This window comes from Raphanus sativus, chromosome 2 (genome assembly GCF_000801105.2).
Source record: "Raphanus sativus cultivar WK10039 chromosome 2, ASM80110v3, whole genome shotgun sequence".
Taxonomy (NCBI): domain Eukaryota; kingdom Viridiplantae; phylum Streptophyta; class Magnoliopsida; order Brassicales; family Brassicaceae; genus Raphanus; species Raphanus sativus.
The window spans coordinates 19718741-19834378 of NC_079512.1; the positions used below are offsets into that span (position 1 = coordinate 19718741).

General features: G+C 35.8%; 19 protein-coding genes, 1 long non-coding RNA gene, 2 other non-coding genes and 1 pseudogene across 23 annotated transcripts; 9 read left to right on the forward strand and 14 right to left on the reverse strand.

Annotated features, from left to right (window-relative positions):
- Positions 1 to 6246: 6246 nt before the first annotated feature.
- Positions 6247 to 9163, reverse strand: LOC108836887 (phosphoinositide phosphatase SAC4-like). Its single transcript, XM_057004194.1, has 9 exons — positions 9089 to 9163; positions 8960 to 9036; positions 8619 to 8789; positions 8428 to 8482; positions 8197 to 8330; positions 7964 to 8093; positions 7435 to 7700; positions 6548 to 6563; positions 6247 to 6354 (listed from the first exon to the last, which is right to left on the reverse strand). Exons 1-9 carry the CDS (start codon positions 9161 to 9163, stop codon positions 6247 to 6249), a joined length of 1032 nt encoding a protein of 343 aa, XP_056860174.1.
- A 415-nt stretch (positions 9164 to 9578) lies between these two features.
- TRNAC-GCA (transfer RNA cysteine (anticodon GCA)) lies at positions 9579 to 9650 on the reverse strand. The gene has a single exon. It is a non-coding gene; the product is annotated as a tRNA-Cys (tRNA).
- A 2250-nt stretch (positions 9651 to 11900) lies between these two features.
- On the reverse strand, positions 11901 to 14039 carry LOC130507853 (uncharacterized). Its single transcript, XM_057002514.1, has 6 exons — positions 13823 to 14039; positions 13248 to 13642; positions 13048 to 13174; positions 12675 to 12986; positions 12386 to 12598; positions 11901 to 12293 (listed from the first exon to the last, which is right to left on the reverse strand). Exons 1-6 carry the CDS (start codon positions 13823 to 13825, stop codon positions 11979 to 11981), a joined length of 1365 nt encoding a protein of 454 aa, XP_056858494.1. The 5' UTR covers positions 13826 to 14039; the 3' UTR covers positions 11901 to 11978.
- Positions 14040 to 15626: 1587 nt separating this feature from the next.
- On the reverse strand, positions 15627 to 19863 carry LOC130507852 (uncharacterized). The gene is made up of 6 exons (XM_057002513.1): positions 19253 to 19863; positions 17288 to 18784; positions 16649 to 17192; positions 16466 to 16565; positions 16068 to 16402; positions 15627 to 15998 (listed from the first exon to the last, which is right to left on the reverse strand). Exons 1-6 carry the CDS (start codon positions 19395 to 19397, stop codon positions 15665 to 15667), a joined length of 2955 nt encoding a protein of 984 aa, XP_056858493.1. The 5' UTR covers positions 19398 to 19863; the 3' UTR covers positions 15627 to 15664.
- An 8478-nt stretch (positions 19864 to 28341) lies between these two features.
- On the reverse strand, positions 28342 to 30688 carry LOC108832991 (probable pectinesterase/pectinesterase inhibitor 54). The gene is made up of 3 exons (XM_018606446.2): positions 30315 to 30688; positions 29274 to 29855; positions 28342 to 29055 (listed from the first exon to the last, which is right to left on the reverse strand). Exons 1-3 carry the CDS (start codon positions 30640 to 30642, stop codon positions 28358 to 28360), a joined length of 1608 nt encoding a protein of 535 aa, XP_018461948.2. The 5' UTR covers positions 30643 to 30688; the 3' UTR covers positions 28342 to 28357.
- A 483-nt stretch (positions 30689 to 31171) lies between these two features.
- TRNAC-GCA (transfer RNA cysteine (anticodon GCA)) lies at positions 31172 to 31243 on the reverse strand. Its single transcript has one exon. It is a non-coding gene; the product is annotated as a tRNA-Cys (tRNA).
- A 5447-nt stretch (positions 31244 to 36690) lies between these two features.
- LOC108842172 (glucan endo-1,3-beta-glucosidase 5-like) lies at positions 36691 to 38796 on the reverse strand. The gene is made up of 2 exons (XM_018606448.2): positions 38057 to 38796; positions 36691 to 37947 (listed from the first exon to the last, which is right to left on the reverse strand). The coding sequence occupies exons 1-2, from the start codon at positions 38398 to 38400 to the stop codon at positions 36789 to 36791; spliced, it is 1503 nt and encodes a 500-aa protein (XP_018461950.1). The 5' UTR covers positions 38401 to 38796; the 3' UTR covers positions 36691 to 36788.
- A 508-nt stretch (positions 38797 to 39304) lies between these two features.
- On the reverse strand, positions 39305 to 40023 carry LOC108842174 (E3 ubiquitin-protein ligase RHA1B). The gene has a single exon (XM_018615009.2). It carries the CDS (start codon positions 40015 to 40017, stop codon positions 39433 to 39435), a length of 585 nt encoding a protein of 194 aa, XP_018470511.2. The 5' UTR covers positions 40018 to 40023; the 3' UTR covers positions 39305 to 39432.
- A 2873-nt stretch (positions 40024 to 42896) lies between these two features.
- On the reverse strand, positions 42897 to 46086 carry LOC108842171 (T-complex protein 1 subunit beta). The gene is made up of 11 exons (XM_018615007.2): positions 45931 to 46086; positions 45780 to 45836; positions 45621 to 45686; positions 45423 to 45534; positions 45198 to 45326; positions 45038 to 45109; positions 44775 to 44890; positions 44473 to 44549; positions 43737 to 44222; positions 43337 to 43652; positions 42897 to 43258 (listed from the first exon to the last, which is right to left on the reverse strand). Exons 1-11 carry the CDS (start codon positions 45934 to 45936, stop codon positions 43112 to 43114), a joined length of 1584 nt encoding a protein of 527 aa, XP_018470509.2. The 5' UTR covers positions 45937 to 46086; the 3' UTR covers positions 42897 to 43111.
- A 158-nt stretch (positions 46087 to 46244) lies between these two features.
- LOC108824853 (protein TIFY 3B-like) lies at positions 46245 to 48122 on the forward strand. Its single transcript, XM_018598230.2, has 5 exons — positions 46245 to 46593; positions 47029 to 47146; positions 47230 to 47428; positions 47524 to 47581; positions 47681 to 48122. The coding sequence occupies exons 1-5, from the start codon at positions 46385 to 46387 to the stop codon at positions 47775 to 47777; spliced, it is 681 nt and encodes a 226-aa protein (XP_018453732.1). The 5' UTR covers positions 46245 to 46384; the 3' UTR covers positions 47778 to 48122.
- A 724-nt stretch (positions 48123 to 48846) lies between these two features.
- On the reverse strand, positions 48847 to 51526 carry LOC108842239 (eukaryotic translation initiation factor 2 subunit beta). Its single transcript, XM_018615095.2, has 10 exons — positions 51369 to 51526; positions 51045 to 51100; positions 50840 to 50948; positions 50691 to 50752; positions 50551 to 50605; positions 50360 to 50466; positions 50073 to 50218; positions 49816 to 49958; positions 49630 to 49715; positions 48847 to 49155 (listed from the first exon to the last, which is right to left on the reverse strand). Exons 2-10 carry the CDS (start codon positions 51090 to 51092, stop codon positions 49084 to 49086), a joined length of 828 nt encoding a protein of 275 aa, XP_018470597.2. The 5' UTR covers positions 51093 to 51100; positions 51369 to 51526; the 3' UTR covers positions 48847 to 49083.
- Positions 51527 to 54263: 2737 nt separating this feature from the next.
- LOC108836939 (uncharacterized) lies at positions 54264 to 55530 on the forward strand (annotated as a pseudogene).
- Positions 55531 to 55990: 460 nt separating this feature from the next.
- LOC108839616 (serine/threonine-protein kinase TOUSLED) lies at positions 55991 to 61253 on the forward strand. The gene is made up of 16 exons (XM_018612370.2): positions 55991 to 56565; positions 56687 to 56785; positions 57415 to 57618; positions 57860 to 57910; positions 58118 to 58225; positions 58321 to 58365; positions 58837 to 58949; positions 59152 to 59218; positions 59315 to 59384; positions 59470 to 59564; positions 59661 to 59840; positions 59923 to 60133; positions 60228 to 60492; positions 60574 to 60628; positions 60711 to 60872; positions 60967 to 61253. The coding sequence occupies exons 1-16, from the start codon at positions 56329 to 56331 to the stop codon at positions 61060 to 61062; spliced, it is 2058 nt and encodes a 685-aa protein (XP_018467872.1). The 5' UTR covers positions 55991 to 56328; the 3' UTR covers positions 61063 to 61253.
- Positions 61254 to 61428: 175 nt separating this feature from the next.
- On the forward strand, positions 61429 to 62130 carry LOC108842241 (protein CHLORORESPIRATORY REDUCTION 42, chloroplastic). The gene is made up of 2 exons (XM_018615097.2): positions 61429 to 61726; positions 61899 to 62130. The coding sequence occupies exons 1-2, from the start codon at positions 61479 to 61481 to the stop codon at positions 61999 to 62001; spliced, it is 351 nt and encodes a 116-aa protein (XP_018470599.2). The 5' UTR covers positions 61429 to 61478; the 3' UTR covers positions 62002 to 62130.
- On the reverse strand, positions 62022 to 66113 carry LOC108843225 (uncharacterized). Of its 2 annotated transcripts, none has more exons than XM_018616360.2 (9): positions 65937 to 66113; positions 65328 to 65560; positions 65014 to 65218; positions 64837 to 64927; positions 64621 to 64763; positions 63762 to 64005; positions 63571 to 63675; positions 63297 to 63479; positions 62022 to 62884 (listed from the first exon to the last, which is right to left on the reverse strand). In XM_018616360.2, the coding sequence occupies exons 2-9, from the start codon at positions 65554 to 65556 to the stop codon at positions 62192 to 62194; spliced, it is 1893 nt and encodes a 630-aa protein (XP_018471862.1). In that variant the 5' UTR covers positions 65557 to 65560; positions 65937 to 66113; the 3' UTR covers positions 62022 to 62191. The 2 variants fall into 2 exon arrangements, with proteins under 2 accessions (XP_018471862.1, XP_018471863.1); XM_018616361.2 differs by having other exon boundaries at positions 65328 to 65575.
- Positions 66114 to 73607: 7494 nt separating this feature from the next.
- Positions 73608 to 80290, forward strand: LOC108842248 (indole-3-acetaldehyde oxidase). Its single transcript, XM_018615106.2, has 10 exons — positions 73608 to 73968; positions 75462 to 77027; positions 77100 to 77359; positions 77443 to 77652; positions 77740 to 77958; positions 78097 to 79068; positions 79312 to 79407; positions 79477 to 79575; positions 79669 to 79858; positions 79942 to 80290. The coding sequence occupies exons 1-10, from the start codon at positions 73824 to 73826 to the stop codon at positions 80172 to 80174; spliced, it is 3990 nt and encodes a 1329-aa protein (XP_018470608.2). The 5' UTR covers positions 73608 to 73823; the 3' UTR covers positions 80175 to 80290.
- A 33-nt stretch (positions 80291 to 80323) lies between these two features.
- LOC108841173 (uncharacterized) lies at positions 80324 to 81334 on the forward strand. Its single transcript, XM_057002517.1, has one exon. The coding sequence runs from the start codon at positions 80324 to 80326 to the stop codon at positions 80966 to 80968; it is 645 nt and encodes a 214-aa protein (XP_056858497.1). The 3' UTR covers positions 80969 to 81334.
- Positions 81335 to 86426: 5092 nt separating this feature from the next.
- Positions 86427 to 87044, reverse strand: LOC108834625 (plant UBX domain-containing protein 12). The gene has a single exon (XM_018607952.2). The coding sequence runs from the start codon at positions 86950 to 86952 to the stop codon at positions 86506 to 86508; it is 447 nt and encodes a 148-aa protein (XP_018463454.1). The 5' UTR covers positions 86953 to 87044; the 3' UTR covers positions 86427 to 86505.
- Positions 87045 to 87281: 237 nt separating this feature from the next.
- On the reverse strand, positions 87282 to 88162 carry LOC108834626 (uncharacterized). The gene is made up of 2 exons (XR_008942469.1): positions 87644 to 88162; positions 87282 to 87542 (listed from the first exon to the last, which is right to left on the reverse strand). It is a non-coding gene; the product is annotated as an uncharacterized LOC108834626 (long non-coding RNA).
- Positions 88163 to 90438: 2276 nt separating this feature from the next.
- On the forward strand, positions 90439 to 92734 carry LOC108821095 (BTB/POZ and MATH domain-containing protein 5). Its single transcript, XM_018594145.2, has 4 exons — positions 90439 to 90998; positions 91353 to 91698; positions 91777 to 92065; positions 92369 to 92734. The coding sequence occupies exons 1-4, from the start codon at positions 90598 to 90600 to the stop codon at positions 92572 to 92574; spliced, it is 1242 nt and encodes a 413-aa protein (XP_018449647.2). The 5' UTR covers positions 90439 to 90597; the 3' UTR covers positions 92575 to 92734.
- Positions 92735 to 103760: 11026 nt separating this feature from the next.
- Positions 103761 to 105462, forward strand: LOC108817955 (uncharacterized). Its single transcript, XM_018590787.2, has 3 exons — positions 103761 to 104041; positions 104659 to 104986; positions 105094 to 105462. Exons 1-3 carry the CDS (start codon positions 103783 to 103785, stop codon positions 105293 to 105295), a joined length of 789 nt encoding a protein of 262 aa, XP_018446289.2. The 5' UTR covers positions 103761 to 103782; the 3' UTR covers positions 105296 to 105462.
- Positions 105463 to 105559: 97 nt separating this feature from the next.
- Positions 105560 to 111130, reverse strand: LOC108817944 (protein SEMI-ROLLED LEAF 2). The gene is made up of 18 exons (XM_018590775.2): positions 110763 to 111130; positions 110173 to 110247; positions 109960 to 110075; positions 109753 to 109867; positions 109534 to 109662; positions 109410 to 109457; positions 109166 to 109332; positions 108886 to 109082; positions 108516 to 108808; positions 108056 to 108205; positions 107518 to 107979; positions 107286 to 107432; positions 107128 to 107197; positions 106884 to 107011; positions 106600 to 106806; positions 106371 to 106508; positions 106164 to 106292; positions 105560 to 106073 (listed from the first exon to the last, which is right to left on the reverse strand). Exons 1-18 carry the CDS (start codon positions 110895 to 110897, stop codon positions 105708 to 105710), a joined length of 3072 nt encoding a protein of 1023 aa, XP_018446277.2. The 5' UTR covers positions 110898 to 111130; the 3' UTR covers positions 105560 to 105707.
- Positions 111131 to 112718: 1588 nt separating this feature from the next.
- On the forward strand, positions 112719 to 115397 carry LOC108843362 (leucine-rich repeat protein 1). Its single transcript, XM_018616547.2, has 6 exons — positions 112719 to 113137; positions 114123 to 114194; positions 114375 to 114518; positions 114612 to 114683; positions 114817 to 114888; positions 115092 to 115397. Exons 1-6 carry the CDS (start codon positions 112911 to 112913, stop codon positions 115162 to 115164), a joined length of 660 nt encoding a protein of 219 aa, XP_018472049.2. The 5' UTR covers positions 112719 to 112910; the 3' UTR covers positions 115165 to 115397.
- Positions 115398 to 115638: the final 241 nt, after the last annotated feature.

A 115638-nucleotide genomic window follows, 5' to 3' on the forward strand; every position in this document is an offset into this window, starting at 1 on the left:
TTTTTCGTACACGAATTAATATACTATTAAATTTTCTGTGTTATCCTTATTTAATATATTAGTTTGTTTTATTTTGTTAGTTAACAAGCTAGAGTTAAAGATGAAAACTGGAAAATATTTGTCTTGAAAATATAAAATGACATTTATAATAAAACAAGTTTTAGAATCTAAAAAGGACATTTAATATTAAACGGAGGAAAAACTATTTGTATAGAAACTTTCAACTATAGTGAATCGAAGGGAATACCTAATATTTTCATTTGGAAAAATAAATGTGAAATTGTTAATCGTTGCCAAACAAGTTTCCAAGAGGCATATAAATGAAAGCTATAAAATTTACATCTATCTTATTAAAGTAGAAGTACTTTAAGCTTTTGTTTGGTAATATGAATAGGAGTTTTAAAAAAAAAAAATTGTTTGGTAACAAAGATAGTAGAGAATTTTGTTTTTCCTTATTTAAATGATAGATTTAAGTATTTAATGTTTTTTCCTAATTTAAATAATAGATTTCTTTAATAGAATGAATCTTAACCAAAATAAATTTCTTTATAGATTTTTTATTAACATTTAATATTTTTCAATATTTATTAATAAAAATCACACATAAAAATCAATTTATATATATTATTAAAGTAAAAGTACTTTAAGCTTTTGTTTGGTAATAGAGATAGGAGTTTTTTTAAAAAAAAATTGTTTGGTAACAAAGATAGTAGAGAATTTTGTCTTTTCCTTATTTAAATGATAGATTTAAGTATTTAATGTCTTTTCCTAATTTAAATAATAGATTTCTTTAATATAATGAATCTTAACCAAAATAAATTTCTTTATAGATTTTTTATTAACATTTAATATTTTTCAATATTTATTAATAAAAATAATAAAATAAAAATCACACATCAAAATCAATTTATATATCATATAAATAAAATATAAAATGTTTTATTTATAAATTGTTAGTATAACACTTTTATAATATAAGTCCAATTAGTTATAAATATTAGATTTTTATATGATACAGTGTGATATAATAGACGATTAAAATCACATAATATAATTATTTAAAGTAATAAATAAAAAATTTGTATTAAAATGCTATACTAACAATTATGTAATACATATTAATTTACACACACACATACTTATATATATATATATATATATATATAGAACAAAGAAAAAATTGAAGTGAAAGCAAATATTTATACGGCCACGGGTCAAACTACAGAAATAAACAACAATGACGTAAGATTTTTTTTTATAACAAATTTATTTTAATTTCAAATATGTTTATATATTTTATGTATTTATAAATTATTTTATTTGTTATTAAGAATGCTAAGATTTTGGAATTGGAAAAAAATATGACCCATCTCTATATTATTTTAATTAGGAATTTAAAATTTATATCAAAATATTTTTTTAAACTTTTAATTTTTATTATAACTAAAATGTTAATTTTCAATCTAAATTTATGTTTAAATATTACAAATATATTATTTATAAATAAAAAACTAATAACATATAATAAATACCTGCCCGGTGGGCGGGTCAATATCTAGTAATCACTTAATGATAATGTATTAATTCAACAACTAAAAGGAGACGGTTCATGGACTTTAAAAGCGCCTTTACGAGTTCATCTATCTTATTAAAGTAGAAGTACTTTAAGCTTTTGTTTGGTAATAGGAATAGGAGTTTTAAAAAAAAAAAATTGTTTGGTAACAAAGATAGTAGAGAATTTTGTTTTTTCCTTATTTAAATGATAGATTTAAGTATTTAATGTTTTTTCCTAATTTAAATAATAGATTTCTTTAATAGAATGAATCTTAACCAAAATAAATTTCTTTATAGATTTTTTATTAACATTTAATATTTTTCAATATTTATTAATAAAAATCACACATAAAAATCAATTTATATATATTATTAAAGTAGAAGTACTTTAAGCTTTTGTTTGGTAATAGAGATAGGAGTTTTTTTAAAAAAAAATTGTTTGGTAACAAAGATAGTAGAGAATTTTGTCTTTTCCTTATTTAAATGATAGATTTAAGTATTTAATGTCTTTTCCTAATTTAAATAATAGATTTCTTTAATAGAATAAATCTTAACCAAAATAAATTTCTTTATAGATTTTTTATTAACATTTAATATTTTTCAATATTTATTAATAAAAATAATAAAATAAAAATCACACATCAAAATCAATTTATATATCATATAAATAAAATATAAAATGTTTTATTTATAAATTGTTAGTATACACTTTTATAATATAAGTCCAATTAGTTATAAATATTAGATTTTTATATGATACAGTGTGATATAATAGACGATTAAAATCACATAATATAATTATTTAAAGTAATAAATAAAAATTTTGTTTTAAAATGCTATACTAACAATTATGTAATACATATTAATTTACACACACACACATACTTATATATATATATATATATATATATATATATATATATATAGAACAAAGAAAAAAATTGAAGTGAAAGCAAATATTTATACGGCCACGGGTCAAACTACAGAAATAAACAACAATGACGTACGATTTTTTTTTATAACAAATTTATTTTAATTTCAAATATGTTTATATATTTTATGTATTTATAAATTATTTTATTTGTTATTAAGAATGCTAAGATTTTGGAATTGGAAAAAATATGACCCATCTCTATATTATTTTAATTAGGAATTTAAAATTTATATCAAAATATTTTTTTAAACTTTTAATTTTTATTATAACTAAAATGTTAATTTTCAATCTAAATTTATGTTTAAATATTACAAATATATTATTTATAAATAAAAAACTAATAACATATAATAAATACCTGTCCGGTTGGGCGGGTCAATATCTAGTAATTACTTAATGATAATGTATTAATTCAACAACTAAAAGGAGACGGTTCATGGACTTTAAAAGCGCATTTACGAGTTCATATTTGTTAGGTATGTGATTGGCTAGCTAGTAGTTGACAAAGAAAGATTGGCTAGCTAGTATACTATATAGACTATTATTTCTTTGGAATATTAATAAGCATCTTATTTCTTACACAACATGTTACTTTAAATTGCAGTTTGTTTGTCATCTTGTTGTGGTTAGACTAAGACTCCGACATTATTCTTTTGGGTAGTTTTATTATTATTTACTTTGTATTGGCGACTACTGTTATAGCATGTGAGTTCCCGAAGATTTGTCTTTCTTTTTTTCGTAAAAGAGATTTGTCTTTCTTTTTTACAAAAAAAAATGATATCCTCATAGGCCGACATATAAGAGAATCAGCTATCTTTTAATCATGTAATCAAAATATTAATATTTAATTACACCTCCTAGTTTATCTACTTATAAATTAATGAAAAGGTTTATCGGACTTCTTATTAATATTATACTGCAGATAGTGTTATCTAGAACTGCGAGAGGGAAAATGGTGGAAGAGTCCAAATAAAGATGAAACAGAAGAGCAACCACTACTCAGAACTTTATGCTAATAATTTTCTCTTAGAGAAAATTCAACTTCTTATTTTTTGGCGGCCTCTTCACATGCCAAAGCGTCAAACTACAGACAAACTATTTATCCCATGAGTCCGGCGTATGCAAACCATTTCGACGGCTTTATTTAACGACTTAGGTTGTTGTGTTCTCCTTCAAATTAGATTGAACAAACGCTTCTTTTCTAAGAAATTTTGTCATTCAACAAAAAAAAAACAAAACAAATGAGATATAATGTAGAGACAATCTCGTTTAGCCAAGAAAAAATCTTGTTTAAACTAACAAAAGTTAAAAGGAAAATACTCTTTAAAAGTTAAAAGGAAAATAGTCATTAAATCACCGTTTTAAATTTTCATATACAGAATAGAGACAATCTCGTTTAGCGAAGAAAAAATCTCTCTTTTTTGAAAGGGTTGGCTAAAAAACTTGATAATTTTTTTTCCATAAGTAAATAACTTAATTGTCACTATTTATATGTATGAATAGTTGGAAAATCAGGTTTTCTTGTGCAAATCAAATAATTGAATAAATATGCAAAAAGCTAGCTTAGAAATGAAAAAGGAGTGACCAAAGATTCTAAAAGGAATAATTTAGTACTAACCATTTCAAAGCTTTTCACAAGAATCAGAACAACGAAATAGGTGAAAGCATGTAACAAAAATTAATAAATTGTGTGTTCATAATTGATGTTTTTTTTTTATGTTTATCTTCTTGTTTTTTAACCTCAAGTCCTTTAACCTCAAGTCGTATCAAAAGTTTTGTATTATTACCAGTGTCCAAGAAAGTGCTAAGCGCTAAACGGACAGTGGCTTAACACCTAGCGCCTAAAACGATTAAACGGAAGACTAGATTATTACTTAATCGGTTTATGCGTTTATAAATTATAACTAAATATTAAATATATGTAATATTTTATATTAAATAATAGTAAATTTTATTATTTATATATGACAAAATTTTATTTTCATAAGAATATATATTATAATATATAAATTATCATAATTCATGAATAATAAATTATATATTATTTATTACTACAATATTATAATTATCTAAACGGCTTTAAAATAATCGTCACGGTCTTGTAATATCTATCGTCTAAACGCTGCTTAAGCGGTCGCCTAGACCGCTTATTACTCTTGTTAATTTGATAATTTTGACTGTTTCATTTTTTTTAATATCTTCAATCTACTTTTTTAGTAAATTATTTCAAAAAATTTAGTAATAGTCATATCAAACTTATGTAAAACTAAGATTGCAAGCCTTTCGATAAACTGTGTAGTTACTGATTGAACTTCTAAAAGTGCATATTTTATAAATGTTTTTTACTTCGCTTTGGCTCTTGATTGCCTTAACCAAATTAGGGAAATTCACACACATGTGTTCCCCACTTTTAAGTGGTGCATGGCCTCTGGATATAAAACCAACCATGTGTGTTTGAGGAACCGTTTTAAACAAAACCTAGAGTATAATAAATGCTTAATAAACCGATTTTGTGCCCCCTTGGTCTATGTTGGTGGGCGAGGACCCTGTATTCAAAATAAAATATCATTAAAAATAGTCTGAAACCCAAAAATTCACCCTGTATTACTAAACCCTATTTCTTCCAAATTATTACTCCTAAATAAGATCTTTTAATACCATTGTTTTTTTTAATACCATTGTTGTAAATCGAATATACTATGTTCAATCAAACGGCGGAGATGCGTGTAATTATTAAGAAATAATTCTGACACCACGGTTATGAAAATAAGACATGCTTCGATTTGTAGTCATCACCAAAAATAATATCCTAAAGTCTCTACCAACTTATATGATTGGATAATGTTGTTTTCAAACACATACTTATATAACATCGACATGTAAATCCTTCTTCTGATTACAAAGATTGTTGCACTACACACAGCGCCGGCTCAAACATTTGATAGACGCAGGGACAGAAGTTAAAAAAAAACCCTCCAACATATAGATATACATGCAACTTACAAAATTGTTACAACGAGTAAAATACTAAGCAATAATGTTTAGCAAAAGCAAAGACAAAATAAAATAAAGATCCAGAGTTTTTGCTGTGCTTCTCTTTCTTTTTCATTCCTAGCTTTTTTGGCAATCATTTGTTTCTGGCAAAGTTTTTGTACTTTGACATTTCTTGAGTCTGGAAAAACAAAGGAAACAGAAGTCATCTAAAAATCGTAAGAAACCATCTTTCGAGCTTTACTTGATGCAAAATCATGAATAATAGTTTCAAAATTAATGTCCTACACATGTGAGACATCGACCATCGTCAACTATACCAAACAGGAAAGACATGTGAATCAAGTTGTTCTCTATTGACCCATGCGTCCCTATCCACTTGCAAAGATTAAATGACTACTCTTTTATTCGATATTTGACGTATTGTCATTGATTCTGTTGCAATTGACACAAGAGCTTCTTTTTTTTTGGACAAATGAAACAAGAGCTTTAACATTATTAGTAGAATAGTAATTGAAATGAAGTTGGGTGTTTGCTTGCGATAATGGACTTTCTTTACAAATGGAAAAAAATAATAAGTTTTTTTTTTTTTGACTAAAAAAATAAAAATAAAATAATAAGTTACAAGATGGATTCATATAATATTTACAGCAACCTTCAAACCCAAAACAATGAAGGACCCTAACAAAAGTCTCAACCGTAATACCCCCAAATGTCCACAAGTGACAAAACCGAAGTTGGTGAAGGAAAAGTAAGTTGAGAGAGCTTCAATGGCAGAGTGCCTCTCCGTATGCTACCCATTGTTTGAAGCTATCTGTAAAATCATCACAGATCTTTGTGTGTCCAGACGGTTCCGCTTCCATAGGTTCCTTTCCCTGCTAAAGGAAGTTGTGAAGTTTCAAGTGAATAACTAAATGACAATATATGCCTCTCAAAACAAGAGCAGTGTGATATGTGGTATGTATGATACAATACATTACCGTATGAATATAAACTGTAATATATCCCTGCTGGGAGAACTTCTCCAGGCAATATTTTTATTTTCACTAACTAACAGATTTGCTATACTCTTAACCACTTCATGCTATTTTTAAGTTTAAAACAGAGGAATATAAACTGTCATATAACATAGTCGGGCATAAGAGCATCTCCAAAAGATACTCTATAACTTCATATATGAAGTTTTTTGTTTTCCAAAAAGAAATTTCAAATTTGAAATTCTTAGTAGTGAAACTTCAAATATAGAGTATCATTAATCAAAACTTCAAATTTGAAGTTTCACTTTTTATTTGCATTTTGGTCCTTATAATTACATACTACATTTTATGATTCTTAGATATTTTGTTGTTTATCATTTTAATCTTTAAAAAATAATCATATCTCATAATATTTCATATTTGTTTTCATAAATTTAAGTTTTACACATAAAACTAAATAAAACCTTTAAAAATAAGAAGTTTAAGGTTTAAGAACATCTTTACACTTCAAATATGAAATTTAAAAACATCTTTAAGCTTCAAATATGAAGTTTTGCGTTTCAAAATAGAGTGTTTTTCTTGTATTTTAATATTTAGTTATATATTTATATTTATAGTTTATATATTTACTGTAAGATTTTATTAATTAATATCAGTGTGATATTTTTAAATATGTGCTAGTTATTTATAAATTTTTATGAATTTATTTCAATTATAACAAATATAGAGACCATAGTATAAAATATAAATAATTTTGAAGTTAGATTTGAAGTTTTGCTTTTGGAAAAAAACACTTTGAAACTTTAAATTTAAAGTTTTGAAAACACTAAAATAGAGAGTACTTTTGGAGATGTTCTAACCATCTATTTGTGACAGGTTCAGTTATTTTTTGGATTATCATCTGCTTGTTAAATCCTATTAGCAGCTACTTCCACTTTGAGCCCGTTCAAGACTTTTAAGTTCTATTCCAATTTTAGCCAAGGATCATCAAGTTCTATTGTTGTAGCATCTGTAATTCCCAAAGCATGAAGCTGTTGACCTAGAGCAGCCCAACCATATGCATATTGCGCAACATTTGTACGGTCAAGACAATCTATGAAATTGGTCCTCAGCACGCCCCTCTGGAGCCTACGAGGCTTGTTATCATAATCACCACTAGCAACATTCTTAGGGCGAAAAGTCTTCTCTACTGAATCATATTCCCCACAATCATCATCAGAACTATTATGTGGTGACATTTCGGCCCTGCAATTTTAAGTCATCAGTATTGTAAGAACTAATATACAGCTAAGCCGGAAAGTAACTCTTCTAAGAGAATTAATTTTTAAAAATCATTTTCCACCAAGTGACAGTCGAATGCTATACAATTTTCAAAAAGTGACACAAATTACGAAATATTGATGAACATTAACTAAGCTAGAAGAATGATTCCAGAACTACTTTGACAAGCCAAAAGGCTTACTTACAATAACACAATTAAGTTACAAGAGATCAAGAAAAAAGCTTAATCAGAAGAAGACAAGCTCATACAACCCTCGAGCATCATTGCTGGGGTAACTTGATGGTAAAAGAAACCTGTTAGCATCAAAGCACACACGGCTACTTTGCCAAGAAGTGTCAAGACATTTGCTGTTTTGCTGAAATAAAGACAAAGCAAAGAGAAAACTGGTTTTTATCTAAAGGTGTATTTCTCAAATATTCATTATGTGAAGAAGCTGGAACGCTAATTTAAAGGAATACCTCTGAAAATGTTTATGCAAGTCCCAGTGAAGGAATCTGAGACGATTTTCTTCAGGCAGATCTTTGTTTATAAAGTCAGTTGCATTGGCAAACTCTGCCCAGAGAATCGACTCCCTGGGTCTCCTCTCTTTTGTCTATTGAGTGTCCAAAGCAACAGCAAAAATCAGTGAAAACTTTGAGATGCCAGAGTTTCAAAATGACAATGCACACACACTAGTTCAGTTCGTTGACATTTAAGTAGGTTAAGGTGCAAGCAGAAGCAACACTTGCCAATATAGATACCCAGCTGAAATGATTAAGACATAAAAGATGATAAGCAACTCACCTTGATCCCTTTTTGACACTAGATATGACAATGAGGTACTCAAAAACAGGGGAGAGAGAGAAGGGACCAGGCAGTATAATAGTATGATAACACTTACACACTATATCCGGAGGTCTCCTGTGACCAAAATAGAGGGATTGAGCCACGATTCTGCACAACAGAATTTATTTGAGTGGGATGGTCTTTAGGAACGTCCTCAGACAGTATCTGCTCTGTTTCGACATCATTAGCAACGTTGCCACTTTCGTTTATTCCTCGTTTCAAGCACCTAAAATCAGAAGGGGTTTATAAAAAAAGAAGCATAATAACTACCAAAAGTTGTAATCAGAGGGGCTCTTTTTTTGCATTTGATATCAAGTTATTGCTACAGGTTAGAATACCGAGGCAGTTATAACAGTCATGTTTACGAAAGAGCACGAAACTAGGGAGAGATGATACCTTGTTCCAGCATTATGGCGGGAACGCCTAGCAATAAGAGTGAGTTTGAAATTCCTTCCAGCTTCAGAAAGAGTTGTCTACATGTATAACATAATCCAGGTTCAGTAATCAGTACCCATTAATCTAAACAGCACTGAAACTATCAAAGTATCCGAGAATAAAGATGCTAATGTAATTAGACGGTGCAGGGACACGGTGCAGCATTAGACGTATTGGTCGGAAATAAAATAAAATTTATACAACAAATGTTTGATTGATGGTGTCTATAATATTAATGTAATTAGACGGTGCAGGGACACGGTGCAGCATTAGACGTATTGGTCGGAAATAAAATAAAATTTATACAACAAATGTTTGATTAATGTCTAAAATAAAATTTCCACACGAGGCTTTGTGCACATCAAAAGACTTGCAAAGAAAATTTTAACATGATTCGAGTGGATGGATATGGGGAAACTCAGAAAACGAATTGAAAGAAGCGTCGTTCACAATTAACGATTTACGTTGCTGGCTGTCATATCAGCTAGTAACCTTCTTGGACCATACTGGCTACGATAACTTGACCCAAGAGTTATATCCTGAAATACTAATGTTTTATTTTAACATTAAACAAAATATAAGGGCCCAACCGGTTTCGAACCGGTGACCTATTGATCTGCAGTCAATTGCTCTACCACTGAGCTACAGACCCACTTTGGTTTTTTTCTTCAAGTCGCTTTAATTAGCTTTTCAATTTTTCTTAAACCTTATATGGTTCAATCAATTATCTAGTAGTAAAAGAAAGTATTGATAATTGAATGCATATATATATGATCAGTGAGAAGGAAATAGTTAATAAGTGAATTATTATAGATTTCACTCAAAATATTTAGATTGTGGGAGAAAAAAATACAATGACTTAGTTTGAATTGTCCCTTATTGAATCGAGTTTAATATTTCTTAAGATTTAGTTTGGTGAGTATTTTAGGATTTAGTGTATGCATACAAAATAAGGAGTCTTATTCTAATTTTCCTACTTATTTTTTCTTATTTTATTGAAGGTTTCTTTTAACATCGATGTTTAAAATAATTATTGCAAGCAGTTTTCAGTTATTAAATCAGTATTAGTATCTATACTATTAAAGTAGGATCCTATTTTAAAATTTTTGGATTCTCTCCTTGGAGTTTCATCATATTTACAAGACAATACTATTTTTTAAAAATATTATTTTCGTGCATTTTAGATTCTGCCGTTGGATTTCCATCATATTTACAAGACAATACCATTTTTTAAAAATATTACTTCCGTGTATGGCATTATTTAGCAATCTTGTAATCAAATATGAATATATATATATATATATATATGAAATTAAAAATATGTTTTTTTTAATAATCATTTATTCATTTTCTTCAAACCACATTATAAAAAATACAACAAAGTTTAAGGAATCACAGATTTATTCAATTTTCATATAGTGTTAATAAGTCTATGAATAATTTCATCAATTTTAAAAAACAATTATCGGATTTTAAAATTTTTTATCGAATCAGTTGGTATCAGATCACGGGTTTGTGGCAATTTTTTTGTTTTTATTGAGTTTATCGATTTTTAAATATTTTTTTCATAAAATACAAATCTAATTATATACGGATCGCCAGATCTATAAGTTCAATTACGGATCAAAGTCGAATATGAAAACACTACTTTAAACTCAAATATTATATTAGAACAAATTTTAAATTATAATTTTTCCAAATAAAAAGTTTTAAATTCATGTATTCTTTTTTCTCGAAATCGTCAACAAAGCAAATATCAGCGCTTTTTAAAGCGCGGGTCAAAATCTAGTACTTCTTAAAACCATATACATAAATCATATTACCTATAGAATATGTGGATATCTAGTCATAATTATACACATATTAAGTTTTAAACTAAATTTTGACCCGCGCTTTCAAAACACGTAATAATTTTGCTGTTAAAACTTTATGTAATCACATTTTTCTTCGTTTAAATTTAAACAGGGACTTGACTATTCAGATTGTTATATATATAGAATATAGAAACCTCATATCAATGTGAATGATATCACTAACAGCTTGATTCTTATAATCAAGTCTTAGTATATATTCTTTCCATCTTTGTACCTAATCTCTTTGTCTAAATATAGACCATTGGTCTTGCATACCATGTTGAATATGAGAGGTGATTTATTCACAAGACCAATGGTCTACATTTATACAAAGAGATTAGGTACAAAGATGGAAGGAATATATACTAAGACTTGAGTAGAAGAATCAAGCAGTTAGTGAAATCAATCACATTAATATGAGGTTTCTATATCTTATATAATATATACGCTCCCACTACAAGAAAACAAATAATTAACGAGGGCCATTTTCCTCGTTAATTCCTCGTAAAAGGAGGTTTACGAGGAATTAACGAGGAAAAGTCTTTCGTCGTTTTTCGTCCGTCGTAAAAAAGGATTCGTCGCCATTTCCTCGTAGAATAGCGAGGTTTCGATTTCCTCGTAAAGACGAAGTTAATATTTCGTCGTAAGTTCCTCGCCCCCTTTCCTTGTAAATCACTCGCCTAGTTTCCTCGTACAAACCACGTGAACCACGCGTCGTTACTTACACGTAAGATCCTTGAAAACATATCCTCGTAAATTCGATGTAATATCCTTGAAAGGATTTCCTCGTAAAATCGATGTAGAATCGTTGAAAGGTTTTCCTCGTAAAAACCTCGAAAGCCTTTCCTCGTAAAGACCTCGAAAGACTTTCCTCGTAAAAACCTCGAAAGCATTTCTTCGTAAATTTCTCGGAAACATTTTCGTCGTAAATAACTCGTAGACTTCCATTTTTCGAATTAATAAAATATTATTTGATAAATATAATAATTATTAATTTAACAAAATAAAAATATTTAAATATTGGATTTATAAATAAATTTTAAATAAAATTCACAAGCAACAAAATATTTTATATATAATTAAGTTTTGGATTTTATAATACATAAACCGAAAAAAAACTAAAAAAACTAAGGCTCGTTCATCGCCTCGTAGAATTCCTCGCTCCTCCTCGTAACATCCTCCTCGTTATGTGTGCCCGATGACTCGCCTGGAATGGGATTTTGTTGTTTCATGTTCCTCAACAAAGCTTCCCATTCCGGATTTGTGGACGCTATAACGTCGATGAAGGCTTCGAGTCCACTCACACGGCTTTTGGTCGCGCCCAGCTCGGAACGCAACTGAGTGACTTCTTCGGTCTGTCTCTGAGCATAAGATGATGTCGCTCTCGGGACATCATTGACGGAACCGATCCCCAACGTACGTCCCTTTTTCTTAGGGACAACCTTAAAAACAAAAAAATTATATTTGTTAGTTAAATTTAAAAGGGAAATTTAATCAATTAATAATTAAAAAGATATAATGTTAAAAAATTTACCTCCTCGTAAATCTTATCCACTTCAGTTGTGGATAAGGTAACTGGTAATCCGTCGCCGGACTGCTGGGTCAGCTGAGTCTGGCGCTCCTCAACCCGAGCAATTACGTTGTTGTAGATTTGCTCGGACTTGCCATCTAAAAACTGGCCCGCCTTGTTTTTGTGGGTCCGCTCGTAAAGTTCCGGAAGAGTCGGGAGACGTCCCAACTCTTTGGCCTAAAAACATTTAAGAAAATTGTTAGAAATATATTTAATTATATTAAAAATAATAATTAAATATTTAATTACGTACCATTTTCAAACGGACACCGGCATGTGGTTTTTGGCCCGTAGAGTGTAGCATCGGGCCGTTACCGTGCTCGTCTACCGTGTTACGGGCGGCAGCACAAATGCTTGCGATCCTAATGGAGTTAGGATCCTTCCAGTAACGGATGAGGCCGTCCCAAACATCCGTGGTAAGCTCAGCGGGTTTGCCACGGGTGTACCCCTTGACGATCCAGGCACCCTTCCAGTTGCAAACCGTGTCCGACAAGCGAACTTGCGCCTTTTCGTAAAACGCCTTCCTCACTCTCTCACTGACCCCGATGGACCAATGATACTTTTGCTGCAAAAAAAAATTAATAATTAGTTAATAAAAAAAATAATTAATTAATAGAATTACTTACAGCGTAAATCTTGAACCACGTCTTTCGGATGTAGATCGGCGTCAATTTCCAGTTTGGATGCGCCATGGAGAAGTAACCTTTAATCGTCTCGGTTACATCTGTCGCAAGGGAATTGTCAACCCCAAACCTGGAAAAAAATGAAAATTTAAATTATTTAATGAAGTTATAAATTAAAATAATTATTTAAAAAATACACTTACCATAAAGTCCCGTCGGGTCTGTCGGGGTCTATGATTGGTAAACCAGCTCTGCCTGGCATACCAAGAATATCCTCGACAGTGTACTGCGAGAAGGGAACAGTAGGTGGCACCATGAGATCGGGATGAACAGCGGCGGGGATCTCAGGAGGAGCCATCGGAGGAGGCACCGGAGGAGCCATCGGCTGAGCCATCGGCTGAGCCATCGGCTGAGCCATCGGCTGAGGCTGAGCCATCGGAGGAGGAATCGGAGGGAAGAAATGCTGAGTCTCGGGAACAGACTCCTGATCCGAAGAACCTGAACCGCCGGCACCTGAAGAAGAACCTGGCGGGTCTAACTGACTACCAGGCTCACCGAATATCTCCCTGTAGTGAGCAGTAAGCATGCGCTGGCGAACCTGCAAAAATATATTTTTTTGAGATTATGATCATCAATAATTAAAAAGCTATCATCAATAATTTAAAAATCTATCTAACAAACATAAAATCCGTAAACCTATCTAAATTCTCTAAACTAACCACCTAAATTAACCACCTATCTAAATTGTCTAAACTAATAAAGGGGGCGAGGAAATTACCATTTTCGGAGGAGAGAGGAATGGGAAAGGAGTTAGAGACGAAATGGGGAGGAAGTGGAGAGGAAGTTGGGAGGAATGGACAGTGTGAGGTTTGTGAGGTTGTATATATAAGTTACGGAGGTCTCGCAATTTCCTCGTAAGTTTACGAGGAATTAAAGAGGCCCGTGTTCCTCTTTCTCGTAAAAACCTTGTAAGATTACGAGGAAATTGCGAGGCCCGTCCCAAACTAAACGATAAATTAGCGAGGCCCGTCTTTTTGTTACTCGTAAAACCCTCGTAACATTACGAGGAAATTGCGAGGCCCGTCCCAAATAAAACGATGAAATTTCGAGGCCCGTCTTTCTGTTCCTCGTAAATGCTTCGTAAGTTACGAGTTATTAACGAGGTTATTTTCTAAACCTCTAAACTCTAAACCCCAAACCTTAAACCCCATCTTTCTTATATTCTACTTCATATATTCATAACATATCAAAACTCAAAATTTATAACCACAATTCTTTAACTTCTAATATCAATCTCTTCTTCCTAATTTAAACTTATACAAAATCAAATTATTTATTTAAATATAATCATTTGAAGATTTGAAAATATAATCATTTGAAGATTTGAAAATATAATCTTTTGAAGATTTAAAAATATAATCTTTTGAAGATTTAAAAATATAATCTTTTGAAAATTATAAAATTATTAATGGGGTTTGGAGTTTTGGATTTAGACAAAATAGATAAGAAAGATGGGGTTTGGGGTTTAGGGTTTAGGGGTTTAGACAACATATCTCGTTAAAACCTCGTAAACCTACGAGGAAATAACGAGGAAAAAAAAAAAAAAAGAAAGCCTCGTTAATTCCACGTAAGCTTACGAGGGCGTTACGACGATTTGTGCTTACGTGGAATTAACGAGGCCCGTGTATTTCTTTTTTTCTACTTTCCTCGTTATTTCGTCGTAAATTACGAGGAATTACCGAGGTTTTCTTTCTAAACCTCTAAAATCAAAAACCCCAAACCACAAACACCATCTTTCCTATCTTCTACTCTTCATATTCCAATCCCAAACCTCAATCCTTTATTTTTCATTCAAAACCTCAAACTCAATATTCTTAACATTTCAAACCTCAAAATTTATAATCACAATTCTTTAAATTCTAATATCAATCTCTTCTTCCTAATTTAAACTTATACAAAATCAAATTATTTATTTAAATATAATCATTTGAAGATTTGAAAATATAATCATTTGAAGATTTGAAAATATAATATTTTGAAGATTTAAAAATATAATCTTCTGAAGATTTGAAAATATAATCATTTGAAGATTTGAAAATATAATCTTTTGAAGATTTAAAAATATAATCTTTTGAAAATTATAAAATTATTAATGGGGTTTGGAGTTTGGGATTTAGACAAAAGAGATAAGAAAGATGGGGTTTGGGGTTTAGGGTTTAGGGGTTTAGACAACATATCTCGTTAAAACCTCGTAAACCTACGAGGAAATAACGAGGAAATAAAAAAAAAAAGAAAGCCTCGTTAATTCCACGTAAGCTTACGAGGTCGTTACGACGATTTGTGCTTACGTGGAATTAACGAGGCCCGTGTATTTCTTTTTTTCTACTTTCCTCGTTATTTCCTCGTACATTACGAGGAATTAACGAGGTTTTCTTTCTAAACCTCTAAAATCAAAAACCCCAAACCACAAACACCATCTTTCCTATCTTCTACTCTTCATATTCCAATCCCAAACCTCAATCATTTATTTTTCATTCAAAACCTCAAACTCAATATTTTTTTTTATAATCGAATCACATGCATTAAGTCTGAAAATCAATCATATTAAAACACAAATACATCAATCAGATACATTTTCGTCATCACTAGAAACATCATCATTTTCATTAAACTCGTCTTCAACAGCTTCATCTGTGCCATCGTCGGTAAGATCTTCATACTCATGATTATGCGGATCAATGAGAAGAATGTCATCAATTTGTTGTTCAGGTTCCTCGACTTCATTTATCTGTTCTTCTTGCAATGGTGGTTCTTCTCCACTTATGATTCGTCCTCGAGGTGTAACTTTGATCACGGATAACCAATTTATTCCCGATTCTCTCATCCGAGGGTATGGAAGGTAGCTAACTTGATCTGCTTGTGAAGCTAAGATGAAAGGCTCGAATTTGTTGTACCTGAAAATAAAGAAAACATAGAAATAAGCTTATTCTACTCATGTATGCCAAATAAAGAATTTGTTGTACCTTCTTCCACCATTGACATCAACTACACCGAATTTGTTAAACCGAACACCTCTGTTGACGACGGGGTCGAACCACTCACATTTGAAGAGGACGCATTTCAGCTTCAATATCCCTGGAAATTCCACTTCGATAATCTCTGTCAAGATACCGTAGAAATCGGTTTCCCCTTTCACACATATTCCATAGTTACTGGTTGCCCGCTGTCTACCATACTCATATGTGTGAAAAGTATAGCCTCGTGTGAAATACATCTGTGAAGTGGTGACCTTTACATGTGGAGATTGAATTACTTCATGTAACCACTTAGGATAATCTGCATCGTCGTCAAAATCAACCTGCAAAAACAAAGTGAACGTTAAAATACAAATCATTTATGAATAAAGAGTTTGAGTTAATACCTGACTCTTCAACCATTTTATAAAGTGTTGATCTTTCCTTTTGTCTACGTCAGTTGTGGATATACCAGGGAATGTTTCTTCGACTTGTGAAACAAATAGGCTGTAAAATCACTTTTTATATTAATTAATATTTGGCAATTATATATATGTGTTAATTTATATATACGTGTCCATTTATGTTACCTTTCAAAATAACGAATCAATGGATCCTCACAATTAAGTAGAATATAGGTGTGTGCACTATGAGCGTCTTCTTCACTCGACCACCAAACCTCTTTTGATTTTCCACCCAGTCGCCCAATCTGGCTAAAGATGTCTGGAACACCAGCAACTGCGTATGTTGGCGCGACACCACCATCATCATATCTCCTTGGAGCTCTTTTCCGAGTACGTACTTTTGACGCAAAGTAGTACGATGTGAAGTGAGAAGTTTCTTCCGTCAAACTTCCAGCAATTATAGAACCTTCAACCTTTGCAAGGTTCTTTGCTTTTCCCTTCAAATATTTCATGGCTCGCTCATACTGATACATCCATCCGTAATGTACAGGTCCACGAAGCAATGCCTCATATGGAAGGTGGACAGCTAGATGCTCCATTACGTCAAAAAACCCAGGAGGAAATATCTTCTCCAAGTTGCACAATAAGATGGGAATGTTCTCTTGAAGCTGTTCCACGACTTCTACTTTAAGGGTGCGGGTGCTCAGATCCCTGAAAAATGCTCCAATGCCTTGTATATTCCAAAAACAATTATACACATATTAGTCATATATATTTCAAACTAAATCATTATATATAAAATAACTGCAATAATAAATATAGTACCTGCAAGTGCTTCATGTACGTTTGTAGGAAGTAGCTCCGCAAAAGCAAAGGGAAGTAGTCGTTGCATAAAGACATGACAGTCATGACTCTTCATCCCAGAGAATTTTTGACCCTTTTCAACGCATCTAGACAGATTTGAAACATACCCATCGGGGAATTTCACTTCTGATGCTACCCAGTTGAACAACACCGACTTTTTTTCTGAAGACAATCTGAATATCGGAACAGGAACTTGCCCATTGCTGTTTATATGTAACTCGCTTCTTGAGCAAATATCCGGCAAGTCTAACCTTGATTTTATGTTGTCTTTTGTCTTCCCCGGGACATTCAATATTGTATTCATGATGTTCTCAAAGAAATTCTTCTCTATATGCATCACATCGAGGTTGTGGCGCAGAAGAAGATCCTTCCAATATGGCAACTCCCAAAATATACTCTTCTTGTGCCAGTTGTGATGAACACCGTAAGAATCAGGCATATTAGGGGGAACATGCCAATTACCACCACGAGGAACTGTTTCCAAAACTCCATAGTAATCGAGTTGCTTTTCAGTTTCTTCTCCAGTTAAATATGGAGGAGGAGTGTCTCTCACAACCCTTTTGTGCCTAAACAATGTCTTGTTTCTTCGGTACGGATGGCCAATGGGAAGAAATCTACGATGACAATCGAACCAACTTGTCTTCCTCCCATTCTTCAGTTGAAACGCATCTGTCGCTCCATTACAATATGGACAAGCTAATCTCCCATGTGTAGTCCATCCCGACAACATCCCATAGGCAGGAAAGTCACTTATGGTCCACAAAAGCATCGCTCGCATCGTGAAATTCGTCTTCGTTGAGCAGTCATACGTCCTCTCCCCTGTTGACCACAAATCCTTCAACTCTTTTATCAGTGGTTGCAGGAAAACATCCAGCGACCTTTTAGGATGTTTCGGACCAGGTATTAATATGGTCAAGAATAGCAACTCCCGTTGCATGCACATCTCCGGTGGCAGGTTGTATGGCGTAAGAAAGACTGGCCACAATGAATATTGTCTCCCTGACATTCCGAATGGACTAAATCCATCTGTGCATAATCCGAGATACACATTCCGGATATTGCTAGCGAATTCCGGATATACTTTGTTAAAATGTTTCCAGGCTCTTGCATCTGATGGATGTGTCATCTCACCATCCGTCTGAGTATGCTCGGCATGCCATCTCATCTTTCCAGCAGTCTGCTCTGATTGGTACAATCTTTTCAATCTGTCTGTAATTGGTAGGTACCACATCCTTTGGTACGGTACCCTATTACGTCCCCGTCCTTGCGGCTTGAATCGTGGCTTCTTGCAGAATCGACATTCTTCTAACTTCTCATCATTTCCCCAGTAGATCATGCAGTTGTCGATGCAAACATCTATCATCTCCGAAGGCAACCCAAGACTATACACCAGTTTCTGAATCTCATAATAAGAATCAGCAGACACATTGTCTTCCGGCAAATACTCTTTGAACAAGTCTGCCCATTCATTCATGCAACTTTCAGGTAAATTGTGATCAGTTTTAATATTCATCATTCTAGCAGCCAACGACAATTTAGAGAGACCTTCTCTACAACCACTGTAAAGTGGTTGATTCGCCGCATTTAACATTTCATAAAACTTTTTTGCATCTATGTTAGGTTCTTCATCTTCATCATGAGCTACAAATGCATCAGTTACCATATCATGAACCCTATCAAAATCTACCATCTGCTCCTCCTGATGGTAACTAGGTTCATTATGCAAATGAAGAGCAACCGGTTCTTCCTGAAAATTGCTATTACTACTACTAGCTTCATTCTGATCATAATTATTATAACCTTCTCCATGTTGAAACCAGATATAGTAATTTGGCGTGAAACCTCTATTTATTAAATGCTTCCAAACATTTTCACGATTTGCCAATTTCGAATTGTTGCATTTCCGACATGGACAGAACATCTTACCGCTTTCTAGGGCGAGCGGTGTGGAATCTGCTTGATGCATAAATGTCTCCAGTCCCGCAATGTATTCTTTCGTCACTCTCCCGTTAGCATCTCTATGCATATACATCCACCTCCGCAACTCGTAGACATTCCCAGAGCCTGACATTTTTTTCCTTTCACGTTTTTCTTTTTTTTTCTTGTTGGTGTGTTTAAAATGATGTTGAAACTTCCATATTTATAGAAAATTTTCGAATCTGGTAGTTGAAGTTTTGCGATGAATTTGCGAGGAAAAGGTAGGTAGCAAAAAAAAACGTGCTTTAAAATACTTCGTTAAGTTCACGTATATCATTTCCTCGTAAAGGTGACGTAAATTTACGTTGATTTAACGAGGAAATTATATTTCCAGTTTTCCTCGTAAAGATAATGCAAGCTTTACGTGGTTTTTACGAGGAAAATGTATTTCCTCGTAAAGACCACGTAAAGTTACGTGGGCTTTACGACGAAATGTTATCTTCGTTAGTTTACGAGAAAATAACGAGGTTTATTTCTTTCGTTGTAAATTCCTCGTAAGTTCCTCGTACATTTACGAGGATTATATTTCCTCGTTAACTTTCCTCGCCAAAATGCTGTTTTCTTGTAGTGTCCCCTTTTTATTATCTCGAGAGTTGAGACCAAACAAAACAAATTTACATCAAAGTTTCATTCAAGCGATGGCGTTGTCAAAGTCCCAGCTTGCAGCACTTCTTATCGCATGTTCTTTGCTATTTACTTCCCAATCAAAAAGTATACATTTCAGTATTTTTCTCTCTTCTTAAGTTATTTTTTATAAATTTTTGCATATCTTTTGAAAATTGGCAACACACGTTTTGATGAAATTTACGTTTGTAACTAATTATAATAATTACCCACATACAAATTAGTAGAAACTGTTCTATAGAACAATACATAGTTTCTTAGAAAAAAAAAATGTGATAACTCATGATCATTGTTATTGTTTTTTTCTTGTTAATTTATAGTATTGAAGATAGAAGAAAAAGGCCTACCTGTAGAATGTAAATTTAGAGGTGGGTGCAATACCAACGAAGAGTGTAAGATTCGATGCGGACCGCCTCAGTTCCCACCAGGAACTATTGGTTTATGTGTGCTAGATCGTATTGCTGGCGATGCCGTACATCTTTGTTGTTGTACTCCTTAAAATTCATTATAATAAATATTGGTCGAATATCTATCTTATTAAAACAGAAACATTATGTTGGACCTAACATTTATTTTATAAATTTTTAAATTAAATACAATTTTATACTTTATAATTAAACCTACATTAAATTATTAATATTCCTTTCTTTATACTATTATCTATGTTTTCAAACAATATACTTATTTCTTTATACTACTACCAAACAATATATTTTTTATACTACTATCAATGTTTCCAAACAATACAATAATTAATCTTAGTTATTTTATATCTATCATTTCTCTTTAAAATTTTGTAGAAACGTCATAATTTTATAAATTGCAAAATAATAAACTTTAAAATTTGGATTATAAGATTACAAATTATGAAACTATTATAATTTAAATCAAATTAGATTACATATCGGTCATCCAACAGTTCAATCGGTTAGTCTCGGATTTTAATGATTTTTTTTTAATATGAATATTTTAAAAACTTAAATTGAATTGTTAGATCTCCGGATTAACCGGTATAATCACAATCGGGTTGAATTAAAAAACACTGATTTAAATGCAAAAATATTCTAAACACACTCTTTAAAATTACCAAAATATTTGTTATATTATTAGTGAAATTTTTCATCGTAAAATATTCCGCGCTTCCAAGCGCGGGTCAAAATCTAGTCTATATTATTAATGAAACTTAACTAATAATGAGAATATTTTTGGGGAAAATCGCATAAAAAACCCTCAAAATGGCAGCCACTTGCACTTTAAACCTTGAGAGTATTTCACAAGCACTTTAAACACTCAAGTTGGCAAATTTAGCATATTAAACCTTCAATCTGGCTTACTTGTACATCAAGTCAAAATCGTAACCGGTACTGTTCAAAACTGATGACGTTTCAGTTTTTTTTTAAAAATATTTTAATAATAAAAAATAAAAAATACAGAAAAATATAAAAAATTCAAAAAAATTCATAAAAATTCATAAAAATTTCAAAAAATTACAACAATAATTATTTTATTAATAAAATAAATAAAAAAATGTAATAATAAAAAAAAACTTGAAACAATCATAAAAATCTCAAAAAATCAAAAAATTCATAAAATTCAAATAAATAAAAAGTTAAATTTAAATAAAATAAATATAAATTCAAGATAATGAATAAAAATACAGAAAAATATAAAAAATTCATAAAAATTCATAAAAAATTATATTTATTTTATCTATTATTATTATATTATTTTATTTAAATTTAAGTTTTATTTTATTTTGATTTTTATGAATTTTCTGATTTTTGTGGATTTTTATGATTTCTTTCAAGTTTTTATTATTTTTATATATTTATTTTATTAATAAAATAAAATAATTATTTTGTGATTTTTTTGTAGTTGATTCTACTGATTCTCGTAGATTCTAATAAAATAAAAATCATTATCATGAATTTATATTTATTTTATTTAAATTTATTTTTTATTTTATTTGATTTTTATGAATTTTTTGATTTTGGGATTTTATGATTTTTTCAAGTTTTTATTATTATTATATTTTTATTTTTTATTTATTTTATTAATAACATAAAATAATTATTGTTGTGATTTTTTTGTAATTTTTTAAGATTTTTTGAATTTTATTTTGAATTTTTATGAATTTTTTATGATTTTTTTTTCTGTTTTCTGTATTTTCTATTTATTTATTATTAAAATATATTTTTTAAAAGAAAAACCGACACGTCATTAGTTTTGAACAGTACCGGTTATGATTTTGACTTGATGTACAAGTAAGCCAGATTGGAGGTTTAATATGTTAAATTTGCCAACTTGAGTGTTTGAAGTGCTTGTGAAATACTCTCAGGGTTTAAAGTGTAAGTGGCTGCCATCTTGAAGGTTTTTTATGCGATTTTCCCAATATTTTTGTTTTACATGTTAAGTAGCATCAAAAGTTGTATCATCATCCAAAAACATAACCAAAAAGAGAGAACCGAATGAGTCTTTATGACCTTCAAAACCTTATCAAACACATTAAAATACATGTGTATCAGTATAACTATCTTTTTTATCAAAGCTGAATTGTATTCCCAAAAAAAATGAAGTTTGGGGAGCCTCAACCGAGGACTCAATGCAACAAATACAGGGTACGTCAACCCAAAGAAACAAGTAAGAGATAGAGGAAACATGAAAACCAGTAGGCGTCATGATATGGAGGAAAATGAGAAAACTCAAGAGAGACCCATCAGGTAGGGGCCAAGAGCACTTGACAAGCTTATGAGATAGCTTCAGCTGAAAGGAGATAATGGAGCCACGCATAGAGCTGGGAATCTAAGTTTTTATCTTCGGGTCCCGCCCCGTTTGACCCGCCGCAGAGCAGATGTGGGTCGGCCAATTCTATAAATTCAACATATAGATGCGGGTGCGGATCGAGTCGATTTTAAGTGGGGTGGGTGTGGATCGACCGAATTTAAATTGTGGGTACCCACTAACCCGCAAAAAAGTTAAAAAAAAAAATCAGAAAATATTTTTTCGTTAACGATATATAAAATATTATATAATTATATAATTTTAGTTATAAACTAGATTTTGATCTGCGCTTAGAAAGCGCGGATTTTTCTTTGAATTGTAAACAAATTTTTTGAATCATCATAATATAAAGTTATTATATCAAAAAGGCATTTGTTTAAAGTTATGTAATTTATAAATTAGATTATAAGATTTTCAATGTACACTCTTATATAACTATTTTAGGCCTGGATATTTTACCAGATCCGACAAACCAAACCAAAATCGACCCAAAAATATAGTTGTAATTTGGGTATGGATCCATATCTATGTATAGGGCTGGGCGTTCGGGTACCAATTCGGGTTTCAGTTCAGTCCATTCAGGTTTCGGGTTTTCAGGGTCAAAGATTTCAGCCCCATTCGGATATTTCTAAATTTTGGTTCGGGTTCGGTTCGGATCTTTGCGGGTTCGGTTCGGGTTCGGATAATCCATTTAATTTTTTAAAAAAATTTCAAAATTCATTATATACTTTAAATTTTCAAAATCTATAAGAAAGATAATATATTACATATAAATTTTCATAACATATATGTCAAAATACCTTAATTTAACATATAAATTGGTTTTTTGAATATTTGGATAAAGAATCAATAGATATTTAAGTATTTTGGTGTTTTCAGTATACTTTAACTATTTTAAACATTTACTTTTGACAATTTGCATATATTTTCTGAGTATTTTGGAAAATTTAAAGGTATCTTATATATTTTTAATATACATTATATATAAAAATAATGTATATATTTAAGTATATAAATTTATTTCGGGTACCCAAAATATTTCGGTTCGGATCGGGTTCGGTTTTGGTTCTTTAAATACCGAAATTTTGAACCTGTTCGGATATTTAATCAATTTTGGTTCGGGTTCGGTGCTACTTTTTCGGATCGGGTTCGGTTCGGTTTTTCGGGTTTGGATTTTTTGCCCAGCCCTAGCTATGTACATATTTGATTTTTTCTTCAACCCGCGGTCTCTTTTCGATTATGGGTTCTAGCCGAGACCCGATCGGATATCTAAAATATCTGAAATATTTTGTGTATATTAGATATAGTTGTGTATTTCAGATATATTTTCGGTATTTCCAATATGTTTGGTATTATGAATAGTTTTTAAGTTTCGGGTTCATGTTTCGATTATAGTTTCGAGTTTCTGGTAAAATTTCAGTTTTTTTTTTAAATTGGGTATCAGGAAAAAATTTAAGGTGCTTCCGGTTCCTCAAGTCAGATTTATGGTAAATTTTTATTTTTCTGGGTATTTGCATATTTTTCAGGTATTTTTGTGTTTTTAGTTATTTCCGTTTTTAGTATTTTTGGACTTTTAGGTACTCCAAATCTTTTCCGAATCCTAAAATACCCAAGTTAGTTCGATTTGGTTACTTACCCAAAAATTATAAACATTTTACATGTATTTGAATTATGAACCTTTGAATTATGAACCCAGACCCGTACTTTAAAATTTGATATGTACGTCAAGTGACCTTGTATTGTTAGAGAATATAAGGTAAAACCAATAATTAACTAATAAATATGTGCAATAATTTTGTTTAAATAGATTTTTGGAATGATTTTCTTTTTTAGTATTTGATAATTTTTTATTTTGCTTTGACATTGTTTGTTATGATTTATTTATATATTCGTTTTGCTATGACATTGTTTGTTATGATTTAGACAATATAGTTAGTGAATTTGAAATTTGAAATTTCAAAATTTAAAACAACATGTTCAACAATATATATAATGAACAAAATTTTTAATTTAATTATTTGTTAATTAGGAACTAATCTTATTGGTTTAACAATACATGAATCTTTTTAATCTAAAATGTATATCAAAAAGTTTTATTGGTATTGAGGAGAGACTATGATCATAATATATCGAAGGAGCTTTTTCATTTTAACAAAGATAAGTTTGATATGTAATCGCAACTGTTTCTTTTTCGTTTCTTCCTCGATAAGAAAACTCGTCGGCTGATCTTTTAGCAAAAAGGGCTCTTCAAGCCCATCTCCTATTGTAATAACTTCGGTTTGGGCCAAGCTTGGGCTCAAATCTTTTATTTTTTCCCCTAATGCATTATTATCCAGTGACAAAAAAAAAGAATGAGAAAAGTTTAAATATTGGTCACGTTATTGACTAATGTACTGTAGGAAAATATAAGGTAAATTTATATTTTCTAATGTGAGAGACATCATTCGACGGTAGTCTAAAAGTTAATAAGAGGATTTCTAAATCATTTAATTTGATTTGGTTTATGTTACCTTGTATCTGGGAAAATATAAGATAGGACCAAAAAGTAATGAGTTAAATAAAAATGTCCAAACAACTTTTCATAAGTAGATTTATTAAAATTCCTTTTTTTTTAATAAAGTAGATATATAATTTTATTTATTTAATTACAAAATAATATATATATACATATATATAAATTAAACTATAAGCAAAAAAGTTATTTCATAAATTTATATTATATGCGGGTTCCATGGGTTACCAGCAAATTTGTCGGAACGGATACGGATATTTGAATATTTCTTTGCGGATTATGCGGATCTGAATTTTGAGTCAAAGAATTAGTTGAATCGCGGGTTAGCAGAGCGGATGGGATGGATTGACCTGCGAACCCAGCTCTAACCACGCATGACCTTTGGAGGCAACATACGACCGCATCAGTATAACTATCATAATGTATATATTTTAAGTATTAATTTTTATTTTTACACACATGAAAAATCTAAGGATAAAGATAGTTAAAAAAACTAAGGATAAAGATGCTGTGGCATTATATCGGGAGTTTTTTACATTCAGAGACAGTTTTGAGTTTTTTATAACACAATAAGACAGTTTTTGCTCCTAGAACACTTTTTCTTAACTTATACTCCTTATTCCATTCATTACTAACTAAAGCATAACTAGAGAATAACTTGTAGGACCCACTGATTCTCATCTTCTTTTCCATCTGTGACTCCGATGAACGTTAGCCTAGTTCGATAGCGGTTAGTCTTCTCCTTCGTCATAAATCAACACGACAAAGCTTATTCTTTCACAATGTGCTCCGTAACTTATCCGCTTTGCACTGTGATAATATGTCGTGGTGATGTTCGGAATCCATTGCGGTGTCGTACGGTGAAGCTCGGGCAACAATGGAGTTTTTCTCACATTTTCACATTTGGTCCTTTATTTATTAGGTTATTAACAATTTGGCTCAAACTATTAAATTTTCAGATTTATCTATTTTAATTGTCCAAAAAAATTTAATTGTTCATGCACAAAGTTAACCAATTAGGCCCAAACTATTATCATATACAAAATCAATTGTCTCTTTGATTAAGATCAAAATTAACCAATTAGGTATTACAATCATCTGTTAATGAAATTGGGCAACATATGCACAAAATTAATCTTAAATGCATTGGAGAATTTATTAAATGAACTAAAATGAAAGCTAAGATATGAATAAAACATACTCCCTCCGTTTCAATTTATTTGTCGTTCTAGACTTCGGCACACAGATTAATAAAACATTTAATTTTGTATATTTACTAAATAAAAACATCATTACCAATACACATAACTAGATTTCAACCAATAGAAAAATAGATTACATTAGAAAGTCAATAAATTTTGCATTGAAATCATAAAACGACACTTATTTTGAAACGGAAATTTTGCTCCAAAACGACATCTAACTTGAAACGGAGGGAGTATTAATCATGTATGCACCTATCCACATATATGTGTACAACTATATGTGTAACCAACCACCAATCCACCTATATGTGTACAACTTTTTTACATATATTGGTTCATCTTCGATGTACATGTGTACACGTTACAGAGTGTACACAAAATAACGTGTCCACTTGTCCTAAACTTCTAATTTGTTCAAGTTTCTACACATGTACACGTCAAAGAGTGTACACACATGTCATTTGTTATTCTTGCTCAAAAACAAAAATGGTCTTATGTACTTGGACAATATTACACAAGTGAATCATTGTACATTGTACATGATAGTAAAATTTATGTACACATGGACATCATGAGATTGTTCACATTTTGGAAATGTACATGTGTACACGTTACAGAGTGTACATGTGTACACGTTACAGAGTGTACACAAAATAACATGTTCATTTGTCTTAAACATCTAATTTGTTCAAGTTTCTACACATGTACACGTCACAGAGTGTACACACATGTCGTTTGTTATTTTTGCTCAAAAACAAAAATAGTCTTATGTACTAGGATTATATACAAGTGAATCATTGTACATTGTATATTGTACATGATAGTAAAATTTATGTACACATGGACATCATGTGATTGTACACATTTTGAAACTTGCGAAATAATCCAATTAAATAGCATGATATTATGGTAATGTGTACACATATTCCTGCTATCTCACTTCTAAGTCGAATTATACGTCTTGAAATTTGTAGATCCAGATGAATGAAGTTATGCCATAGTAAGAATGTATGCATAATTTTCACCTCTTAAAGCAAAACAACTGTACACATTTGAATCATGTCATATATTACTCAAATCATATATAAATGAGAAGTGATTCATTTTAATTTGGTTGTTGCGGAGATGAGAAGATTATAGACTACTAATAGTACAAATCTCATTTAATATTTACACATGTACAATATTTCAGTGATATATATATGTACATCGTTTACATATCCACATGTACAAAAGAGTGTGCAACTTGTATGTACATTGGAGATATGCCTTGACCTATCTTAAAAGATAGAGTGAGCGACATAGACAATGATTACATGCAAATTCTTTTGAAAAAAACAATCTGAACAATCAGATTTTAATTTAGAAAAAAGATGGAAAGTTTGGAAGAAAAAAGAGAAAGATAAGAGATAGAAGAACATAAAATAATATAAAATATAATATTTTATTATTTAGTTAGACTTTTGTTAGAATACAATTGATTTGTGAATTGGAAAGAGTGAAACGTGTATTAAAAAGAGAAAAACTGTCTGAGAAGCATAAACTGCCCCATAGTGTTATTAGAAATTTAACTGCCTTATAGTGTAATTCTTTCTTATATCGGAAGTTCACCTTCATTTTCCTGTAATGCATAGTACAATAAAGGTTTTATTTTAATTGGTAAGTGGGTGGTAACCTACTAATATGAAATCAGTTGCTTTACCAGTAGCAGTGAGTCATGCACCCTTTTAGAATGCCTATATAAAAATCCTCATAATAGTCTGGAAATTAATTGTAATTATCATGAACATTTCACTTAATTTTAAATATCATGACCATATATAACTGAATTTACATTCGATATTAATCTATAAATTGTATCGTAATTCCTTAACCTCATACTTAAAAGTTAAAACCGATTGTCATGTCTCCTCTCATTTTCTCTTTCACTAATCAAATCCCCGAAGCAAAACTAACTCCCGTAGAGGGCAACCAAGAAACTCCATCAATAAATTTACCAACGCTAAAATAACTTGCCTCTTCGAAGCCAATCAGGTGAAACCCTTGCCATGTAACCCTCTTGGAAACTCTAGCTTTAGGACCATAGTTCTTAAACTCTCCAAAGTACAATGTCTTCAACACTTCATCTCCAGAGTTTAACCACCCGGCCCATCCTTCCTCCGCTATGGCACTATCAATATACGTTTCCATCACTATAGACCTCGAATATTTCTTCCACGGCCGTCCCAAGTACGAGCTATACCTATGTTTAACGGCTGAAAAATCCAAATCCGTAAGTATCCTACAACTATGAAGGGCAAATCCGGTATTTTGACGCTGGTCTGTCCTCCCGTTAGCAAGAATAACGTTGTAGGCCCTGACATCACTAGGGCGACGCAAGACTAGGTTACAGCTTTGGAAAACCGCAGCAGCGTTTCCGAATATGAAATCTATGGTTCCGTAAATATCGCATTCTCTATAGAACTGACGTAGAGCGGCTGCGTAGAGCGTGTCTTGATAACCTGAGATGCTACATCTATATAACACTGACTGGTCTGATGTGATGCTTAATGCTATGGCTTGTTCTCCTCTAGGCCCTGCCGTGTTCTTGATTCCTATATCCCGCGCGATGAATCCGTCACCCGTAACGGCTGCAAAAATGTTGGACTACACAGTTAACTTTTGTTATAAATGCTTAACATACTACTTTTGTTCCATAAACATAAATGTTTTGGCTAACCTTTATTAAAAATCGATACAGATTTTAGTGTATTTTTTAATGTGTTAAAAATGAAAAAAAAATATATTTGTTGGGCGGAGGAAATATTATATTGTGTATGCAAATGAATAAATGCATGTGTATACTGACTCATTGTAGCGGTGTCGGGCACGGAAGTTCCTCCAGCGGCACTATCATCGCCCATAATCACCGTCAGGTCTTTGCCTTCGCCGATCAACGTGATCTCATCTTTCTCTATTTTGACTTTCTCTTTGTAAATACCTCTTTTCACGTAAATGATGAATCTACCATTTCCACTAGCAGCCTTGACAGCATCCATGACAGTCCGGTAATCCCCGGATCCGTCTTTGGCGACTAACACGTGCGGTCTGCTTCTAGACGTGCGGCTTGCTAGAAGCTTCCGTTCTCCGGCAGAGACCCACCGTGGAAGAACGGTTGGCTTTGGATTTTCCATGTGTGTGTCGACAAGGGCCAAGGAGTTGCTGACGAGTTGAGAGAGCTGATCCATTTTCTGTGTTATGTAGCTGATGGCGGAGGAGTGGCCACCAGAGTCTAGGACGAAGTCTTTGCATGATTGTTGGAAAGTCATGGCGGCGGAGAGCCATGTTTGGATGTCGTGTTTGTTGTGACGCTCTCTCGAAAAGCCATTGAGAGCTTCCATTGCTTGCTGAAGTCGTCTTGTTGACATTTTCATGAGCCGTTCACATGCATCTGTAACGTTATAGTTGACAATATAATTAATGTTTTCACCTTAGAGTCATATAACATTATATTTTATCATAGATTTATATTTGTGGATAAATATGAAAAAACTTTGGATAATATGCACAGAGACTTTGTACTTGCATGATTTTTCAAAATCATTAGGTAGCTTTGGTGGAGATAAGAGAGAAATACATTTAACTACTTTATGAATACTTTATAAAAATTAGTTTACCAGGTAGATGATATATGATTATTTTCTTCAGTTCAATATTTCTATGATTCTATCAGTGATATACTGTATATATCTAAAATCATATCTATGATTGAATGATTAAAACAAAAGGGAAAGACACAAATTTAAATGGCCGTAGACCGTTAACTAAAGAATCATGTGTTCAGAATTTACTCTCTCCGTCTCTCGTGACATTTGAATTTGTATGAGGAACTAAAGATGATGTTGTGTACCTGCAACCAATGGTGAAGGCAACGTATTGGTGGAATCGTCTAGAGAAACGACTTCGTAGGAAGCCATCGAAGATGAGAGAGGAGGAATTAGGTTACTGGAAGCAGAGATGGTCTTGTTGACAAGGAAAGACACAAAGTCGAGACCTTGAAGAGAAGATCTATGTCGAAACTCTCGCAAGTTTTGGACACAAAGAGAAGTGTACTGTGTGGAGCTACAATGCCTTTGCAACTGATTTTGGTAAGTAAATGGCATACGTCCTGAGGCATCAACGGGTAGAAGAGCATTGACCAATAATAACCCAAATAAAACCATATCAGTAATACCCATTTCTATTATAAAAGTCGACTCTTTATTTATGTTCTTGGTTAGTTTATGAAGGAAAGGTTTATGATATCCAAATGACTAGGAGATTAGCAATAATTTATAGAGGGAATGAAGTTAGTTTTAGCTGTGAGGTGAGTGTCTGGTGAGTTAGTTTAGCGGTATACCATTTTTTCATAGAGTAGATTGAGACTTGAGTGGCTTTGATGGGATAATGAACTCACTCTGTTAATCTGTTTTTTTTAAGGATAAATCATATTCTTACTTTGTTGGCCAACTTGACTCAACATCAACTTTCTGATACAGGTAACCCAAATTATTCATGTTTAATTAGTTAGTTATTATCTTCTGTGACAAAAAAAAAGTTAGTTATTATCTCAAAATTTACTATTGAAAATATTTATGAGTTGAAACGATGAAATGGAAGCCAAGATAAGTTTGACTACTATTGCTAACTGCTAACTGACTATTTAGTTATACTTAAACCTCTTATGGAATCGATCATATTTATTTATACTCTTTAAAACGCAAAATGAGGGCCCAACCGGGTTCGAACCGGTGACCTATTGATCTGCAGTCAATTGCTCTACCACTGAGCTATGGACCCATTTTGATTAGATAAGCAAGACAGACCATATTAGGTTTAGGGTGGGGTCATTCATGTTTCTATATAAACTCGAATCAAATTTTATTTGGTAAGAAAATGGCGTGGCATGCTTTAACCCAAAAACTTATTGTCGCGTCCCATGTAATCCATTTTGGTATCATTTGGTTTATATTGATGTTAGCTGTTTAGTTGCAACAACTCTGTTGAATTGAGTTATGTATAAGGTTTTCTCTCCAGCAATTTTAAACTAACACACGAACTAGTACGCTATGGACTCCCAAGTTTTTTTTTTTAATAACCTGAAACAACTCTCCAAGGCTTTATGATGTAGCGTATAACTACTATTTTTAATCTTTCTAATTAGTTTTATGGGCTTAGTCCGGTTTTGACTTTAGTCGGTTATTATTTACGTAAGGAAGAGATTAGGTTAGGGTTTTGGTGTTTCATCTCTTCCTATATAAGGTTTTACTTATTATTATTGTACGGGTGGTTTTTGAAGTTATAATAAAGCAGAGAAACTTTCTTTCTCAAACTCTCTTAATTGCTTACTATTGTGAAAGTTGATTTTGAGTTTTAGCTTACAAGTTTTACGAACTCCGTTTGAATTCGTTTATCTTGTCATCCAAGCTACTAGCCGCTGCATTAGTTGGTATCAGAGACAAACGATCTTTATCATGCCTCCTAAGAAAAATACTCAAGACCAGACCGAAGCTTTCCGTGGAGTGTTAGCCGACTTTCAAGTGGAATTGCGTGAGTCCCTTCAAGCTTCAATGGAAGCGGCCTTCCGCACAGTTCTGCAAGCTCAGCCACAACAACAGGATTGGCCTCGTCACGGTGCTCCAATTTTTCAGGAAGAAGACGAAGAAGTTGCTTTTGATGACAACCCTTTTGCGGGCCTCCGTGAGCAGGAGTTACGGCAGCAGCACCCTGCTGACATCGTCGTTCGCGATGGCTATAACAGACGTTGGGAAACAGGGTTTAAGGTAGAAATACCAGATTTCCATGGCACAATGAAAGCAGAAGAGCTACTTGATTGGTTGAGTACGACCGATGAGTTGTTAACCTTCAAAGGTGTGCCAGATAATATGCGAGTTCCGTTAGTCGCAACTCGTTTTCGAGGACAAGCCGCAGCTTGGTGGCGACAATTGAAAGAACATCGCAGTCGTGCAGGCAAAAACCGTATTGACTCATGGGACTCTCTTAAACGCAAGTTACGCAAAGCATTCCTTCCGTATAATTATGAAAGGTCAATCTACAACAAGTTTCAAAACTTGCGACAGGGTACACGTTCGGTTGATGAATATGCTGCAGAATTTTTCTCTTTTCTTTCTCGTAGTAGTGTCCAAGAGACTACTGATCAGCTCGTGTATCGCTTCATTGGTGGGTTACGACAGCAGATTCAAAACACCTTGCTGCAGTTCAATCCGTCTACTGTCTCCGAAGCTCATCAACGTGCCTTGCTAATTGAGCTCAATAATCGCAGCTCGCAGTCCTCTTGGTCAGCTAGTGGTTCTAAGCAGCGTTTACCTTCCACTAGTGAGGATGTTTCTACTCGTCCTGCAGGCCAAACTAACACAACTCGAGCTCCTTCGGCTACTGCGGAAGCTCGCGACACAACCTTGCCGTCGCGTCAAGGTCTACCACAAACATTCAAGTGTTATAATTGTGGAGAAACGGGACACCGACGAGCCGCCTGTCCCCACGCAGAACGGAGAGGCTTGTATCTTGACGATGGGCCTATTTTTGATGAAGACCCTAATGAGACAGAACTTATCCTTGAGGAAGAAGAAGTAGCAGGAGATAAAGGCTTATCTCTAGTGATTCAACGCAGTTTTCTTGCTCCACAAGGGATTCAAGAATCATGGCTCCGCACCAACATCTTCCGGTCATCGTGTACAATACGAGGCAAGATTTGTCGCTTTGTTATTGATGCAGGAAGCTGCACAAACATCATCTCTGAAGAAGCTGTTGCGAAATTGGCATTGTTCACGGAACCTCATCCTACTCCTTACAAGTTGATGTGGCTCAATTCTCAGACTGATTTACGGATTTCAAAGCAATGCAAAGTCCCCTTTTCAGTGGGTACAAGCTACAAGGATCTCATCACTTGTGATGTCATACCCATGGATGCTTGTCATCTCTTATTAGGGCGTCTGTGGCAGTATGATAGGCGTACTATGCATGATGGGTTCACAAATACATATGTGTTTACATTCGAGAATAAGAGGATCACCTTACTTCCAACACAGGAATCAACCCCTCCAGTCGTCGATAGTGCCGAGATGCCTGTTCCTCCGCTTGCTCCTACACCTGGTCGTCATGTTCTTCTATGCTCACGACATCAGTTCATCACAGAGATGCAGGATGCTGAGGTTATGTACGCATTATTTACAGTACCACCAGCAGCACCGATTGATGCCATTGTTCCACCGGAGTTTCAACAGCTCGTTAATGATTTTCTTGACGTGTTTCCTACTGATTTGCCGGCGGGTTTGCCTCCACTTCGAGATATACAACATTGTATCGATCTGTCTCCAAATGCGGCTTTGCCAAATCGTCCACATTACCGTATGAGTCCACAAGAACATGACGAATTGCGCAGACAAGTAGAGGACCTTTTAGCTAAAGGATATGTGCGTGAAAGTCTTAGCCCATGTGCTGTGCCTGCTCTTTTGATTCCAAAGAAGGATGGTTCTTGGCGCATGTGTGTCGACAGTCGTGCTGTTAACAAGATAACGATTAGGTATCGTTTCCCTATTCCTCGGCTTGATGATCTCTTGGATCAAATCGGCACTGCATCAATTTTCACCAAGCTTGACTTGAAAAGTGGATATCATCAGATTCGAATCCGTCCTGGAGATGAGTGGAAAACAGCGTTTAAAACTCGCGAGGGACTTTTCGAGTGGCTAGTTATGCCATTTGGGTTATCCAACGCTCCTAGTACTTTCATGCGAGTGATGAATCAAGCATTGCGTCCCTTCATTGGTAAGTGTGTTGTTGTCTACTTCGACGACATACTGATTTTTAGCAAGGATTTAAAAAATCATCTCTCTCACCTCCGTGATGTTTTGATGGTTCTCCGGCGTGAGAAACTCTTTGCGGCAACCAAGAAGTGTGCTTTTGGTGTTTCTCAAGTATTATTTTTGGGATACATTATGTCCCACCGCGGGTTGCAGGTGGATCCCGACAAAGTGGTTGCCATTAACTCCTGGCCGACACCAAAGACTATCACTGATGTGAGAAGCTTTCATGGGTTAGCATCATTCTATCGTCGTTTTGTGTCTCACTTTAGCAGTATCATGGCGCCAATAACAGACTGTCTCAAACGAACTCAGTTCGTATGGTCTGAAGATGCTGAGAAAGCTTTTCTTACTATTAAGAAGAAGTTAACATCAGCCCCGGTACTCGTTCTTCCTGACTTCACGCAACCTTTTGAATTACACTCGGACGCATCTAAGAGCGGGATAGGTGCAGTTCTCAGTCAACATGGTAAACCAATCGCTTTCTTTAGTGAGAAGATTGCAGGTTCGAGAGGTAGATACAGCACTTATGATATTGAGTTATATGCAGTGGTCCAAGCCATTAAACATTGGCGTCATTATCTCTTTCACCAAGAGTTTATCCTTTTTACTGATCATGACGCGTTGAAACATATGAGTTCTCAAGATAAAGTGTCTGCACGACACGCTTCATGGTTTGCCTATTTACAACAGTTCACTTTTGTGATCAAACATAAGGCGGGTACACTGAACAGAGTGGCCGATGCACTAAGCCGTAGACATGCTCTTTTGACGACTATGCATGTTTCTGTCCCTGGTTTTTCGGTTTTACCCGAGTTATATCCGACTGATGCGTTCTTTGGAAAGCTATGGCTTGAGGCACAATCGGGTTTGAGTCCTGATTACTTTGTGCTTGATGGTTTTCTGTTTCGTGGAAGCAAGTTGTGCATCCCTGAATGTAGTTTGCGCCTACAGGTGATCAAGGAACTTCATGGCGAAGGACATGTGGGCCGTGATCGCACTTTACAGTTAGTAACTGCCTCATATTTTTGGCCTTCCCTTCGCAGAGATGTCGAACGCTTTGTATTGCGGTGTGGAATCTGTCAAGCAGCTAAAGGGCACTCATCCAACGCATGTTTATACTTGCCTCTCCCTATTCCCACTCAACCATGGACCGACATCAGCATGGACTTCGTTCTTGGTCTTCCGCGTACTCAACGTGGTTCTGATTCGATCTTCGTTGTTGTTGATCGTTTTTCTAAGATGGCGCACTTTGTGCCTTGTAAAAAGACGACTGATGCGGTACAAGTGGCAACTCTGTTTTTTCGAGAGATCTATAAACTTCATGGCTTACCGCTTTCTATTGTTTCTGATCGAGATAGTCGATTCTTGGGTCATTTTTGGCGTTCTTTGTGGCGTTTACTTCGCACCGACCTTGACATGAGTTCTGCTTATCACCCTCAAACGGATGGTCAGACAGAAGTTACAAATCGCGCCCTAGGAGATCTTTTGCGGTGTTTGGTCGGGGATAACATCAAGTCGTGGGACTCTGTTTTGTGTCAAGCAGAATTTGCTCACAATCATGCATTGAACCGGAGCACAGGGTTTAGTCCCTTTCGAGTTGTATATGGTCATGTCCCGCGTAGTCCATTGGACTTGGGAATTGCGCCAGACCGTACTCGTTTGCATGGCAGAGCTTGTGATATGGTGGATGATTTTCTTGGTTTACATAAGCAGGTTCAGGAGAATTTAGAAGCTGCGACAGCAAAATATAAATCTAAGGCTGATGTTCATCGTCGCGAGCTACAGTTCAACGTTGGTGATAAAGTCTGGGCTGTTCTTACAAAGGATCGTTTTCCTACTGGTACTTACAACAAGCTTAAGCCTCGCAAGATTGGTCCTCTTGATGTCATTGAGAAGATAAATAACAATGCATACCGCCTTAGCCTTCCTCCACATATGAAGACTGCCGATGTGTTTAACGTGAAGCATTTGGTTCCCTTTGAAGACACTAACATGGAACAAAATTCGGGGTCGAATTTTCTCTTAGCAGGGGAGACCTGATGTAGCGTATAACTACTATTTTTAATCTTTCTAATTAGTTTTATGGGCTTAGTCCGGTTTTGACTTTAGTCGGTTATTATTTACGTAAGGAAGAGATTAGGTTAGGGTTTTGGTGTTTCATCTCTTCCTATATAAGGTTTTACTTATTATTATTGTACGGGTGGTTTTTGAAGTTATAATAAAGCAGAGAAACTTTCTTTCTCAAACTCTCTTAATCGCTTACTATTGTGAAAGTTGATTTTGAGTTTTAGCTTACAAGTTTTCCGAACTCGTTTGAATTCGTTTATCTTGTCATCCAAGCTACTAGCCGCTGCATTACTTTACCCATAGGTCATTCCACATTTACGAATACGAACCTGATCATCATCGACTTAAGTGAGAACGTGTTGTAATATATGTCCATTTATCGACCGTCTTATTTACAGAGTTGTAATAAAAAAGAATGAAAAATTGAAAATAATTACGACAAGAAGCCCAAAGAATCAATTAAACACCGCCCATCCCACCAACATCGCTGCCGCCGCCACCGTCCTCCACTTTATCCCCGTCGCACCAGAACTCCTCGGCGGCGACGGAGGCGGACGCAACGTCTCGTGCCTGCTCGTATCAATCTCAATAGGAAACCTACACGAACCACGCGACGGATCAACCTTAGTAACAAACCCTAGATTGTCGAACACGCAAGAGCCACGACGATGATCCATCTTCTGAAAATACATATTAAACGCGTAAGACGCATTCGCTGCGGGGTCTAGCGCCGCGCAAGACGAGCCTGGCCCCAGAGAGGTGCAATCCGCCAGCTGGCAAGCGTACTCGACAGACGAAGTCCAAGAACCAATACCGTTCCCCGCCGCAGCCTGAGGAGAGAGCACGCACCACTCCCGCGCCTGGTAACGAACTCCTTTCGCGGGAACTAACTGACGTCCGTTACCGAGGCTGAGAGGGTACTTAACGGCGCCGTCGTAAGAGAATATTCCCCAGTGCCGCTCGAACTTCCCCGGATCGATGCTCTTGACGTCTTCGTCGACTAGCGAGAATATGTAAACTTCCGGCGCCGTTTTCCGACGCGGCGTTCCTTGTCCTCGAACGATGCGGTTGAGCAGGCCCTGGTTGAATCTCTGAGCCATCGCCGGAGTCGCGTTTGTATCGCCGTCGGTGGGCCACCCGACTTCTCCGACGATGATCTCCACCTTGTTCGCGTCGAACCCGTTCTTCTCCAGCGCCGAGACAAGAGTGTCGAAGTTCGCGTCGAAGACGTTCGTGTAAGAGATTGATCCGTCGACGACCGGTTTAGCGGCTCCGCCGCCGCCAGGGAAGAAGGCGTACTCGCGGGGGAAGTTGGGATCGGCGTTGAGAGAGAGGAAAGGGTAGATGTTGAAAGTGATGGGTGAGAGGGAGTCAGCTAGGAACCGGACGATGGAGACCATTAGTGTTTTGATGTCGGAGCGGAAGTCGCCGGAGGAAGGGAGACCGTCGCCGGATTCGTAGACGTCGGCGTTAAGAGGAACCGTTACTTTGACTTGCCGACCAAGACCAGCTTTCACCAGAGCTGCTTGAACGTTCTGTAGGGCCGGGTATGTTGAGCGGACGAATCTGTCCTTGTATGTCTTCAAGAATGGCTCGTTCCCCACGGCTACATGTCTAATCAAATTAAATTAACAATTAAAAACTTTAAACATGTTTTTGGAGCTTAAAAACTAATCTTTAGAAACTTAAGCATGTGTTTTCTTGATGTGTAATGCAATTTTACCTTATGTCGGTTCCATATTTAGAGATGTACTGAGAGACGTTTTGCTGAACCCAACGCTCAGCGGCGGTAACGGTGGATGCCATAGTAGCCAAGAGATCGTTGGGGATGCCAACCATGACTTGAATACCGGATTTACCAAGGGCTCTAAGTGCACCAGGGTCAGCTTCGAATAGCTTGACCTTGTTGAACCCGTTGTCCCTGAGGAGCTTCACCACTATGTTTGGTGGAATAGGATGGCTCGCTTGTGTCCCCCAGTTACATGCCAAGGCGTCGACATTCGTCAATGTGGTGTGAAGTAACAATATGGAGAGGCAGAAGAAGTATGTATCATGTCGAGTACCCATCTATAACTGTGAGATTTGGGTTGGGAGATTGTGTTTATAATGTGGGGTCTAATGAGAATTGGTGTTTTTGTATGTGTGTTATATATACAAATATAGACAAGAGTCACAGAGATAAAAGATGTAGAACTTTGGGGAAGATGAGTATATGGAAGAAAGAGGGGAAAAGAAAGGTATTTGTTATGGTGGTTTATAAAAGGAACCTGATTCCATTGTAGATAAACCTCAATATGTAAACCTTCCAAGCAAGGGCTTCTACTTCCACATCTCCTATGTATTTTCTAACAAAAACAAACGTATTAAAATATTGCACATGGTCAGCCTATATTATCTTAGTCTCATTTACACATAGTGATTAATCGTACATGTGTAAATAAATTATAGGAAATAGATGAATAAAAGGGAGGGGGGAAGAAGAAAGGAATGGAGTGTATTAGATGGAGACCATGTGCTTGTCCAAAAAAAAAAAAAAAAGATGGAGACCATGTGTTAGAGAATATAAGAAAAAATTTTACAACCCATTACAATGTCAACCGCATAACCCAAATATCATTCACATATGCTAGAAGGCTAGAAAGTAGAACGTTAAAGATATGTCTTGGTTCTACTTCTAACAAACAATAGGAAACTTCAATGTGAATCAATCATCTTAAATTAGAGATGGTATAGTTCTGAAGAATGTGATGTGATGGTCATTCTGGGGGCTTTCTTATCCCGTTCAGTTGTGGGTTAAATCAGCAAAACGTCGGCAGGTTACTCAGTTAGGTTAGGTAGAATGACATAAGAAAGGGAAAGTGTTATTAACTTATATTAAGTTTTGTATGTAACATTGTATGAAGTATGAACACATACTTACCAAATGAGTTAAACGTTACCGAAGTCAGAGGTTTCCTGATACACAAAGAAGTTTAGAATTCTGATATCATTATCATATTTCCTATTCTATCCTTTAATTTCACAATTTACAAAATTAACCAACGTAATTTCAGTTGATCGTCTAAAAATCAAATAAAACTTTGAAAATAAAAATAAAAGTCAAACGAGAAGATCGTCTCCAAAGAGGTAGAGAAGCCGCTCAACGGCCCAGCTAGGTTCTGTCTTGGCCGGCCAACCCCCAAACGACGACGTATCAGCAGCAAGAAGCGGAGTCCTACAGAGAGGACACGTGCGGTGGTTATCTTCCTCTCCCTCGTTACCATCTCCGCCACAGCACTCGTAGTCCAGCCACCTGTCGATACACTCGCGGTGGAACACGTGGCTACAGTTTCTTAGCTCCCTGACCTCATCTCCGTCTTCAAGATCACCGAGACACACCGCGCAAGTGTCGCTGATCAGTTCGGGAGATCGCTCCGTCGCGTCGTGGAAGGTTGTCACGGAGAGGCTCTCTTTGATGGCCTGTGAAGAAACGGAAGGAGCAGAGGAGGATCTTGATTTGGATCGGTAGCGTAAGATCCAAGCAAAGATCCATCTCAAGAGGGTGATGAAAACAGCCATTTGGTAGAGAAGTTGAGTGACGATGAGGCCAGAGTCTTGGATGAAGAAGCTCATTTTCTTCTTTGTTTGTTGCTTGGTGAGAAAGAGAGAAGAGAAGGGGAAGGAAGAGTGGAGAATGAGATGCATCTTTAATAGTGACGAATAAAGTAGTTTGCTTCCTTTATTACGTTAGTGGTGGGGGGCAGTGGCTTTCTTGATTTTGATGGAAGATGACCGTTTGATGACAAAGAAAGCGATAAATACAGTAGTAATTTCATCATCTATGCTTAAAAGTTAATTATAATATGATTACTTGATAGTTAATGGCGTCATTTCTGGCTTTTGACCCATAGGCAGGGACAATCTTCTATAAAATCTTACGTGTTTTGTTGACCGGCGGCTAATATCTTAAGTTATATTTAACACTTAACCATATGCAATACCTTTTCCTAATGAATTTGATCGACTAATCAAAGAATTCCCCATGAGAATTAGTAGATCAATCCCACTGGATTTAAATGTGTTCTCGTAAAATAAAGCTGTTAGTCTTTTTCTTATCCGAGTTTCCAACACATATAATATCCATTGTAATAGACTTAACAAAAAAGGGAATTTCTGAGGAGGATCTTATGAGGCAAATAATTTACACATAGTGCATCCATTGTAAGAGATCTGACCTATTATTGGAATCTCGGATGGAATGAATCATGGATCCTGTATATTTTGTCCATCCCTGACGAATGTATCAGAAATATCAAACATTTTTAAATATTATCAAATTTCCAAAATAACATTTTAAAAGTTAATTTATCCCAAAATATCCATTCTATGATAACTATTTATTGAAATATCACTTGCTTATGAGAAAGAAACTAAATTATTCATACTTCTATACTCTAATATTATCTTTACCCTTTAAATACTAATCTTTAAAATCTAATCATTAAACCATAAATTTATATATGAATATTTGTTTCATAGTATATAAGAAAGAGATAATATATATATTATTAAATAATATCTTAGAAATTTTTCTTTATATTATTAAAATGATTTAAAAATTATTCAATTTATTATCTCTTTTAACTTCTTGATCTTTTTGTGATAAAAAAAAACTTCTTGATCTTTTTTAAACACTATCTCTTTTAACCTATACTTTGAATAAACCTACTATTCAATGGCACAGCTGAAATAATGTCAACTGAAATTGGTCTATCAATCCTCTGCTCGGTCATATGCAGATCAATCATTCAACTATCAAAGTGATTGATGATAAGTTTTTATAATGTTGGATCAGTATTATTACCAATTTTCTATTAAATCGTTCCACTTTTCAGTGTATTTTAAATCGAGATCTATTCAAATTATCGATATTTCCGCGATTCAAATCATCTATAAAGCTACAAAATTTTCTGGTAAGACCATTTATATACAAAAGGTGACGCTATAAACAGAGGTCGCGATTATAAGGTCCCATGTGTATGATCTGCTCTCCTTTATAACGTGATTTGGTCGGTTGGCCAAACTTTACAACGCCAAACCACTACAACGTTGTAGCTTTAGGTGATGACTGATACCTAAACAATTTTACAAATGTATAATAAAATCATTTCGAGCTTTGTTGTTGTATCCATATAACTTCTAACTGATTTCGTTTTCTCTTCTTTTCTACAAACCGTTTTTCTTTTTTTTTTTACTTATACAACAAGCAGACCATGGAAATATGAAACAAGTTCAAACATCATTATGGTGAAATAGTGATAAGTTTGTAAGAAAACAACATTATCAAACATACATGAATAATACTCTCACCGAAACAGATACAAATAAGGCCCTGTTCGTTTGTACATCTGAAAGATGCATCTAGATGGTCCATCTAGATGCCTTATCCAGATGTTCTATCTGGGTGTTGTTCGTCTCTGCATTTCGTTTATCCATCTAGATGAATCATCTCAATGCAACTACGTTTGTTTGCTTTTTTTTTCCACTTGCATCTACATCGAGATAAACTTGTTACTAAAATAATTAAAATAGACTTGTTTTAAAAAATTTGGCAGAAATTTGCATTTTCTAAGTTTTGACGGAAAATTACGTTTTCCCGGTTTTGGCGAAAAATTGCATTTTTCGGTTTTAACGAGAAATTGTGTGTTTCCGGTTTTGACGAGAAATGACGATTTTCGGTTTTGGCGGGAAATTGCGTTTTCCCGATTTTGGCGGGAAATTGCGTTTTTCCGATTTTGGCATGAAATTGCGTTTTCCCGATTTTGGCGGGAAATTGCATTTTCCGGTTTCGGCGGGAAAATATGTTTTGACGAGAAATTGTGTTTTCCGGTTTTGGCGGGAAATTGTGCTTTCCGGTTTTGGGGGAAAATTACATCTTCCCGGTTTTGGCGGGAAATTATGTTTTCCTGTTTTGACGAAAAATTGTGTTTTCCGGTTTTGACGAAAAATTGTGTTTTCCGGTTTTGACGGGAATTTGTGGTTTTTGATTTTGGCGGGAAATTGTGTTTTCTCGGTTTTGGCGGGAAATTACGTTTTTCCAGTTTTGGCGGGAAATTGCATTTTCCGGTTTGGGGGGGGGGATTACGTTTTTCGGTTTTGAGAGTGAAATTGTGTTTTCTTGGTTTTGGCGGGAAAATGTGTGTTTTCCGGTTTTGGCGGAAAATTGTCTTTTTCCGATTTCGACGAATAATTTTGGCGGGATATTGTGTTTTTTCGATTTTGACGAGAAATTACGTTTTCCGGTTTTGGTGGGAAATTACATTTTTCCGGTTTTGACAAAAAATTGTGTTTTTCGATTTTGATAGAAAATTGCATTTTTCGGTTTTGGCGGGAATTTTTGGTGAAGACTCACCTTCACCCAGATGCTCCGTTAAGACTCACCCTCATTTGGATGAGAATTTGAGCTGAGTTTTCATAAATGCAGTTGGGTGATCCATCTAGATGTAGCATTTTAATGTACAAAACGAACATCAACTTGCATCTTCACCCAGATGGATCACCTAGATGAGCAAACGAACAGCACCTAAATCAGATTGTGTCGGATGCAGGCGACTCCTTGCATTTCATCAAAACCTCTCAAACCAAAGTCAAAACCATATTCGAAAAAGAACCAAACAAAGGAGACAAGTTCAAGGAGCAAAACATTAAACATATAAAGCTGTTTTCTGGTCCAAATCAAAAATACAACCTACTGCATTGAAGGAGGTTTGTGATAGTGTAATGTGATAGTGTAATGTCATCACATCCTATCTTCTCTCCTCCTAGGAGCACATGTAATGATCTCATCCACTCGCAGTATCATCTCAGCTGCTTCTGTTGCAGAAAGCAGAACCGCTTGCTTCACTTTGAATGCTTCATAGATTCCTCTCTCCTCCATGTCTCCTACCTGTAACAGAATCAACGTTAATATCATCACATTTCAAGATGCCCGACTCTAGATTTTTGTATATTGAAGTTTACTTACAGCTCCAGAGATAACATCGATCCCAGCATTACACCCTTCGTTATGGTGCTCCGCACGTAGCTGAGCGACTAATTCGGCACTGTCTAAACCAGCATTGTCAGCGATTGTCGTCGGTATAGCCACAAGAGCCCGTGAGAAAGCTTCAATGGCATGTGATTTTTTGCCAGCGGTTTTCCTTGCAAGCTCATCTACTTCCTTCGCCATTACCATCTCTGGCCATCCACCTCCGAGTAACACCCTACTGTCATTCACCGTTTGGGAGAGTACACATAACGCATCATGTAGTGATCTTTCAGCCTCATCAAGAACATGGTGACTGCAAAAAACAATAGTAACCACAATTGTCATTAAGAGATAACATTAGTCAATAAATAATAAGATTAGCGAAAAAAATGGATACCTAGCACCACGTAGGACGATTGAACAAGCCTGGCCCATCGCAACACCAGAGAAATGGATCAACTTGTCTTCACCAATCATGATTTCTTCGATGAGCTTACAATGCCCAAGCTTGACAGACTCAGGGTTGTCAAAGGTTGAAGCGATTTCACCACCTGTAACCAATCCAAGACGCTCTATTCCCTCAAAATCGGCATGCTCAATAGCAAGTACACCAGCATCTGCAAAGAGTTCCTCGGGAAAATTGTAGATCAACTGCCTGTTAACAAAGCAGTTGATACCGTGGGCCAGGATCTTCTTCACCTTGTCTTTCATCTTTTCCTTTTCAGCCCCTTCGATCTCAGCAACCTTGCTCATCGAATCCACACGGACACGGGCACCATAAATTTTCACTTTATCAGTATCCATTGCTGTATTTGCTACCAAGATCTTTGCGTTCTCTATGCGCTTTGGCTGCCCAATTCCGATTTTCTTGTCAAGAATAAATCTGAAGGTATACAATTAAGTTAGGATGTCAGAAGACTAAATTACTGGGATGCACAAAAGGAGGAACGTAACATAACGAGATGCCTATCATCATTCTAAAGTGTACTTCAAATTTAAGGTGCACAAGCACTGTAAAGGAAAAAAACAGAAACACGACATACTTACCATAAACGAATGAATACTAAATAGAGATCAATAGTACACAGAAAAGATTTTTAACAGGTGCAAATAAGGCATAAGTGGTAACTTACCCTTCATCCAAAAATGAATCCCGAAGAGACCCTCCAGGTTTTTTGATAATCTGAATGGCTTCCAAGTTTGTGCTTCCCTATTTGAAAGACACGACCAGAATGTCAGATACAAGATTATATAACACTCCAGAACGAAACCAAACGCCTCAATGAAAGATATTTATAGTAAAACGAAAGCAGCCTATTTTCATATTTTTGTCAAAAAAGCATGTTCTTGCATCAAGTAACACATGAAAATTCCAAAGAAAGAGTAAGAAGGAACATATTGCAAACTGAGTTTCAAAAAGAGGCAGAGAAGGAACCTTTAGCCTGAACACAGCATCCACGGCCATTTCTGCAAAGTGTTCCTTGTCTTGCGAGAGAATCTTGGAGCACAACGTAGTCATCGCAATCTTCATCAAATCTGATCTAAACTTCTCTGCATTTTCACACACACAATACAGTAAAAAAACAGTGTGTACTGGTGGTTCCCAAAGTTAAGCATAAATAAAAGCATTGCTTGAACTCAACACTTGAGAAAATCACACAACCAAACAAGAGAACGTCAACTTATACAATGAATTACCTGCATTCTCCTTATTATCAATAACTCTTTTCAGTAGAGCTTCGCGAGCACATTCTGCAGCCATTCTGTAACCTAAGAAACCAGAAAAAAATAAAGAAAAAATCAAACAACATTGCCATAACGGAAAGAAGCTGATACAACGTGGCTAAAAAAACCTTACCTGCTATAATCGTCATGGGGTGGATCTTAGAAGTAACAAGCTTTTCAGCTTCCCTGAGAAGCTCACCAGCCAAGACAACAACAGAAGTAGTCCCATCACCAACCTCATCATCTTGAACTTTCGATATATCTGAAAAAAGCAACAATTAAGTGAGAAAGAGAGCCAAAGGAAAAAAAAAAAAAGAAGGTACAAGAATAATGTATGTATGTATGTATGTATGTATACCAACAAGAACTTTAGCAGCAGGGTTGTCAATGTGAAGTGACTTGAGAATAGTAGCACCATCGTTAGTCACAGTGACGGAATGACCTCTACCAGTAGATTGCAAGATCTTATCCTACACAACCCAATATAAAATGATTCAGCAAACCAAATTCAATAAACTGAAGTTTACAGCAGAGTTTGGAGATTTCAGAAGTGTACCATTCCCTTTGGGCCTAAGGTGGACTTGACGAGGTCAGCAACAGCCATTGCACCGATAAACGATGCCTAAAAGATTTATTTAAAAAAAAAAAATTCAAATTAGTTAATCTGTAAAACCATAAATCCTTAGACAAAAGGATCAAAAAAGAAGAAGCTCACCATCCTCGCACGTTCTCCTTTCTCTTCGTTAGCATCATCTTTGAAGATCTTATCGATCTATAGACAATACGAGTAGCTATGGTTAGTTAATTTGCTGCTTGAAGAGCACCGGGAAAGCAAAATAAACGAAGGAGAAGAGGGAGAAGCATACCGGCATTGATAAGATCAGAAGACGACGGAGGGATTCTCGGTTTTGGAGATCTTAGTGACAAAGGAACCTAGTGTGCCTGCTTGCTCTGAAGAGTAAGAAATGCAGAGGATCTTCGAACCCTAAAAGAAAAAGGCTAAAAGACACAACTACCCTCTCTCATTTTTAAGAAATTGGGTCAACAATACAAGACTGAGCCCAGTAATAGTTTCTGAGCCCAATGGATCAAATAACGCCTAAAAACGATATCGTATGGAATTCGCGCACGTTGTGAATTACAATGTACAACAATACTTTATTGTCTGAATAACGTCCAAGTCAGACAACAAAATAATAAGATCGCAACTTGTCTGAATAATTATAGGTTCAGAAGAGAGGATAATAATCTTGGAGGTTCCCAGTCAGAACAACGTTAATACGAACGAAAGCGAACAAAGCAGGCGAGAATCCGACAAAAATGACCATGGTTAAGGTGGAAGATGAGTCACGCGCTCTCGTCGAAGGCAAATGCGGAAATATCCTGGGATGTGGTGTTGTCGACGGTGACGGCGGCGAGGAGCATCTCCGGGTTGAGATCGCCGGTAACGGCACCTTGCACGGAACCATCGCCGGATCTGTCGCCGGAGAAGGTGGATTCTCAGCTGAGAAACCGATACATGAAGCTAGGTATGACTATGCGTGAAATTGTTGTTGATTTCGCATCTTTTCATCCAACTCTCCCTTTGATGTCTAATTCTGGAAATCGAGTTAAAGTTCATGGTACAGCCTATCCATTTGTTTATATTTGGTTATGTATATATATAGAAGGTTTAGGATTTTAGTTGCTATTTAGGGGAAGTCACAATCAGTCAGTTTGTTGTTGGCTGGTGGAAAAAAATGTGCTTCAATTTATTTGTTTTGTAAATGTGATTTATTATAAGTTTTATTTTGATCCAAAAAAATTATAAGTGTTATTTTGAACATGATAGAGGAGCCACTGGATTCATTATAATCCTCCTAATATATAAGCTGTCTAGTAAGTATGTGGAGAGTTGCATCAAGTGTCCCATCTTTATAGTGAAGTAACAAGTTTTTAATTGGCCTTTTTTCTTTCTATTGAAGGTCCACGGACGCTCCTTCCTCTGATTTGCCAGATCCTTCAACCATCCTTCTTCCAAATCAACTTACTATCTTCTTTGGTGGGAAAGTTTGCGTCTTCGATGGAATCCCAGCGGAAAAGGTTGATCTCTTAGACCACATTCCGCTTTATTGTTTTGTCTGTAAACTTCCTCTTCTCATCACTGTGAATTGTTTCTTACACAGATTCAAGAAATCATCCGTATTGCTGCTGCTACTGCTGCTGCTACTGCTGCTGCTAAATCCATTGAGACAAAGAACTCTACAAGCGTGAAACCTGTCGCTTCTTCAGCACTGAACAGAGCTCCTTCTTTCTCAAGTACCTCTACTGGAGCTTCACCAGCTGCACCGTCATTCTCAATTCCATTTTGCAGATCTGCGGCGGGTAAGTATATATACGGTTTCAAAATGGTTACAGTGATTCTTCAACATTGAAAAAATGGATATTAGTTTTCTGCTCATCTGTTTTTTCGTATTCAGATCTACCAATTGCAAGGAGGAATTCACTTCAAAGATTCCTCGAGAAGAGAAGGGACAGGTATAAAAAAGTTGCTTATAGACTTGAGTAGAGACTTGTGAAGACAGACTTTTATCATAGATTTTACCTTGACATTAAATCTAATTATTTATATGCAAGATTGGTCAACAAAAACCCTTACCCTGCTTCAGACGTCAAGAAGACAGATGTCCCAAAGGATACTGCCTCTATTAAGGAAGAGTATCCCATTGCTTAGCAGAAGATCAACCTTCAAGGCTACAATAAGTGAAACGTTTATGATAATGTATCATATGTGCTCCTGTGTGTAGTATGCTAGTGTTTAGACAAAACCGAAGATTTGTTTGCATGGCCCGACATGTTCTATCATTTTACATCTTCTCCAAGGATGAAGAAGAAAGTATTATTGTATACTGAAGACAAAAACTATTGTGGTTCTGAAAACAGTGTCCTAGAGAGTCTTATCTCTTAACTAATAACTCTTTGATGTTATATGTTCTTGAACTTGTTATCTCTTTCAGATACAATGTGTTTGTGTAAGATTTAAGGAAGTCTGTGGTATTGCTATAATAAGCTTTTCTTACACCGAGTCTGTTACATGCATATATCACCTCCGTGGACAGCATTCTCTGCGCCTTTCCACTCTTCTTCAGCGTCTTTGTAGGTTTCATATTTCTGATCATCTGTTGGTTATTCATGGACAAGAGTTGTGCTCGTCCTGCCACACCAGTTTGATTGTTATGAGCTTTTTGTTCTTGTTTAATCGTAAGCTATAGAATAAGAGTGCTACTAACTAAAACTACGAATAAAGATTGTGTTTTTGGTTTTTACCGAGCCAAACTTTAGGCAACGAGGATGAAACTATGAATAGAGATTCTAGTATCTGCATAGCAGAAGACACTTCCAATATCATATTAGAAACTGAGTTAAACACTTTGCTAGACATATTGGAACAAAAATTGTATTGATCTTCATCTATAGGGGAAGAATGGAAAAATCTCGTTCCATGAGCAAGGTGTGATCAAATACAACAACTGCTGTCAAGACCACTGAGGAGTTCTTGCATCAAAAGTTAGCAGTTTCCCTAAGAACGTACGTTTTCTACATGAGCACACCATCAGCGACATGAGTTTCTGCTGTACAAGCCACTGAGGCTGTGGCAACTCACGTTTAACCGTGAGATGTGCCTCGCGGAGATAGCCTTGTGAGCAATGCAAGATTTCAAGCTCAGGCCAAGAAATGTTGGTGTGTACAGATTCTTTTTTTGTTCTAATCAGACGTACTTTTAGACGTGAACAGAACATGACTAAGCTTTAGCAAGAGAGAATTGACTGAAAGTAAAAAAGCCACTCCATGGATTTTAGTGACCCACATGAATCTAACAAAGTAGAAGGTTCTGATCATATTTGATGTGAAATCTTGTCTCCAGATTATTGCTCACATTCAGAAACAATAACAAAAAAAACAACAAAAGTATTTCAACTGCATAACAAGCTCTGTAGTATCCCAAAACAAAAAGACCACTCAGTTCACCGTCCAATTCATCAAGTCTTTCTGCGACCAACACGAGCAACAAAACCAGCTTTGATCTGCGCCACAGATCGTCCAGATCCACACTGCAAAACAAGTTCCGTTCCATCATGTATTTTTGCAAACAAAAACTTAAAGAGTTGATCATAGCTAAAAAAAGATAACTTGATGAGGCAGTGTATGCAACTCTACTAACATCATCGCCAATCACATGTTACATGACTCTTCAATTACATGAGAGAAATACGGTTCACTACTATATAACTATGCCTCCTGATGAGTTTATCCAAGATAAGTTCTTTCGGTAGATCATTTACACGACACAACACTTAAACAATGTGTGTACCTGTGTGGGTGGGGGTATCTACGAGTACTATGAAGAGAACTAATACGCCACAGGTTTTTGATATGTGCTAAGCATAAGGGGAAGAAAATGACATATACAAGCTTCTCTTAAGTTTTTCAATCCCGCAAGACGAGATTGTATTTACTTAGTTGCGCAAAAAAAGAAAAAGAAAAGCATGTAAGTCAGGTTAAGAACCAAATAAATAAAATTGTACCTTCTCGCATCTGAGAAAGAAGAGACGATTCTCCTTTGAGAGAATTGTGTCCGGGCTCTTGCAACCAAGGCAAATGACGTACTCAGCTGCCAATAACACAAGCAAGTAAGGGATCACATTAACAACTCCAGATTGATATTCGTTTTTAGCAATACGAATTACAAAAATAAAGAGATAGTTACTTACTGACATAACGACGCAAAATCCCCTCAAAATTCTTGGGTGCAAATCTTCCCTTGACAACCAATCTTTGCTGCCCATCAAGCGAACCACTTGTTCCCAACTCAGCAAGCAAGAAATTCATCACATGGTCTGGTTGACGATGCATCCTGAAATATTTATTCAAAAAAATGCCATACAGCAATCAACAAAATCACTAGGTATTGGTACATATGGTAAATCTAACAAGTTTGAAGAGGAGGGTAAGAGAGGTTTGTTCGTACGTCTTGCAAAGGTCCATAAAGTTGACAAACACTGTCTTCTTTGTCCCTTCACGAAGAACTTGGGGAGGCCTCATAACAGTACGACGCCTATCTCCAGCAAGCTCCGGATTGTTTTCACGGAGAATGTTAAAGACTCTACCAAGAAGCTGCAAACATTAGACCCACATCATCAAAAACCAAGCAGGGGGAGATTATTGAGAATGATACATTGACTTAAAGAAAGAATCCTCCAAAAGCAGTTTAAGAAGAACCAAAGAACATCGACAAAACAGCTAAAGAAGACTGACCTCGTCATATATGTAATCCCTATCACTTCCCTCCCAGGGATAACGTTGCTGCTGCTGCTGCTGCTGCAAATCAATTCCTTCTGCATCTTCCTCTTCATTGGGATGCTCTGCAATATATTATCCCTGGTGAGCTTCAAATTTCTGTCGCTAGAAACAGTTAATTACCAAAAGAAAAGGAATTTAAAAAGTACCCTCCAAATCTTCTGGAGCATCAGCAGTTTCTTCATCCAATGAGCTTGATTCAACCTAACAACCATCAAAACAAGAACGTGAGTCAGATGAAATGAATCATCAAAAACACAAGTTCAAAGAATAAGAAAAAAACACTGACAGGCTTCTTCTTCTTTTTCTTCTTGGTTCCGAAAGATGGACCGTCAAGGCCACCATCATTAGCTTCAGGAAAATAATAAAAAATCAGAGAAAGAAACGGATAAAGAGGAACATATTTGTTAAAGTAGGCAGGTAGAGAGTTGAGGATACCAGGCAATGAATCAGATGGCTCGGCCGGTGACTCAGTAGGTTCCTCGATGGGATCTTGAAGGACAACTTTCTTCTTCTTCTTCTTCTTGGTTGGGTCAAAGGGTGCGAGCTAAGGGGGAGAATCCACATAATCATATGATTTATTAAGCAAAAGAAAGAAAGGAAAAAAAAACAAAACTTTAAGATACGAAAGGAAGTAACTTACTTCTTGCTCGTCCTTGACCTCCTTCAACTCATTATTCTCGTCAGCCATGATTGCTACTGAGAAAGATAATAAACAAAGCTAATAAAAATCAATAACGTAAAAGCATCTGACACCACGGAGGTTAGGGTTTCTACAAAAAAAATCAATCTTTCATAAGATTCCATCATCAAAAGAAGAAAATATAACAAATTTCGATTTCGAAAAAAGAATCAATGCGATTATTCATACACACACGACAAAATCTAGGTCCTAATCTCTTCACTCAACTGCTGTCGGAACACGATTTTCTTTGAGAAGAAGAAAATAATTCGGACGAAAACTAACCTGAAATTAACTTCGGGGGAGAAGGGTTGATTTTGGGAGGAATCAATCTGAGAGAGGGAGAGAAGGCGGCGCAGATGAATAAAAAAGACAAGTCTGATAATTGTAAAATTTGTAAGGGTTTCCTCGGTTAAGAGAAAGAGACTCCCTTTTGTTCAGAGGGTTCGCACTTTAGTGTAATTTTTGAAATTTTATTTTATTCTGGTCAATATAGCATTTATAAATTTATCAATAATAAAAATATTAATAGGGCTAAATATCTATATATATAAAAGAGAGTTGAATCTCTCCTGCTGACACATCAGCGTCCACGTCAGAAATTAGAAGTCTCACGAGTTGACACATCAGATACGCACCGTATCACTTAAACTTTGTTCTCTCGAAATGGGCTTCGCAGTGGGCTTCGTCCAGCGCAAATGAAATGCTCTTCGGCACTAGGCCCATCGACACTGTTCTACGGAATCCCTAAACAGATGTTCTCCTTCGTGTTCTTCGTCTGTTTTCATTTGGCGCTGAGACTTTCTAAATTCTGTAACGGTGTTTGTGGTTTAATCTTAAATCATCTTTATTCTCCATCCCACTACGAATCAACCTATTGCGCTCTTCGTCTGCTAGATCCTTATATGCGCTCTTCGTCTGCTAGATCCTTATATATATAAACCTTCGATGCGTCGTTTCCGGCAAAATCTATAATCTTTCGGAGATCGCGATCTCTTCATCTCTCTGAAAAAGGCAGCGTCTTGTGGGGTTAGCAAGCTATTCGTCGGCGAGCAGGTGAGGCCAGCGACCACTGGCATTACCCGGAGCAACCACAACTTCAAGCTTTCTGACTATACAATGTCCATACGCTTATGGGTATTCTCAAACCTTGGATATATTATCAAATATATAAGATACTCCAATTTTTCTTTTTCTTTTCCAGCTTTAAAATACTCCAAATTTTGTGAGGCTCATAATCCATTCGTGGAATATAATTATTTATTTTATGGTTATAGTTTAACTTGCAAATGTATGATTATAAATACAAACAAAAGTAATTTAAAAATATATATTATATTTTAACTATGTTTTCACAAATGAAATTTCTATAAGTTCTATATGTATTAATGCTTTTAAAAATATTAATAAACTTTAATATAAATATAAATCACTGTTATAGAATAACTTACAAAATCCAATCAAATGACATAGAAGATTAATCTTATTTCTTCTAAGAATAGGAATAGATGAAGTAGAATAAAAAAACTTATATGATGTACAAATCTTTATAATTACACATTGTGAATGATATAGATGATATAAAAGGGAAAAACATTGACAATACAAGTTAGATCAAATATAAATAAACAAATAAAACATATTGGATATTCTCATTTCTAAAATAAAACTATACTGTATAGGAAAATTGGTCAATTGTAATAAAATTATGTTTTCATCAAACTAAAAACCCACAACAAAAAATATAAATAATAATTATAATAGTATGGTCTCACAACATATACATCAAATAAAAATTAGAACACATCACATTAAAATAAGTATATATTAAATGTTAAACAAAATAAAAATAGACATTTTAAACTAAATATTTATAGTATACATATATAGATATAATTATGTTTAAATATTTAAAAAATATATAACTGGTCCGGATCCGGATATACATGCTTAAAATTTCAGTATCCAGATCTTAATGTTTTTAATTTGTATATTAGTCGTTGAAATTATTTTATAGTTCACATCCCGCCCGTAGGGCGGACCGACCCTAGTATATACATATTACAGCATCTCCAACCCTTCTCTATATCTGCCTCTAAATACTATAATAGAGTAAAATCTACTCCAACCCACCTCTATTTCTTCCCTAAAATAGATATTTGCTATTTTTTCCTCTATATTTAGGGGCAAACTTTTTTATTTACAAAGTAGTCCTCTAATTTTTATGATTGTAACTAAAATACTTGTTTATAAAAAAATACAATTTTTACATATAAAACACATATTTTTGTTTACGTACTGATTCTTAAATTTTATAACTATAATTATAATTAAAATAAATTATAAATATTATTATTTTATACAAAATTCAAGATTTTTATTTAAATATTAATCAATACAACATATTAAAACAACTTAATACTCTGGTAAATTACTTTCGGATCCATAAAAATTATTAAAATATTGTCCAAATGATGTTGATGGAGGAGGAGTTTGTTGATCTTGTTGCTGATAACTGCGCTTTTGTAAAATCCGTGCTTTCTCTGCTTGGAAATGTTCACGAACATTTGGATCTTCTATGGAATTTAAATCACAAAATAAAATTTCGTTTTCTTCCTTCATCTCTTTCAAAGCATAATTTTGTCTTTGAATCTCCAAGTGTTTCTGTCTTTGTTCACTTGACTTCTTTAGTTGCTCCCTGAATTGGTTATTTCCTCCTTCTAGCTTATTGATAACCGAAGTAGTGTGATCAACAATTTTTCGCTTCATTTTGGATTTCTTTACTCCAAGTGGTCGTGAAGAGGGAGATCCACTAATATTCTCACTCTCATCATTTAAGTTTAGTGAAGAAGAAGATAACTTTGGTGATGCTTGAGTTGGAGAATCAAGATTGAGATTATCTGATTCTAAAGATGTGTACTCAACACCACATGGATTAGAGAATCGTTTGGCACGGGCAACACCGTCTTGAAATTGTTCAAATTTTTTAATAATATCCCAGACGTGAAATATAGAAATTTATCTAATGAAGTTAGTAGACCATTGTCGTTGTGGCAAGCACTTCGAGAAGTGGGACATGTGAGACAACTAAATCTCTATAAATAGATCCATCATTCTCTTGTATTCTTCACACTTCTACACACAAATTATTTTGCTTACCTTACAAAAATCTCTACAAAAATGAATTTCAATTTTACTTTACCAAATTTTCAGCATTCATCCTCCTCCTCTTCAGATGATGAAAATATGGAATTTGTCAACGATCTTGACCATGAAGAAGAAGCAGTGCAACTTGCTATTTCTAATAACAATTTGGTTATACAATTTCTTCTTAATCAACAAGAAAACCAGGCAATTCATCGTGATCGAGAAAGTGTCCATGATATATTGTTCAATGACTATTTCTCGGAAACTCCAAAATACAATGATATTTTGTTTCGGAGGAGGTATTGTATGTCTCGTTCTCTATTCCTCCGCATCCTTCATGAAGTCGAAGGTCATGACAACTACTTCACACAACGAAGGGATACTATGGGTAGACTTGGATTGTCATCTATTCAAAAAGTAACGGCTGTTTTTCGGATGCTAGCATACGGTCTTCCTGCAGATGCCGTAGATGAGTACATAAAGATTGGTGAATCAACCACAATCGAAAGCATGAAAAGGTTTTGTCGAGCTATTGTGGAGATATTCTCATCGAGCTATTGTGGAGATATTCTCAGGCCAATACCTACGATCATCACCAACACCTGATGACGTTTCCAGACTTCTCTACATTGGTGAAAAACGAGGCTTTCCGGGAATGCTTGGTAGCTTAGATTGCATGCATTAGAGGTGGAAAAATTGTCCTACTGCGTGGGCTGGACAATATGCCGGTCGTAGTGGATCACCTGCTATAATTCTTGAAGCTGTGGCTGATTATGATCTTTGGATATGGCATGCATATTTTGGATTGCCAGGGACTAATAATGATATTAATGTGTTGGAGTCTTCTCACATTTTCTCCAATCTCGCTCAAGGTATTGCTCCTCCTGTCCATTATGTCATTCAAGGAAAAGAATATAATATGGGTTATTATTTGGCCGATGGTATATATCCGAAATGGTCAACCATAGTGCAAACTATTCATGAGCCACTAAGTCCGAAGAAAAAATATTTTGCAGCACAACAAGAAGCATGTAGGAAAGATGTAGAACGTGCATTCGGAGTTTTACAATCACGTTTTGCGATTGTGAAAGGACCGGTACGTTTTTGGAAAAAGAAAGTGCTACATGATATAATGACTACATGTATAATTTTACATAACATGATTACTGAGGATGAACGTGATCTCGATGCACCGATTGGAATTGGAAGAGAAGATCCACCTCCAGAAGTCAAAATACCAGATGATGAAGATAACCGATTCCAAGAGTTTCTATGTCGATTTAGAAAAAATCAAAGATAAAGAAGCTCATTTCTCCCTTCGCAATGCATTAATTGATCATTTATGGGAAAACTATAGTAATAATGATGGTTAGATAATATGTATTTGTTTTATTATTTTTGTTTAATGTTTTTATGTAATAAAATGTTTCATTTAAATAATATTTTGATTTTATGAAAAAAATTCAAAAATTATAATAAAGAGATTAATTTTCAACATTTATAAGTTAGAGGTGTAAAATGTAAAATAAAAAAAAGAATCTATTAAGAATATTCCTTTTTAGAGGAATAAATAGAAAAATACATTGGAGAGAAACCCAACTCTATTATGAAATACTGTACATTGGAGATGGTCTTGCATAGCTAAAATAAAAATTTATACTTACCTTGATACTGTATAAAGAATCTATCACACTAGATATTACTTTCTCTGAAATTAATAATAACCCGATCCAGGCTAAATCTGAAACAAGGACCAAAAATGTTGAGGAAGCGCTAAACGGAGCTTGGGTCTTGTGTTGTGTTGACTACACATTCCTCTTTCCCTCCTAATTCCTTTTTTTTTAGGGTTCCTCTCAATTTTTAATCTTCACCCCATTCCTTACTCCTATCCTATCTTCCTCTCTACGTTTTATTCGTTCCCCTTCTTATTAAAGTGAATCACCTCCGCGTGGATTGCAGAAACCCCTCATTAATGGGTTTCCTATTCACACCCAGATTCTAACCTTCACTTCGGTAAAAAAAAAACAAACCCTAATTTTCTCGAATTTAGGCATCTCTGATTGATCTGTTGGTGGCTAAGCCTGCTCGAGTGTTGGCAATGTCGGACGACATGGTGATGCATTTCTCCTCCAATTCCTCCAACCAGTCCGATCACTCTCTCCCCGATAAAATCGCTAAGCTCGAGGCTCGCCTCACCGGCAAAACCGCCTCCTCTGCCAAGCCACTGCCTCAGCAGCAGCAGCAGCAGCTCTCCGTCTGGTCATCCGCGGTTAAAGCCGTGGCTTCTGCACCTGCGGGATCGTCGGAGGTCTCTATCAGTGATTCCGACGACGAGGTAGCCCTCCATTCGGATGTTTGTTTTTGGTCTTTGTAAAATAAATAATAACAACTCAGATTTGATGTTTATTACTATCCTCTTACTGTGTCTCTTATTCTCGTTGTTGGTACTGTCTCAGAACACAGGAGATTTCCTCATCCGAGCTAACACCAAAAAGCGTCAGAAAGTTGAAGACTTTAACAACAACAACAACTCCACTCTCGTTGATCATCCTGAGGTACTGGTGGTTTGATCTGTTGTGTTCATAGTTTTAGTAACATAGAGATCTGGTGTAATCTTGGTTTGAAATGGCGCATGGCGAGGTAAGGCAATGAGGTTCTCGCCTCTCGCCTTGCGCCATGGCGACACAAAGCGATCGCTTTGTGTATGAAGACAATAACAGTAACTACTATCATTTTACTATACGTAATGTTCCAGTATCAAAAACGGTTATGTAAAACCTTGTAAAGCTCTTACTTAGAAGGTCAGATTAGGGTTTGGAGATAGATTCTATATGATGCCAAAGCTTCAATCACAAACCTAGATCGGTTAAAGGACCTAATTGTGCACAAACCAATTTGGTTTAGCTCAAATTCGATAATGCAACGCTTTGGTTGCCAGAGAGGTCACTAAGAAAGCGCTCAAAGCGAGCGCTTTGTGTATGTTGCCTTGCTTTGAGGTGTCAAGTCGATGAGGACATCGCAAGACCTCGCTTTGCGCCATGGCGACCAAAGCGAGCGCTTTTTTAAACCAAGGGTGTAATCTTATCTAAGGTTATGGTGATATTGAAACAAGTTGATATGATTCATGTTTTGTCTTCTTCTTTTTCCTTTTGATTAATTATATAATATACTGAAATTGAAAAAGCCCCAAGAGGCAGCAGCAGCGAATGATGGAAGGAAAAATGATGCTGAAACCAAGACGGTCCTTGATGGTAGTAAGAAGAAACAAGGTCGAGGTCGGGCTTCATCAACTGGCAGAGGCCGTGGTTCTAAAACTAACAATGATGTCACGAAATCTCACCTCTTGGCTGCACCGGCATCAGCTGCAAAGTCTCAACTGGATCAAAAGGTTAATCTTATTACTTCATATCATCTTACATGCATTCGCTCTTCTCATCATCGATATATGACTTAGTTTCATTGACAAAACTAGGGCACTAGTTTTAGGTTCTATCCGCGAAAAGTTAAGCAGGCAAGAAATGATTAAAGACCATTTCCACTTTGTTGAAGAAAGTCTTTATCTAGATATGCTTCGATCTTGGAAACCAGATGCATTCTGTTGATGACAGTTCTGCATTTCTATTCTTCAGGATTCTAAGTCTGAAGGACAACTCAGGAATGGTGTATGCTCTGTCCAGGATGTAAGTTTCTCCCATTATTTCTTTTATTCTTTAATATCTTCTGCGCAAGAGAATATGTTATCGTTTCATTATCTATGACATCTCTGCATCATATAAGTTTGGTAGAATAATTGAACGTGATTGTTATATATATGATTATACTCAACAATGGAAACATACTGATGTATCTTTCTCTATTGACAATTCTTTTCCTTGTTTATAAATCAGGAGGATGTGTCATCTTTACGTGCAAAAATCACTTTGCTGGAGGATGAATTGTGCAAATCTCGACAAGATTCTTCTGAGTATCAGAATCTTTTACGCAAGCTTGAGAATGTATTGTGTGAATGCCTTTTCGATTTAGCCAGTTATGGTTATGCTAATTTTTGCCTATACCTATTCCCTGCTAATCTTAAGCATGATCTATGCAGGAGGCTAAAGAGTTAAAAGATCAGGAACAACAAGGGAAACAAAAGGTATGCAAAAAATTTCTTGTTTTTATGACCCAATAAGGATTATTAAGACGAAAAAAAAAAGACGTCGTATTCTCTTTTGCTAAATGTCCGACCTAGTATGGCAAAAGTTACTTCTAGTTTTGTCAATGAGTCTGAGAGAATCTTAGAATAAGTAAACATTTTTTCTCTGTTAGAAGTAGAAACGAGAGGCAGTTAATCTATTGAGGGTGAGGTCGAAATTTAGGTACTTGAATTTGGAATCGATATATAATGTTAATGACCAACATCTTTTTTTTTTTTTTTAATGACCAACATCTTGGCCTTGTAGTGATTCATAGTTAAATGCGGTATATTTATGTCAGCTTGGTGCCTAAACTGGCAGAAATTTTTGACATGAATCTCTAGGAATATTCTGAGTGACGAAACTGTCAATTATCTCTCGCTACATACTAATACAAAACATGCGGACAACCTTTCTTTTTCTTGATGCAGACAACTAAAGTAATATCTGACCTCCTCATATCTGTTTCCAAGTCTGAGAGACAAGAAGCAAGAACAAAAGTCAAACATGATTCTTTGCGATTAGGCAGCGTTGGTGTACTCAGGTCTGCATATTATATTCGTTTATGAGTTCTGATGGTCTTTGTATATATATTTCTTCGAATTTGTGATAATACACAAGTATTGAGAATTTATTTAACTCGAAAGTATAATAAAACATGAATAGCAGGTCACGAGGTTTTTACTTTTGAATTTGTGATTTAAAAGTTCATAATACCAGCTGTGTAACTATTCTGATGATTTCAGGACGGGAACCATCATAGCTGAGACGTGGGAGGACGGACAAATGTTGAAAGATCTGAATGCTCAACTTGTAAGTTAAGCTGTGTAGAGAAATTATTTTATCAAACAATATCAGCAATCCCTGCAGTGCTTCTTTTAATTATTCTATAAAATTTGCACCGAGAAGAGACAATTGCTGGAAACCAAGGAGGTTATCGAGAGACAGAGAAAGTTCCTTAAGAAACGACAGAATGGTGGTATGTTTGTTTCCCAGATCGTTCTTACTTTGTCAGTCAATCTGCAATTATGTTAAGGACCCAGAGTTTTTCCATTTGCTTGTAGATAAGAGTGATGGAACTGATTCAGAATCAGGAGCACATGAGGAAGATATTATCCCCGATGAGATTTACAAGTCTCGCCTTGCTAGTATTAAGCGGGTATGTTCCTCCTTATGCATCATCTCAGTTTCTCATTTTCTCTACGTCAATTGGTTTCTGATTTCTAGTCATACCCATATTTATTTTACCTTTCAGGAGGAGGAAGTAGTTTTGCGTGAGAGGGAGAGGTATGAACTGGAGAAGGGTCAGCTTATGAAGGAGATGAAGCGAATACGAGATGAAGATGGTTCTCGTTTCAACAATTTCCCAGTTTTGAGTAGTCGATATGCTCTTCTAAATCTTCTTGGTAAAGGCGGATTTAGTGAAGTCTACAAGGTCAGAACATTGATAGATAACCACATTCTTTTTACATGTGCGAAATATTTGCAGTAGTCTGATGTTATGGATTTTTGAGCAGGCATATGATTTGGTGAGTCATAGATATGTAGCGTGCAAGCTTCATGGTTTAAATGCTCAGTGGAGTGAAGAAAAGAAGCAAAGTTACATCCGACATGCCATGAGAGAATATGATATCCACAAAGATCTTGTGCATCACCACATTGTCCGGCTTTGGGATAAATTTAGAATTGACCTGGACACATTCTGCACTGTTCTGGAATATTGTAGTGGTAAACCAAAATTCTCTGATCACGTTGTAAAGAAGTGAAGGATTTGTCTGTGCTTAGGAGTTCTCGTTCTTATGTTTTTTAATTTCTAATGCAGGAAAGGACCTTGATGCGGTTTTAAAGGCAACGCCTAATCTTCCTGAGAAAGAAGCAAGGATTATCATTGTACAAATAGTTCAAGGCCTTGTATATCTGAACAAAAGATCACAGAAGATAATCCACTATGATCTGAAGCCTGGGAATGTTCTGTTTGATGAGTTTGGAGTAGCAAAAGTGACTGATTTTGGTCTTAGCAAGATAGTGGAAGACAATGCTGGTACTCAAGGAATGGAGCTTACTTCACAGGGAGCTGGAACATACTGGTGAGCAAAATCTAGTTTCGAGTATATATCTTCTAGTTCCTGACGCCGTAAGCTAACATGGTTGAAAATCCTGCATTTCAGGTACTTGCCCCCAGAGTGTTTTGAGCTTAGCAGAACTCCTATGATCTCATCAAAGGTTAGCGATTGGTCAGTGATGTTTTAATCAGAATGTGTTAAAAAAAAAAGTTATGGTACTAAATTGTGTGATTAAAATTCAGGTTGATGTATGGTCGGTTGGTGTTCTGTTCTACCAAATGCTATTTAGAAAGCGACCGTTTGGACATGACCAAAGCCAAGAACGGATTCTAAGAGAAGACACAATCATTAAAGCCAAAAAGGTTGAGTTCCCAGCAAAACCTTCCATCTCGAATGAAGCGAAGGTACTGGTCTTAAAGCTGGCTTAAGTAAAGTAGAACCAAATGGTCATTAAAGTGTATCCCCATGGTCACTCACTGTTGCATTTTTTTTCTGCAGGATTTGATTCGAAGGTGTCTAACATATAACCAAGGAGATAGGCCTGATGTTCTAACACTGGCACAGGATCCATATCTCTCCTACACTAAGAAATGAGAGTGCGTAGTCTTCACAAACAAACCAGGGGATACCAAAGGACCAGGTCCTAGAACCTTTTTACCTTTTTTTTCTAATTGTATAGATTATAATGTTTTTGTTTGTTTATTTAAATCTTTTGTCTCCCGGCCCCGTGAACCTTATTAATTTCTGGTGAATTTATCCGTTGATTATGCAATATGTTATGTATATTCTCCATGTTTTATAATAGACCTTGTCTAAGTTATGAGACAAGGTGAGTGTGATCAATTAAACCAAAATAAATCGGGATGGAGACTATCGGAACTTATTAAACCGAAGTGTTAACCGAAGACAAAACCGAAGATTCATAACAACACCGAGACCATTGGCTTACAAGCAATGACTCCAAAAGTCTACTTATCCACTCATACTACAACCAACACTTAGCTTCTTCAATGGCTTTATCCTTTGCTTCTTTAACTAACTTCTCCAAGATGCAATCAGGGGTATGGTACAATGGATCCATCACATCACGAGTCGCAGTTAGGTGCTGTGAAACAGGGAAAGAGCCTCCTCCAAAAGCAAAGCTCCAAGTCGGATCACCAATAATCATAGTGGAAGCCCCCAAAGTTATAAAAACAGCCGCTTCGATGCCTTGTCTTAGGGCTAACTCTGGCTTGATCAAGCCTGGCGATGTTGGCAGGTCTTCTTCTTTTTTCTGCTTCCTAAAACCATTTTCTTAATCTTAGGACAATACTCAGCCAGACTAATAATCATAAAGTTCATAGAAAATCTTGGTTATATTATATATTTTTATGATGAAAGATAAATCAGTTTATGGTATTAATCCCATTGTTTTATTTCTATTATTGCAGAATAGTGTCAAGAAAACCAAAGGACTTGTGGGCAGTTCGACTCTCTATTGGGACATATCTCTTAGATGGTAAATATTTCAAAGCTTTAGAGCTTGAAGAGTGAGCTTTTATATGAGATAATAATGTCATGTAAAATTTCAAATTCATAAGCACAAATAACAAAACAGGCTGGTTCAAATCATAGACGCGCTTACAAAGAAAAAAAAACTGTTTATTTCGTTGCGTCCTTTAATATCTTTCTTTTGCTTTTGCTCAACAACTAAAACTTATTTGCCTCCGGAACCAGACAAGTCTTACAACTTGTTTGGTTTTGTGGTCAACCCGTAACCAAACGGATACAACGGGTCGTAATACTTATCGCCAATATTCATCGGCAGCTGCTTCACCGACTTGAACCACGTCCTGGCCAACTTTCCAGTGAAACCGTAATCACCAAACAGAGCATCAGCCACTCCTTGACATTCCGTCCCCGGAAGCCAAGCTGCCACAAGAGCATCTATCTTCGAGACGTAAGGCTGCATCACCACAGGACGTCCAGAGACCACCACCACCACACACTTCACTGATCCGCACACGTTCCCTATCGTGCTAGGACCAGGTTCGCTTATCGTCAGGTTCGTGCTGTCCCCAAACATCTCGGCATACGGCGGCTCTCCCACGACCACAATGGCGTAGTCAAATTTACCGGACTTCACGAAGTTTGCGTCGGGGTTTTCGTTGTAGACGACTTGTGTGGTCGGAGCTACTGTGTTCTTCACAGCCGCGAGGATCGTTGTACCGACGGTGAGGTCGTTGCCGTTAAGGCCTTGCCATGTGATGGTCCAGCCACCACATTGGTATCCCAAGTTATCAGCGTGCCCTCCCGCCACAAGGATCTTTCCCGTCTTCTTAGGCAGAGGAAGCAAAGGTTTATCGCCCTTCTTCTTACCGTTCTTGAGCAGCACCAGGGACTTCCTCACGGCTTCACGAGCTAGTTCCCTATGTTCCTGTCAAAAAAATATAGAAATGTTTTGTTCAGTTCCATACTGATGATTTCTTTTACAACGAATACTACGCCTGCGTTTTGAACCGAACCAAAATCTTCGGTTCAATTCGGAAGGTTTATAATAAACCGGTTTTTGGTTTGGTAATCGGTTGATTTGGTTTTTCAAAAAATGTTGTTAAAAACCAAAAACTCGAATCAAACTAACCCAAATTACTGAACTTAACCGGATTTTTAACCGGAATATTATCGAAACCAAAAACTAAAGTTATTTTTGGTAGAACTTATAAAAACTGAATTAAACTTTTTTCCGGTTCAATTCGGCAAGATTTCGGTCGAACTAAACTACCCGAATTGAACCCGCAGGCTTAACGTTTACTATGATGTGTAACAGATGATAAACTAAAACAACAAACCTTGCTACCAAGCTGGTTGGCAAAGCTAAGATCAGCCAATGGTTCCTCAAACAGTCCCATTGTGAATTTAACCCTTAAGATTCTCTTCACGGCATCATCAATCCTGCTCATTGGGATCAGCTTCTTCTTTATCTGACTGTTGATTTCATCTATGAACTCTGTGTAGTTGTATGGCACCATAATCTGCATCATCAGAGACAACAACACAAGCCAATCAAGTAAACTGTGGAGCAACGCATACCAAACAACATTAGAATCAAATCCTAGAACCAACCATGTCAATTCCAGCGCTGATTCCCGCGTAAACAGAGGCTGAATAGTTAAGATGTGGAGGGTTTGTGATCCTATCAATCCCCTGCCAATCCGAGATGACAAAACCCTGCCAAAAGGAAACATTAGAGAAGAGCTTTTTAAAGACGAGTACAGAAGATATCATCAAGTCAGTGCATTCATATTTCTTCTTACTCTGAACTTCAACTTGTTCTTGAGGAAACCAGTGACGAGTTCCTTGTTAGCATGCATTCTCAAACCGTTCCAGGCTGAGTAGGACACCATAACCGTCGCAACACCCTTGTTCACAGCGTTGTAATATCCAGGCATGTGGATTCCGAACAGACCATTCCTGTCGATCACCGTGTTGTTCTCATCTATCCCTCTCACTGTACCTCCATCTCCCACGAAATGCTTGGCACATGCCGCCACTTTTGATCTGTAGTAACAGTCGCAAGCTTTTAGAATAAATCAATCATGTCACACACTAATAACATTAATTAAGCTACTGACTAAAATGAATCTAAAACCAATACACTAATACTTTTATGAGACATAACTCATTTTATTCCCTCCCTAAGTGTAAAGGATACTTATTAAGTGGGGACAGTGACTTTTTAAGATGCTTCAACACTGGTCCTACAGTGTTGAAGAAAATTCAAAACTGTTGACTCTTTAAGAACGTGTTTGAAGATACTACTAAAGATAAGAGTTGAAAACATAGCACATGGGTTGACCAATCATTTCTTGCCAGGCAGGCTTTGCACTTGCAAAAATGAATAATCACCACATTGATTTCATCTCTTATCCAGAAGCATTTAACACTCAAAAGGACCACCACCAAGTTCTAAATGAAACCATAAGGCTTTCCCCCACTATGATCTACACACAGTCAGAAGCAACTCAAATCCTAACCAAATCTAGTCAGAAAACGAAAGATAAATTAATTAAAATAGATCAAAGAACGTCTTAAGGCCTTAAAAAATTGCAGATTCAGACAGGATAATAAAAAACATATAGCAGATGAAATTTATTAGAGGTAAAAGAAGCTTACTTGCCACCGACAAAGGGAACACCTCTTCGCTTGGTAGGAAGGTCACCTTGCAAACCGGGTATAATCTCTGTCATCTGCTGAACGATTCTGTAATCCTCACTATAGCTCTCGTAGCATCTTCCCCATCTCGGATCCCTACAGACCTGTCAAAGCAGAAACACTAAGCATATATTCATGCCTCTTAATCAAACTACTTGAAAGCTTCGTTATACTTACTGCAATGCATGGAGCAAAGGCGTATGGGATTCCAGTAGCTCTAACTTCAAGAGCTGTTGCTGCCCCAATCCTCTTAAGAAGCTTAGGATCCCTACAAGATTTAAGTCAAACACACATAAACATAAAGATTACTCTTCATAAAGCCTTACAAGTAAACAAAACAGTTTAGGGCCTTGCCTGGTGACTCCAAGGCCTACATTGTGGGGGAAAATGGTGGCGCCATAGACGTTGTTGTGACCGTGAACAGCATCAATCCCATAGATCATAGGGATCCCAAGACGGGTAGAAAGAGAGGCCTTCTGAATCTCATTGACCATGTTCACCCAAGTTTCAGGTTTAGCCTTTGGTGAAGGCACACTTCCTCCACCGCTCAACACACTCCCTACACACACACACACACACACACAAACAGTGTCATTTCACTTATTAGACAATAAATCAAAACACTTTTAAAAGAAGATGCAAACTCCTCAGATGAAGTCTTTCTTTACCGATGAAGTAGTTCTTCATGACTTGAGGTGTGGCGACGGTGCGTTCGATCTGAACCATCTGACCAATCTTCTCTTGGAGAGTCATGCGGTTCATCAAGTCCCTGATTCTTGCACCCAAAGGCTGCTTTGGGTCCTTGTACTTGAGATAACCCCCAGTGGCAGCAGCAGTAGCAGTAGCCAGGGTGCAGTAGAGCAGGAGAAGACATAAAGCCTTACTCAGAGTCCCCATTTTTCTACAACACAAACAACTGCAGAGAATCAGATCTGAGAGTTAACAGGAGGAACTGTTCCATTGTATATCAAAAATACCAATAACGTGTTGCTAGAAGACAGTGGTCAAAGCTGGAGGAAGCAAGAACACAAAAAAAAACACTTTGTAAATCTGAAAACTTTGATGCAGTTTAAGAAAGTGTATACTGGAAAAATCAAATCTTTGGGCTGTTCTTTGAGGAAAGATTAGATCTTGAAGTTTGAGGAAACTAAAGAAGAAACTCAAAATGGGAATAAAAAAACAGAGTCAAGTAAAAACAGAGAGAAACAGAGGAATGTATTTGAAACCTATATACTAGAAGAAAGGAATAAGATTTACGATGGAAGAAAGAAACTTACAGTCTTGGGATTGGAGCAGGGAGAGAGATAGGTGAAGAAGATGATACTTTTGCTTCTGAAGAGAGGGAGGGGTATTTATCTTGGAACTGTTGAGTGATCTTTCTCTCTCTCCTCTCTAGGATACGATAGTATGAGAGAGAGAGAGAGTGAGATCTTGAGAAGTGTGATGCTGCTGCTGATGCTTCTTCTTCGTGTTTTAATAATGTTGAAAAGTTTCTCTCCTTTTCCCACGTTACTTCCCTTTTTTTTCTTTAACATTTTTAAGTGAAAAGAAAAATCAACAGAAATTTTTAATTTCGTTTTGTCATTAAGAATAAGCTTTCTAATGAACAAATAAAAAAAAATTAGATAATAGCCTAATACTGCTTTCACATTTTTTAGGAAAAAAAAAACGAATGTTGAAGTTTTTAGCAATCTATTTTTTTGTAATAATTATTTGCATTGGTTACTCCAAAATGAAGATCGGACATTGATAGATTTTTTGCTATAGTTATTGCCTACAATTAATATTTATGTTTATGATGGAATATTAAATTATTAATCACGGCAAATAATGCTACTAAAAGTTGTTTTATTCATTCTGAAAAATTGAATTCTAGTTATGGCATAAAAGCTTTAAATTTAAACTTTTAATAATCGACAACTATAGGTCAATTATTAAAAATTTAAATTTAAAGCTTTTACGCCATAACTGGAATTCAATTTTCAGAATGAATAAAACAATTTTTAGTAGCATTATTTGCCGTGATTAATAATTTAATATTCCATCATAAAGAGTTAAAACAAATTATTCATTCTCACGAGCCTTAAAGTTCGGCACGAATAGTGGGCACACTGAATTCAAAGAAAGGTACATGTCATTACTTCATGGAGTATATCTTAGCCAATTATTTCGCGACTTAATGTTTGATCAACATATTTTTTTATAGATTTTCGTATTATCTAATTTTGGTTTTTGATCAATATTGCCCAAGTCGTCGTCTTCTTCTTACCGATGCAGACTTACTCATACGAAAAATTGCAGTTAAGCCAAAGAAACTAGGCCAATTTGGCTTAATAAACATGAATCAAAACATATTTGCGAATCTATACACAGAAAAAGTTAATTAGGTGCCCGTGATGAACAGAAACGGGCAGAGGGTGGGGAATTAACGAGGAAACCCCGAGCAAACAGCATGTTGGAGGAACAGTAACGAGTAACGAGTAATTGACGTGGGAGTCCTCATGCTTTGTTTCATCGTCAACCAACATGCTCTGTTTCATTGTCAACATGGAGAAACAGAGGCAATAGGTCGATCATGTCATCAGAATAATGAGAATCAAACGTGGCAGAGATAGGCTTCGAACGTTATCGGGCATAGCGTGCAATGTCTAATTACAACGCTTTGAATGTTAACCAAATCGGTGGGACAGAGTTTTTGTTGATCAACAACAATGGCGGAATCAGAATTAATGATAAATCTCCAGACGCAGAAAGATTTCAACCAACATGCTCTGTTTCATCGTCAACAGAGGCAATAGGTCGATATTTTCATCAGAATACAGGTTCGTAAATACCAAATCTATATAATCCTATAAAGATTTGATGTTTTAAAAAAACATGGACACTGATAAAGTTTTCATCTTTTTGCAGAGTAAAAGATTGGGATAAGTGTTACAAGAACAGAGGAAGCAAGAGATGGAGACGCTATTGAGGCAGATGGAAGCAAAAGCTTTGGTTTTGATGACGCAGAAGGAAAAAGAGATATCGAGAACGTTGAGGAGAGCTGTAGCAACGGCTGCAGAGGATGAAGGGTTGTGCTGTAGAGGAGATAGTTTTCTGGGGAAGAAGATGAATAGTTCTTGTTAGGGCTATAAATGGGATATATGAAAATGACACAGTAGATCATTGGTCAGCTAAATAACTTTTATTCTATGTATATAGAGTGTAATTGCCCAAGAAACTACTCACTCTATTAAAGAACACAACAAGACAAAATTAATGATATTTACTGAAAAATATATTTGATTGAAAATGAGAGATTAGTGTTGTCTAAATATCTAATACATTTTAGCTAACAAGGTACAAACTGTGCATTTTCAAAAAAAAGGTAAACTGTATAACATGGGAAACATTATAAGAAGGGAGCCAATATAAGAAAATGAGTATATGGGAAATTATATGACTGCATTATATGGGAAATTATATATTATATATATATAAGTAAACTTAACATGGGGAAACTGCTAATAATATTTTTCCATTCATTCAGGTTATCTGTCTTTTATGACTGCATTATATGGAAAATTATATTTGATTATGTGTATTCGTCCGCTTAACCAGTTAGAACATTTTCAAAAGACACTTTATAACTTCATATTAGAAAACTTAAAAACTTCAAATTTGAAGTTTTTAATAGTGAAACTTCAAATATAGAGTGTCACTATTCAAAACTTCAAATTTGAAGTTTCACTTTTTATTTGCATTTTGGTCCTTACAATTACATATTACATTTTATGATTCTTAGATATTTTGTTGTTTATCATTTTAATCTTTTAAAAAAAATCATATCTCATAATATTTCATATTTGTTTTCATAAATTTAAGTTTTACACATAAAACTAAATAAAAATCTTAAAATAAGAAGTTTTAAGGTTTAAAAACATCTTTAGACTTCAAATATGAAGTTTAAAAACATTTTTAAACTTCAAATATGAAGTTTTGCAAGTTTCAAAATATAGTGTTTTTTTCTTGTAGTTTAATATTTAGTTATATATTTATATTTATAATTTATATATTTACTATATGTGCTAGTTATTTATAAATTTTTATGAATTTATATTAATTATAACAAATATAGAGACCATAGTGTAAAATATAAATAATTTTGAAGTTAGATTTGAAGTTTTTCTTTTGGAGAAGAACATTTTGAAACTTCAAATTTAGAGTTTTGAAAACTCTAAAATAGAGAGTCTTTTGGAGATGCTCTTAGTGATGGCGTAGTGGTATTTAACTACGAGCAAGACGTAAACTCGTTATTTCACACTATTTTTTACTCTATAATTTACACAAAATAGAGTAATTCTATTATAGAATAACTTTTACTCCAATGATATACTCTATAATATAGTTACTCTATTATAGAATGAAATATAAAGAGATTTCACTTTGTCACTCTAAATATAGAGAAAAAAGTGAAATTCATCTATTTTTTCCTACATAATAGAGTAACTCTATTATAAAGTGAACTATTGGAGCAAAATTTATTCTATAATATAATTGAATTATTCTATTTTTGTGTAAATTATAAAAGAAAAAAATAGTATTCCATTGGAGATACTTTTAGTTTTGTTGAATTAGTTATCTCTGAAACTTGGTCAATATGTCTAATGTGGTGTTCTTTTTATTCATGTCCCAGCAAGCTTTGCATACTCCCAAAACTAGTCAAATAGGCTCAATCGGTAAAAATGTTGGTCCATCATCACATATTATATAAGTTTACATTAATATTATTTCAATTAGAAGAAGGGAGCCAATATAAGAAAATGAATATTATTTCAATTAGAAGAAGGTAGCCAATATAAGAAGGGAGCCAATAAGAAAAGGGAGAAGGGGAGGTTTAAGACTAATAGCAGACATGAATCTTATGGAAAATCGTGCAAATACACTTTTTAGGAAATCCAAACGGCAAAAGCACGTTTACACACTCCCCAAACGGTAACATTTTGCTTTGTAGATCTCTTCTTCTTGTTCAAAAGTTATCGTCTAACGTCTATCATTTTTTTGTCTGACTCTTCTTTCGTTTTTCAAAAAAAATATTAATGATATTAACTACAAAAACAAAAATTAGTTAAGATTACAACAACATGTAAAACAAAATAACCCAAAACTAAAAATTTCTTGCTAGCTTCCGTTCAACCCGACTCTCCAACAAGTTACGCTAGCTCGGATTCTAAATTTCAGAAAATCAGTTGTCGTTTTTAACCGTCGACGTTAACCAAAGAAAAACGAAATTCATTTCATTTACTTGGATACTAGGATTTTCCTTGACGTTTTCGATGTAGCTAACAATCGATGATTTCAAATTGATGGTTAAAATCGTCACCTCGGTGAAATCTCTAGACGTAATAAAGAAGAAGAAAATCGAGAACACTAACCGAAAGTAAGCACTCCATAAAATCTGACTATACACAATGCCTCCACCGCCAATCTTAACTCGGAGAGAGACTAATGCCTATAAGCCGAGAACATAACAAGAAAATTCTGGTCTGAGACGACCACCACTCTTCAACACGAATAGCTCAAAGACCTACAAAATAAGCATTAGCAAAGCATCACCGCCGAAACAACCAAGCATCTCACCATGGCATTAGGATGTGTTACGCCGCCGAAAAGAGTCACCAGAGACCAAGAGAACCACGAAAACAAACCGCAGAGTTCACTAACACCGCCAATCACCGTAACACCACCAATCGCCGTCTTTGAGAACCGAAGAACAATTACTTGAAACCGTCAAATATTGCGCCGGTGAAATCGGCACAACCACAACACCACTACTAGATCTGAACCAATGTACCATGTTGGTTGTCATAGTTTGAATCTTGTACTTTCTGATATCGCTTCCTCATCATTGATAGCAATATCATTTTTTTGAATTATTCAGCGCATCTATGTTTGTTTGTTTCTTTTACAAACAATTGTGACATTTTCAGAGAGATTGTGAATGGTGTTACGGTAAAACCATTATCACAAACTCGTTGGAAAAGCCGCATCAAAAGTGTTAAAGCAATATGGTTTCATGCTCTACAAATACGAGAGGCTTTGATTTACTTGGATGAAAAAAATGCAAATCCAGGAACAAGAAGTGAAGCCGAGCCTCTTGCAGTGAGTGAAACTTATGGGATTGGAAGCTTTGAGTTTTTGATTGGAATGATTATTTGGTATGAGCTTTTGTTTGTTGTTAACAAAGTAAGCAATATCCTACAATTAAAAGATATGGATATTGATATTGCTATTGCTCAAGTGAAAGGTATTATTTCCTTTTTCTAAAGACTACAGAGAAACAGATTTCCAAGCAGAAAAGTAGAAGCTGAAAAGATTGATATCATTATGGAAATCGATCATGTATACTTTGTGAAAGCAAAGCGGTTCATTAAAAAGCAATATCATGATGAAAAGCCTAGAAAAGATGGTGAAGATGTGATATTTCTAACAGAAGAAAATTTCAGAATCAACTACTTCATCAAAATTGTGGATCAGAATTTGGTTTGTTTTGAAAAAAGGTTTGGTCAGCTCCAAAGTTATGAAAAAACTTTTGGATTTTTGTTTGATCCGAAGAAGTTGCAGTTGACAAATGATGATGAATTGATGGTTTCTTGTGTCAAACTTGAAGTTTTTCTCAAGCATGGTAATCGTTCTGATATTGATGGTAATAAATCATTTATGGAGTTGAAGCGCTTAATAGGGAATTTACCAACAAATATTCAGAAAGCTGCTGAGATATTGGTTTTCTTAAGAAGGTGGATACTTGTTATCCAAACACATAGACTGCATATAGCATAATGATGACAATTCTTGTTTCTGTTGCATCTGCAGAAAGAAGCTTTTTGAAGTTAAAACTCATAAAATCTTATCTACGATCAAGTATGTCACAAAAGAGATTAAATGGTTTGACGATCATATCGATTGAAAGGAAGATGACTAAAAAGTTGGATTACACAAGTTTGATAAATGAGTTCGTTGATAGACTGTAAAAATAATTATTTTTGAAGAATAATGTATTTCCATCTTTACTTTGAATATTTATGTTTTTGTTTGACATTGTTTTTTATATATATATGTTCAAGTTTTTTTTTAAAAGCAGTCCATTTTTTGGTTTCTAGTCTTTCAAAACTCAAGACCGGCCCGTTTAATTTCAATTGTCGTTCTAGGTTTATACACACATATTAATAAAATATATGATTTTGTATATTTCCAAAAGAAAAACACAATTACATATACACATAACTATATTTCAAACAATAAAAATAAACGGAAGAATTTTATTACTAATTTTTGCATTGAAATTATAAAACGGTATTTATGTTAAAACGAAAATTTTAATCTACAACGACAATTAAACTAAACAGAGGCAATATTGTTTTCGTAGCAATTTAGTAAAAACTCGTATCCGCAAAGTTTTCACTAAGCATGATTATTTTCCAGATAATTTAGACAATTCTACAAAGACTTTCGAGCATCAGTAATTGTATCAATAGACATTAACCAAGATTTTCGACAAAGTTGAAAAAATGGTTTATTAATATTCAACGTTCACGTATGCCACAAGTATAATTTTTAATTAGAAGGTAAAAAAAAAAAGAAACAACCAAACACGTATTTTCTAGTGAATCAATAGCCGTGAGCCTGACCTTTTCACATAATTAAATGCACCATATATTTTTCAACAAAGTTGAAAATTTGACTATTTAATAGTTCTATTAAAAACTGATTGTCATCAGATTGTATGTGTATCGGACGTTCGTTCCAACAGAATATAGTCTTTGAATATCTCATGCAGTTAAAGTTTTCGGTTCTTGCCTTCTTGGTATAATGTCGTGGGAAGTAGTCGTATTTAAAGTTTATGAAGGTTGAAGACAAAAGAACAGCTATGAAGATTGAAGATTAATGAAAATAAAACTTTGATTACAAAGTTAATTGAAACCACAATCTGTTTAACAACTGATTTGATCATAGTGACAGTAAAAAATTAAAAAAACTACTAGGATACATAAAGATTAATTCAAAGCTTCTAACAAAAAGAACTTGAAATTAATAGCCAATAAAATCAAGTAAAACAACAATATAATAACCATATTCAAAACGCTTTTTGCTGTACATAAACAAATCAGATGAACCAAGAGAATAGTTATGGAAATTTCAGTCGAGAACTCTCCGAAGTGGCTCCCAACATACATCAATAGGAGCGTCTTGCTTATGCCCCAGAACTCTACTTGAGGAGGACGTCGACCACCAAATCCTAGCTATCTCGACTGGAAGATAAAAGTTCAACTGTATCGATGCTGCTTGCATGGAAGTTCAAGTTACATCAAGCATAGGTGGTATAACAGGCTCCAACACAGTCACGCAACAGAAAGAATGCAGCAGAGACCACAAAAGAATCAATTTGCCGGAGCTTCGAATACAAGGGCATGAACATAGAAGGAGGTTTAACTCCCAAAGCACGCAGCCCAATAGACGATAGAGAACTGCAGAGCAAGTGAGTCAACACATCGATCAAGTTATCCTCAAACCCTAGTAGACGACGACAGGAAGCCATGCAGAACAATTATTCTTTATGTATTCAAGTTTAACTGATCCATACTTACGGTTTTCGTTCAACAGGCACATCTTAATAGTTTTACATACTAAAGTTGTTAGTTGTTACTAACTTACTATGATGCTTTTCTTTTTGGAGAAAAGAATAGTAAAAGTTTTTCTTTTTCCGAGAAATGAAGAGTAAAACTTTGACTAGTCTAAAGGTTATTGGAATTAAAATATATATAGTACACAAATGATGGTGAAACATTTTACATGTGATTTAATGTCGTTGCTATCATTATCTTTCGTCACTATTCTACCTAATCGCACTATGTTAGCCATACGCCATGTAAAAATATCTTACATCAGAACATATATATATTATACTAAATAAATATAAAACATATGCGACGAATCTTATTGTGCGTTCTTCTTGTACAGACCACAGAGGAACATCAAATAGACTGTGTCAGTCGCACATAACAAAAAGCAAAATCAGGTTTAAGAGAATCGATGTCGTGGAACTAGATCTTGGTTTGCACCGAGGATAACACAGAGATATAAATCCAATCGGTGAGAAGAAGGTGATAGTGGAGAAAGAAGAAGCGATGAAGAGCAAGACCTCTCTTGTTTTCGCCGTTAATGGAGAAAGATTTGAGATTGACCTCTCGTCCATTGATCCATCGACCACACTCATAGATTTCTTGCGTAACAAGACTCCTTTCAAGAGCGTCAAGCTCGGCTGTGGCGAAGGTAAGAGTTATCTCTCTTCCTTCATTTCCTTTCAACTATTGTTTTGTAATAACAACGAACTCCCCAACAAGAAAAAGAACCAACAAATCCCTAGGAAATCTGATTCAGTCTGCAGTCTATGTAGGAAGCTTTAGCTCTTAATGAATGTTTTTGTGCCCTTGTCTCGGACTCTATATGTCATCAGTGTTATATATACGAGCATAATTTAATACATGTGAGAATAGTTTTCTCTCCAAACTAAAAACATCACCAACAGAATAGTTTTCTCACCCATCTCTCTAAGAAAACTCAGATCTTGAAGCAACCGGAGCCGTGTTTTTTTTTTTTTGAAAGAGGAACCGGAGCCGTGTTCCGTTTGTTATTCTGTCATAATTCAATGGAATTCTCATCAGTGTTATGTTCTAAATTTATTATTTAAAATATTAACTAAAGATAATTTAATATATGTAGAAAGCAAACCCTTTAACAAAAAAATATATGTATGTGTAGGTCTAAAATAGCATAGAGCCATAGACTCTCACATCCTTACTTTTTTTCAATTGAAAGATTCCATCAATGATGATGTTTTATGTGCTTTTGTCTCGGATTCTACGTTCGATTTGAGTGATTATTTTCCTAAAGTCATGATTAGATTAGGACTATGATTTACTTTTGTCTTTTTGTGTTAAAAAGATATTCAGATTTCAGAGGACGAGTGTCTCCGGTTTAAAACTTTGATTAAGAACATTTCCAATGTATTTTGTTATTTTCACCTTCAAAATATAAAAACTCTATAATAGAGTTAAGATATGTTCCAATGTATTTTTCTAAAATAACAATATCTATTTTATAGAATAAAAAATAGAGGAATGCTTTCTTCCTCTATAAATAGAGGAAAAAATAGAGATCTCTATTATAGAGGAAAAAATAGAGATGAGTTGGAGCAATTTCATCTTTAAATGTTGTTATAGAAATGAAAATATCAATGGGATGGAGATGTTTTTAAGACTCTGATCTAAGATTAATTGCCCCCAAAAAGTACGCCAAAATCAGACAGATGAACGACTTGTAAATCCACACATGTAATTCATTTTTAGGTCTATATTTAAAAGAAAAAAACGTATAACTATTTTTGCAAAGTGGAAACTGCAAACGTCAATTTTTCTGTCTGCTAAACAAGGAGGTTTTGCTTTACATATAGGATTTGATTAAACATTCCGTTAGCAAACTAGTTTATGCGAATTTATATGCATGTATACAAAATCATTGGAATATATTACCTTCTATTCGTTTATAGTGTAAGATTAAGCTTAAAACTTGTGTGGCCATGCTCTACATATATCAAATCCCATAACAAATGAATATTTAATTGAAGATATAACGTTTACGATGATGTGTGTTTTGAATTACGCTCTCTTTAAAAGGTTATGTTTTTTAATTAGAAAAGACTACCTAACTTGTAACGCAAAACAACAATCCGAGACCTAAGTAATGTATACACTCTCTGTAATTAGGTGGTTGTGGCGCTTGCGTTGTCCTCCTTTCAAAGTACGATCCACTTCTCGAAAAGGTCGACGACTTCACAGTCAGCTCATGTCTCACACTCCTCTGCAGCATCGATGGCTGTTCCATCACAACCTCAGAAGGCCTAGGAAACAGCAGAGTCGGGTTCCACGCGGTCCACGAGCGCATCGCCGGTTTTCACGCCACGCAATGCGGTTTCTGCACACCAGGCATGAGCGTATCCATGTTCTCCGCTCTCTTGAACGCTGATAAGACCCATCCTCCTCGCACCGGCGTCTCAAACCTCACGGCTGCTGAAGCAGAGAAGGCTGTCTCGGGGAACCTATGCCGGTGCACTGGTTACAGACCGCTCGTGGACGCTTGTAAGAGCTTCTCGGCTGACGTGGATATCGAAGATCTAGGGTTCAATACCTTTTGCAAGAAAGGGTTGCCTTGTTATGACCATACGTCTTCCTCTCTGGTGTGTACGTTTCCAGAGTTCTTGAAGAACGAACTCGAGAGTCTTGATGATCCAAGAGAGTACAGATGGTCAAGCCCTGTTAGTATCTCGGAGCTTCAGAGCTTATTAGGGCTTGATAATGGAGTGTCTTTTAAGTTAGTTGCTGGTAACACGAGCACCGGTTATTACAAAGAAGAGAAAGAGAAGAAGTACGACAGGTTTGTCGATATTAGACATATCCCTGAGCTCACTGTTGTAAGAAGAGACGAGAAAGGAGTTGAGCTAGGAGCTGCTATAACTATCTCCAAAGCTATTGAGGTTCTAAGAGAGAAAGAGAGTGTTCTCATCTTGGCGAAAATCGCTACTCACATGGAGAAGATTGCAAGCAGATTCGTGAGGAACACGGGAACGTTAGGTGGAAACATCATCATGGCGCAGAGAAAACACTTCCCCTCGGATGTCACAACCATACTCGTGGCTGCTCGAGCCACCGTGAAGATCATGAGTACCGGCTCAGGTGCTCAAGAACAATACACACTTGAGGAGTTTCTTCAACATCCTCCTCTTGAAGCCAAATCTGTTCTCTTAAGCCTTACCATCCCATCGCGGCGCCCTGCGAAGAATGGTTCTTCTTTGCTCTTTGAAACATACAGAGCAGCACCACGTCCTCTAGGAAACGCATTGGCGTTTCTGAACGCAGCTTTCTCAGCTGAAGTGTCTTTGAGTGAAGGAGGTGACGGTGCTGTTGTGAATGATTGCTTGTTAGCTTTTGGTGCTTATGGGACCAAACATGCACATAGGGCTAGGAAAGTTGAAGACTTCCTTGCGGGCAAAGTTATCTCTGATGAAGTATTGATGGAAGCTATTAGCTTACTTAAAGAGGAGATAGTACCTGATAAGGGTACTTCAAACCCTAATTATAGATCAAGCCTGGCTGTTACTTTCCTCTTTGAGTTCTTTGGGTCTTTAACTACAAACAGTTTGCTCAACGGAGGATGCAAAGAGTCCTTAAAACCTGAAGCTATCTTGTCATCTGCACAACAGATAGTTGAGAATCAAGAATATAGTCCGGTCGGTAAAGGCATTGAAAAGACAGGAGCTAAGCTTCAAGCATCTGGTGAGTTCTTATATATACTCTTTAATCATTTGCCTTGTGAAACAAGCTAACGTTGATTATCTGCTTTTACAGGTGAGGCTGTGTATGTAGACGACATTCCTTCACCTGAAAACTGTCTATACGGTGCACTTATCTACAGCACAATGCCTCTGGCAAGGATCAAGAGCATAGGGTTCAAGGAGAACAGAGTTCCAGAGGGAGTTCTTGGCATAATAACTTATAGAGATATACCTAAAGGTGGCCAAAACGTTGGTAACAAAGGCTTCTTTGCATCTGATCTTTTGTTTGCAGAAGACATTACTAACTGTGCGGGTCAGATTATCGCCTTTTTGGTGAGTCTGGTGTAGAGTTACATGTTACTAGCATGCACTGTATGTAGAGTATAGACTTAGATTCAAGTTTGTTTAATGTGCAGGTTGCAGAGAGTCAAAAGATTGCAGATATTGCAACAAAGCTTGTTGTGATTGATTATGACACCGAGGGGTTAGGAGAGCCAACACTGTCTGTAGAAGAAGCTGTAAAGAAGTGTAGCCTTTTCGAGATCCCTCCATTGCTGCGTGGTAAACCGATTGGTGATATCACCAAGGGGATGTCTGAAGCTGAACATAAGATTCTTGGATCAAAGGTTGGTTTTGGTTCCTTTCATAGGTACACATATGTCTCTGCAAGCACTACTTTTGTCTAAATCCTCATGTTAAATGTTTATACGTAGATAAGTTTCGGGTCACAGTACTTCTTTTATATGGAGACACAAACGGCTCTGGCAGTGCCTGATGAAGACAACTGTATGTTGGTTTATAGCTCGGCACAAGCCCCTGAGTATGTACATAGAACCATAGCTGGATGTCTTGGAGTTCCTGAGCATAATGTCCGTGTCATCACTCGACGTGTTGGAGGTGGCTTTGGTGGGAAAGTCATGAAATCTATGCCGGTAAGTTCCTATTTTTGAGTACCCTCTAGTGTACTGATCTTAGAGACAAAGTCTCCCACATCGGAAGTTAGAAGGGATCTAAGTAAAACATATAAGATAGTTGGACCCATCTAATTTAACATCTGATGTGTATTTTAGGTTGCTGCAGCTTGTGCACTTGCAGCATCCATAATGCAACGTCCAGTGAGGACATATGTGAACAGGAAAACAGATATGATAACTACTGGAGGAAGGCATCCAATGAAGATTACATATAGTGTTGGATTCAAATCCAACGGTAAGATCACTGCTTTGGACTTAGAGATTCTACTTGATGCAGGGCTAAGCGAAGATGTAAGCCCTCTTATGCCATCTGGGATCCAAGGAGCAATGATGAAGTATGATTGGGGTGCTCTCTCTTTTGATGTGAAAGTATGCAAAACAAACACTGTGAGCAGAACTTCAGTTAGAGCTCCTGGGGATGTGCAAGGATCTTATATAGCTGAAGCCATCATTGAGAAAGTAGCTTCATATCTTTCCATTGATGTGGATAAGATCAGGAAGGTTAATCTCCATACATATGAGAGCTTAAGGCTGTTTCATAGTAACAAAGCGGGTGAACCCACTGAGTATACTTTACCGCTGCTTTGGGATAAACTAGCTGAGTCCTCAGGGTTTAACCAGAGGATAAAGGGTGTTGAGGAGTTCAATGCGTTAAACAAATGGAGAAAGAGAGGGATCTGGCGTGTGCCTGCGGTTTATGTAGTGTCTATGAGGTTTACACCAGGGAGAGTAAGTGTGTTGAGTGATGGGTCGATAGTGGTTGAGGTTCCAGGGATTGAGATAGGACAAGGGTTATGGACAAAGGTGAAACAGATGGTTGCATATTCACTTGGACAGATCCAGTGCGGTACTACAAGCGATGAGCTTCTGGACAAGATCCGTGTCATCCAAGCAGACACGTTGAGTTTGGTACAAGGCTCGGTAACTGGTGGTAGCACAACCTCTGAGGCTAGCAGTGAAGCGGCGAGGATTTGCTGTGATGGCTTAGTGGAAAGGCTTTTACCTGTTCATACTGCTCTGGTGGAGAAAACAGGAGGACCTGTGACTTGGGAGAGCCTCATCAGTCAGGTACATTCTTTTGAAACACTCATGCTTTTAGTGTTCTTTGGTTATTATCAGACCAGGATCTAGGAGGTATAAATATTTATTTAAAGATTTAATAAAGAAAAATATTCAGTAATTTAGGAGTTTATCCTTATGTAAAAAATCTTCAAAAAATTTTGGCGGTCAAGACTAATGTTTCACAGGCTATGTCTAGACCCGGTCCATGTTATTATGAGTGGTCTTATATTCTTGAATTGTCTGGTGTAGGCTTATCAACAATCGGTTAACATGTCAGTTAGTAACGTATACACTCCGGATATCTCCACTGGCTACTACCTTAACTATGGAGTTGCAGCAAGCGAGGTAAAGCTCCAAACATTGAAGAATAGCCTTGCTTACATTTTTGTGAAACAATCTCACTTCTTTCAATAGGTTGAAGTAAATATATTGACTGGTGAAACAACGATTCTGCGGACTGATATTATCTATGATTGTGGGAAAAGTCTCAATCCTGCTGTGGATTTAGGACAGGTAAAAAACTTTGGAGACTATTTACTCTTATGTGTGTATGTGTTCTGTTCTGGTTCTTGGTCTTGATTTGTTGTTTCATGGTTAAATTTGTAGATTGAAGGAGCATTTGTTCAAGGACTTGGGTTCTTCATGCTTGAAGAGTACTTAATGAACACAGACGGTCTCATAGTAACTGACAGCACATGGACTTACAAGATCCCAACGGTCGACACAATCCCAAGACAGTTTAATGTTGAGATTCTCAACAGTGGACACCACAAGAACCGTGTTCTTTCATCCAAAGGTGACATACTGGTTTCTCGTCACGTTCTTACTGAAACCGAAGGATCATTACTAAAAAGTATTTCGTTTTGGGTTTTGATACAGCTTCCGGTGAACCGCCGTTGCTTTTAGCGGCTTCTGTTCACTGTGCGGTCCGAGCAGCTGTTAAAGAAGCAAAGAAACAGATTCTGAGCTGGAGTAGTATCAACCAACAAGGGGTTGATCTGAGCTTTGACTTGCCTGTTCCAGCAACCATGCCTGTTGTGAAGGAGTTTTGTGGACTCGATGTGGTCGAGAAGTACTTGGAATGGAACATCCACCAGAAGAAGAACATTTGATAGCTCTGTGTTTGTTTTTGTTACAAATGCTTCCAACTTGTTTTGATTGCACAAGAATAATGTTTGGGATTGCGTGTTAAACCGGTTTACGTAATAAGCTGCATGTAGCATCACAATTGTGGTTTTGGTGTTTGGATTCATCATCATGCATGCAACGTTACATGTGTACGTACAAGACTACTATTCTCATATACATGAGCACAATAATAAAGTTTATTGCACAAAGAAGAGAGATAAATAGTTTGGTAGAGACGCAAGGTCTTAAGCATTGTGTTATGCGGTTAGGATTCAAGAAAGAACAACTTGAGTTGGCGGTAAGCTCAACGAGGAAGCTAAAACTAACAGGAGAACGCCCAACTGGTGATGAAAACAAATGGATTCGTCTCCACCAAGAAATTCCCGTTCCTTTGAACATTGATGTCGACTCGGTTTCAGCTACGTTCAAGTTTAACAAACTCCACATCCGACTCCCCAAAGTCAAGAAGACACGAGTCCCTCAAACTAATCCACCAGTGATCATGAAACCTCATGATCAACATGAGAAAAAACAAGGCCATGGTTCGGTTGGTGAGGCTAGAGGACCTTTGAGTTCCAAGGATGAGGAGGAGAAAGACAAAGTTGGAGCCAAATGGTTCGACAAGTACAGAGAGGCGACTGGAAATATGGTAAAGGAAGCTAAGAACAAAAGACAGTTACTTTGCAATTTGGTTGTTTCGATTTCCTTGGTTCTGCTGATCTTATTGTATGGTAGAAATGCAGTACGTTCATCCCCACCTTGTGTGGAACTCAGATGAATGAGTAACCCTTAAAATGGTGTCTCACCATGTATAAGCTCACCATGTATAAACCGGGGCTTCTAGCTCAGTTGGTAAAGGGTTCACAGCTGTGAGTTCCGCCACCTGGGTTCGAATCCCGGCCACTGGGGAATTAACATTTCGGCATCGCCAGGGACAGAGGACCGACATGTGGCAACACGTGACTAGTCTGGACCACTTCGGTGGGGCCAGGATACCTCTGTATAATTCAAAAAAAAAAAAAAAAAAAAAAAAGCTCACCATGTATAAGATTGCTTATGCAGAAACTAAAATAAATATTTGATAATTATCCGTATCCAAACTGACTAGAAAATTAGGCTCCCAAATCCGATGAAATCTGGCCTAAATATTTGAACATATCCAAACATATAAATATATATAATTATAATATTAATACATAAAGTTAAAATTATAAATCAAATATATTAATTAATTGGGTCTTTGTGAATAAAATTGGATGGTTTGTATAATGTTGACGAGTTATATTTGCTGAAGTTGTTGTTATTAGTGAGAGCAACATGGGCCTCAACGTAACGGTCCATTGAAGTGGTGAAGAAGCAAGCTCAAGTCTTCCTCTGATTCAAAACAGAGTAAAGACAAAACAGAGCCGTTGCTCTGTGTACGGAGAGGAGGAGCTAGCGACGAGGAACCGATTTGATACCTTATCCAGACTGATCAATGTCGACTCATAGACAGGCTGGCGAAAAGATAAGGCTCAGCCAATGATCTAGAGGGTTCTCATAGAGTTGTATATATTCGCTTGTAAGGTTTCATTGTAAAGCATCCGAAAGAGTCATAAGAAAATAAAAGTAAAATTCAGTCTTTGTCAAGTTCTTTTATGGTATCAGAGCCATTGTAAGCTCTAACAGGCGAATCAATGGCAGATCCACCGTATCCGTTTCCCAGTAAAGTCCATGTCGTTAGCTCAGTCACGTTGAAGCTTAACGATAGCAACTACTTGCTATGGAAGACACAGGTCGAGTCTCTCCTCTACAGTCAGAAGCTCATCGGGTTTGTCAATGGTGGAGTCGTCCCACCAGAAACGACACGTCAGATCGAGAATGGCGGCGTTGTCACGACGGAGCCAAACCCTGTGTACGAGTCCTGGTTCTGCTCTGACCAACTTGTCAGGTCATGGCTGTTCGGAACCCTGTCGGAAGAAGTCCTTGGCTCAGTCCACAATCTCTCCACGTCAAGGGAGATCTGGCTATCTCTTGCGGAGAACTTTAACAAAAGCTCTCTCTCAAGAGAGTTCTCACTGCGAAGAAACCTTCAGCTTATCTCCAAGAAAGGTCGCTTCTTGGCTGAGTATGGAAGAGAGTTCAAAGCGATTTGTGACGCACTCAGCTCCATTGGGAAGCCAGTAGACGAATCCATGAAGATATTCGGCTTCCTCAATGGTCTCAGCCGTGAATATGATCCCGTAACAACGGTGATACAAAACTCTCTCTCCAAGTTCCCTCCCCCAACGTTCAACGACGTCTACTCTGAGGTTCAAGCCTAAGATACCAAACTGAAGTCGTATGATGAAGCTGCTGCTCTGTCCACTCATCAAGCCTTTCAGGCGCAGCAAGCTGGCTATACCCCCAACGCGCCTCAGTACAACCCTAACTACAGAGGCCGTGGTGGTCGCTCGAGCCATCAGAGAGGGAGAGGAGGATACTCTAGCAGAGGACGTGGCTTTGCTCAGCATCAGACTCAACCAGGAGGCAACAGCAACCGCCCAACATGTCAAATATGCGGTCGTGTGGGTCACACTGCAGTGAAATGTTATAACCGATTTGACAATAACTACAATGGTGCTGTCAACCCTCAAGCTTTCGCGTCTCTGCAAGTGGCTGACCCCAACGGTAAAGACTGGTTTCCTGACTCAGGCGCCTCATCTCACATCACGGCATCACCAGCAAACCTTCACGCAGCTGAAACATACAACGGAACAGACACGGTTATGGTAGCTGATGGAACGTATCTCCCTATCACTCATGTGGGCTCTGTCACTCTCTCTAATCCATCAGGTAATGTCTCTCTGAATGATGTGCTGGTTTGCCCTGAGATTCAAAAATCTTTACTGTCTGTCTCCAAACTGTGTGATGATTATCCGTGTGGTGTATATTTTGATGCGTCTAAAGTGTGTGTGATTGACTTGGAAACTCAGAGAGTAGTGTCAAAGGGACCACGACACAAGGGTTTATATGTGTTGAAGAATCAGGAAGTGGAAGCTTTGTACTCAAGTAGACAGTGCAGTGCTGATGCAGACGTTTGGCATCGTCGATTGGGACACTCCAACTATCAGATTCTTCAACAACTCAGAGGCAACAAGGAGATTTCAGTGAATAAGAGCAGCATCAACCCTATTTGTGAGCCTTGTCAGATAGGAAAATCATCTAGACTTCAATTTTTTTCTTCAGACTCTCGTGTTTCTCACCCCTTAGATCGAATACATTGTGATCTTTGGGGCCCTGCACCTGTTGTATCGAATCTCGGTTTCAAATATTATGTTATCTTTGTGGACGACTACTCGCGCTTTACTTGGTTTTATCCTCTTCAAGCAAAATCCGACTTCTTTGCTGTATTCAAAGCCTTTCAAAAGCTAGTCGAAAACCAGTTTACAACCAAGATAAAAGCATTTCAAAGCGACGGTGGTGGTGAGTTCATGAGTCATGCTCTCAAGCAACACCTCTCAGACAATGGGATTCATCACCGTATCTCCTGTCCACATACACCGCAACAAAATGCAACTGCAGAGAGGAAACACAGACATTTGGTTGAACTTGGCTTGTCTATGCTGTTTGACAGTCAAGTTCCACTCAAATATTGGGTTGAAGCGTTCTACACCTCCACCTATATCAGCAACCGACTACCGAGTAAAGCTCTTGCAGAGAAGAGTCCGTTTGAAGTCTTACTGAAAAAGAAACCAGAGTACTCTTATATGCGTGTGTTTGGAACAGCCTGTTATCCTTGTCTCCGTGGTCAAACTCAACACAAGTTTGATCCCAGAAGCCTTCAATGTGTCTTTGTTGGATATCATAACCAATACAAAGGTTATAGATGTCTCCACCCTCCAAGTGGAAAAACATTCATCAGCAGACACGTTGTCTTTGATGAAAGTGTCTACCCATTCCAGAGTAAGTACAAGCACCTCGTTCCTGCTTATAAAACACCGTTGCTGCATGCTTGGAAATCAATTCATCCTCCAAGTTCTGGACCAACTACTCCCAGTCCTCCACATCAGCCTCTGTTACCGTCTCTGCAACAAGAAGTGCCTCCCCCTACTCAACCAGCTGTGATTGATAACAATCAACCTGAACCTCAGCCAGACTCTCCTCCTCCACCTCCTCCAGTTCCTGCTCCCGTCGATAACACTCACACGATGACTACTCGATCCAAAGCAGTAATACACAAGCCCAACACTCGATATGCATTACTTGCATCCAAGTTCTCAACCACGGAACCAAAATCCATCTACGAGGCTATGGCTCATCCTGGTTGGAACAGTGCGGTTATGGAGGAGATTGTGAGAATTCACATGCTAAAGACATGGACATTGGTCCCAAGAACTCCTGAGATGAATGTTATTGGCTCATAGTGGCTCTGCAAAACAAAACTGAAACCGAACGGAGATGTGGACAAGCTTAAGGTTCGATTGGTAGGAAAAGGCAACCATCAAGAAGAGGGACTTGACTACCTTGAGACCTTCAGCCCAGTTGTCAGAACGGCAACTATCAGAATAGTACTCAATGTGGCAGTTGCAAAAGGATGGAGTCTCAAACAGCTTGATGTCTCTAATGCATTTCTACATGGAGAACTTCAGGAACCTGTATACATGACCCAACCACAAGGCTTTGTTGACAAGGAACGGCCTGACTATGTCTGCAAACTCACCAAGGCGCTGTATGGTCTTAAGCAAGCGCCGAGGGCGTGGTTTGATACCTTCAGTGGGTTCTTAATAGAGTTTGGCTTCATCTGCAACAAGTCCGATCCCTCACTGTTTATATATCATCACAATAACAGAAACATGGTCCCCCTGTTATATGTCGATGACATATTACTCACGGCTGATGATGAGAAGTTAATGGAGGAGCTATTGCAGAAACTCAACACTCGTTTTCTGATGAAAGATATGGGCTTCCCTAAATACTTCTTAGGCATTGAAATAGAGCAAACCTCTGAGGGTCTATTTCTTCATCAGAGAGCTTATGCGGAAGATATTCTTCATCAGACAAGCATGGATACTTGTAATCCAATGCCTACGCCTTTACCAACGACGCTTGATACTCTTCAAGATGACCTCTTCCCGGAGCCTACTTACTTCAGAAGTGTCGCTGGAAAGCTTCAGTTCTGACGATAACCCGTCCTGACATTCAGCTTGCTGTCAACTTCGTTTGTCAGAGAATGCATGAGCCTACAGTAGGAGACTTTGCCTTGCTCAAACGAATCTTGAGATACATCAAAGGCACGAGCAACATGGGGATGCACATACGTCGACAGTCTTCTCTTATACTCTCTGCTTACTGTGACAGTGATTGGTCTGGGTGCAAAGAAACAAGGCGTTCAACTACCGGGTTCTGCACTCAGATAGGATCAAACCTCATCTCGTGGTCAGCTCGTCGGCAGGACACTGTCTCAGGCTCGTCAACTGAAGCAGAGTATCGAGCTCTCACCGCTACAGCGCATGAAATATCCTGGTTGAGCTATCTCCTTCGTGATCTTGGAGCGCATCAACCAGACCCCACGGTCCTTCAGTGTGACAACCTGTCTGCAGTGTATCTCAGCACTAACCCGGCCCTTCACAAAAGATCGAAACACTTTCAAAACGATTGGCACTACATCAGGGAACAAGTGGCTCTGGGATACATTGAGACACAACACATTCCAGCCAAAGATCAGCTTGCAGATATATTCACAAAACCTCTTGCTCGCAGACCGTTTGAAGAAATGAGACACAAACTTGGCATTGTCTTTGCCCCCACGCCAAGTTTGCGGGGGAATATTAGTGAGAGCAACATGGGCCTCAACGTAACGGCCCATAGAAGTGGTGAAGAAACAAGCCCAAGTCTTCCTCTGATTCAAAACAGAGTAAAGACAAAACAGAGCCGTTGCTCTGTGTACGGAGAGGAGGAGCTAGCGACGAGGAACCGATTTGATACCTTATCCAGACTGGTCAATGTCGACTCATAGACAGGCTGGCGAAAAGATAAGGCTCAGCCAATGATCTAGAGGGTTCTCATAGAGTTGTATATATTCGCTTGTAAGGTTTCATTGTAAAGCATCCGAAAGAGTCATAAGAAAATAAAAGTAAAGTTCAGTCTTTGTCAAGTTCTTTTAGTTGTCACCTTTTTCAACAAATCAATCGCTCTTTACCTCAAAATTTGGTATATACATAAATCAATACATGTTCAATGATAGACTTTGTAACAGTGTGTTATGTAAACCGATCAGATCAAATCTTTTTCCATGAACTTGAGATTACAAAGTACAAACTGAGTAAAATAAACAAGAAAAAAAGACCTTATTCTTCACATCCAAGTCACAGAGATCAAAGAGTTGGCAAGCCCAGATTGTTCGAAACTTGTGTAAGATCCGTAATGAAGATTCTTGTAATAGCCCGGAATCGCTTGAAACAGCTGGAAGGGTTTGTTCCTCTCGGATTGGTCAATCTGGGAGTAGCAAAACGACCAGAGAAGCTGAACAGAATCTGATTTGAGGAAACTTCTCTGCACTCTTCTCCCGTCGGGTAATCGAACGCAGATCCTACACAAAAAGCTTCTATCCCAATCACTATTTGGTTCTTCGGACAATACAGGGTATCCAATAACCGCTTTTGGGAACAAACATGTTGTTGTTGTACTGTCGGCCGCTACTGTTGTGTCGGAAGAGCGTTTTGGGCGTTTTATATCTACGGACGGCGATAAATTCTCCACGAGTGATTGGCATTCAAGCATCGCGAATGATCTTTTTGCCATAGAACTATAAATTTCGTGGTATTTTTTTTCAGGGGGAGTGTTTTGACTTTTAAGAGTGGATGTTGAGGCGATTGCAACTTCTCTATTTATTATAGACGTGGAGAAATTGATATTTTCCTTTTTATTATTGTCAACAAAATAAATTAGTGGATTTGTCCAAAAAAAAATTTGTGGATATTCAACTTTTTTGGTAATTCTTTTTCTTTTTCCAAAATTTATATGGATTATAAATTTAGCTTTAGTTCTCTAAATATTACTCAAGTACTGCATCTTTTCTGTCTTTCAACTTTATGTATTTGACTTAATAGCTTAAAATAATTTACCATCTATTTTCTTATAAATTTTGATGTAGAATGAATTGATAATGCAATATTGTTGCTAGAGAATCATGGAACCATATATTTTTACATGTTTACATATATGTACTTTCACACGCAAACAAATTATAGGAAACAACACAAGAAATTAAAGTAGTACTTTAAGAAAGTTAAAACTAATTATTCATATATTCTTGATTATTCTTGAGCAGAAGGGAAGCTGCGGAATGGATCCCCAAGTGCAGCCACATTTCCAGGACGTGAGAAAACTACCTGTAGTGTTGGGCAAACGCAAGATCAATTATTCTAATAAAGTTTTTATTGAGTGACACTGAGGAAAGAAGCATGGTTAAAACTCATATCATATGTGCTACCTGATAGTTTCCAAGGGTAAGAGTCTAGAAACCAGCTGCGCAGTAGTCAAAATAATATTCCCATGTTCTTATGAATTTATCGTCGAATCCAACATCATTTATTTGTCTGCAAAGTTTAAAGTTGGACATGTGAGAGCAAGCATATGAGTAGCAGAACATAAAACAGAGGAAATGTTTTTTTTAGTAATTAGCTTACTTCTGTCTCTTCAAGGTGGTCTTCCTCCAGCATCTCAATGTTTGGTAGTAATGAATCCCAATGTTCTCAAAGTTTTCAGTGCTGATTTTTATTTAGGGCCGGCCCTGGATGGAAGGAAAGAAAAAGTAGAGAAACTGCATTGAAACTAAACACTTGGTAAAGAAAAGTCTTTACCATAGCCTAGAAGAAGATGCCATGGCTGAAGTAACTCTGGCTAAAGAAAGAAGGCATCTACCACCAACAGGGAATATGTATTCTTTTATGAAATATAAGGTTCTTGATTTACCTTTGCCTTTTATGAAATATAAGGTTCTTGATTTAACTTTGCGAGGGAGAAACTGCACAAAACAATAGCTAATCATAATATAACTTCTGATACTTAATTTCAGGTTCTTGACCACCAATTTCAATTTGTCTTCCTTTTTCCTTATTTTAGTCCATGTTGTCGAAACTCAGATTCATATATGCTACAGCATCAAATAAAGTCGTGGAAAAAATGCAATATTAACTGCAACATAACAATCAACAACCAGCCAGATCAACAATGCCATTCTGATCTAACCCGAGTTGAGAAAGTAGTGATCGATTGTGTAAGTGCAAGATGCACACAATTAAGTACGGCAGAAAGATAAATCAAGAGACAATAGGATTAGCAAACATCTTCCGCTTTTATTAGAAATTTCTATAAATAATCGTATTACAGACTTGCTTTATATTAGTTTTACATAACTTGTTAATACCCTGACAATTGCTATTGAAATATTCTTGATCTACCCAATTTCTGTCTCTTTGTCATTTGCTTTTGCTATGTTAGCTTCTGACTCAGAACGACTCAAGAACACCCGAAAAGATTTTTACCCTTCATCTATAATAATAGCCTTAGTGTCTTGTCGATTTCTCATCGATCTCTTGCTCTTTTATAGTGATTATCACGTTCCCAAAACCCTACTCCAGGATCTTCAAGGAAATCATACATTTGGACAACTTCCATACTAATAATAAGTATGACTTCTATATAAAACAACCGAACCAAATTAAATATTTTGGTTACTTCTATTAAAAATATATGAACTCACATAAGACAAAGTCGGTAATCAGTTAAAGACACAAACTCAATTCAGTTCTTTTTTAATATCTGAACGAGATTTTTTTTAAGATCCAAAATTCATATCTAAAACGACCTCGAGTGGATATCCGAATGCGGAGACATATCATATGACCAGAACTTATTTGGAAAAATATCATTTAAATCATCAATTTTTAAATTTGGTTAAAATAACACATCAATTTTTCGGTAAAAAAGTCATTTTTTTTCGAAAAGCTATTTTAATCATAAATTTTCGTTGACATATCATTTTATTCATAACGTTAGTCAACAATTATAGTTGACTAACAACATATCTAAAAAAACTTTTAAAGTTGATGTTTTTTTTTGCACAACTAAATCAACACTTTTCCAAAATATTAAATTTTAATATTGAAAACATATTTTTAATAATTATAACAGTGATAATAAAATTATAAATAAGAAATAATTCAAACCAAAAATATTAAAGTTTTTCATTTTCTACAAATAAAAATTTCTATAATTTCATTTATATACTAAAACAATTAGTTATTTTATCATTAATTGAGTATTTAGTTATAAAATGATTATGAAAAACTTTTGTGATTTTACTATCAAAACATTTGTTAGTGAAATTTTAATTCAACTTTTTATTCTTAAACGAATAGAGTTATCCGAATTTTTTTTAATATAATTTCTATAAATGTGTTACAAGATTTATTCTGTATTTTATTTAATGAAAAATAGTTTAACTAAAAACTGTTAAGATCCACAGTGTTGCCACATTATTAGAATCATGAAGAATCTGTATACAATTATTTTTATTCTTGTAAAAATTAAAAAAATATTAAGTTTTTACAACAAGATAAAAAAATATGACAGTAAAATTATGAAACATAATCCAATTAGGATTATGTGAATTGTTACAAAAGTGACATTATTATAGTAAAGAATTATAAAAGTTCTTTATAATTATTTAATAACTAATTACTAAACTAATGATATGTTAACTAAATATTAAAATATAAATCAAAATTATTTAAATTTTATTTTGAAAAAAGAATGAAAACGTATACTTTTTATTTATTCAATATTTTTATTTATAAAATTTTATAATTACAAAAATATTCTTTTTCTAAAATTTAACTTGAAAAAAACTATTGATTTCTATTTTTACCAAAAAGATCATCAATTTTAAAAATTATTTTAGGCATATTATTCGTCAAATATAAGCGTTGACTAACAATATGACTAAAATAATATGATAAACAAATATTTATGATTAAAATAAATTTTCAACAAAAATTAAGTGTGTTTTTTGTTTACCGAAAAGTTTGTGTTTTATTTCAATAAAATTTGAAAGTCGATAATATTTTTTTTCTGAGCAACTAAAAATTGATGATATAAATAACATTTTTTTTCTAAATTTATTTAGACTGAGAGCTAAGTTGACGTCTTGTTTGGCAATAGGATTAGGTCCGGCTTTTCCACAGTCAGGTTGAAACTCACAACCAAACACCTCTTTTTACCTTTTCATCTCCGTTTCGACTTCCCTCTCGCCTTCTTCTTTAAAACGGTCTCGAAACCAAAATTGAAATCAAAACCCTAGAAATCTCGTTTTCCCCCAAATCGATCCCGCTCTCTCGTCTCCTTCCCGTGATCTTCCCTATCTCCACCATTTTAATTAAATCCATGTCCGGATCGGCGATTCCAAGATCGAATCCCGATCGGGGTTCATCGCCGACGAGCTCGAGATCGGTGACGCGGACGGTGAACGGGTCGCACCAATTCGTGATACGAGGGTACAGGTTAGCGAAAGGGATGGGCGTCGGGAAGCACATAGCGAGCGATAACTTCTCCGTGGGAGGGTACCAGTGGGCGATCTTCTTCTTCCCGGACGGCAAGAACCCCGAGGACAACTCCGCTTACGTCTCTGTCTTCATCGCGTTGGCCAGCGAGGGTAGTGAGGTCAGGGCGCTTTTCGAGCTCTCTCTTGTTGATCAAAGCGGCAAGGGGAAACACAAGGTCCATAGCCATTTCGAGCGGACGCTTGATACTGGGCCGTACACTCTCAAATACAAAGGAAGCATGTGGTACGAGATTGCACGGTTCTTGTTTTGTCTTGATTAGGATCGATGGTTAGATGATTTGTTTAAAGATTTATACTTTAGGTTGATTGAATCCTGTGGTAAGCTTATTGAATGTGAGATAAAAAAAAAAAAAAAGAAGGGAGAGATGTGAGCATTGGAATATACAAAATGTGATTACTTCAGTTGCTCTATATAAGGAATCATGAGCTTGCTTTGACTCCTATAGCTGCTGGGTGTACTTCAAGTTTGTAAATTGCTAAGTAGGAATCCAAATTAATGGTGTAAAGCATGAAAATGGAGGAATTGTGCTAGCTGTAGTTGTTAGTGTAGTAACATTCTTCTTTGTGGTTTGATTAGGGGATACAAGCGTTTCATCAGACGTACCCTGCTTGAGACATCTGACTTCCTCAAAGACGATTGCTTGATAATCAACTGTACGGTTGGAGTTGTGGTTTCGGAGGTACAGTTCCCACAGTTGTACTCTGTTCCCGTCCCTGATTCAGAACTTGGATCACATTTTGGAGTTTTACTGGATAGCATGGAAGGTTCTGATGTCACTTTTGACATTGCTGGCGAGAAGTTTCAAGCTCATAAACTAGTCCTGGCTGCTCGATCTCCATTTTTCAAGTCTAAATTTTTCGATGAGCTTGAAGCAAACAATACAGAGGTTACTATCAACGATCTGGAACCTAAGGTTTTCAAGGTACATTATTTGCGTTTTCTCTTTAACTTGTTTCTGTTTCCTCCAATCATACCTGTATTTATGCTCTGTTCTTTTCAGGCTTTGCTACAATTCATGTATAAAGATTCTCTTCCGGAAGATGTGGAGCCTGTGACGACTCTTACATTTGAATTCTTGAACCTGCCTGAAATATATGAGACATTGATTGTAAAGCTTTTAGCAGCTGCGGAGAAGTACGGCATGAATAGGCTCAGGTTGTTGTGTGAAGCTCACATCTGCAAAGGCGTATCAGTAAAATCCGTTGCCAAGATCCTAGCCTTGGCAGACAGATATAAAGCTACAGAACTAAAGAGCGCTTGCCTAATATTCATTGCCGAGAACCTAGCAGGTATACTTCTTATATTGGAATCACGGGTGGACAATCTTATGTGCAGTTTAACTGTGTTTTGGTTTTCTTGTTCTTATGAGAATCAAAGTCGAGTAAAAGTCATTTTTATTCGGTTTGGTTTCATGCAATTTGGTTTCGATTCATTATTAACCAATCGGATTATAAACGCATTTCATTTCAGTTTACACATTTTTTGTTTGGCTTTAGTTTTATTTTTCTACCCATAATACTATTGCATATTAAAGTCTGTAATCGATCTTCTGATGTGGTTGAATTTGGTTGGGTGTGCCTTCAATATTGCAGCTGTCCTGGAGACAGACGCTTACAAAGAGATGAAGGATGAATGTCTGACCCTCCAATCCGAGCTTCTGAAGGCGGTGGCTGGTTACGAGGAAGGCAGCAATAGCAGCGGAGAAGCCAAGTCTCATAGCGTGTGGGCCCAACTATCAGACGGCGGTGGTAGCGGTGGGGATATCAGCAGCCGACATGTTCGACAACGAACCACTTAGAGCTTTAATTTACATTTTCTCAGGTTAATAACCATAGAGGGGGGTATATAGTTTGCTTTTCTGTATTTTCTTCTTCCAAATTTTGCAAGGTTCCTTGTGGACGGACTACTTTGAAACACGAATCCTAACTCTTTGATATGCAGTTAACCTTTTCAATTCAGTAACACGAATCCTAACTATCTTGTGTTCGTGCCTCATAATTTTTCATGCTATAATAGTTTCAAAATCCCACGCTTTTCCAGAGCTTTGTTCTAGTTTTACATTATATACTATATATATATTATATATATATATATATACACTGGTGTGTGTAATAACGTTTGTATTTCTATCAACCAATCGAATTATGAAACCAAAACTAATTATAGTGTGCATTTTGGGTTGGTTTTGTGTTCTTTTTATATTGTCGTTTATAGGAGGTACACAAACTGATATTGATAGACGACAAAGATCGTGATAGTTTGAACTGATATTCTTAGGTACACAAACTGATATTCCAGAATTCAAAAGAAATATTAAGAAAGGTTGCAATTAAGGAGCATGTATTTTTTTTTCTTCCAACTTAAGTATTATTAAACATAAAGGTTTTACAAAGGTCCAGAAACGGCCCAAATATATAAACCCAAACCGGGTGGCCCAATAGAACAAACCAACCCCAAGCCCAAAAACGAGAAAACCCGAGAGCTAAGCTTCACCACCACCGCTCCACATATCCTCCCCACGTGTTGAACACCGCAACCCCACAGAGACATGTGTCGACAGCCGAAGCTTCAACATCTCAAACGACTGGAGCTCGCTGCCGGGACCGGGAACCACCACTTCACCGGATCGCGAGTCACCGACTCAAACCCAACTAGAGGTCGACGCTGAATCAAACAGACAAAACACACCGGAATCACCGGGATAACAACACGACCACCGACTCCATCTCCAACGACTGTATTGGAGGGCTAGGATTTGGGGTCTTTCACCAAAGACCCGACCTTCAGAGATCTTCAGACCGGCTCCATCGAGATCGCATCTGAATTCGGCCACCTACCACCATAACGAAACACTTCAGCACGAACATATCCATGGGAATCGAAAGCCGGCGACCACTGCCGAGAAGGAAACGGCATGGCCCCAGAATCAACCGCCAGCGAAACACGGTGAAGAAGCCACCATTTCCCGGTAAACCGTAGGCGGACCACCACCGAATGAAAAGATGCATGACCGCAGTCTATGGAAAATAACAAAAAGAGAGGAGATTAGAGACAGAGGCCGGACCGGCGGTGGCGAGAACCAAACCCGCCGGTCGGAAACGAAAATTCCGAGCTTAAAAGCTAGGGAGAAGGCGGAACTGATATTTAGAGAGAGAAAGTCGAGAGATGTCCAATTTGATAGAATCTTAAAATATATATTAAGGAGCATGTATTCGTCAAACTGAGAGCTGATTAAATGGGTGTTATCTTTATCACCAATTTCACTAAAAAAAATTACAAGCACTAACATTACGTGTGTTTAATTTTGCTATGGATGTGATTGTTGATTTATATTTTGATATTTTTTAGAATATAGTAAAAAGTAATATATATCATCAATTAGCAAATATATTTAAATATAACATAAATAATATAATAATAAAATATATAAAGCATTTTGCAATATTTTAAATATTATTTGGTTCTATTTTTAATCGTTGTGTATTTTTTGTTACTAAAAATCTTCAAAATTTTATGCAACTTTTTTACAAATATATATAATCCTAATACTATTAGTTTTTTCTTTTGATATCTACAAATTTTAGAAATATTATTTAGTTTTACATTTTGATAGTTAAATTTTTATACAAGTTGATTTAATATACATAATTATTATTTATATCCAAAAGTAATAATAAATTTTGATAAAATTAATTGAAACGTAAAATTATGAGAATATTTATACACATTAATTTATTACTTACAAGTTGATTATGAGAATTTCAATCATTAGCATATATTTTAGGGAAATTACCACTAATACCACTTTCAAAATACTACTTTTCAATTATACACTAACCAACTATACCACTAGATTTTTAATAGCAAAATGACCACTATGTCCCTAATTAATTAAATCTAAAACCACCGACGAAGTCACATTTGACGAAGAGAAGAGTACGACTTCATCTTCTTCCTTGCAGTCACTAAGCTTCATCTGCGACCATGGCCGTTCTGTGTCTCTGAGTTCGGGTTGTGTCCTCTGTTTATCCGCCCTAACCACTGCTGCTTCCATCTCGCGTCATCTCCTCAGTCCAAAGCCGTATCGTCATTCCGAGAGCTCACATCGAGCAGTACAAATTGATGACAAAAATCATAAGCAAGATGCAGCGGTTCGAAGCCGTTTGGAGTCTAATCGAGGAGATGAGGAAGGAGAATTCTCACCTGATCGATCCAGAGCTGTTTGCCGTTCTCGCCGCCGAAGGCGTCGGGGTGTGTTATACATTGTATCGATTAGGTGATCTTCTTGATTTAGATTCGGAATTGGGATTTTTAATGTCTTTGGTGGTTGTGATGGTGTGTGATAGATAACGTATGTAAGTGCGATTAAACTGATGCACGAGAAGACTAAGTTTCGTCTGCACTCTCACGATATGCCGTACGGATCCGGCAGTGATCAGCAATCAGTCACTGGTTTTCCAGGCGTCGTTGATTCAACCAGCTACTGGGTACTTCCTTTGTTCCTTTACAACTATACAGAAGATCGTTTTAGTTTTTTGTGTCTTTCGATAGAAATTAGAACAACACATTAACTTGCAATTTCATATCTGAAGTTATGGTTTAACGAAGCCATGAAATAAAGAGGCTTTATGGGCAGTGTTGTGTGCTCTGTTCAAGGAAGTTGAGAGTTGTACTCTCCAAATAACTTTTACTTAAAAGAGAAACATATGATTTTTGTGACGCTTTAGTGGTTTTTATCTAAGTTTGCTTCTGATTCTTTTTATCTCAGGATTCCTATTCAGGCATAAACTTATGGAGCGGTTGGGTATGAAGGTTTCATTTATTTCCTGAGTTGTATCTACACTGGGCGGTTAAAACCATTTCCTTTGGAGGTTTCCACTTGTGTTGACTCTGTTTGTGCTCATGATTCTTGTCGACCTGCTATTGATTTCATCGTTGAGTTGATGTATGCTTCATCCATTCTCCAAGTGTCTGAGCTTGTTTCATCTTTTCAGGTGTGTAAATGAAGTTTTCTCTTTGTCTTCTTGATTCAGAGATTGTTTAATTTTAACAGTTTATGTTGTGTGTTTGCAGCGGAGGCTTTGTAACTTTGTGGAGAAGTAAAAGCCATGAAAATGTTTGATCTGATCATCTGGTGTATCTTTATAAAGACATAAATCTCTTGTGATAAGTGTTTCTTCACGAAACTAGTATTTTCTGAGTTTTATAAAGGTTTATCAGGGGTTGTAAGTTATATAATCTCTTCATGAAACTAGTATATATGAGTTTTGTAAAGGTTTATAAGGGGTTATAAGTTATATAATCTCTTCTTGAAACTAGTACTATATCTGAGTTTTATAAAGGTTTATAATGGGTTGAGGAAATATATCTCTTGTTAAAGGATGTGACTCTTTCACCGGATTTGCCTTTTGTGTTGATTGTCTTTTGGAGGGAATTTAAAAAAATAGTTTGTAATCCATTATAAAATCAGTTTATAAACGTTTATAAATCATTTTTGAGTTTTTTATACTCATTCTGCCTAACATTCCTCACAAGAATTCTCAAGTTCTCTAGATTTGCCTTTTTGTGTTGATTGTCTTTTGGAGGGACTTTAGAAAAATTAACTTGTAAGCCATTATAAATTAGTTTATAAATGTTTATAAATCATTATAAATTGTTTTATAGACCTTTATAAACTATAATTAATGAATTTATATACTCATAGATAATTATATAAGGGTTTCTTCAAATCTTTATAAATGATTTTATAAATCCTTATAAATAACTTTTAAATATTTTTATAAAGTTAAAGAACACATGCAGGCTTTGTAAAGAGATGATAATACGTAGCAGATTCTATAGCACATGCGTATAGCAAGCAAGACTCCACCGCTTCAGACTCTTGTAAATGGTTTTATAAACCATTATAAATATTTTTTTATTTCTTATCAATGATTCATAAATAATTATAAATAATTTACAAAGATTTATAAAAAATTATAAACACTTATAAATATCTTTGGAAAGATTTACTTATAACTTTTTGTAAGGATTTGTAAATTCTTCTAAATGATTTGTTAACTCTTATAAATTATATTATGAAGATTGTGAAACTCTAATAATATTTTTATAAACCCTTATATCATATAAGTTATATGTGGATTTATAAAATCTTATAAATTATTTGTAAATTTTCTTATAAACGATTTATAAAGTCTTATAAATGATTTTATAAATTCTTATTGGCATAAAAACATAAATTGGCACAGTTTAAAAAAGGCCAAATTGAAACAGAGGTCAACATTTTTTTGGGCAACAGAAAAAGGTCAACATAAGAAAATAAAAATGTAATGAAAGCGGTGAGTTGAGATACACATCAAGGAGATAAGCCTTGTTTGGAACACGTCAATCAACACTTGTTTGCTTCTGAAGATACGGCGAGCTCCGACTTCCACAACTCCTTCAATCTCTTCTAAATTTTCAATCTTCAAACTTCAAATACTAATTAAAATTAATCTATAAACAATATAAAAGATGTGGATCATTACAACAATGTTCGTGCTTTCATAATCTCAAACCTTAATACTATGTTTGTTAATATTTTTAGTAATGTCTAAACATAAACATCTCAACACTGCAAGTAATAGACACTACATCTCAACACTAGAAGTAATAGACACTACTACTCTATTGCTAAATCATTCTTCTTTATAAAGACTTATAAATCGTCGAGTTGTACTTTTAACAATATCCAGAAATCCAGATTTATAAGGGATTATAATTCTGTAAAAAATGCAGTGTTCGCTATTCCAAAATCTTAATCTCAACACTGCAAGTAATAGACACTACATCTCAACACTAGAAGTAATAGACACTACTCCTCTATTGCTAAATTGTTCTTCTTTATAAAGACTTATAAATCGTCGAGTTGTAAGGGATTATAATTCTGTAAAAAAATGTAGTGCTCGCTATCCCAAAATCTTAATCTCAACACTGCAAGTAATATACACTACATCTCAACACTATAAGTAATAGACACTACTCCTCAATTGCTAAATCGTTTTTCTTTATAAAGACTTATTAATCGTCGAGTTGTACTTTTAACAATATCCAGAAATCCAGATTTATAAGGAATTATAATTCTATATAAAATGCAGTGTTCGCTATTCCAAAATCTTAATCTCAATACTGCAAGTAATAGACACTACATCTCAACACTAGAAGTAATATACACTACTCCTCTATTGCTAAATCGTTCTTATTTATAAAGACTTATAAATCGTCGAGTTGTACTTTTAACAATATCAAAAAATTCAGATTTTTAAGGGATTATAATTCTGTAAAAAGTGCAGTATTAGCTATTCCAAAATCTTAATCTCAACTTGAACTCCAAATCAACCTTGTTTGCCTTTTGGATAAAAGCAAATATTTACTAACGTTCGTTGTTTCAGATTTCGTTCAGAAATACACAAAATCGAAAGGAGATATACACATACCAGCTCGGAAACTTGAACAGGAGAAGGATCCGACATCTGATCCACGGTGTGTGAGAGAGGGACGAGATGACGATTGCGTGAGAGATAGAATCCGTGTGTTAGCTCGTCGGAGATCTCAACGGAACGATGACGATGACTTTCGATGATGACGATGACTTTCGATGATGACGATGACTTTCGATGATGACGACTACGATGATTCGATGACGACGACGACGATGACTTTCGATGACGACGACGGATCCGGAGGAGAGAAACGATGGTCTCGACAGAGAGAAGAAGGTAGCGACAGAGAGAGGTGATATGTTAGAGATAGGGTAGGGTTAATTTAGTCTTTTTCACACTACTGAAAGTGTATTTGTGAAAATGACCCTAAAATGGTGGTAAACTTGAATTGTGGTACTACACAAAGTGTAGTTATGAAATTTTCCCTATTTTAGGGAAATTACACACATTAGTTTATGCTACTTACAAGTTGATTTTTCTATCAAATTATACATGATTTTGTATTAAAATTATATAATTTGATTTAATATATTTTAACCAAATAGATAAAAATCAATCTAAAACTGTAATTTAAATATATATATATATATATATATATGTATATATATTTAAATATATATATATATATATATATATATATATATATATATATATATATATATATATATATATATATATCTTAGTAAATACTAAATGGGGAAATTTCAATTCTACCACAAGTTTGATACTATTTTCAAATTTACCATTAATGAATGACTATTTTTACAACTACCCTAAATTTTTGATAAAACTACACTAAGATAATGTTTTAAACCATGTTTATAGAAAATTTATAAACCCAAGCTCAACCCCTTAATACTAAACCCTAAACATTAATCACTAAAATATTTGGTATATTTTTTTATTGGTGATATTTTTGAAAAGTGGTACTTAAATTTGTGGTATTTCTAGCAATTTCTCATACTAAATATGTTAAAATAACCAAAATTGTTTATTTTATCTTAATTTTATGTATAATTAAATCCAAATATATATTACAATATTGATAAAAATATAATAATATTTAAAATATAAACAAAATGTTATTATCAATTGAATTTTATATTTTAAAGTTTTTATTATTGCATATGGTGGTAGAAAAACACCTAGTTATAAATTAAATGGGATGATACTAGAAGGAAAAGGACAAATAAAAGTAGAATATTAAGAAATACAATTTGATTTAATATCCGATGGTAAAAGAAAGGGGACTCACATATTGAGCTTCGGTTATAATTTACCATCCATCAACACATAAAATATTTTGAGTTTTAAGTTGCAATCTTAACAGAAATAATAAGAAGAAAGCTGCCAGGCTCTGGAGAGAGGCAGAAGAAGTATAGGTTTCCGGTCTTTATAAGAATATTTCAGTACTTTTTTCAGAAAGATTTCGGTTCCTATTTTACAAAAGTCTTATTAGCCTGCTGATGTAAGATCAGTGACTTATATGTCTACATCTTGAGTTTGAACCCCAAGACTGCAATTTCCAGCTTCTTGTTAGCTTTTGGTCCTCTATAACTCAAGACTGGTAGGTTATCACACCATATTTTATTTTAAAACAGCAAAGAAGCCGAGGGATGGAGGGGAGGAGAGAGAGGGCTGTATGCTCTTGTGTGCCATCCATCTTTTTCCGTCTTTATTCAAACTATAATAGTTTGAATTGTGTAACAGTGGGTCACAACGTGATACCAATGTGTTCTTCAAATATATCTCTACATGTCTCTTTCATGGTCACATATTAGTCATACTTCCTTGAACTAGTTATGTGAGTTTTCTTCATTATTTATTCTTTTTTCTGTTATTATTTAGTGTAACAGGACGCTCAAGTATGATGCTACACAATTTCTTTGTCGCGTCAACTCAGGGATTTGCTTTACCGAGTGAATGCCTTTCAATACAATACTTCATTAACGAAACTCGACGACTGTTGCTAAAATGTAACATTTATATCTTAGTTGGTCTGGAGATGCTGATTAAACCACACAAAAATAAAATATGCATTTTAATATTGCATTATGTAATATTTATATTTAACTTATTTGTTATATCATTTTGATTTCTACTATTTCTTATATGTATATCATTGATTATATATGTTTCTCATGTTTCTAAAATTTCTGTTTTTTCTGTTTACTCTTCTTTTTCTTTATTTTATCACACTTTTTACATTTATCATACATGTGCATTGTGCTATAAACTCTATTTTATGTAACATTATATGTTTTCTATGTTCTCAAAGTGAATTTTAAATATTATTTATGATTACTATGTTTTCATAATCTTTTTTTTACCAGCTAATCATTATTTATTAATATCAAACATGCTTTACCACATAGTACATGGATATAATACATCTTCAGCAAATACATTTTTAAGAATTTCAAACTCGAAAAGTAATAATATGATGCTAACTAACACATGTTCCGTATCAAGTCGGAAGCTATGAGCGTAGATGTACGTCGCTTACTGATGGGATTCACTCACATATTTGAAGCAACTTATAATTGATGTGGCTCTCCGGATTAAGATAGACTTCACTTTAAAAGGCAGAGACAAACCAATAACAAGAGATGAAGAGTGGTTGACCAAAATGAAGTTTACACACTTCAACCTTAAGGACAATGTTGATTTTTAGGCGGGGAGTATTGATAAGAGCTGAAGATCCTAAGGGGGTTAATGTTCAATGACTCTGTATTAGATAAGAGCAAGTAAGCATAGTTCATTAGGGAATAATCATGGTTTAGTTACTTTATTCCTGACACTTATCTCTATATATGAGCTGCTGGGTTTGGGGAAATGGTATCGAGAGTTTGAGTTAGAATTGAGAGGAGAGAGTGATGTTTTAGAAGATTGTAACAAGAGAGTTTGTGATCAATATCTTTCGTAGTCAGTTACTTTCATTCAATAAGAACAATCTTTCATTTTGTTTATCAGAATTGATACCTAAAACATATCACAAAAAGTAAGTTTTAACAGGAAATCACTGAAACTAAAGATAATACTCCAAGATTTTTAAACGATATGTTTTTTTCTAATACTGTTAATCTTGCCAACTTGAGAGTACATAATCATATTCTCATCATTAAGATGAAGCTTCTTAAGCAACTTACCCATCAAGATATGGCCATTTGAATCAATACCAAGATCCAAATTGAAACTACAAGACAATCCTTCCACATTCGTAACTGTGCCTGAGAAAACAAGAAATACATTGTATTAATCACAATAAAAGAATAGTTCTTATTCAAATATTATCTACACAAAGTTTTCGTCCTCTGAAATTACTCAAATGTTATCTAAACAAGGAAAATTTTCTTACTTTACAGTGAGCGTATATACAAGTATAGCTTTAATCTATGCACAAAAAACGCATAAGTATAGCTTCAATCAAATATTTAAACCAATCACAAGATCCAAGAATCAAGTATATCAAATATTTTGATTGTTTAACAAGTATAACTTTAATCAGATAATTAAACCAAATATATCATATCTTTTAATTGTTTTAATCGTAAAACCGATATAGCTTTAACCATATATTCAAACCAATCATAAGATCTATAAACCCAATAAATATATCATATCTTTTAATTGTTTTAGTTATAAGCTTAATTAAAACCATAAAAGCTATGATTCCGTAAGCTTTAAAAGTTAAAACAATAAACAACTGAATTGCTTAAGAAAATAAATATTTGACATCGGTAATCACCAAAAGCTACAAACGGAAATAACATATATCCTACCTCCCTTAGTCATCTCGAGCGATGTAATCCGCGCAACAGAGTATGGTCCTCTTTTCCCAAGCTCCTGAACATTAAACCTACTCAGACCTTCAAGGACAACTACATACGTAACTCTTCCACTTCGTTTCTCCACCCCTCTGGAAAGATGCAGAGCACGAGCTGCTACTCCCCTGAAACAGAAATCAGATCACACATAAAATCTCGAGCCACTTAATTAACTCTCAGGATCATAACATTCATATTAGTATGATACTAAACCGAACCTGCTATGCCAGTGAACTTCATGCTGATCTTTAGCATCAGACTTTTGAGCATCCGTTGTGCCAACTAGAAACTTCAAGCTTCTTTCTCCTGAATCACTTTCACCACCTAAGGTTAATTAATGGGTGTGTATTTAACTAGCTATGATTTCGTAAGCTTTAAAAGTTAAAACAATAAGTTTAAACCAAATATTGGTTTAATAAACAAACCAATCACCAGAACACAATGGATTTGAGATCACTTATTGACAAACCAATTGCCAAAACTATGGATCTGGTATTTTCTATCAATTTTTTTTTGAAAAAAAACAAAATATTCAAATTCAAAGATATATTATAAAGACGAGGTTAATATCAAACTTGTTTTACAACATAGTACATGGATAATACATCTTCAACAAATACGTTTTAAAAATTTGAAACTCGAAAAGTAATCATACAAAGCTAACTAACACAATTATAGCATGGACTGATACACTAACTTTTTTAATTTTTTTGTTGGTCTAATATGATTTTGTCTTTGTCTAATATGATTTTTTTCTTCGTGTATCATCTATTGTGATCAAATGCCTTTTTGTCAACTATAAAATCATTGGATGTGATTCATCTGTTACACACACTCCCGCTCTAGAAGATAACATGATTTGTTGTAGTCATTATCATTTGCATAATTTGTCTTCTGCATTGAAATGATAAGTACATAACTGATCATCATTTTCTGATTCCTTAATAGTATAAAGGAAACTGAAAAACTACTTGTTACTGATCGCCATGATCTTTCATCCCAAACTCGCCGGTTAAAACCATAGAAGAAGATATATTGTATATTCCCATGAAGACATTCCCACATTGTACACATAACTTCTAAACCAGTCATGTTAAATCATTTTCTTGTAACCATCTATTGATGAGATCAGCTAGTTTAAAACAGATATAAGATAGAATAACTAATAAAATTCATGGAAGTGAGAAGTATTCCATAAATTTATCCGATATCTACAATTCCCATCAACCGTTAATTGTCCATTCGACATAACACGTTCTGGATTGAACGAGAATGGAAATAAACTCACAATCAAAGTAACCAAAAGAAATGCAATCAAAACTAAAGAATTTAGTTTCAACTGGGAAGGATAGAATAAACAATTGCGAGATAGATAAAAAAAAGGCTTCGTATAATTTTGGAAAACGTCTTCATATAATTGAATTTTATTAGTTTCAAACATTTGCGCAAGAGAAAAAAGAAAAGAAACTGATCAAATGTGGTTAAGAACAAAAAAAAAACTGATCAAATGAAAACATGACCATGGCCCAATCGAATAATGGTTTTCCTTGTGTAGTCAGACTTAGGCGGCCTTGATTTGCTTACTCGAATCAGACCTAAGTTAGGCCCAATTAAAATCAAGTGATCCGATTACCCGGTCTGATTCGGTTCTTGGGCGTACAGTACACTGATTTGCTTCTACGCTTCCTCTGTTCTCCCATGAAACCCGAAAACATTCATATTAGATACCTCTCTTCTGATTCACAGATATCGGAGACTCAGATCTGCAATCGAAGTTCTTCGGTGATCCAATTTGAAGGGAGAAGAAGCATGGACACTTTTACGGCGGAGGATCTGTCGACGATCGGCGGAATCGCCACCGTGTCGCTCCTTCACTCGTTTATTCCGACGCACTGGTTACCTTTCTCAATCGTTGGACGCGCGCAGAAATGGACGCTTTCCAGAACTCTCTTAGTCAGTATGTTTCTGTTTCTTAGATGTTTTCGATGAGTCTATTAATCCAAAGGCATTGTTTTGATTGAGGTAGAAATAGATAGTTATGATCTAACGACTCTGTGATGATGTTCGTGTCAACGTGGTGTTGCATTTTGTGGTATCTTTTTATGCATATGAATAATGATTTGACGCTGTAATGAGAGTAGCTTTTGGAATAGCTTAGATCAAGTCTCTATTCACAATGTATGCAGAGATAGTCAAGCAAACATATATATATATATATATATATATATATATATATCGCCTAAACAACCTCATTTGTGTTAATGAGTGAGAATGTGACTTGTTTTGAGGAAGGTGTTGATGTTTATAGCTTTTGATTGTGGTTACTGGTTACATGGGGTTTGAAGAAATGATCTGGATTTTTAAACCGTTAATTAAAGTCAGGGTAACTGGTTTGTGTTCTTAACTTGTGAAAAAGGTGCCTAAAGAAAACCACAGAACTAGTTAAATCTCCCATTGGATTGAATTATTTCCCTTCCCAAGCTCAGCTACATGACTCAATGTATTTTTTTCTGTTGTTGTATTTGTTCATTCACACATATTGTTTTCTGATATTTTCAATATTTTTTTTTTCAGCTGCATTTGGAGCAGTCCTGCATGTTATCTCCACTTCTCTTCTCGGTATAACAGCAATCACAATGGCGAATACCATAGCCGGTGAAGAGACTGTTCACAAGCTTGCTTCTCTTTTGCTTGTGATCCTCGGTGGAAGCTATGTTGTATTGTTTTTGGCTGGTAAAGGTGGTCACACTCATTCTCATAACAAACCCATGGAGAAAATGGCTGTTGCTGGGCTTGTCCTTGTTCCTGCGTTATCTCCATGTGCTACAACTCTCCCGGTTTTCCTCGCTGTTGGAAATTCTAAGCCCATGATGGTTCTCGCCATCATAGTTTTGCTGATCAGGTGAGACGAATAAACTTAACTCTATACACACAATCTTAGGGCAATGAAGTATGATATTACGAGGGGAAGAACATATGTCTGAAATGATTTCATATTTTTTTGGGCAGCACCATATTGGTGATGACATCTCTGGTGGCTCTGTCGTTCTATGGTGCAAGCCAGCTGAAGTTTCACTGGGTGGAGCGATACGACAAGCTTCTGGTTGGTTCGGTTCTGTGTCTGGTAGGTATCTTAACCCTTCTCTTCCATGATCATGACCACCATGGCCACGAAGCACATCAACTCCCCAGGAAAATCATTACTCTTTAGAGACGGCTTTCAAATCTCTGTTTTGTCTGTCATGTCTGTTTGTTGTAGAGCGGCTTAAGGTCTTCCCGGTTGTATGTCTATAACTAGTTGTAACGCTCTCTGTTTGCGCGTGAAAAAAACATATTGCAGTCTTAATTTCATTCAATAGAACACCATTGTGAATGTGATTCTCGTAAGCAGTATATCAAATCCATATAGTTTAATAATGATGCGTTATATAAACAGAGCATAGTTTTCCAATGGTTGGTATGACCAATCAAAGTTGCAGAATCAGAAGATATTGCACTCCAAAAAGGTATTTATTCAGGCAAATAACTTACATTTATGCATCTTTTTTTATGGAATAAGTTATAGTTATTCGCGTTCTATAAAGAATAATAATCATAGAAGAGAAACAAAGGTAAAGAACTAATCAAGAGGAACCAACGGGCTTAAGGAAGTTGTCAAAAGGAGTGGAGCTTGGAGGATTGAAGAAAGGAGGATGGTTTTGGTACTCAGTGACACACATATTCGACGAAGCTGCAGGTGCACCCAATCCCATAGTCTCCCAAGAGTTCGTCTGATCCACAAAAGGATTACCACCACCACCAGAAGGCAGAGCAGGACTATTACTCTCTTTAATTTGGTTGTTGAACTTGTTACTTTTTGCAGACATGAAAGACATCTTCTCTTGCTTCCCCATGAGAAGAGCCTCGCAGTGTCCCGCCATCTCTGTATATGTCAGGTCTGGTGGATCAGACACTGAGTATCTCCCTAACTGTGCTGTTGTCTGAGACACCTGAAACACAATTTTCATATGAGGTTTGTGGATTCATAAGGCAAACGAAACCTCGAAGCCTTATAAACCAACAAAGATAAAGGTACTCACTGCACTAAGAAGTTCATCGATGCTTAAGAGAAAGTCGGTTTTGGCATTAGGTTGTGTATCAAGAGCAAGCTGATCCTCTGGTGGAGTCGGCGCTGCATCAATCTCCGGTATAAGAGACTGAGTTTCATCCTGTGGGAGAGACAAAAAGTAAAATGAAACAGACTGATGTAAGAGTACTAAACAAAAGGTGGATGCATTATACAATACCATTTCTCGTGGTTTGTTGTTTTTATCTTCAGAACGGTAAGGTTGAACTGGAGATTCTGTCAACTGTGTTCCGACAGGACAACCGTCGATAGGTATAAAATCTGAAACTAGCTGCTCCCTTATAGACGACGAGTCTTGCTGCAAGTTAAAACCATCAACACAGTTAAGTAAACTCATGTACATTATTACAGCACAAAAGAGAAATGATGGAACATTTGGAAAATTGTACATCTGATAGTTTCCCGAGAAACTTCATTATCATGGCAGCGTAATGTTCACGAGGTTGAATTTGTGTAGTTTGTTCTATGGCCACAAGTGAAACCAAAGCATCATCATCGTCTTCTTTTGATCCATAACTCTTTGCTGGTTGCTCTTCTTGTCCATAGAACACAGCATCTAGCTTGGAATCTTCCACCAGTTGAAGAAACGGGTCTACCTGATATATATATTAGCAAGAAAATGTCTTATTATCAAACTGTATTATTGCTAGAAGAGAGGGAAACGTTTGTCTACCGTTTTTTCCTGTAGTGCGGTTTTCGCGTTGTTAACAAGAGGAGGGATGTTGAAGGCTCTTGCTGAGAATATTATCATTGATGTAGCCAAAGTAAAGAGTGATCTACGCCTTGATGGCTGCAGTGGTCCTAATATTGGCAACACAAAGAGTTAATGCAACACTTCTCATGATTAGATGCATAACAGTGAGTGAAATAAACAGGGGTAACACATCTACACTTAGACAAGTATATTGGACTAGTACCTCCAAGAGAAAGGTTCCTCAGAGAAAATGCTAGCTGAAAGCTCCAGACCAAGACTTCATTGCTTGAGTTCTACATAATTTTTAATCAAACACTTGAGATTTGGTAGCTTACTAACACTATAGTGTAACTAGACAGTATAACATTATAACTATTGTACCTTAGTCCTTCCAAATAGAAGTACTAAGCTATATGTATTAGCAATGGCTTCATAGTTTTGTGGCATGTTGTGAGGAGACAAAGACTGCACCCAAATGGATGAAAGCAAAAGGCAAATCTGGTGGCTGCTTAATCTTAAAGGTATCACCTGAAAGGACACACAAAATCAATTATAAGCAATTGATAAAACCTCCTCAGAGTTAATATAAAACAAGCTCAAATATGAAACATACTGGTTTCTCTTCTGAACCTCCCAAAGGATTTTGATCAGATGCCATTGATGATGGGTTCCTTTTCACACTCTGACTCCTGCTGTAACTTGACTTCAACCGGCTTAGTACTGAACTTGTATTGTTCTTTGGCTCCTCCTCGTCAAAACTTTCACCTCTACTAGCAAACCTTGACTGTGACCTGCTAAGTGTCGAGACTCTCTCAATCTTTGCAGCACCATCTACAGAGTTATCTGCCTCCATCTTAAGTTTTCTAAACAGTGCAGCTGAGGAAGAGAACACAGACACGGTTCTTGACAGTGTCCTCTGCATATCAGCAGGTCTTCTAGACTTTGGAACTGAGTTTGGACAAACAGAAGATGGGACAAGAACAACAGAGAATATACGGTGAGCCCCCATCCTAGATTCATGGTCAGCACAGACCATAGCTTGGAGCAACTGATGGAATAGTGCATCTGGAAAAGCCTGTGTAAATATTGCATAGTTACACACTGAGTGTAAACAAATGTATAGAAGAAAGTTCAACGTTTAAGTATCTTGCCTTGTTTTCATATGATAGATTTGGTATAGCTGCTATAATCTGTGCTGTGCGGAAGACAGCGGAGATTAGGGTTCTTGCCATGACTGTAATGTTTGACATGCTTTCTAACATGACAGCCATTATGTCAAGGATAGGACCTGCATCTCCTACCTACATTTCAGAGAAACTATCACTTCTATAGAAATTGAAATATACTTTCAACTAAGATAGATGTTTTAGAAAAAAAAAATTGTTTCACAAAGATAGTCGTTCCATGTTTCCTATGCAGAAATTGTAAACTTCAAAAAAATTAATTGATTTTGTTAATTTACTATTGGTTAAAAACTATTGAAAATTGATAATTGCAAAATTGATGCATTTATAATAGTGATTTAATGCGTTTTTTAGTATGTATGAAAACACTAGAAAATTTATTTTAAGGAACAGAGTTAGAATCCAGCAAGTGCGGTATAGATTTTACCTTCTGGGATAACTGCACTAGGCATTGCTCAACTGCAGTTTCAAACTTGAGATTGTACTGAATCATCTCATTCCCAAGATTTGAATCATCTAATGAACAATGAATGCTCTTCCTCAGATGCCTAATCATATCACTCAACGCACCAATGATTGCAACAGATGGCTGAACTTTAGTCTGTTGAGCAAGTGCAGTTGCGACATAAACTATGTCTAGTTGCATCTTAGGTTTCTTTAGAACATTCTTGTGATCAAGATGCTTGATCAGGATAGACAACAAGAAGTGCGTGTTTTGCCCTGTTGTTAGTTACTAAAGACTATTAGTAGTACTCAGTAACAAGATGAGTAATAAACCAAATGGAGATGTTACCAACCAGATCTTTCTATCAGTAACTGAACGTCCTGCAAAACATATAAAGCAAGACCGTTGTCCGTGGACCAAACTTCATTGAAATCAAAGTAGCGGAAGAGTGACTCGAGCACACGTCTCACAGTTGTAGCTTCTTTTGCTAACTTAGCTAGATTATGAAGACAAACCCTCGACCAAAACTTGGGGTTCTTAGCATCTTCCCTGCACCTCCTTTAATCAGCAAAAGAGAACGAGACACATATATAGATCCTATAAAGAACTAAGTCTTGAGTTTAAGGGTTTACACAGATACAATGGCCTTGCCTCTGTCATCCACGATTCTTGTCCAAGAAGCAATCCTTGTCTCAGCTTCTGCAGGAGAAAGTTCAGAAGCAGTGTTGTTGTCTTGTTGTACAGCACCAGTGGTAGATTGAACGACGCCTCCATAATTTTCTAAGACAACAGAGACAACCTGAAAAAAGAAGAAAACTTAGGACAAATGATTGAACAGTTTAGATTTCTTAAAACTCGCTTCCAAGTAAAACTTACATTGTCAAATTCAACTGAGATATGTGAAAACTCTCCCATGAACCAAACCTGTGAACAATGCAATGATTGTATCAATACTTTTTCTTGCAAATGGAATAAACAAACTGATTTAAAAGATGGGTACCAATGATGAGAGAGCTTGGAGGCCAGCAGAACACAAATGTATTGTCCTTTCTTCTTCTCCGAGTTCGTGAGCTAAAGGACATATTTTTGGGATCAGCCCATCTAAGTTAAACATGTATGTACCTTCTGTCTGCAAAAATAACAATGACAGACATTATCAGGCTCCAGAATCTGATGTTTGTTTATCATAAAGACATGAAGTATATCAAGAGATGTGCACCTGACTGGTAACAAAGTCATAGAGAGCTTCACAACCTAAAACGCGCATCTCATCATATCTGGATTGATCTAGAAGAATATGGATGAGACCAAGGTAGCTACTAGCAAACAAAGACCTGAAAAAACATAAATTCATTAGGAAAAACCACAATTTTATATTAAAACAGAGTATTATTTATGTTGAATTAGATAAAAGCAGAGAGCATACATTTGTTCATTACAGGCAACCAAGAGCTTCTTATAGATACACATAACAATCTTTACTGAGTGAAATTGCTCCAATCTCAGTTCCTTGTAGCACCTTTGTTCAAGATATGTTGTAATCTGAAAGAAAAATAACAGTATATAGAACCATTGCTTTTTAGAAAAAAAACCACTATCATAGAATGTTATAAGGGACTATAGCTTTGTGGAAACTCACCTTAGGAATACGAAGAGGGTTCTTCGCAGCATATTCACATAGTTTACTGATTTTTCTGTCATTAGGTTGCTCATCCTGCAAATTAGTAAGCATAATGTATGAGGAGATCTTACAGTCAATAAGCAGTAACACTTGACGTGCAAAAGTGGATAAGAAAAGGTTAAACCAAGAACACGTTAAATTCTTGAAAGCAAATTGTTGTTTACTCAAATCTCGGTGGACAACTAAAAGAACACATTTGTTGGATTGTAATTTTTTTTTTTTTGAGAAGAATTGTTGGATTGTAAATTATTCCTTCATATAATCAAATATACAAAAGTCTCAAACGGATATTTGCTTCAGCCCAGTTTCTCTCTAAGTATTCTTGATTTTATTGTGTTTGATTCATGTGTGAGTTTCAACACAAATCAAGATCCATTGTGCAACAATTACACTAATAGAAAAATACAGCAGATATTCGCTTGTCCTAACCTAATGAAACTCGTGTTCTGTCATGCAAGAAAATGTTATTGTTAAAAAAATTGGGAATGACGTCATGTTTCAGCAAATGTGACATGGTAGATTCAGATGTAAATGGTAATAAAGCAAACCGGGGAACGAGGAAAGATGTCGGCGAGAAGTTGTTTGTATCTTTTGACGGGATGTCTGGATCTGGCGCGCAAAGCCGGACAAAAACAACACAAGCTTTCGCATACGGGGAACACGGTCCTAGCTACGGCCCCCATCGCTCCTAACCCTCCTCAAACCAAGATTCCAAGAACGGAACAAGATTTATAAACACATGACGTAAGCGCAGATCGTGAAAATGTAAATGTGGATCAAATAGATGCCGATAACGAATGATCAAAACAGAGATCCATTCGGATAGGGATGAGAAAGAGAAATGGGAAAGAAGAGAATCGAGGAGCTTATTGCGGGACTTTCATCTTTGTTTTCAAAACCATAATTTGAGTCGATTTACTATTTGTGTACTTTTTGTGACAATAATGATTTGAAAAAAAAATATTAAAACAAAGGAAAATACACCAAAATCAATTTAAATAATAAAAATTAATTGGACGTAGTGAGACGCCTGAACTTGTCATGTTTGTTTAAGCATTCCAACTGGTTGATGGGAGAGGATGTTTCAATGCGAGGGAATGTGAGGGAATAAAGGGACTATTTTTGGGTGAATTCAATCACATCCTCTCACCTTTTTCAAACCCTCAAAACCATATTTTTAAAGCTTTCTTCCTTCCCAAGAAACAGACCGCTGATTCCAGATTCAATGCCATAGGCTTAAAGACTATGAACAGTCTAACATATATTGATTTCTTTGTCAACCACAACTTAATTATAATCATTACAGAAGACGAACAACAATTTCTAAAGAAGACTTGCTTGTTGTGTGTTTATTTATATGTAAAGAAGATCACATTCGTACTTAAAACAATACCTTTATATATGGGTACATAAAGAATTAAAACTACCAACATTGTATTGAGTTCCTACTTCAATTCCTAGGTCACATCCCAGAAGGTGGTGTTCCTTCCAACTAGTACAAGGCATCATGGCTTTCTTTTTATTAAGAAACTTAACTACATAGCTGGCCTTTTCTTAGGCCGGCAGGGATGTTCATAGGACTTTTTTTCCGGCCAGGCCTGCCTAAAGCCCATCATAATCAAAGTTACAAATCTCGATTTTCGGTTCTCAATCTTACATACCACAATGATACGACTAGTTTTCGGTAAGATTGTTCATAATTCGACCAGCGCCACTTAAAATTTAAATTTAAGTTGAAAAAGAACAATATGTTACCCTTTATTTTGTCATCTACTCTCATTTGTTTATAGGAAGAAGTGGAGTTGCTTTTATTCCAGACAATTAAGTGCCTATTATGTGTTTTGTCGGATCAGATTCCATCCCATCTTAAGAATCGAATATCATTGACATTTTTTACTTAAATATTTATTTCTTAAGATGCACATAATCTCTATTTTTTTTTGGTTAGTGCACTAAACTCATATTCCATCAAAGATGTAGTACAAAACTGTAACGCAATCCAGTCGCATTATATGAGATTTTTTTGATTATGAGAAGTAGGAATAGTGTGTGAATAAAGAAAGGGAAACACTGTTTGATTTTTCCGCGTGAACTCTAGTATCCAATTTTGACCAAACGCTTCACAAACAACGTCTTTACTCTTCTTTGACCAACAACACTAGAGAAGACTAGACTTGACTTTTAAAAACCAAAAATAAAGTTAGAAAAGACTTTTCATCTCTCTTTTTTCCCTCTTTAAAATCAACGTTTAACTATTATTAATATTTTGAACAAAAAATCCTATTATTAATATTAATAACCAGAAATTCGACGATTGTGACACAAAAAAAAACAAATAAGTTCAGAGATTATTCTTTATCAATCAATATACAATATTAAAGCAAAAAAACCACACAAATAAAATTTAAATGAAAAAAACAACAGGGGGTATTTTAAATTTTTTTTTGTTTTTTTTTGGAAAGTACTACTTGTATTTATGTATCCGCCATTTCCCACGGCAATCGCGTAATCGATTTCAACAACTTGAACAGAAGAGAGAGAGAGAGAGAGAGAGAGAGAGAGAGAGAGAGAGAGAGAGAGAGAGAGAGAGAGAGAGAGAGAGTAAAGGAAGGGAGAGTAACGAAGCCCTAATTTAAATCTTCTCGTCTGATCTGAAAAGTTCCATTTACTCAAATTCTTTTTTGGATTTCTCTCACATGGCGTTTCGAAAAAACTGTGGGCTGGAGCTCTTGGCAGCTTCTCTGACCCTAACCTTTGTTCTGATTAACCTGGTGGATGCGAACTCAGATGGAGATGCTCTCTACGCTCTTCGACAGAGCTTGTCGGATCCCGACCATGTGCTCCAGAGCTGGGATCAGAATCTTGTTACTCCGTGCACCTGGTTCCATGTCACCTGTAATCAAGACAACCGCGTCACTCGTGTGTAAGATCATCATCCTCTTTTCCAATCTCTCTCTCTCTCTATCGTTGGTTGGTTGGTTGATTATTCTGTTGATACTGGTCTCCATGTTTCTAGGACTTGAACCCTTTCTATTTTAAGGACATATCTTCTGTGCTTTGTTTCTAATTTTGTATTTAAAGCTTTTTTTTTTTTAATTTCTAGTCGATTAGTGTCTGAGATTTATCATGGTTGTGTATTAAGACTTATTTGTATGTACGGAGCTTGTTATGTTGTTGTTTGGTCATTGGGGAAGATGTAAGATATTTAATACTTGTTAGAAATTGAGAATCTGAGATGGAGAAGAGCAAACCATATTTCAACAATATTTCTTCTTATAGATTTTATCTGGAACGTATATGCTAGTAATAGTAAGTATTCATGATGAACATAATATGACCGGAGATTTCTTTGATTAATTCTCTAGTTTTTCTCTTTGGACTGAAAGGGGATTTATTTTATCTTTTGATGGTTCAGCTTTCCTTTTTCATTGGAAACGTGTATTTTTGTCAAACTTGGGGCTACTTTAATTTGGTTTCTTTTAAGGTTCATGAACATATCTTATCATATGGTCCTTTTTGCAGATTCAAATGAAGAGTACGGCGTTTGAAGGAAAAAAAAACACTTTCTTGTTTAACTTTCTATAGGATGAAAAAGGGGGAAATCTAAAGCTCCCATGTTTTGCACAGTGTAGATCTCTCTATAGTCACATTGGATTCCTTAAAAGTCTCGAAAGAATCCCCTAATAGTTATTCCATCTAGTAGTAATCAGTTTAACTTTGCTCTGTACCTCATGATTTTCTCAATCTTTGTTACTGATTAGGATTACTTTCTGTTCCCTGCTTTGTGAGTTCTTACGCTTTTAGAAGAATCTTGGATTCGTTGGAATTGCTGCATCTAGTTGTCTCTCAGAACTTGTTGTATTATGTTCTTTAATATGTATCTCTGATTCTACTTTTTTTTTGGGCAGGGATTTGGGTAATTCAAACCTTTCTGGACATCTTGCCCCTGAGCTTGGGAAGCTCGAACATTTACAGTATCTGTATGTCATCAGTAATCACTCTTTTGGCTTTAGACTTTTTTTTTCAGTATAATTAGATAGTGGAAATTAAAGTTACACATCATAAAGTGCAGCTAAAGCATCCACTACGAGATTGATTTATGTAATAAAGAATGTAAATTTAACCTTTTTTTTTACTTGTCTTATAATTGATTGACACAGGGAGCTCTACAAAAACAACATCCAAGGAACTATACCTTCTGAACTTGGAAAATTGAAAAGTCTCATCAGCTTGGATCTTTACAACAACAATCTTACCGGGAAGATCCCTACTTCCTTGGGGAAATTGAAGTCTCTGGTCTTTCTGTAAGTTGGTTTCTCAAATTCTGAAAAGTCTATTCTATTCCTTATTCTTCTTAATACTTAATTGATCTCTTCATACTCTGAACTGTGTTGCAGCCGGCTCAATGACAACCGATTGACCGGTTCAATCCCTAGAGAACTGACGAAAATCCCAAGCCTTAAAGTCTTGTAAGTTCAGCCTTTTCATAGTCTTCTACTCTTCTCTCAAACACACATGTCTTGTCTTTGAAGCCCTCTTTGTACAACCTATTGATTCCATGCTCTTACTTAATAACATATGTTTTTGTTATTTTTTTCACAGTGATGTGTCGAACAATAATTTGTGTGGAACTATCCCAATAGAAGGACCTTTTGAACACATTCCTTTGGAGAAGTAAGTTCTTTTTTTTTTTGCCTTTTAATGTTTCACTTGGCCAACAAGTTTCTTGATAATGTTTCTCCTGCATTGTGAACATTCTCACCCATATTACACAATGCTTTCCCCATTAGGAATGAGTGTGGAATCAAAGTGTCTTAGTAGTTAGTCTTTGTATATGAGAATGTGTTGCTAATTTACACTTGAAAACAATTGTGCAGCTTTGAGAACAACTCGCGATTGGAGGGACCGGAACTACTCGGTCTTGCAAGCTACGACACCAACTGCAACTGAAACAACTTTTTAAAAAATTGGGGATGGATCTTGTAAGAACACTTCACCACTTTTATCAAATATCACATCTATTATTATGTAATAAGTATATATGTATGTCGGTAGTTGGAAAAACAAAGAACAAAAAAAGAGCCCAAAGACTACTGGTGTCTGTTTAAGTAATAACATATACATGCGTTTTGTGTGTGTAGTGGCACTGAGAAGTAATATTGGTATTGGTAGCAAGTTCTGCATTAACACTTGTTTATGGTCTGTCGTTAAAGCAAAAAAAGTATGGATTTAGGTGCCTGTTATTATCACTTCATATTCAGTTCGATTCCACAAGAAATGTTAGGTTTATAATTCTACCATTTATCTCCATTTAGCTACGATTCATCATCTACGCTTGTATTAGTTTGTGGACATTTTAGACAAAATTACAAAAGTTCAATTCTTTAAGTCACATGTGGGATCAAAACTTCAAAAAAAAAAAGA

Coding starts and splice junctions, on each gene's coding strand:
- LOC108836887 (XM_057004194.1), bottom strand. CDS start 9,163: ATGCTGCACCGTGTCCCTGCACCGTCTAATTACATTAGCATCTTTATT. Junction 8,483..8,618: donor GAGACCTCCGGATATAGTGT/GTAAGTGTTATC, acceptor TAATCATTTCAG/CTGGGTATCTATATTGGCAA. Junction 8,094..8,196: donor TTGCATAAACATTTTCAGAG/GTATTCCTTTAA, acceptor TCTTTATTTCAG/CAAAACAGCAAATGTCTTGA.
- LOC130507853 (XM_057002514.1), bottom strand. Junction 13,175..13,247: donor AGACCCGACGGGACTTTATG/GTAAGTGTATTT, acceptor ATTTTTTTCCAG/GTTTGGGGTTGACAATTCCC. Junction 12,599..12,674: donor CCGGTGTCCGTTTGAAAATG/GTACGTAATTAA, acceptor AAATGTTTTTAG/GCCAAAGAGTTGGGACGTCT.
- LOC130507852 (XM_057002513.1), bottom strand. CDS start 19,397: ATGTCAGGCTCTGGGAATGTCTACGAGTTGCGGAGGTGGATGTATATG. Junction 17,193..17,287: donor CGTACATGAAGCACTTGCAG/GTACTATATTTA, acceptor GGAATATACAAG/GCATTGGAGCATTTTTCAGG. Junction 16,403..16,465: donor TAAAATGGTTGAAGAGTCAG/GTATTAACTCAA, acceptor TTGTTTTTGCAG/GTTGATTTTGACGACGATGC.
- LOC108832991 (XM_018606446.2), bottom strand. CDS start 30,642: ATGGGTATTACTGATATGGTTTTATTTGGGTTATTATTGGTCAATGCT. Junction 29,856..30,314: donor GCCTTCACCATTGGTTGCAG/GTACACAACATC, acceptor ATAACGTTACAG/ATGCATGTGAACGGCTCATG. Junction 29,056..29,273: donor GCCCGACACCGCTACAATGA/GTCAGTATACAC, acceptor ACATTTTTGCAG/CCGTTACGGGTGACGGATTC.
- LOC108842172 (XM_018606448.2), bottom strand. CDS start 38,400: ATGGGTACTCGACATGATACATACTTCTTCTGCCTCTCCATATTGTTA. Junction 37,948..38,056: donor AAATATGGAACCGACATAAG/GTAAAATTGCAT, acceptor TAATTTGATTAG/ACATGTAGCCGTGGGGAACG.
- LOC108842174 (XM_018615009.2), bottom strand. CDS start 40,017: ATGCATCTCATTCTCCACTCTTCCTTCCCCTTCTCTTCTCTCTTTCTC.
- LOC108842171 (XM_018615007.2), bottom strand. Junction 45,327..45,422: donor TGCTGCTAAAGTTCTTGTTG/GTATACATACAT, acceptor TGCTTTTTTCAG/ATATATCGAAAGTTCAAGAT. Junction 44,550..44,774: donor ATGCTGTGTTCAGGCTAAAG/GTTCCTTCTCTG, acceptor TCTTTCAAATAG/GGAAGCACAAACTTGGAAGC.
- LOC108824853 (XM_018598230.2), top strand. CDS start 46,385: ATGACCATGGTTAAGGTGGAAGATGAGTCACGCGCTCTCGTCGAAGGC. Junction 47,147..47,229: donor ATGGAATCCCAGCGGAAAAG/GTTGATCTCTTA, acceptor TTTCTTACACAG/ATTCAAGAAATCATCCGTAT. Junction 47,429..47,523: donor ATTTTGCAGATCTGCGGCGG/GTAAGTATATAT, acceptor TTTCGTATTCAG/ATCTACCAATTGCAAGGAGG.
- LOC108842239 (XM_018615095.2), bottom strand. CDS start 51,092: ATGGCTGACGAGAATAATGAGTTGAAGGAGGTCAAGGACGAGCAAGAA. Junction 50,949..51,044: donor AGGTCAAGGACGAGCAAGAA/GTAAGTTACTTC, acceptor TCTCCCCCTTAG/CTCGCACCCTTTGACCCAAC. Junction 50,606..50,690: donor AGAAAAAGAAGAAGAAGCCT/GTCAGTGTTTTT, acceptor GATGGTTGTTAG/GTTGAATCAAGCTCATTGGA.
- LOC108839616 (XM_018612370.2), top strand. CDS start 56,329: ATGTCGGACGACATGGTGATGCATTTCTCCTCCAATTCCTCCAACCAG. Junction 58,366..58,836: donor AACAACAAGGGAAACAAAAG/GTATGCAAAAAA, acceptor TTCTTGATGCAG/ACAACTAAAGTAATATCTGA. Junction 58,950..59,151: donor GGCAGCGTTGGTGTACTCAG/GTCTGCATATTA, acceptor TGATGATTTCAG/GACGGGAACCATCATAGCTG.
- LOC108842241 (XM_018615097.2), top strand. CDS start 61,479: ATGGCTTTATCCTTTGCTTCTTTAACTAACTTCTCCAAGATGCAATCA. Junction 61,727..61,898: donor AAGCCTGGCGATGTTGGCAG/GTCTTCTTCTTT, acceptor CTATTATTGCAG/AATAGTGTCAAGAAAACCAA.
- LOC108843225 (XM_018616360.2), bottom strand. CDS start 65,556: ATGGGGACTCTGAGTAAGGCTTTATGTCTTCTCCTGCTCTACTGCACC. Junction 63,676..63,761: donor AGAACAAGTTGAAGTTCAGA/GTAAGAAGAAAT, acceptor TCCTTTTGGCAG/GGTTTTGTCATCTCGGATTG. Junction 63,480..63,570: donor TCAGCGCTGGAATTGACATG/GTTGGTTCTAGG, acceptor CTGATGATGCAG/ATTATGGTGCCATACAACTA.
- LOC108842248 (XM_018615106.2), top strand. CDS start 73,824: ATGAAGAGCAAGACCTCTCTTGTTTTCGCCGTTAATGGAGAAAGATTT. Junction 77,360..77,442: donor GTCAGATTATCGCCTTTTTG/GTGAGTCTGGTG, acceptor TTTAATGTGCAG/GTTGCAGAGAGTCAAAAGAT. Junction 77,653..77,739: donor ATAAGATTCTTGGATCAAAG/GTTGGTTTTGGT, acceptor GTTTATACGTAG/ATAAGTTTCGGGTCACAGTA.
- LOC108841173 (XM_057002517.1), top strand. CDS start 80,324: ATGCAACGTTACATGTGTACGTACAAGACTACTATTCTCATATACATG.
- LOC108834625 (XM_018607952.2), bottom strand. CDS start 86,952: ATGGCAAAAAGATCATTCGCGATGCTTGAATGCCAATCACTCGTGGAG.
- LOC108821095 (XM_018594145.2), top strand. CDS start 90,598: ATGTCCGGATCGGCGATTCCAAGATCGAATCCCGATCGGGGTTCATCG. Junction 90,999..91,352: donor AAATACAAAGGAAGCATGTG/GTACGAGATTGC, acceptor TGGTTTGATTAG/GGGATACAAGCGTTTCATCA. Junction 91,699..91,776: donor TGGAACCTAAGGTTTTCAAG/GTACATTATTTG, acceptor TGTTCTTTTCAG/GCTTTGCTACAATTCATGTA.
- LOC108817955 (XM_018590787.2), top strand. CDS start 103,783: ATGAAACCCGAAAACATTCATATTAGATACCTCTCTTCTGATTCACAG. Junction 104,042..104,658: donor TTCCAGAACTCTCTTAGTCA/GTATGTTTCTGT, acceptor TTTTTTTTTCAG/CTGCATTTGGAGCAGTCCTG. Junction 104,987..105,093: donor ATCATAGTTTTGCTGATCAG/GTGAGACGAATA, acceptor TTTTTTGGGCAG/CACCATATTGGTGATGACAT.
- LOC108817944 (XM_018590775.2), bottom strand. CDS start 110,897: ATGGGGGCCGTAGCTAGGACCGTGTTCCCCGTATGCGAAAGCTTGTGT. Junction 108,809..108,885: donor GTTACTGATAGAAAGATCTG/GTTGGTAACATC, acceptor AACTAACAACAG/GGCAAAACACGCACTTCTTG. Junction 107,433..107,517: donor GAGGTTCAGAAGAGAAACCA/GTATGTTTCATA, acceptor GTGTCCTTTCAG/GTGATACCTTTAAGATTAAG.
- LOC108843362 (XM_018616547.2), top strand. CDS start 112,911: ATGGCGTTTCGAAAAAACTGTGGGCTGGAGCTCTTGGCAGCTTCTCTG. Junction 114,519..114,611: donor TTGAAGTCTCTGGTCTTTCT/GTAAGTTGGTTT, acceptor ACTGTGTTGCAG/CCGGCTCAATGACAACCGAT. Junction 114,684..114,816: donor ATCCCAAGCCTTAAAGTCTT/GTAAGTTCAGCC, acceptor TTTTTTTCACAG/TGATGTGTCGAACAATAATT.